This window comes from Dermacentor andersoni, chromosome 6 (genome assembly GCF_023375885.2).
Source record: "Dermacentor andersoni chromosome 6, qqDerAnde1_hic_scaffold, whole genome shotgun sequence".
In the NCBI taxonomy this organism is placed as follows: Eukaryota; Metazoa; Arthropoda; class Arachnida; order Ixodida; family Ixodidae; genus Dermacentor; species Dermacentor andersoni.
In genome coordinates this window covers 91,489,582-91,607,354 of record NC_092819.1, presented here as the reverse complement: position 1 = coordinate 91,607,354, position 117,773 = coordinate 91,489,582, and the positions used below count along the sequence as shown (strand labels likewise).

Below are 117,773 nucleotides of genomic sequence, written 5' to 3'. Positions count from 1 at the left end.
AATCTTCCACGTCGTCACCGCGGAGGCCGGAAAATACGGGAGGGTATCGCTGTTTGGTGTTCACGGTTCAGGTAGGCCTCGCTGGCTGAACACAGGTGGTAGTAGCACTGGTAGAAAAATATTCCTGCCCGTCGCGCACTCGGTTATTGACGATCACGGGCTACTGACGATCATTCAACAGAAAAAAGTTAACAAAAGAAAATTTTAATCAACGTTAAAACGTTGTGTAACACAAACAGGTGTAGGTACACAGATTCGTTATTCGCTTGCACAGTCATAGTATGCGCAGAGTATTCAGGGAGCAACAGGAGCAGAGCGAAACCACACTGGAGCGGAATAAGAGCAACCTCGACTCGATTAGGGGTGCCCGGCATTTCATGAAAAGCAACCTCTCAAAAGGCACGGTGATGTCTTGGTCAATTAGACAATCTTGAGCACTTTCGTTTGGTGCGCGAAACCTTTAATTTAATTCGGGCATAAGTTATTTACGATTACTATCCAAACAGCGCTTTCTTTCTTCTTGCTGGATAGTGTTTGCTGATTGCTTCGCGAAAGAGGCCAGATGATAAACACCGGCTTTACTCGGATAAAGATGTTTCACATTAATACGCACGGTTCAAGAATAACCTGGAGAGAAAGAGTATGAAAGTGCTCATAGTACTTGCAACGTTACTCGATCGCGCGGCGATATAACACTACAAGGATGTCGAGAAACTGTGCAGAGATATTACATTCTCTTAATCCGCTGCCGAAGGATGTGATTCAATCCTCGGTTCATGTAGGCCCCGAACATCAAGGTGTACAGGTTCTCCGTTCCGAGGTAGAACTCTCCCGTGGGACCGCCCTCGCAAAACTTGCCTGCCTGCGAGATCGAGCACAAGGTGTTCTTAAGGCATCGCGTGGCATCAATTTATGCCATCAAAAGCGGCAGCACATGGCACATTTTTTTTCGGCGCATTTACGGCTTGACCAATGCCAAAATGCGTCTCTACAATTAATTGTTAAAGCACCTACCTGATATTGCACACTTCGACCAATAACTACAGTATGATTTCCAGTGGTTTAATATAACAGCTTTTGCGCTACACTAAAATACGCAGAGAATAATAAGTAAATGAATTGCTCCGCATTATTACAGAATCGCGTATTTAAGTGACAACGTCTGAAACGAAGGTGTAGGTCTGGTGCTGACGTAAACCCCCGAGATGCGTTAATTTTCAATTAACAAAGTTACTTAAGCCAAATGTTTCACACTGTGACGGCGAAGCCGTTAACGCTGCCAGAAGAGCTCATAAACGTGATGAGCCTTTTTAATGTCTTCCTGAGAAGCGGTAGACGACTCAGCGAGCTTGTTTTGAGCAAATGTGGAAAGCAAGCATATGTGATTGCTCACGTGTCACACGAATAACGGACGTGAATGAAGCTGATTGCTCATTTCTTGAAGCCTTTCTCCAGCTTTTGCACTAACCATTTACCGTTTAAAACGTTCAAGCAGTGTAAAAAGATAAGGAAGTCGTGGGATACGCGTGCTCACCTGGCAATGATAAAAACTAATAAAAGACGAATAAACGTAATAATAAAAAAGGAATAAGTTGTATCATGTATTTCTGCACTCGTGGTGCGAGCTGAACGAACTTAAGGCACTGTGAAACAAAACGAACAGTGAGCTCAGCGGGACGCAAATCATCTATTATCATTCACTTTCCTCAGATATCAATAATAAATGCCGTGACGCTGCAATTAAAGAGATAAACACTATTTGGGGTCACGACAAGAAACATTTCACTCCGGAAGGTGTTGCGGTTAGCAGTCACCATGTTACTGGCACAAATATGACCAAAAGATTTCAATGTATACCTTGTGAACATTAGCGTTCTTGATTGTAAGACAAAACGTTGTGACGTTATACATGCAAAATTATTGAATCATAGCATTAGCGACAGTTTGTTTTTAGCACCAGTAGCTGAAGCAGAATAATTCAGAACTTTCCGAGCACTGACAATCGCTAGGCCTTCGATGTAAACAACGTGCAAATGATGACAGTTAAATAGGTCAATGCATATATCACTAAAAGCGAGGGTTTCTATATACATAAAGGGAGCTGACAAGCAAACCATGGAAATCTACAGGCCAGTTTCGGCGCTCCCTGTTTATCTTTTTCGGAAAGCTTAGAAGAATAAATTTGTATTCGTATAACGTGTTTCTTTCCTGGCAAACATATTATACGCGCAACTCGGCTTTCGAAAGGGAAGATCAACAAAAACAGGTTTACTAACATTGGAAGAAAACATAATACACACTATAGTAATAGTTTTTTTTTTTTTTCATAGTAAGCCTGCTATTGATATTTTTATAAGGCGTTCCACACTCTTAGTCACGATATTCATGCAAACAAAACGTTCGTGTTAGGTATTTAATGGAAGCCTTTCGATTGACTCTATAGTCCCTCTTACACAACCGCCAGTAGTATATACATTTGCAAGGTTCTTATATATAGTCGTCATTTCTTCCTGTTTCAAGCCGTGTACCCAAAGGTGGCATGTTCGATACCCTTCTGTTCATTGTATACGCCAATGATTACTTAATTGTTAACAAAAGCACTAAATTTATCATATATGCCGACGACAGCACCATATTCTTTTTGTGGGCCCGATGTCAACAATCTGGCAATCGCATGTAATGAAGCACTGTCAAAGCTGTCCACCTGGTCCAGCTTCAACAAAATAAGTAATAATCCTTAAAAACAAAAGTTATTATACTCCGTGCCAAAAGAAAAGCGGCTAAACTGCTATACCCTGTTGTATAAGAAACTCGCATCAATAGTACACTATATGTACACAAGATACTCGGAGTTACATTTTCCGCTTACCTGAGTTGGCATTCACACGGAAAAGAGAGGTATAAAGATATTTCATCTGCTTCTGGAGCGCTATCACAACGTCAGCGCTTACTCTCCTCCAAGGTCAATCTTCAAGGGTATTAAGCACTAATCGGATCGCATCTTTATTACTGCAGACCTAGTCTAGACTACTACAGCTCAGCAGAACCTAATTGAAATTTGGTTTTGCAAAAGAAGACGTTTCGGCATGTTGCGAACATTCCTCACCTCACTTCACTTCGACTAAAGCGGTCTTTCAGGACTACAATACAATAAGAGTTCAGGACTTTATGTACAAATTTCCCATTCTGCAATCCTTTTACTCTTCAGCCGGTCACAAAGAATTCCGAGCGACGACGACATGCCTGAAACAAGCACCATCGATGGCTTTCCGCGACTTACTGCCTCGCGCTTGGTGTCTAGTTTAAGGGCTAACTAAAAACTGCATGCGTTGTACATCAGGTTACCGTCCGTTTTAATTGAACTTTCTAAAGTTGCTACTGCTGCACACCAGCACTTGTGCCGACACGATCTAAGCTGTGAACAGTGGCTATCACGTTTTTATTACTGGAAGGAGCATTTATGCTCTATTTGCATACTGTTTTTGCCTTGTTTCTTCTTTCTTTGACTTTTCGTTTCTTGATCGATTTGTCTTCTTACTTATGTCCCCTTACTTGTGACATTGTGTTCAATGTAAAGTCAACCTATTTGCTTTCATGTACTCGATAGCCTCTGCTTTTACAGCGAATACATTACAATGATCAATTAAATCTGTGCTATGGTAAATACATGATGTGTTTTATATTTTACTTTTGTTGAGGGTACAATGAGCACGCACATCCATCGTAAGTACAGCCTATCATTTTCATTTTGTCCACTTTATAGTTGTGCAATGATCGTTGTGTGCTTTAAATGTGAAAAAAATAAAAATATATATATATTATATATTATATTATTATTATGTGTGTGTGTCTTCAAGGTCCCAGTCAAGCTGCCTGGAGCTGCTTCTGGACCAGAAGACCAGCCAGGTTTTTCAGCCAGGTGTGTGTGTGTGTGGAAAATTTACCTCCCTTTCCTGATTAGGAATATTGTTTGTAATTACGGAACTCTCCTTTTTTTCCTATTCTTTTATGCGTTATGCTAGGTTTGCAGTAATTTCTTGGTGTATTCTGTTACGTAAGGAAAGTACTTTGTTTATAGTTTATAACATGACAAGTGCGTTGACAATTTTCGAAGTGCGAAAACTAATTAAGGTTTTAGCTGCAAATTACCTGTGCAAGCGATCAGGAACATTACAAGTGTCTTTAACGCACAGCGCCTAATTTATCCAGCTGTTCTAGCAATATTCAGAACAGAACGGAGATGAAATTTCGCAAAAGAGGCTGAGGTACGTAATGGTTAATGTTCGGACGAAACGAACTGTGCGCGAATAAATTACTGCCTTTGTGAACATTTTTCAACAAATGCTTGAAAGCGTTACGTGCGGACAACGTTTGAGATATATTCATATGCAGGTAACGTTTTGAAGCATGCGATATAAATACAAACAACTTAAATTATTATTGCAAGTTCTCGAAACGAATTGCTTCGTTGAAATTTGGGTTGTGATTCTGCAAGGTCGCGCAAGCCTGCTATCTTAATTTGAAGTCGTTATTGCAGTTTCATTATCTGGCGAGAGGGCACTAATTATCGTAATTTTCCATTTATAATATCCTGATTAGATCGGTCGCTTGGTGAATACTAGGCAGAATGTCGCGAGATTTATCACCGCGTTCTTTGAATAATGCCAGCTTATTTCGCGCACCGAGTGCAGAGAAATCAAGATGTTGAAAACCGGCTTCTTTCTTTTTTTCCATGCAGACCACGCATGCGCAACGCCTAGAGGTGCCTGTTCGAATTGTCTTAGCGTTCGCTAAGAGAGGAAATTGTCATTGCTTCACGTCGCGGTAAGAGAAACTGTTATGCACGTGCCTCAGTTAGAGATATTGTGTCGGCGTGTATCATGACCGCTTTCTCCTGGACAATCTCGGTCATCATCTCGTCCGAGAAGCGCAGGAGGCCGTAGAGGTCGGTCCGGTGGCGGCGAATCATCCTCCACACCGTCTTCTCGGCTGTTCCTTGAGATGACTGCGTGGCCCAAGGTGCAATAGAACGAGACAGAGAGAGACAGAGACAGAGAGAAGCGTTAAAGGAAAGGCAGCTAGGAAGGTTAAGCTAACAGGGCCCAGTTGACTACTCTACACTGTTGAAGGGGGGAATGGGGGACCAAAAGTTGGGAACGAGGGGAGAAGTTGAAAGTGTGCTCGTATACACAAGCAACGAAGCGTGCATAGTTCAGCTCTTCACAAGTTTTCCCACAAGTGTTCCACGGGCTGTTGCATCTCAACATACGCAGCCGAGCTTTTGTGGCTTGGCACATCGCAAACGCCCGAAGCCCTAGTATTTTCTCGTGTGTGAGAGGCCTTCGCCTAATTACTCCTAAGCTGTCCAAGAGCAGACCTGTCTTCTTCGTAAGACGGGCAGGAGCGCAGGAAGTGCTTGAACGTTTCTTCTAGGCCACATATTTCTAATTGACACAGTTGTGAGTAGATGGGTGTTTGTCCTGCAGGCGATCCGGCAAGTTTCTTCACGTCAAGTAAAGTTGCAATTTCACAAAAGTGTGCCTATCGCAAACGTATAAGAACACTGGAGTAGTTGTAGTCGCTTTCATTTGATTTATTTAGATGAAATTGGAAATATCAACTTAGAAACGTGACGGATTGTGCTAGTTGGTGACTTTTTATGTGCTTAGGTGCAAGCACTATGGACAAGAACCACCGTTACTCCACGGGTACAAGGATCAATTACTAGTTCGAGCCTACCTCTGTCAAAGGAAAACGCAATGATAATCACACATGCGTAATTATTGCAGCTACACTGGTGATCTCGAGAAGATAGCGTAGTCGCAGGTAAACCATGAATTGCTATTTCTGACAAAAAGTTTGTTAAATTTATCGTTGTTGCAGCTGTGTCCTCTGTCTTGCGTTTGCGTTATACCCGGGAGTCACGTTAGCCCGCTGCACCTTAATAAAAGAAAATCAATGCTCAAAGTATGATAACGCCAGGGTATGTGAGAAAATAAATGTGGGACAGAACTTATTTATGATGACTACCCAAGCATGTGAATAGCTGAAACGCGTTATCTATGAGGCGTGTACGGCAGCCGGGCTTCTTTATCGTGCTTCGATGATGATGATCTATAATTGACACCCGCTTAAAAACAGAGTGGTGACAAATAATCACCTAGCCTGCTTGAGCTAATCAAGTAATCTATACATGTTTATCAATCGAGCCTTTTGCCGACATCATCTTAATCTTTCGCATCTTCCTTAAAAGCTGTAAATCTACCTTTTACAATTACCCTAGCCTGTACCTGATACGGTTCTATCAATCTCGTTACTGTCTTCTTCTACAAATACTCTAAACGATTCTTGCTTATCTCAACTGTTCACCGGAAAGTGCTTCACCGGAAAAAGTTCACCGGAAAAAGCAAAGCTATTGTTACGCTGCAGAAGTGACATATAAAGATGTATTTACAGTGTTTACAAGAGAGACTACGGTGCATAAACAACATGGCTGTTGAGACAGATTCCGCCTCTACACATCAAATCGTCTTCCTCTGACTGGCGCCACTCTTGGTTGCGCCGTAGCAATATCACAAAGATGTAACGTCTATCTGACGTCATCTGTTCTGGCTTGAGGCACAAGGTTGAAAACGACCGTCTATTACCTTCCTTAATCTTGCGCAAAAAGAACATAACGGCGCCAAAAAAAAGAAAAGAATAGCAGAGGGGGTTGGACGAAATATTACATCATTTAAACGTGTTTCAGCGCTTTCCTTTAACGGCCTTTCAATGGTTCGAGCACATACGAATATGCCTCACTATATCAGCGGCAAACAAATCAGTTGCAAAAAACGAATATAACGAGCACAAGGTACCCAACTGTGGCAACTATTCTGCGTTTCTGTCTTGCCGGTAAATATTATTTAGTGTTCCAAGAATTGCGAGTAGGTTTTTTACTTTAAGAAAAGTGGTTTGCTGGGCTTGTTGGTTTTCCATTATTGAGCCGAGCAGCGCGGAAATACGGCTTGATACAAAGGTAAGGAAGACGAACACAGCACTGAAAAGACCCCCGAAACTAGTAATGTGCTTGTGTTCAGCTTCCGTACCTTTCTATGAAGTTTTATATTCGCGTTGCTCGCCTTCAGGCTTTTTAAACGTAGGTAAGGGTTGGGAACACAGGTAAGTGTTCGAAACAAGGTAAGAAACCTTGTGGGCGCAAGCGGGCCACACAAAAATGTTAGAGGTGGCGAAAATATTCCGAAGTTTCGAATACGCATCGAATACTACAGATTAAGTTTTCGTGTTCGCATAGTAAAGGCAACTATTCGGTATTTTTCAAGATTCGAATGCTGCCAAATATTTCGCCACAACCCAATGTGACTCTCGTTCCTGCTCTCCGTCTGCTAAACAAAGTATCGCTACTCATGAGAAACGAGACGACAAAATTTTCTAAGCAATGAAAACACGAAATGGGTACTGCAAGCACTTTTTCTGGTTTGACGGCGGAAGATCCATGAGAATTTCTGATTATGCTTGACATTCACTATTTTTGTGAATCCAAGCCACTGCTGCCGCACACGCTCGGCAGCAGTGGCTTCACTCGGTCTTGCTGCTCTGATTCTGAGCAAGCATCATCTTTCTGCACAGGAACTGACGCGTCACATACCAGGCAAGAGCCCGGCGCATCCCGTGACCTAGAAGACTGCCATTGGCTCCAAGAAAGAACCAGCTGCTTACGTCAACGCAAGCTTCTACAAAAGGACGCTGACATCCTGCAGGCACCCGCACACGCTCGGCAGCAGTGGCTTCACTCGGTCTTGCTGCTCTGATTCTGAGCAAGCATCATCTTTCTGCACAGGTTGGTTGTTTTTCAACTTGTACTCGTACGGTTTAGTGCTACCACTGCTGCCGAGTGATCGTGTTTTTCGACGTGACAACTAAATCATGTCGGACTGTCTTGTTTGCCACAAACCGCTTCACGACGATGAGCCATACTTATCATGCTGTGAATGTGATTTTAGTTATCATGCGGGCACTTGCTCGGGAGTAACATTAAGCACGTACCGAAAAAAATCCGAAACCGCCTTGAAATCTTGGAAGTGCGTTACATGCAAAACAGGCAGGACCAGAAGCAGTCCGAACACAGCAAATGACGACGAAGGACCAGAATTGAACCTAAAAAACGAAATATTAGAAATAAACCGCAAGCTTGCTGTGCTGCTTGAAATGAAAATCAAAATAGACGCTCTGGAAGAAATAAAAGAAACGGTGACAAGCGTTGAACAGGCAATGCAGGAAATGGCTACAAAATATGATGAGGTCATCCTTGAGATGAAGCAGCAAAGTTCAGACATTGCAGGCCTTCGAAAGCGTGTGGAAAAACTTGAGATCACGGTAAAAGAACAAGAAATCGACAAACTTAGGAAAGACTTGAATGACATCGATCAGTACGGCAGACGCCTGAATTTGGAAGTGCATGGTCTGCCGCATCATGTCAATGAAAACTTGCTAGAAAAGTTGAACTGCTTAGCGGATGATCTCGAGCTTCCAAAACTTTCGAAACAGGACATTGAAGCCGTCCACCGCATTCCGTTGAAAGTCAGGGCTGACTCAATTGACGATGAAAATGAAACAATCGGTACAGAAAAATCAGAAAAAGTCCCACCTATCCTGGTTCGCTTCACATCTCGCGCGACCAGAGATGCTTGGCTCGGGAAAAAAACGCAACTGAGGAAATCAAAATCAAAAATTTACCTGAATGAAAATCTCACAGCACAGAACAAAAAGCTTTTCTGGCATATGAAGACGCGGGCGGCTGAAAAAAGAGTACAAGTTCGCCTGGCACAAGAATGGAAAATTCTTCGTGCGTCGTGGTCCTCGTGATCGAGTCATTAGGGTTACCACAATGGATGACCTTGACAGAATAAGATAATCTAGAAGTATGGCTTTTTATGTGCATTCTTCAAGATGGCAATCCCTTTTCAGGAAAGCAAGTACTACGACAAGCTTTCCTTCAGACAGAGCAGAGAGTTACGTAATAGAAATCAGATGTATTTGTTTCATCTGAACGCACAAAGTTTGAAAAGCAAACACGAATCTGTCTGCATGCTTCTACATGAAATACAGCATGAATTCGATATTTTAGCGTTCTCTGAGACTTGGTTCCGCGACGAATACGACGCTGTACACTTCTCAGGCTATAAGTGTTCTTCGCTGTCCCGAAAACATAAGAAAGGGGGTGGTGTCGCTATTTATGTAAAACACGATCTATGCTTTGATGTAATTTCTGAGTTTTCTGTAATACACGAGCACTATGAATCCCTCATGATCAAGTGTGCGAATACTATATTTGTGGTTATTTACAGGCCTCCATCCGGTGTTGTATCCATGTTATTAGATTTCATTGAACGTATGCTGGATTTTTGTACACAGCTTGGCATTCCCCTCATTGTAACGGGTGATTTTATACTTAACCTGCTTTCAATGGACCGATCCAAACAAGCGTTTCTGGATGTTTTTTTTTCGTTTGGCTACGAAAATGTTATTAATGTACCAACCAGGGTGACGAACAATTCCGAAAGCCTACTTGACTTGTGTTTTACAACGCGATTAATTGGATTAGTGTCGGGTGTCCTCATCTCTGATGTAAGCGATCACATGCCTATTTTCCTGTTTTTTACACGTGAGAGGAAAGTGTACCGACAGCGCACAAATGACACACGCTCACAGTACAGATTGATAACCAAGAACACGATTGCTGATTTTGAAGTGTCAGTCAGCAAAGTGGAATGGTCCGAAATATACGCATTGACGGATCCTGTCAAGGCATTCACTCGCTTTCTTGGCGTAATCAAAGACCATTATCACAAAGCTTTCCCTCTAAGAGAAGCTACAAGAAGCAAGAAATGCAGGAAACCGTGGGTTGACACCGCCCTTCTAAAACGCATAAAGGAACGTGATAGACTATTCGCTACTTTTATAAAGACAAGGCAACCAGAGTACTTAATGAACTACAAAAAAATCAGGAATAAATTGGGCCGTGATATAAAACTGGCAAGAGAGAGGTACTATGAGAATAAGTTCACTCATATTCTTAATGATTCAAAAAAAGTTTGGAAAACATTGAATGATCTGCTTCCGAACAGTGACCGTAATCCTGTTTTTGAAGTTATGGATAAAGGCGTATCTCTCACAGGGACTGCGCTGGCTGATAAGTTTAATCAGCATTTCTTACAATGTGGCGCGTCTGATGCGTTTGATGCTGATAGCCCAAGTTACAGGTCTTATATTCCATGTAGTATGAGCAGATCGCTATTTCTTGCACCAACAGATGAGGCTGAAATAAGATGCTTATTTCTAAAGTTAAAGAATTCCACAGCATGTGGTGTGGATGACATAAAGGCAGAACCAATAAAAGCTGTGGCGCTGCATATTTGTAAAGTGATGTCACACATATGCAATTTAATTTTGTGCACTGCCGCATTCCCCGATGAATTAAAGATTGCACGGGTATCGGTAGTTTTTAAAGGGGGAGACAGGAATGACGTGAACCACTACAGACCGATTTCAGTTCTCCCAATCTTTTCCAAAATAGTAGAGCAGGTCATTAACGAACGAATTTTAAATTTCTGTACTCAAAATAATATTATAACAGAAAAGCAATACGGTTTCCGAAAACACCAATGTACTGAAATGGCGCTGCTAAAGATCAAAGAAAAAAATAATAAGTAACTTTGAGGACAAGCTGTACACAATAGGATTATCTCTTGACTTTAAAAAGGCATTCGATTCCATTAAACACGATATCTTGTTACAAAAGTTAAGTGAGTACGGCATTAGGGGAACTGCTTTTAACCTAATTAAAAATTATTTAACCAACCGACTACAGTACACAAACATTTGTCATTCCAAATCGGCAATGGGTGAAATCAAATACGGTGTTCCGCAGGGGTCCATCCTAGGGCCACTTTTTTTTTTATTATACATTAATGACATCACAAACGTGCCTCTAACACCTGACATAATCATGTATGCTGATGACACTAATATCTTCTTTTCTGGTGGAAACTTGCTTACTCTCGAGGAAGAAGCAAATAATTGGCTCAATAATCTTTCAAACTGGCTTAGAGCAAATAAATTGGAATTAAACACTAAAAAGACAAAATACATTATTTTTCGGCCTCGTAACAAAATTATTGATGAGAGCTTAGTATTACAATTCCGTGATGAAGTCATTATACGTTCTACGTGCCAGAGGTTCCTTGGTGTTACGTTTGAAGAAAACTTAAGCTGGTCCAGTCATGTCGACAACATTAAAACCAGCATTGCAAGATCCATCGGTGTTATTAATAAATTAAAACATCTGTTACCTTCTAGATTAAAAAAACAATTATACTATAGCCTAGTGCATTCGCGCCTCCAATATTGTTTATCTGTGTGGTGTACCACGACGCAAACCAACATCCATAGTTTACTAACCTTACAGAAACGCATGATTCGGGTAATTGAGAATGCGCCCTATAGAAGCCACTCCGCTCCGCTTTTCAAGAAGAATTGTATTTTAACATTAGAAAACCTTATTAACAAAAAAACAGCCATTGCAATATTTAAAGAAATAAGACTCAATGAAAGCGCCTTTCTTAAAACATACCTCCCGAATGAACATAAATACAACACAAGGCAATTAACCTACGACAAGGGCAAGATCTGTACCAATTACGGCATGCAAAAGCAGGCATTCATAGTTGCAGATTTTTTGAATCATCACCCTGGATTACTCACTATAATAAATGAATCACCGTCCTTAAACACTTTCAAAAAAAAAGTGAACATGTATTTGCTGTCGCTTCAGGTATGACTGTTCATTCTTTGTACACAAATCAAATTCAGTATTGCTGTTACGTATTTCATGTACTTTTCATTTTTTGTGTATGTATCCACTTTGTGTACCATGCTTGCCCTGTGTGCTTGAGTGTTTTGTGCACTGGGAATGGGTCGGGGAAGGGGACTGACACTTAGTCAGGCATTCGTGCCTTTTTGTCAGCCTCTTTGACAGAGATTCTTTGTATTTTATTTCTGTCAAAATAAACATTCATTCATTCATTCATTCATTCATTCATTCATTCATTCATTCATTCATTCATTCATTCATTCATAATAGTTTTATTGTTTACGCTACAAACCTGTGATGGGCCCTCTCACATAACTCTAAGGCACACAAGTCGGCCAGCAGTTCGCGCCCCCAACTTCTGGCCTTTTTTGCCAACCATTTATTTAGCGTTTTTATTGCGGTAGCAACTATATGGGCACTCAAGGCACATTTCTGCCGTCGGCGCCGCCGTCGCTGTCACCATGAGGTTCCGTACAAATTTCAAGGGGATATTTAATAAAGTTGTCACACGCACACATAAAACCGTCGCCGCGAGCCGTATGCTGTATGCGCGGAGTGAAAGCGTCCGAGGGTGAGCCGGCGCACGCGATTCAATCTCGCGTGCTCGAGCGAGGAACGCGGGCCAGAAGCGTGCCCTCTCCTGCCGCGCGCGAGGCAGGGGGGGTCAGGCGAGGGAGGAGGGGCGTTCTACACCAACACCCTCTCAATATTCGAAGAGGGTGTTGTTCTTCACCGCCAGCTGCTAGGGTGCCTCGATGTTCTCCTCGCCCACCGCTTCGTAGAGTGGAGACAACCGCGGCGTCTACTACGGCGTTCACCACGCGAATGGCGGACACCGTAGTAGACGCCTTTGGCAGACGCCGTAGGGACGCGTTGCCGGCGCTCGTGTGTCTTGAAAGCGACCTACTACGTGGCCAAAGTACGCGCCCACGCGGACCTCATCTTCAAAGCGATCTGCGATGTTTGCAGAGTGCACGTAGTTCCGGTAGCTTCGTATGCGCTGTGCTTTCGAGATTTCGTTCGCGTTAAAGCGAGAGATGCGCGAAGGTCAATTCGCTTGCTGCTGCCGTGATTCTTCACTCCAGCATTTTGACAGCGAGCTCCCGCACTCATCGAGTGACATGTGTTCATGTTTACCTGTGCGCGCGTGACACCGTGCTTGTTAATTTAGTTAAGACACGTTGGCGGGTTAGTTGGTTTGAACCCATGATAGAATGTGCAAGCGCGACTGAAAAAGGACGTAGAAAGAAGCAGACACACAAAGACAGCGCTGTCTCTGTGTGTCTGTTTCTTCCTACGTCATCGTTCAGTCACGCTTACACATTCTGCCATAGTTAATTTAGTTAGTTAGCGAATGTTTACAAGTTTACACAGCCGCTAAAGCTACTATCCTTACTTCTTACAGCTATCCACTAAGTGCTATCACAATCGGTGCCTCGCCTTTCGGAAGAAACTGCTTTTCTTTTGGGGGGCGGGGGGGGGGGGGGGGGGGACCAAGCTCTAAAGTTGTTGAGACGCTACTCGTGCAGTGCTTTTATGTGACAATTAGAGACCTCGTGTTTAAGAGTGATCCTTTGCCCTTGATAGTTAGCTGCCTTTTCTGCTCGTCACTACGCTCGTGTAGCCATTTGAACTAAAATAAATATTCCTGCTGTATTCCTATTGTATTCCTGCGTATGACTATTTCATATTCGACCTTTACTGTTCTGATTCAATTCGTATTCGAAAAAGTTGATATTCGCCCACCTGTACCGAATGCCGATAATCCGTAGTCGCACTCTTTCTCGCCTATAGGTGCAACGACATACCTCTAGGTAGCGGGTGGCCACAGTGTTTTTCAGAAGGTAAACCTTGAGATGAGGCTTCGATGCAATGTCGATCAGCGTGTTGATTCTCGGCCGTTCGGATTTAACCATGAGGCAGGCGCGCATCTGGCCTGCGAAGGCGTTCATTAGCACCACGATGGCAATCCACCATACAGAGCTGACAATGCGCAGTACCGTGGCTTCAGGCATTCTTGCGGAGGCTGCAATATTGAACACATTTCATTAAAAAAATTTTGGGCCAGAGGCCCTGTTCAGCTAGTTGTAGTTGAGATTGTTTAAGTGGAATGACAGGCGGGACGGGGCCACGCAAATGAATGCACTCAGGCACGCACTTCAACGAAAGCTTTATTCGAGGCAGGTGGACATATCTATACGCATAAATATCACCCTCAAGATCTGAATAGTTCGAGTGAAAAGGCGCGGTAATGGCATTTGCTCGTGAGTCAATAGCCTAAACAGATCCGTGTTTCGATCAGCAGGTGAGGAGTTTCATACAGCAGACCAACGTTTTGTAGAAATCATCATCAATAGAAATCATTAGAGAGGTCCCCACTGCGCTAACCTAAAGAAATGAAGCTAAATTGCGCATTTGGTGAGATGTTTCGGCGGTACGACGTGAGGGACGTGAGTGAGATCCATACTTACACCATTGAGATGACTACTTTTGGGATTTTTACACCGCAGCCGGCCTGTCGTGTCTGACATCGGAATAATTAATTACTGGGCTCATTAGACCACACAAGGCCAGACATTTCACACGTGTTTAGGTCTGTCTCGGTGCGCCTCAATCACCACAATTTTTATTTCCAGAAAGCACACACTCTCGACTTATGTAACTACTAGAGAATATTCGAGATCTCTCCCAGATTGCTGACTACAACCTGGTTTGCTTGCCAGTAGGTAGACCTCAGGCTACCTTTTCAAGAACAATCGTGACTCAGCAGCATATCCTGTGTTGTACACAGAAGCCTCAACTACCGTTTCCATATGCGAGAAATTACAAGAAAGGCCCAGGTTCCAATAAGGGGTCTGAAACAGCTTAATTAGGCAGCGGGGCCCGAATACACGGGCAGTATGTGGATCATGTTCACATTGGCATGGACAATGCGGTCAGTTCTACCAATACCGCGACCACCGTCGTCGTTCCAACCCGTCTGGTCACAGCCAAATTCCAAAAGTCGTATATTACCTCGCCTTCAGAATCAGAGCTTGACGCTCTTCTTTCCGCTGTTCAGCATGTCGAGCAGAAATTACGATGTCAATGAGCAGTGTTCTGAGATCCTAAATCAGCTTTTCAAAGCCTGTAAGTGACATTGCGCCATTTGAATTACAACTCATTGTACAACTCGTTGACTTCAAGCATAACAGAAAATCGCCATCGCGTGGTCTGAAAGGAAGGCATAGGGTTTTCTTTCAGTGAGTGTCTGGTCACTGCATCGTTTTCAGCAACCATCTTGCTGATGAAGCTCTCCACGATAACTCCATAATAACGCAGAGTCCACGATCATGCTATCATCGAGAACAAACGCAGGTAGGGAAATTCGCCGAGTTGTTTGTGAGCTGACGCTTGCTCTTTCAAACACTTCGGATAATTTCAATCGTCATTTGTTCGCGCTTGATACGCTGCTGCTGCGGCGATTACCATCAGTCCTCCGCCACTGTGACACTCCACTGCCTGTGCCGCCTAAGACAGGATGTAGCCTTCACCAATGCGTACTTCTTCATTGAAGGGATTAACTCTTTTACGTGCCACCACTGTAACTATGAAAAGATCATCGAGCACCTAATCTTCCACGGCACCCACTTCGACATCCAACGTCAGTGTCTAAAAAGTGCGCTCAGCCAAATGGACGGCAAACCCTTTACAGGGGCAAAGATCCTGGGTGCTTGGCTTCACAAATCGCCAACGCAGAAAGATAGGCGAGCTCTAGGGACGTTTATTTTATTGATCAACCTGATTGTAGGCGTTTGTAGACGCGATTTGTCCACTACTTTGCTTGTCAACTCCTCATTTTGTCTTTGCCTTACATTTTTCTTTCATTCCCTTATAACATTTTCTCCAGTGCCGGCTACCAAACCGGACGACCGCCTGGGTAAAGCGCACCCCCCCCCCCCTCGCATTTCCTCTATCACTCTCATACCACAATTAGGCGAAAGCAAAGATGCCTTGCGCCTACTTGAGCACATTACAAAGTTTCTGCAGAACCCGTCTCACGACGAACGTCTACAACATCCCTTTCAGGCGCTTTCTGCCCAATTATGCACACCGAGATAGGGCATAAAAAGCAATAGCGCTGATGAAAATAATGGCGTTTGGAATGTGTCGCATACATAGTGAAATATTTCTCATTCGACTTGTGCTTGTGTGTTGCATTCCTTTGCGAATATTGAATTTGTGAATATTCCCTTGTCAATGGTGATTATTATGACATTTCTACATAGAGTTCTCGCATGGAGTCCACATTTGGTAAAGTTTACAAAACTCGCTGAAGAATCGAAAGTTTTCAATTAGTTCTCCAGTTGCTTACTTTTCGTGAGTCAAACGTGGTTAAACTGAACCTTAAATGAATGTTGTTGTTGTTGTTGTTGTAACAAACGGAATGTCTGCGTGTTTTTTTTGTTTTGTTTTACTTCATACCGAAGCAAGAGAGATGTACTGCCGCTTCGTCTGCTTGTTCCCACGGTCGTGCAGTCGCGTGCGCAGCTACCGAAACTATGCCAGTTTTTACAGTGTTCCAACGCGTGATCACGCTCTGCAATCCGCTTGTGTCTGCCTCACTATTCGTGTTGCACTGAATTATACCGGTAGTCAGGTGTCCTTGTGCACAGCGCGCAAAACCGTGTGCTGCGCTAAACGAGAGAATCCCAACAGCTCGCGCGCGAAGCCGTAAGCGGTAGTGTGCAGCACCGCAAAAAAAGAAAAAGAAAAAGAACATGAAAGCGAAGAGAAAAAAATGAAGGCGGTGTCCGTGACGTATGCGTCACGCGATCCTCGAGGTCCGGTATGGGAGAACACAGGGAAGGAATTTCGCGTGCGGAGGCTAGACGGGGCGTGTGGAGAGTGTGTCTCGCTTGACAGTGAAGCTCGCCTCCTGAAATCATGGGTTCGCGGTACTGAAATATTTCTATCTCAGCTATTAATAAGCCGATGTAAAATATTTTTACAGCAGGACGCTCCCTAGAGGACACGTAACAACTTCCAGCGTATAACCAAAATTTTCAAGTTGGCCTGGTGAGGGGTCTCTAATGACAATCTTTATTTCAGAATACGGTACTTATCGTACTTCGTACTCGAGGTTCTCTTTGTAACTTTCAATGCAAGCACGTTTCAAGTCATTTGACGATGGGAATATAGGGAATACTTATGGTCATATTCTGGCGAATTCAAATATTATGGTGAACATTATGCTGTACTGCAGAATCATTTTGGTTTTACCTAGTACAAATAACGCAAGTTCTTCGCTATTACAATTTAAGTCTTGCAAAGCTTGCTTTAACACACGTCAATCGTTCAATAATAAGATACAACAGCTTGCAACGCTCTAATATTATGCTCTCTTCTAGGCAACAAACTGCTTAGCAAACCTCGTTTTTTTTCTTTTTCAAGTACATGCTACAAGGCAGTACAAGCGTTTGCGTCCAAGAGTTCTCATGCACCCGTAATACTACCTTCGCAGAACATGTTCTCGAATAGCATCCAGAAGTGTTCGTTCCAGGATTCGAGTGCTGTGGCCCGCAGTCCTCTCATCTTGCGGAGTGCCACATCCAAGAAGGCAAGGACGATGCTAAGAAGGGCCAAAAAGAAGAGGAGCAGTGCCCATACCTGCGCACATATTGCGAACGCAAATATATAGGTGTGCGAATGGGGGAGGGTTCATACATTCGCAAGTACACGTAACAATTGGCAAATGTACTGCAGGGACCCTAAGGCAGTATATACTCGCGCATGTATTGCGAGCTTCAAGATAAAGGTGTGATACCATCTCGACCGGATGAGGTAGATATTCCCCGCGAGAATCGGGAAACGACGACGAAGTCAGGCATCGTGATGGGGAGGTATTCTGTAAGAGTCCACCTTGTGGATATGTCCATTTCGTCCGCTGCTGAAGTTCTGATTAGCTGCGCTAGGCTGCGCGTCCACAGCAGCCAGGCGCCACAGCCAATGAGAACTTCAAGAGCCGACGATATGGACATGTCCACAAGGTGAACTCTTACAGAATACCTCCCATGATGAAAACAAAAGTACAAAAGAGTGTATTCACTTAATTGGTACATGGATGTGACTCCCATTTCAGTCTCGAGCGGTTCTAATTAACACGGGGGCCAAGATGGCCTTAAATAACCCCTGGCGGTCTTGTGATCCTCGACGCCTTCTTCTGGAGCCTGTGGAAGTAGGTTCTACCGTCGAACCGGCCCTTCGCGTTTTCTGTCTTTCTTCCATCCCTTTGTGTCAGCTCGAGGTAAAGGGGTTGACGCCCTTTCGGTCTTGCGGTTGTCGACGTCTTCCCAGGGAGCCTGTGGAAGCATTATTACATTCGTCAGGCTCTGTCGTCGATGGCCTCCCGCCCTCCGGTTTGCCTTCTCTTCGTACATCCCTTTGTGTCAGCTCGGGGAATAAAATGGTTGACACCGTTTCGGAGAAGAGGGCAATTATGTTGACATGGGGAAGCCCGTTTGCACGCTTCTCACCTTTGAAAGGTTGATGTCCAGGCTGACCGTAGCAGCCTTTTCTAGGTCGAAGCAAATCATCTTGTCATGAGAACGTACGACTGAATGTCCCTCACTCCCGACAGGTCGCTCATAACAGGTGTGGGAATGGGGGAGGGTTCATACATTCGCAGGTACACGTAACAACTGATAAATGCACTGCAGTGGCCCTAAGGCTGTATTCACAGGAAAACCTTCCTTAGTCTTGCACGCGTTTAGCATACCTACTTTAGGTTTGCACGCACTCAACGTGGACCAGCGGTGTAGTTGACCATGATTTCTAGTTTCTGCTGAGCAAACGAGCATAGCATTCGTGTCGAGTGGTTTATCTCATAAAAGCTATGACGAACATAATTGTATTGCGAGATTTCTTTGTTAAGATACCAGCGGTGAGCATAGAAACTTTCGTAAAATGGTAAGGAACACAGCACACCGTTGTGTTTCATATGTTTTTTATTCCAAAAGTGTATTATAGGCAGACGCTCGCTGGCAAAACCCTGCATTACAACGAAGCAATGTCGAAAACAAACTATCTTTGGTGAGAGAGACAGAATTTCGTTTATGGAAAGGCAGAGAGCTCGGCCACTCACGCTACGCTCGGTTGGGGAATGGGAAAAGAAAACGAAAGAGGGACAGAGAATGAGGATGAAAATGATGATTATGATGGCAAGGTGATGCTATACTCGGTCTCGTACTTAGCGTGCAACGTTGTGGAAACTGCGCACGAAGTTAGATTATCAAAATGTGTCACAGCGCGCCTTTCATGATTAAGAGGTTTAGGCGTCCAGCTCGTGAGAGCTGCGTCAGTATGAGCTTGAGGCTGCCGCGACGGGCAACAAATTAAATACCCGAAAAGGAATACAAACAAAACCAAATTGATCTGAAACAGTGTTTAGCAGCCGTACATCAGGGTTTGTTGCTTTTTATTGTTTAACTTGTTTGAAAGCGAAAACATTAAATGGCTCATGAGGCGGAAAATCCGACGTTGTCGGCGTCACCAAACGATGGCCCAAAAAGGCTGCGAATTCTCGACCTTTGGTGTTAAGGCGAAGTTCATTAAGGCACAGTAAGTTAAACTGAAGTTAATTAAGGCACTTGAACCCACGACCTTTGTTGGGAGTCGAACTGATGACTCTGCATTGTGAAATAATGTCAAAGTATGGCGCGGTGGTCGCAATGCTTTAGCACTTAGTTATCCACGGATAAGTGCCCCTTGAATTCTTTTTATTTTAACGCTGAATCTAAAGACGCGCTCATATTACGCTCCTCACGTGGCGCCACCTCCTCCCCATTGGCTGCGCCGTCACGTGCCCTATGACGTACGCACTAGTAGAGCCCTTCAATGATAAAAAGCAGCGCCATCTACGCCGCCTCTTCGCACTCGTTTCTCCTCGCGCGCTCTCGCTCCTCGATGCAGCGCAACAAACGACACCACGCGTTATTGCGAGCGGGATGACAACTTTTCAGTTTGACGCTTTTGTTTTAGCTCCTGTTTATTTTCTGACGCGCTGAAATTACATCCGAGAGCCTTATTTCAACCCTGGGAAGAAGAAAAAGCGGTACGAACGAAATTTTAAAGGGAAACACGCACAAAATAAAGGACATGCGCTGTCGGTGTTTTTTTGTTTCATTACATTTGTTTGTGGTCTGCTGTCCTCAAGATTCCGAGGAATAACTTTGTAAAGGATGAAAGGCAAGGTATGAGCAACTTTGGTGGCAGGGAAGTGTTTGGGTATGCATGGTTCGGAACTTCGTTCTACGTTCTTTCTGCCGAAGCGACGTCCAACGCCTACGCCGGATCGCGTTAAAATAATGTATGCTTTGGAGTCACGACAGGGATAGCGTGGGCGCACACGTTCGCGTCTCTGTACGGGTTTCCGCTGAGTGCGGTTTGTGAATTGTCACAATTGAAGCACGGCAGCCTCAAAGTGTTCATTATAAATAGAAGCTACTAATGTGTTTTCAGTACCGCCGACTGTAACTGCTCATTTATACAGCTACGGCGTTTAGGCGAACTGAAGCAGTGACTGAAGCCACATCATTCTGGCTTCACCTGGAGCTTTAAAGAAACATTAAAATTTATTACGTTGGCATTGACTATGCGCTCTGGCTAATAAACACACAGCGTGATGGATGCACCATTCCACTCTAGGTTCTTTTTGCCGAAATCGTGCATAATCAAAGGCTCAAGTTGTTCATCCGAAAATTAATTTTAAACATTAAGCGAAAGATAAATACCATTCCACACGAATTAAACATCACACACTTATGAAACGATTCGTCGCGGACAAAAATTAATGGAAAAAAAAACTCAGTAAGGCTATTGTAAATTTTGATCGAATGAGCACGTTTCCCACAGAATTCTTAAAGCTGAAAAAATTTTTTGCTAAGGTATATTAACGCGTGCGAGTCTGATTTATTTCGTGAGTATTCTAATTGCTTAATTGGCGCTGTATGTTTTCCACGTCTATAAAAACATGCTTCAAAAAACGCAAATTTTAGTCTTTGAGGAGTCATTCCCGTTTTTCTTGTATCGAAAAACATGGAGAAACTCCACTGGAGTTATCAAGTGTGCTAAGCATAAGTTGGCCTATGCCCAAATTTCAGTTGGCAAACCCCGAAACTTAAGTTTCCCCACCCCCAAATTTAAGTAGGTGCATTCTTAAACTTCAAGTTGGTCCACCCTTACTATTGCTTTTCCATGCATTTATATGGAACTATATGTAAACTGTGGGTATTATCTCTGATCATTTTCTTTCTTTTTTTCCGATTGTTCCTTATCGCTTATAAAGCTACCAATCATATATAGTTACACTATTACGACGATTAAATGCCTTCCAATGATCCAAAATCACAAATAGCGAGTAGTGGGAGACCATCCTGGCCGACGCGGACAAGGAGACCCAGAGGGGTATCCTTGCAGTTCTGGCCAGTGTATTCTCGGAAAAGAGACCCACCCACCCACACCCCAACACCCATTACCTTTTCATTCAATAAAATGTTACTCTTTCTATCTCTCTCTTCGTTACAAAATAAGTAACTACTTACTTGAGGGTCGAAAGTCAGCAAGTAACCAGCCATGTTGTTTTCTCGAGTTTGGTTTCTGCCAGCGAAAACATTGACTGGCCTCACGTAGAAAGGCGAGGTAGAGTCCACTAATTCATCCCGTTTGGCTGTCCTGGCGACGGTGGGCATGGTGAGATTAACCACCTGGAACGGAATCCACCGCTCACAGTCAGCGTTGAGTTTTCTCCCACAAACAGATTTCGAGCTTCAGCAATCGTCCACTTTTTAGGGGACGACTCACGAACTACACGATTCGCTTAGAGTTTCGCCTTAGAGTGAGAGAAATATGGCTATGCTGAAACCGGAGAGCCTAACGAAGAAACGATGAGTCAGCAGTCTGTAATGAAAATGAGATGGTATCCAGAAGTTGAAATTTCTTCAATTATTACAGCGCTCACTCTGTCAATCAATTACAAGAAAGGGAGACGGAGACGCTTATTAAAGAAACATACCTGATAAATAATCTGCAAACCTACGGAACGAGAAAGCTAGAGGTAACTAATTATTTACCAAGCGTATAATTAAGCCACAAATGTCAAACTTGTGTGAAACATTACTCCTCATATGTCCTCCCATTCCGCAGATCGTGAACATGATGTGACGTAGAGTTCATCCAGGACACTGGGAAACATTTAAGATAAATACTACATGACACTCTGAAGCGCTTGCGACGCAATATTTTTTTTTTCAGAACTACGGTTTCACTGGCTCTGTTGAACCTTCCTTCCCCCCCCCCCCCATCATCCATACGATTCAGCCTATTTACATCGCGATAGGGATGATATGGACACTCCAGGCACAATTTTGCCACCGGTCATGGCGTCGCCGTCGCCGTAACGTTCGGTATAAAGTCCACAGGCAATAACACTTTCGCCGCGCGCCGTATGCTGTATGTGAGAGTGAAAAAGTGCCAGAGGAGCCGACGATCGCAGCTCAATCTGCCGCGCGCAAGGAAGGAAAGCTGCGACGAAACGCGCCGTCGCGCCAAAGGCCTTAGGGGTATACGAGGCAGGAAGGGGGGAGCGTTGTTCGCCGGCATCGACTGTGTATTTCGCTTTCACGCGCAAGGGGAACCGTAGATCGCGGCTCGCCATCGCGCGTGCAAGGTAGGAAAGTGGTACGGCAGCGTGAAAGGGAGTTTGCGCGGTCGCGCGTGCGTTGTGCCTTATTTTAAGAGCGTTCTGCACACGGCTCATACTTTTGCCCGCGCTGTGTTCTCCCCGCTCAGCTTGCGTTGAAGCGATAGAAAGCGCGAAGGTCTCTTCACTCGCTGCTGCTGCCGCGATTCCTCCCGTAAGCGTTTTCACGGCGAGTGTACTCGGTCATCGATAGCGATGTGTTCATGTTTGCCCGCTCTCGCTGACGCCATGCTTGTTCATTTAGTTACTAAGCGAATGTTTTTAATTCTATACGGCCGATAAAACTACTATCCTTACTTCGTGTAGCTGTCTACTAAATTTCTATAGCAATCGATGCTTCGCCTTTTGTGCGAAACTGCGATTTTTCTCGAGATGTCAACTCTGTAGCGCACTCAGCTTATTCCGCGCATTGGGCGAATTTCGGACGCAGTTCGTAGATGTTTTTATGAAGGGCGACCGGTCAGTAAGAAACGGTTCTGATTGAAGAACAGTCATCGACGATCGTTGATAACTCGTGCTGAAGGCGAAAGTACCACGCGTCTTCGCTCTCAGCATGCACACAGCGGCAATTTGAAAGCGCCAGGATTGGCTTTACTCCACGGTTAATAGACCAGGGATGGCGTGTTAGAGGTTCCATCCAGAATGCTTTACTCACGTTGTTTATGACGTCAGCCATCAGGCCAGGAGCCCAGGTGCCGTTCTGATAAGGAGTTCCATACGTAAGCTGAGAGGGCAGGTGGTAACTGTACCTACGAAAAGCAAGCGCATCCAGGCTATTGTAAGAGGCCGGATAAACAAAGGCAGTTAACGCGCATAGAAAAACGAGCTATGTACCAGCTCCTTTTAAGCTCACTTATGGGACAAACGCACACATTGCTGTCCGTCTAATAAATGTGAACTCGGCAATATACAATAAATCGAAGGGCAGAAGTCAAGTAATATTACGTAGTGTTTTCTCCCAGTCATTCCTAAGATATTTAATTTAGTAAGCCTCCCTGCGTGAGGACACAATTGTCGAATTGTCGAAATTGTCGGGCTGGTAAGTTTCCTATCTAAATCTCACTCTTATCTGTAGCGCTTCCAGTAGGTGTCATTGGAAAGTGTGAAGTACCGGGCGCGCAAATTATTGTTGTAGAGAGCCAAGCCATAGGGATGCCAACTAGAGACAGACAGTGGAACGCCGTCTTGCGGTAGTATGTAGAGATATTAGTATGCAAAGTGTGTAAAGAACTAAATAGAAGTTGGGCAAAGGTAGGAAGTCTACCTTTGTACTGTGCATTACCCACCTAGTGGTACTGTACATTACACCGAAATTTCTTGATCTAACGAATGAGAATTTAAAACGAGGAAATTTTGAAAGATAGAATCATGCGTTACTCAGCAGTAAGCAATTGTAAACAAGAAACGTAGAAGGACGAAAGTTCAGAAGCGGCTATGAAGAGCTTAGAATCTCTCTTTGCACTTCTTTTAACATAGCACATCCACAAATCACAGTTCTAGAATCCCGATGCTCTGAATATTAGGAGTATGTCGAAACTCTAGATTTATTTATACGGAGTACCAGGAGGTACCGAACGAGAACCAAGGGACCACTCTCCTCTTGGAGGTTCAAGAGGCGTCCATAATTAGCCACTATAAGTGAAGAGAAAAGAGAGAAGATGCACGGTGCGTGGCTTGCACGCGAGAATGACACGTGGCAGCAAACGAGGCTCATGTCACCACTGTAGGAACCGCACACCTGTACAAAACGTCTAGCTCGTTTGTTTTCCGGAATCTATCTGCCAGCCGTGTCGTGCTCGTGGACAGGCCGCTAAATACGCATCTCTATTCTGCTCGTCGCTTTACGCCACTGATCTGTAATAAAGTAGAGATCAGTGGCGAATTTTGGAAGTCTCCTTAACCTGCCAGAGGAAGCCGCTACAAGTTAAAATGATCTTGGAAGCTATCATGTCCGAATGTCCGAATAATGAAACGGGGCTCACGTAGTAAATAAGTGACATCAGTTACAGCTTCGAAGTTATCTATGAAAAGGTACCAACGACCTGCTGTAAGCTGAAGTATAAGACAGTTATTAGTACTTGAGAAGCCCACCGAGCGAGTGTTGGCTAGTCGCAAGAGATATTGGAAAAATTCACTCGCCATCCCGGCCTACCGGCTCTTCGAAAGTGCATGTCCAACGAGGCTGCCCAAACTCACGAATACGACTGCTGAGGGGAGTACGCAATGCTTCATTGCTCAATTTCTCCTGCGGCACATTATTCAGCCACAAGAGAATGTGGCCGTACGGACTTCATCTGTGCTGCCATTTCATTTCCGTTTGCTGCTCCTCATATATTCACACTATTCCTAGGGAGTTCTAGGTTTGCGTTGCATATCCGTAGCAGTGCTGCAGCAACAATGCAATTAGTTGCTAGTCTGGTTATTTTTTATATGAAAGGATAGTGACGTTACTCCCCACGTCGCAAGCTGCCGTCGCGGTGGCAGCTCGCGCATCCGTAATCTTTACTGTCAAACGTATGCGGGGAGTGCTACCTACTTCACATAGTTAGAAGGAGTACGTTTTAATCAATCATGCTGTTTGGATCTTTGTGCTTCCTCTTTATTGGAACGAATGCTTTGCACAAGCATGTATGTGCTCCTCTCTTCAATGGCTGGAGGGATTTTTTTTCTTTTTTGAGTACTACGCCGCGAAAAATCCCGACCAACTAGACGCTAATAGCTCCGCAGTAAACAGTCGCAATATCGCCAGAAGAGCGCAGCGTTTTACGCGATAGCAAAGTTTATCGCAACGGGGGATGATGCCGATGCTTCTAATAATGGTGGTGGTTCATGCTTTGGGCTTGCACTACTTTGAGCGAAACGGGTATAGTAAACGTCAAGTCTAACATTTTATTGGGCGCTCACTAACGCTGGCTGTTTTCCGTCGGTCTCTTCTGGAGCACCATTGAGGTGCGACGCCCGCAATGCCACCGGCGATGGTCCTCATCACTACGACATTCTGAGACGTCTGGTAGCAAGCAGGCTACGGTTCGTTCTAGACAGCATCAGTTGCCTCGCGTGCTGCGTCATGCCAACATGTCGAATCAGCGTATTGTTGCAACACAGTCCAAGGAAATTAGCTGCGACGCTGAACCTTGCTGTCGCTCTTTATGCTCCGCCTTTCGGACGGAGCTGCCGAGTTCTTTTCTAACCTACAGTCTGCGATTTAAAATTCTGAGAACCACTGTGGGCCTGTGCTGTACTACAAGGCACATTAGAAAATTTCGGTGTTCATTTTAGACAGTTTTAGCAGAGCGTTTGCTTGCGCTCCGCTCCGCACACGTTTCACGCGCACCGGTGGCTGCATAGAATGCATTGATTTCGCTTATCTAACAAGCGCGTCTCCCAGAGACGCCACTGACGTGCTCTCAGCTTGGCGGTAAAACGATTACGATAGCAACTACACGCCCCTTGACGCACCGCTAAATCAGGTTCCTAGCGGAACGTGGTCAGCGTCCCACGTTCCGCTGCCGCTATTTGTGCTGTGCACACGCGCGTCAGTGTTTCCGGTAGCGTTTTGCTGAGCGGCTGCGTGCCAATTGTTGTGATAAGCCGGTCTGAGCGGACCGGACCGTAAACGCTCTGCTAAAACTCTCTTTTATCTATGAAGAGATAGCGGATGGGAGCGTGGAAACTATTTTGCCGCATAAACGGAAAAGGCTTTGTATTGGTGCACTTCTACCTACGAGAGCTTCATGTCCTTTTGACGCGTTAATTCTCGTTTTCTTAGTTATCTGGTGCAATTTTGTAGGTATTTTACAAAACCGCCACGCAGCATCTAAAACCAGAACGAGTATATGCGGCGTAGCAGGAAGAGTGTTTTAAATGTTCGAAAATAACACTGAAGCGACAATTTCTAAGTTTCGTTTCTTTATTAACTCCTCCAACGAACTATACGGAGGCTCAGACAATTTCCCTTGTGAGCTGCGTAGCTTGACGAAACCGACAGGACAGATTCGAACTTGGCTCGGTGCCCACGCGCACGACAATGAGCGGCAAGTGGGAAGGCGTGATTACGATTGCGTGCTCGCGGAGACGCATGCTGAACTATCTGCCGGATAATACATTTAAACTAACCTAGATAACATTATATTCTGTGCTACAACACTAGTCTGACAAGAACGAAACCAAATGGCGCATTTTTCATCAGCCAATTTCGCATAGGTTTCCTGCAAGGTGCGTTCTCGAATTTTTTTTTTTTTCAGTGCCATTCCTCCCGATATTTCGAAGCGTCAAGAGGGCCGCTTGTGCGTCATATCTCCTGGCACAGTTTATTAGCTGCTGCAAAAGTCATGCACGTGTGTCACAGTGGAAGCTTATTTTCAATATGTTCTTTTGGTCAACACTCTCGTGTGGTATTTCTTGTAATTCCCTAGTGATTATTCAGATTTAGTAAGCCCAACCTTACGCTCAATTAAAAAAAAGTAAACCCGGCAAGCCCGAATCGCAAGTCACTCACGTGCAGTTGAGCACTTGTTGCAGTGCAGAGCAAAACGTGTCCGTAATTCCTGTCACATGGACAGTCTTGTTTATTACCTTGACCTCAGCGACCAGGGGTGTCTGGAATAAAACACGAAATTTCAGCCACTATAATAATTACACTGAACGAGCTCAATGTATTCAGTGGGTCGCTATATTGAGCCCGAAAGCCTTTTTTTTTTTTTACTACACGAGTAGAGCGCACGCAAGATGCCGCAGAATCATGCCACTCCAATGCACCATTGTGCTTTGTTCGAAAGTGACCCTCATTTCTTCAATGCCGAAATGTTTCGCTTGCTTCTATCCATGCCTACTCGCCACGTAATTTGAATCAACTAACTGACAAGACTTCACAATTTGTCAAACTGTCTCAAAGCCTACCTTCTGTGCTCAGTAGGATATTAGTTCCACAGGCCCCACGGATATGACCGTGTGTCCCATGTGAGAAAAGATCTCTAAGCGTATTCTCACAGTATCTCATCCAAATATACGGTGCTGGAATATTTCGCCGTGCGTTTCTTATTGCAAGAAATACCTTTACGGCAGATCTTTACTCGTAGCCGAGCCTGATTACTTCATTCTTCAGTATTTGTCGGTACCATTTCCTGAAAACCCTGTCATAAGCAAACATTTAGGTTATATTTTTAAGCATAGCCACCTCTTGATGTGCAGTAGCCGTATCTCCTGTATACACACGAAAAGTACGATGATGCTACCTTCAAAAAGCTACTAGTTCACCAGTTGCAGTGCTCTCGTTTAAAAAAAATAATTTTTTTCAGCTACGTAAGAGACACAGCAGCTTTCTTTTTTTTTTTTGTCTTTTGGGTTCCCTTTCCGAGTCTCTAATCTTTGAAAAGAGTTTGTAATCTTAGCATGCCAACAGTTATGGTTAACATTGCTATCCGTAATCACTCCATTTCTCAACCGTTTCTACAAAACGACTGTTATCCAGCTGGATAACGCTGGTTAAACATTCTTGCTTCATTCCCTCTGTACTCACTCGCAGTTACATTAACTTCTAAAGTAAAATTTTGGCCGCACCAAGTGAATCACGATTTATTTATGCACACGTACCGGCAAGAATCCCACGCGCAGATGACAATGCATTCTAGTAGCCGTTGCCAGCAGTTCTGGCACTGCAGGAGTGATTCCTTGTGCCTAAACCTTCACCTTCGCAACTGTAGTGACCTTGCGATTCCACGCTCACGCCACCGACACTCCGAATATTCATATTGTCCAAGTCGGGTGGTAAATAGCCCCCTTTCCAGATTGACCTCTATCGCATACGTTTCTACACACCTAAACATTCGATGTGATACGTTCCTGCAAAAGCAAATACTGCATACTCCGGGCACGAATGTAGTGTTTACCAATGCATACAAACGCGTCATGTCACATTGAGGCCCACTACATGTAATCTTGTCGCGAAACGTGAAAAATGTTTGGTCGTGTATTTGCCGTATTACAATAGCCATAGTCTAGGGCCATATTCTAACCGCCTTCGAGCCACACATGGAGGTTCTGGCAGCGAAGATAAATGACGTAAAATGCAGGGCATAATTCACAAAGCTTCTCGTTCGGAAGTTTCTTCGGCATCGGTGGGTCGGTTTCGCTAATAATATGTCCAGTATCAGGATTGGCTAGAGTTTTCTATTAAGAACATTTCTAGTGTAATGGCGTTTTGTGAACTTGGGCCTTACTTCTCGCTTCGCCTTGTCACTTCTGCTATTTGTGTTTTTGCAACCTTTCGAATTCGACTGTTGCACTACTGTGCAAAACTCTTTCTTAATTTATGTTTGCTGCAATCGAATTTCAACAACTTCGATGGTGTTTTACAGATCTTCAGAATACCAAAGTAAAAGGAACACCAGCAGTAGTGGTCACAGTAGGCTATGAGTGTTAGCCAGTTACTTCACCTTTCATCTATCGCACTCTGGAACACACTACCGTTACATATAAAAACACTTAAAATTCACGAATTTAAGAAACAACTAGAAGATTGCATTCTGTCAAATACTGATGCCTAGTTCATACTCACAACCATTCTTTCAGGGTGCCTTCATTTCATTTTTCATTGCCATACCATTAGGCTTCTGTTTCTGCCTTACATATACTTTCGAGTTAGCAAATTGTACTGTGTTCGTCACATCACCTACGCTGCTACTTTATTAGTTGTCAACGAGATTATGTTGCGGTGCTTTTTTTTTTCATGACATTTATGCACATGTATTTCTTCAATCATGCTATTCATACTAAAGCCTGTAATTCTTCCATGTTAACGATTTGTTGAAACTGCTGTAATTTTTGTTTTACTACGTTTACTTTGTAACGGAGGTCCCATTGCAGTATTTCACTTCGGCACCTCCTTCTGTATATTAACATATTGTAATCTTTCTAATCATCTCAATAAAAACCGGTTTTGATTTTGAATTCACGAAACTTTTCTTTCGTAAATGCTGCTTGCCATTGGCCAGAGACCTGCGCTAATATTATGCCCAGTGCAGTAATTGGCTACCTTTTTCTCTTACGCTATACGTATTTGGTCTTAAGAGAAATATCTAGCCTAGAAAGAGAGAGAGTTATTTATTTTAAAGCGGAGAGGTTTGTCGGTGCAGAAGTGTTCACCCACATGCTGTGGGGAAAAGCGTAGACATTTTTTGTCTTTTATATGGCTCTTTCGTCACGGCACGCTCTACAGTTTAGTAGAGTATGTTTGATCAATGCCACAAAGCCAGCTGTCGTGGCAGGGACTTCTAGTTTGGCCAAGGGCATATATAGAGAAGGCTGTTTGCACACGCCACGCTAAATAGTAGCCGAGTGTCGTAATAGTCACCTTGGGAGTCTTATTTGAACTAAAGGGTCAGTATGGTGCAGAAGTTCTTAGCGCCCGAGTAAGGAATACCAAAGTTTCATCCGCTCCTTAAGAACATGCCTCTTTGTCAATGCCGATCGGTGCATCAACTTTCGGGAAAAAGAGTTTCAGCAAATTCTTGTGGCTGTCGCCCTTATAAGCGGCCTCATCCACTTTTTCATGCCTGATATGTCACATTGCGATGCGTTTATGCGATGAAGGTTATCGGATGTGCAGCTTTACATCTTAATTGATGTAAGCATATAATGTCGTTAATGCACAGGTGGTGGTGACAAAGTGCACTTTGCAAACGCTTCGCAATGTTTGTGGAGTTGGAGGCGCTTCAGTATTGAGCGTCTCTAAATTGTTTTTGAGAGCACAGCTTTTACGAACCAGTCAAAAGCTCCTGCTGCGCTGGTCTAACATAATCCTGGTTTTAGTTGGCGCCTCATAATTTGTAAGCTCAGCGATGCAATGCAGACACAGAAAAAGAACAGACACGGTATTTATGTGTTCCAGTGCGATGCTGATTCGCCAAGTGTATTCATTTATAGATTCTTGCGAGCTCTGCTCCTATTCAGTGTTTGCTTTAGAACTCCTAGAACAATGTGGCAGTGGTGTGTGCCCATATGATAGTGATAGTGCAGGAAGCTGCAATAACGTGATTGCGCATATGGAACGCTTCTTCTAGATATGCTTTATTAGGGTTAACAACAACTCCTATGGTGCTTCAAATATCTCCAGAATACGAAAGTAAAAGGACCCGCCGTAGTTGCTTAGTTGCATGGTGTTGCATGGTGTTGGGCTGCTAAGCACGAGGTCGCGGGATCGTATCCCGGCCACGGCGACCGCATTCGGATGGGGGCGAAACGCGAAAACACCCGTGGTACTTAGATTTAGACGCACGTTAAAGAACACCAGGTGGTCGAAATTTCCGGAGTCCCCCACTACGGCGTGCCTCATAATCAGAAAGTGGTTTCGGCACGTGAAACGCCATAATTTAATTTAATTAAAGTAAAAGGAACACCAACTGTAGTGGGCACTCTAGTGATCAGGGGCGGAATTCACGAAGTTTTTGTTTCGTAAGTGCTGTTTGCCATTGGCCGGAGGCCTGCTCTAATATTACGCCCAGTGCCAGAATTGCTTTAGACGGCTCATGGGACGAAAAATCCTATGTCCAGCGTTACACCGTCCGGCGTTGTGGCACCAAAATTCATGGCACCGAAATTCATGGCACCAAAATTCGTAGGGAGTCGAACCTTCGATCTTTGGTGTTAGTCTAATTTACTACTTGTGGTGTTAATGAAGGCTAATTTATTTAAGATCCACGACCTTTGGTGTTAATTAGGGCGAATTAGGCCATCAGTATCTTTGTAAGAAAGCCTGAAACCGAGCCGAATAAGCGTCAGCACGACCTGTGATGTTAATTATGGCAAAGTTAATTAAGGCACAAATTATTAAGATAAAGCCATTTAAGGCACTCTAACCCACGACCTTTGATGGGAGTCGAACCCACTTGGAGATGTGGATGAACCGGCCATATCTCTAATTGGATTGGATATTGAAAAGTTGGATATTGAAAACGTGACGGGCACTATTGGTGTTTCAAGTTCCAGTGCGGTGCATATCAGCTAAGTGCTTTGATTTCCAGACTTTTGCGAGCTCTGGTTATACTTTGTTTGCTTTTAGGGCTCCTAGAACAGTGACACATCGGTATTTGCTCGTATGATACAGGTTTATTTCACATATATGGCATCAACCTTCAATAACGTGAGTGCATATAGGACGCTTCCTCTAGTTAGGCTTTTTTGTCTTGTTGATATTTCTGACTTTACACGTCTGTACGGCCATGTTATATCAAACTTTCAATATTGATTGCACCATTTACAATTCATGACCACTTCTTTTGGGCTCTTTTTCCGTACCTGGCCCTTGCACCAGAAAACACCGCATCCCCATCGCAATTGTTGATATTTAGGCTTTTATTTTTTCTATAGACTTAGTACCCAGCTGTAACTGCCGGGGAACGCGCGTGTGTGTTACACTGAGAAAGCGGTAGCTTAAATTTCAATTTTTTTTAAATCTGTAATAGCTGACTCTGATTTACCATACCTCCCTATTCCTCAGTATTATTAAATGAATAAAAACAATTTACTTTTTTTTTCGAATTGAGAGCAATGCAGAAAAACCTCTAATTGAAGTGCAATCTGTGGCAAAAGAAGTAAACTTCACGGCTCTAGTAACGGCGAGCACGTGTTCTCCTGTCAATGCCCTCCGAAAATTGAAACATTTCTAATATGGTAAATCACTCACGAAAGCTGATGTGATAAAGTCCACGCATGGTCCTTCTGCGATTATTTTATGCGCTTTTTTGTCTGTGCACTCATTGCACGGATGTTCTTTTCTGTTTTTACACCGTAAGCTCTACTCCATGGTTGAAGTAACATAAACACGCCAACGAGGCCCCGTTTCCAACACTGGCTTTCCAATGCACCATGGAGTTCCCCAGGAAGCTCCATCGTAATATAGAATCGTTTTTTTTTTGTTTTTTTTTTTACCGCGAAGGTGCATAGCTCTACCTCCCAATGGGTCTGTCGTATTCGTCGGCAAAAGATCCGAAGGCTCGCCCCACGCGGTTCCTTCCAGCACCAGCAGATGGCGCTCGCCTCCGCGCATCCACAGCATCCGCGGCAGGGAAGGGAAAAAAAAGAACCGGAAAGTTTGCCTTCGCTCATAGCGTTCGCCGCAAGCGTTTCCCGGTAAAGATTACGGTTGCATAAGCTGAAGTTGCCTGGAAGCGGCATCTGTAGCATTCGAAGCAGGGAGTGACGTAACTATACACATTTCCTTATGTAAAAGAACAACCTGCGTAGCAATATATTTCTGTTTTGACAGTGCTATGGGAAGGCCACGTACACTGAGGACTCTTGAGTATAGCAGTGTGCATACGAGGCACGGGGAAAGGGTGGTTAAGTGCATTTTTCTTGTAACTGATCCACTCTCTGTAGGTGCACGAAGTAGCGGCGCAAGCGAAGTCTCAGGCCGTTGAAAGGCCTTAGGCTAATAATAAGGTAAAGTGCATGTGAATGTTGTCTTGTCAATAATTTCAAGCTACGTTGAAATGGGTAATCGTTCTATTTGTCTGGAGCTTCGCTGTCCAACCACCTTCACAGCCTGGATGGGAGACTTCTTTTTTTTTTTTTTTTTTTTTTGCCCGTTCTCGCAACTTTATAAAGTAGATGCAACAGCCAATTCGAAATCGACATTATCCGCTCCCTGAACGCGTGTACTTCCGACAGTCGCACTGAAGTGCTTCTTATGCTAATGGAACTGTAGGTATGCCTCTGCACGCAGCAAATGTTTCATTCAGCAAAAGCCACATTTTGTGAGGAATCCTGTCACTAGACTGACGACTCTACTTATAGCCTTGTTATAGCATGTGATTATATATCTGCCTAATACACTACGCAGAACATTCATGCCACTAGCGCAATTTACTGACAAGAAGCTGCCATAAACCTCACTGATGGAATCACGATGAGTGATGGCACGTGCCATGTCCCGTGATAGTTTGCATGGCATCTGACGGGGCTGTACAAAGGAAGGTTCAATTTAAAAATTGTGTGTCTTGTGGTAAATGAATGCGGCATCTCCAGAACAAAATCCCGACGCTTTACCCCTTAGGCCCCGGACGCGTGCACGCTAGTCTTGTGTCAGCACCAAGTAGCACTTTCGGACTCGTTAAATTGACAGTAGAAGTGAAACTTACCCACTGTACTTCGCGTGCCCCATGTCCCAAAGCAGAAAGTTGCTTATAAAAGCGAGGGCACGCGCTTTTCCCCAATCCTTTTCTCACGACAACTAGCACATTGGCACTCTATGGGACAGTGTACCACCTTCAGGATCACACCAGGTTTTATATGAACAGGCTGTAACGTGTCTTCGCCGGACTAAAACAAATATGTCGTCATGTCACTGCCGTCACATTCATCTTGGTTCTGACGTTTACCGCACGCCCGTGTCACACACGTGCCATTTCTCACCCATGCAAAGATTTTTGTCTATCTCTTAACATTTCACAGAAATACAAACAATGCAGGATAGCGAGCTACCTGCTGACTGCTTTGCATAACAAAGATTCGCACAATGCACGAGATCGCCAACTCCTTTGGCTATGCTGTTGGGCTGCTAAGCACGAGGTCGCGGGATTGAATCCCGGCCACGGGCGGCATTTCGATGGGGGATAAATGCGAAAACACCCGTGTACTTAGATTTAGGTGAACGTTAAAGAACCTCAGGGGGTCCAAATTTCCGGATTTCTCCTCTACGGCGTGCCTCATAATCAGATCGTGGTTTTGGCACGTGAAACCCCATAATCTCCACAACTCCTTACAAGGCAGCGTTGTGAGACGCCTGGTAGCTGCCAAGCCTATCTCTAGGCTGTGCAGTCGCAGTTACCTTGCTTACTGCGTCACGTAAATATGACACCCACATGTATGTTTAAAACACCGTTCAAGGAGGAACAGCGCGACGCTAGACCTTGCTATGAGTACACCTAGCTGGGCGAGTTGGTTTAACACAACGATGATGTAAATGCGCTTAAAAGACGTAGCAAATAGGTATAGACGAGACACACATAGCGCAATGTGTGTCTTCCCTTGCCTTTACCTATCGTCCACGTCTTTTAAGCGCATTTACATAATCGCCTTGCTATCTATTCCAATGATTCGTCCTTCGTGCGAACTGCCCTATTTTCTTTTAAGTACAAAGACAACCAGACAGCCATATAGGATAAAGATGCTGCTCTTGTTCTTTCGCGTCATGCTTGCATTTGAAAGAAAACGAGGGGCCTCAAACAAAGTATTTTAAAACAACTGTTTGCGTTACAGCAAACTGAAACAGCATGGTTTAGCGCCTGTAGAGCGGTAGCAAAGCAAAATTTAAAGAACTGGTTTACTGCAGTTCGGCACCCTCACTTAAACGGTGAAAACAGAATATCACTTCCGTTCTGCCCACACTTTAATCAAGTAACATAATCCATCGTAAGGAGCTTGTTCGTGCCGTCCATATGTATATAATAATTTTGAAGCATGCCGTTCGTGTCCTTTGCGCGAGAATTAATCACGCCGTGTATCTCCAGAAGAAAAAGTCTAGCGTCACCTTTCCTGACTCACTGATGAGATCGGCTCTTCGTAGCAGCCCACATATCCCGATGAATGCTGAGACTGTTGGCCACCAGGCTTATTTGCATACCGGCCCAGGCGTACATCTGCGCCATCGTGCAGTAAGAAAGCCCACCATTTTCTACTGAACAAACGTAGCAGCGGGGATCCCCGCGCGTGAAGTATCATTACGATAAAATCAAGCGCTGGTCCGTAGCAAAGCGCACCAATGTTTTGCACGCGCACACACTGTCAAAGCCGGTGTAGCAGCACGTGCGAATCGCCCCATTCGCCGAGCGTACTTGACGGGTCCGTCCAATAGGTCCTCCTCGCAAAGGTCACAACTGGCAAATACTGTCATTGTGGAACAAGTGTTACCGTTGGCGGTACGCGAACAAGAGTCTGTTGCTTCTCATCGACCAAGCGTCCTTGAGAGGCATAACAGACACCTCGCTTAATCACACTGAATAGAAGAACGTAGCAGAGCGGCGACACCAAGCTTCGTTGAATGTACACAGCATCGTGTTGGCCGCCTTGCGCCTTTGTTTTCTGTCTTCAACAAATATGGATAATATAGATCGGAGGCAGAATTCCGCAAGCTTTTCGATCGTAAAGGTTGTTTGCCATTGGCCCGCTGCCTTTGTTAAAATGTCCGACATCCTGATTGGCTGACATCTGTTCTTATGAGCAGTTCTAGCTTAGGCCATTTGTATGTGCGTGCATGTGTGTGTGTGTGCTCTAAAGCCCATATATTCACAGTTGTATTGCGTTATAATTGACCATATCACAAGTTGCTAATACCTGCTATCACGAACAGGTCAATAAATATAAATAAATAGGTCAATATATAAGGCAGTAAATTTTTTTTTTCTTTTTTTGAACAAGAGCTCTGACTACCAGCTTTGAATGGGTACGGTATGTGCTGGCAACGTCGTGGCTGCATAAATTGAAAAGCAGACCAATGCTGTAATAAACGTACTTCGGCGACTCGCTGGCACAAAGTGTGTGTGTGTGGGGGGGGGGGGGGGGGGGCAACAGTCTCTTTACTATTACAAGTTTTATAGGGGTATTACTTAAGTTCGCGCGTGCGCACCTGACCCTTCTCTGGATCGCACAGCGCCAGCGGAGCGGCAGTCGCTCGCTAGCACTTTCGCAGCAGCCCTAGCAGTCAGAGCTGTGACCCCTAACCCGCGGTTCGCAATGAGTTGCGACCACGGCGGGTTCAGGCCAGGGGGGGACAGGGTGAGTCTCGACCTAAGGTGTTTATTCACCTTAGAGTACAAATATACCAACTGGCAACAACAGCAACAATACATACAAATACAACACAAAACCACAGCGGCGGAGCATTCCGCGCGTCTGGGGCAAAATAACCGCACAATGTGGGAACCACAAAAGAGGCTGATAAGAGTTCAGCTCACCCAGAGTGGATCCGCGCTCGGGCCCTGGGGCGGTCAGTCGCTCACAAAGGCCGAACGCAACAGGGGGACGGCGTGCGGCGGTCTCAGCGGCTGAATTGAGATGCGGCCTGCCGCACGCTCCTCAGCCGAAAGACAATGGTGCATCGGGGGAATAGCGCTTCTCCCCGAGCGGCGGAGAGGGAGTCCCCGCGGTTCCAAGAAAGGGAAAGGAAGGAACGGGGTGCCTTGGGCTGCGGCGTCGCTGCCAGGCGCGAAGAGCAGCGGGAGCGGCGAAGGTGCCCTCTCCCCGCTACCCTCCGCGAGCGAGCACGTGATTATCGCGTGATAACCGCGTGGCCGCTCCGGAGATATCGGGATGCGCGTGCGATACCCACAGTTTATAACGCACTCATAAAACAAAAAATTGCTTATTCGGCACCTATTCTCCATGGTTTATCGCAAACTTCTGAGGAACGTCTTCAACGTTTACTGGCAAGGGGGCTGCGAGTGTGTCTTGGGGTTCCGCAGGCTATATACCTCGAGTTTTCTAGTAATTGCTGAAGCTCGTCACCCACCATTTCCGGTCATACGAACGGTTGAAACATGCCGACATATTTATCGCATCTTAACCCAACACCAGAAGCATCCATTAAACCTCGCGCTTAGCGAACGAAACAAAAGCAAAATTCATGATGTTCTTCAAGAACATAAACCACTATTATTTATTAATTACGGGGTATTAAGGGCCAAAACCACTTTCTGAATATGAGGCACGCCGTAGTGGAGGACTCCTGAAATTTCGACCACCTGGGGTTCTTTAAAGTGCACCTAAATCTAAGCACACGGGTGTTATCGCATTTCGCCCCCATCGAAATGCGGCCGCCGTGGCCAGGATTCGATCCCGCGACCTCGTGCTCAGCAGCCCAAAACAATAACCACTGAGCAACCACGGCGGGTAAACCATTATTACCAAGATTTGTATTATGTAAAGTGGATGTTAGTTACGCTCCTTCGATGTTAACAAGTCCTAAAATAGAATTATCGGTAGACGGGATTATATCTAAGAGAGACATGTTCATGGTAGCCGCAGAGCAACTGGCACTCTTCCAAATTTTCTCATAGTACATCCACGTTTATATAGACGGTTCGTGTCATAAAAATTCCTTGACGTCCGCATTCGTCATTCCACATTTGGCGCTAGAGCAATCATTTATATTGTTCACAGAGACATCTTCCACCGTGGCACAACTATATGCAATCCTGTGTGCTTCGCGTTTCATAACATCAGAAAAGAATTCGCAAAAAAAAAATGGTCATTTTTAGCGATTCGCAACTCGCTCTCGCATTACTACAAAGCAATAAGAAAAAAATTTCGAACACTTTGCTATTGTATTAGATGCTCAGAGAACATACAAAAGCAAGCGCAATGAATCACGTAGTTTCCTTTCAGTGGATACCCGGGCACTGCAATATTCCTGGTAAAACTGCAGCAGACGCGGCTGCGAATCGGGCGCACAATAACGCAGAGACTATCACTCTTCTCATTTTGCCTAGTGAAGTCCGTCTGCTTCACTCCACGTGAATATGCACTACATCGAATAGTGCAGCACAATGACAAGAATTATGCTATCTGCCACAGGCGAAATTGTGAAAAATTCCCTAATTCTTAAACATGGTCATCCTGTGGACCCTATGCAGTAAACTCCAGTCTGTCCACAATTTCACGGTAATGTTCATTTACGCTGCTCATTTGTCGTGCGTGTTACCAAAAAAAGCGTGTTGAGATTCTCTTGCTTGATATGCGTCGTGAGATTACTTCACCTTGCATAAGTTCTACCATTCTACGGTCGAATATTTCACCATCAAGGGCCCGTCGCTTGTCATCACATATCAACCAAATAGCAGTCTACCGCCTTGTGAACGTATAGTCAGCGTCGAAAGCCTACGGACCACGGAATCTAACAAAACATTGATATTTCCGCTTCCTATAGACGCGCAGCGGTGTATTCGGATTTTCAGCATGTGCTGGTTTAGAATAAACAGCCGTTTTGCATAGCTTTACTAGCTGTGAGCCTACCTGTGTTTAAATTAAATCTATTCGAAGAACCTCGGCCACGCTAACTTTTGATGGAAACTATGTCATTGTATACTTGTACTTTTCTTTATATTCAATTTATTTAAGGAGAGGTTATATACTTGTACTTTTATTATATTCAATTTATTTAAGGAGAGGTTGGTGCATATGTGTGGCGCCGGCTACTCCTCTTACGCATTTTTGCACACACATATTTTTTTTTTTATGAATGATCCTCCACCCAACGTCACGCAGCACCTCATTCTGGCTAACTTACAGGACAGCCATCGTAGACAGGATGTACGAAATATAAAAACTTGACTCTCACATAATTATTATTAGGCCAACTGAAGTATAATAGATATGTAAACACAAAAGAATAGTGAAACTGCCTGTGACATTTTATCTAAATATCAGAACTACTTCGAAACTTTTCCTTCTTGCCTCGTATATTTCCCTAACCTTTCTAGGAAATTGAAATGCCAATGTTCACGGGCAAAATAGCGATGTCTTGGGGCACTATGTCAGAAGTGGGCATGTGTAGTTCATAGTGAATTCGAGATTCGGAGTGACCGACAAACTTTGCGCTGGAGCACTCTGCTACGGCGGAAGGCAACAGAAGGAAATGTGTGATTGAAAGACAGGCGCCCCGCCAGAGCAACTGGCAGGGGGCGCTAGTGCACATACGCTTCCGAAAGCGCCCAGCATTCCTCGCGTTGTTTTTTTTTTTTTTAAGCGAAGCTTTCTTTGCCTCTTCCTTCGACTTCCCCACTGCTGCTGCTGCTGGGGGCTGCTGTCGCGTACACTGCGTCGGGGGGTGGTTCAGAACGTGTATACAGATGACAGCGCGAGTAAGAGTGCAAAGGCGACGGGAGAAACTCGTTTTCACCCCACCATGGATGGATGGTTGGATGGATGGATGTTATGAGCGTCCCTTTTGGAACGGGGCGGTGAGTTGCGCGACCACGTTGAATGTGCACAGTGCCCTCTGGAGCTCCCTGGCCGTCGCCACATAGCCGCTTGACAGCTGTAGTTATCCGTGACTTCCCTCGGAAGCATTGCAGAAACTGCAGTGCTTCCCTTTCTACTAACGTGCGAGGCCAGAGGGGACGCAGATAGAACTGTAGAGATGAGGAGGAGAAGGAGAAGAGGCAGTCCCAATATAAGAGACGGGGAGGTGACGTGAGAAGGCAAGGAAACCCCACTACTATACGACAGCGGTTGCGGGGAAACAGGATAAGCTTAAGTTCAAGATACGATACAGTACGTTGCTGCTATTTCTGAAAAAAAAAACATGCAAATATGTCAAGCGGACAAACTACGCAGGGCGCGCAGAAGCAGTGCCGCATTAATTGAAGTGTACCGCAGGGCCCAGGCGACACTACGGAAGCGGTCGAACATCAAATCAACACTTCTAACACCCGCCGCGTTAGCTTTGAGTTTATGGCATTTCTATGTGCCGTGGATTTGAACCCTAGCGCGGCAGCCGCATTTCGACGGAGGCGAAATAGAAAACGCACGTGTACTTAGGTTTCGAGACACGTTAATGAACACCATGGTGTCAAAATTAATCAGGAGTCCGAAACTATATATATATATATATATATATATATATACGGCGTGCCTCATAATCCGATTGTGCTTTTGGCACTTACAGCCTCATAATCCAAGTTTAATACTTCTGCCACGATGCGATGTGCCATGTGAGGAAATGACAACGCCGAACCCTCTCAGAAGTCATAAAATATCGCGCACAACAACGTCTCAAGCAAACACCTCTCCCTTTGTGTTCTGTGTACTACGCAGACAAACAGCAGTGGTGCGCGCAGGGTAACGTTTAACGTCAACTCGCCACTCTCGTTTTAGCCTAAACGTTGTCGTTGATTAAGCTTTAGCCGTCAACATCACCGCTAATTATCGTCAATCAAAGCATCCAACACGGAAAGCTTCGCTTACATCGATTCCCACAGCGCGCGGGATACGAATAATTTCTTCTTTTTTTTTTCGTTTTCGGCCTTTTCGGCTTGAAGTCGCGCGCACGCTGTGTTTTAAGGTTTCGTGTTTCTTTGTAGCCTCCTGCGCTCTAATGGAAGTCACACCGCATGTAAGTCTGCTTCTCTTGTCCGCCGTGATCTTGCGTCGGGCACATCGGAGAGGCAGCGAAGCCCGCGATCAGTTCAGTGGCAACACATCGAGACAGCCTGAAGTGCCTTCGGAACTGCATTTCAACAACAAAAGTAAAGCTGCTAAAATGCGAACTTCCGAAAAGGTGCCGTTGTTACCTCTTCATCCTAGTACTGGTGAACGACGTCGTCGACAAAGCGCCCAATTTTCGGTCTATTTTGGCCGGCGGCTGAAACGTGATTCTAGGCTCAAACACGCGCGTACACATCGCATTGCGTGCTCCGTCCGCCTCAACGGCAGCAGAAAGTCTAGCCGTACCTACTCAAAGCTCTTCAGTACGTCTCACAGCAGCGTTTTCCACGTGGAAGACAACACGCCACACTAAACAGACCTCGCGAGCGCGAAAACAAACAACCAAAACCAGCGCCGAGTGTATTATTGGCGGCGAGGAGTTACGGAGTCGCCATCTATCGGAAGCGCCTCGCTGGCGTAGTATGAGGGATCACGTGGCGCGCTCCTCATAGGTTTTGCTGTCAGCGGTCACTGAAAACACCACGCGCGAGCTCTCCCGGACATTTTTGTAAGTACTTTCGAAACGAGAGAAGTTTCTTAGTGTCTAAATAATAATCTTGGGCAAACTGAAAGCACACAATCGTTTACAGACGCTATCTCTTTACCGAATACGTACAGTGAACGCCACTGCGCGCGGTTGCCGCGATGGAGTCTCCCGAACCGGCTTCTTGCGTGGAAGGTAGGTAAACGCCGAGAGCATGTGAAATATGTTCTTATAGTGTTAGTAAAGTTTCGTTCGTTCTCTGTTGTCCTCGCTTCTCCGTTGGAACTTGAAGCTTCTCGGACGATGATCGGCAGTTGTTGATCAAATGCAGACAGGCAGCGATGGAGATCAGATGTACAAGAAATCTTTATAGTTAAACTTTTCTATATACAAGGCAGGTAAAACAAATACATTACAAACTTGAACAATTGAGAAACAAAGTCTCACTCTTCGACTGTCTCAATGACTGTTAGAGCCCAGACTCGTTTTAACGTACATGGTACGGAGGCTCACTGATCTATCAGCAATCCTGATTTCAGCCAAGTCTGAGGGACAGCATGTCGTCCCGATTTTTATAGCCCAAATACACAAAGAAAAAAGGTGGTAGAGCCGTTGGCCCGTCCCACAGGTTCAGTTGCCAATCAGAGTCAACCGTTTGTTAAGCCACAACCCACAGGGATGGGCTTACTCTTAAAAATAAACATATTGGAAAACAAAGCTCTTTTCCTTCTTCCCTAAAACTCCGTTGCCCTCTCATTTCTACGTAGTTAGTGACGGGCTCAGCAAAACACGTCAGGCCCGAACAAGTTATCGCTAGACCGCCTCAAATCCCAACGGCGTCTAGGCCGCAAATGTCTCGGAAGCAGGGGCATCGACACCACGTAGTGCCGCTGTACTTAAAGTTTGGCCGTGTGGGAGACGGATGGCCCTCCTTGTCCTTCAAACTTACTGTCTACAAGACAAAGTTCTCCGAGCGCGTGTTTACAAGACGCCGCCGTCCGAATGCACTCTTCACGTGTGCACCGCATCCCTACAGCGTGCACTGTAAGCTGGCCTTCGACACCACACAGGCAGTCGCACCCAACAACAAGGCTGGCGATTGCGTTCTGGACGCGTAGAAGAATAGATCCCTGCTCCGTATATGCGGCACGGTGTCAGGGTTGCTAAGCCCTTCTTAACCTCGGCGGAGCCTCCAATTAGTCAGGTACTCGGGCGCCAGACCCACAATACCGTGTACAGCGGTCCCTTTCAAGGCTGGTCTGTGCGGACTCGTGTGACCGTCAGCGGACTGCCAACACCGTGCGCACAATACCGACTTCCCGGAATCGGCACTCGCCCTCCTGGCGCCTGCCGCGACGCGTCACCCAACACCGCGCGGTCCGTGACCCCACATAACACAGAAACGGTTGCCCCGCTGACATGGGGGTGGGGAAGTGCACCCTCTCTCTATACACACAGCTCGTGGCCGATTCGTGACACTTAAGAACACGAACAATCAGAGCGACCTTACAGTGTTTGTATAACTAAATGGAGCGTAAATGCAGCGATCGCGCAGATTCGCAGCGACCGACTGCGCGTCTGCATGCTCGTCCGTGCACTGTTTCGATTTCTCCGCGCGCGCGTTTTCTCACCGTGCCATGAGCTTTAGGCCGCAGAATATGAGCATTTGACAGTATACAAGCAACCATTGTTGCGTGGGCGCTATCAGAGCTGTTCAAAAATAATTTCATTGTAGAGACTTCGACGCCTACGGGGACTGTAATGTGCCGTCGCGACGATTCAATCTTTTTTTCTTCTAAATTCTTTGACCTTTCAATATTATTCCTCGAGTTGCGTCGCACTGTATGTTTATCGGTGTTCTCAGCGTGCAATTTCCCGCTGCTCCTTTTTTGTAATCCAGTGCATTAATTCATAACACAAACATGACCATATGCCATGCTTTTTTTTAAATGTGCTTCTAACCGCTGCCTTTCCACTCCACTGAACTTGCCAGTATCATAGACCAAACCGTCATGACATTAGTCAGGCAGCGGACTCGGGCGAGCGTCTCAGTGCGCGTTTTCAGAACATCGCGGACCGAGCGCCGTAGCAGAAATCTTCCTCGCGTCTGTGCTTGCTGCATACCCGAGTTGTAGCCGATGACTGTTTGCCGGTTTTATGTTTCGCGAGCCAAGCTTCACGCAGCTTCTTGTCCTGCGGCTACGTGTGAATAAGGCTGACACCGGCCTCCGTTACGTGCGTCCGGCCCTGCGGCACCGAGCAGTAGCCGACCATGTTGCGCGCCTTCAAAGGCAGCCACTACCTATTGTAGTGCTTTGAAGCGTTGTAAAGGAGACACTCGAAGCGGGAAAATTTCGCCACTAAATGAGGACCGCAGCGTACGAGGGAATTTAAACTCGTTTTCAGCTCGCTTCGGCGCGCCCGAAGCAGCCGACGCGGCCGCTATGTCCACGTGATTCCTCCTAGCACGTCACGCCGACGGTGGCGCCAGCCTGATATACAGGACGGATCGCTTGCCCAAGCGAGCATGCCGACTGCCCATAGATGGCGCCACTGCGTACGCGGAAGAAGAGCAGGGAAACGACAAAAAACGGAGACGTACAGAAGCACATTTCGCAATAGGGGATCAGAAAATTTGGGTGTGGTAGTTCACAGTGTTTTTTTTTCTTTTTTCTTGTTTAACCTAGGTAGCACATTAGACAGTATAATAGCAAGAGCTTGGTGACGCAAGCCCACCGCCCCGTTCCAGAGGGGACGCTCATAACATCTATCCATCCATCCAAAATGGTGTCCATGAAAAACTTCAGTAGACCACCCGGCGCTTTTCTGCTGAGGTGCCGCGTGTGGAAAAATTGTGCGAGCGAACTGGTTTGCGGCGGAAACGCGCTTCGCGGCACATTCAACGTAATTTCGCTGCGGCCGCTCATACAGATTGCGCAAGTACACTCTTATAATGGTGCTTTATTTCAACTGCAAATTTATATTGACACCTTTTTGCTACGTATACATATCCGAGGCATGGGTTTTACAGCAGGACGTCTTCAATTTTGCTGTCGTCAAATGCGTCGTCTGCTAGCGAACGCGCGTTCGTTCAGTTCGTTGCGCGGACGCTGGCGGACGCCAAGTTTTTCTCGCAGAAAGTCCGTGCAGTAAAATATTTTATGGTTTTACTTACTTTGGCACGCCCGCGACTCTTGCCGGCTGGCACCAATTGTAGTTTTAGCCAGGTGAACTACCATTTTTGACATTGTTTTCCAAAAGTAACACACAATTTTTGCCACAACAGTCGCATATCTGCAACACGAAGGTATGTAAGAAAATTTTATTGATAGCGTGTCAATTTACGTGCCCTTCTTGTTGGTGGAATATTGATCAGGGCCAATGATAAAAAAAAACAATATTATAGTGACATTGCCTATGTACCCAGACTTAATCGGAGAGACCGGGAAGTCTTTACCAATATATCAGTGGCTTGCCTGGCGATCTCCTTCACCGTGCCAGCAGGCGAAATGAAGTGGAAACATGTAGTCTGATCGAATGGCATTTGCTATTCAGATCGTATTCGACTTCAGAATTCACTATTAAAAATTGTAGAGTAGCCGTTCCCGTTCGAATGTAACGCATAACAGCACTTTTGAAGTCTCAAAGGTGAGGGACCGATCCAAGCGAGACTCTAATTCCGAATCATTTTGCTGCTGGAGAGTCGTGTCTGTTGCGGAGAGGCGCATCAGTTCCTGAGAGGATTTACGCACTCGTGCTAATCGGTTCTGCTGAACAAGTTCCTAGCTGTCATTCAATACAAACGCACCATTCTGGGGCAACCTTTATTAAATCTGCTAGCTTGGCTCAGGCAAGGAAAACATTTTTTTTTCCTTTCTTTGACGGTCTCACCATGCATATCTGCAATCCATTAAACTGGGCGCACAATGTGGTACCACACTTATCTTCTTCAACGAACACAGCAGATCTACAAATATCTCTACGTGCATGCCGTCCCTTCTTTTTTTGCTTCGTTATTACCCGTATGATAGTGCACCGGACAACTGAAAGCAGCCGTTTATGATACAGAAGTGGTTTAATTGAGCGGACGTAGATATGGAAACGGTATTGCATTTATGTATGAAATACAAGATAAGCGCAACATATTTTTTTCAGAAATCATACTTGAGAAGAATTTCGTTCGTTTACACATTTAGAGAAACGCTGAAGGACGCAGCTACCTTCTCTTTTTGTTTTCTTTTTTTTTAGCACATTCTGGCGTTTTACGTCTGCGGATATGATTTTGAGGCACCCTCTTAAGTTCTCACCACCTGGGGTTCTTTAACCTGCTCCTAAATAGATATGCACGAGTGTTTTTTCCATTTCGTTCCCATCGAATTCAGTGACCTTGTTTCAACCCGTTTTTTTTTTCTTTTTTTTTTTTGTTGTTGTTATTGTTAAGCATGGACTGGACAAAAAAATTCACACGGCTTACGGGCCAAATATTAGCACAAAAATAATGGCTACATAAAACTGTTTTCGGCACCCGAGGTCCTACCGCAATAAAAAACCCGTACCAATTACTCCATATTCTGTTACGCGAGCAAGACGGAAACATGGTTGGAATATTTCACTGCAGTTTTTTTTTTTTTTTTTTTTCTATACGAATACTTCTCGTAAATCTGAGTACAAGGCGCCGGATGGGGTAGATATGTTTTATGTTTGAGGCGGCAAGCAGGAAGTTTACACATGTTCTACCGTCTGCGTTTCGCAAGACCTACTCATGGACAACTAATATATGCGCAAAAATACACGAGAGATACACGTTGCTTGAAGAACAAGAAAAATTGTTGTTCTCCAAAGGAAACCGTACAATAACATAGCAGAATGAAAGCCGACGCTGCGGTCGCAACGCACACGCAATCGCCGAGCGGCATTAAAGAAAAATGAAATAAAGGAGGGAAGGAAAGGCATCTATTCCTGAGGCGTGAATACATCTCATATGCAATTATGAACACCGTTTGAGTTGTCTGAACGCATATAACAGCGCGCGAAGTAATATGAATGACCCTTCCGAGAAGTATCGCCAGCAGTTTCCAACGGCGCGACCTTGATGCGGCCCGATCCACTTCGATCGCAGCGCCGCCACAATATTTTTCGTCGTCGGCAAAATTTTTTTGTTGGAAACTCTATGGCCGCCGCCGCTCGTTCCACTGAACCGTATTCTAGTACGATCTAGTTACACCCAAGGAAAGAAGCGCCCCTTCCGCCCAACCGCGTGAAAAAAAAAAGAAATAATAAGCACCAGAAAAAGCAGAGAAGAGCCGCGACAGTAGGTGTACGCACTAGGTGCTCCGCCGTTCCAGTCAGTTCCTCCTCCACCGGCGCTCGACCTTCTCCATCCGTCAGCGCGCTCTCCTTGCCTTCTCACATCGGGCCGTTCGCAACTAGAGTATTCCAGAACAATCTGTCAACGCCTTCTCCTTACCTTCTCACATCGGGCCGCTCGCAACTAGAGTATTCGAGAACAATCTGTCAACGCCCTCTCCTTACCTTCTCACATCGGGCCGCTCGCAACTAGAGTATTCGAGAACAATCTACATTCGAGAACAATCTACTCGCAACATCGACGCATCCGAGGACGCACTGCCATGAATACAAACAACGCGGCGACGTCGGCGACGAAAAGCAGCGGCAGCGTTTGGAAGCTCCAAGTGGAGCATTTCAAACCAGGTGAGACGTCTAGCATATTACGTTGATGTTCACCTCGTTGGTTCTAGTCGCCTTCGCTTTTGTACGGCACTCGAGCTTGTTCTTGTATTCACGTGTTTATCTGATTATGCTTATGTAACACGTTTCTCGTGTGGCAGTGCCAACCGTGCGGAAAACTCAGTTTTTCTTTTTCCTTTCCTAATTTTGTTTAAGCTGACTGTGAAGTGTCTGCGAATAAAAAAAAAATGAAAGTGTGTCTGTGTGAGTTGATACACGGGAATTTCGATAAACGCTATAACGCGGTAATAGTGAGAGAGAGGAAGAAAAGCCGAATTTTACGGCCAACAAGAACATCACTTGAACAAATTGCTCAAGGACTTGCGCAACGTTTCAAACATAAATTGCCCTTAAACCTAAAGAAACCTCCCTTGGCAGACGACTTTGAGATAATAACAGCGACAGAGATAGAACACATTATTAGTTCGCTGCCAGCGTCATCCCCCGGTCCAGATGGAATTACAACAGGAATGCTAAAAGTCTTATTTGATAATGCACCTCAGGACCTCCTAAACATAATAAATTTCTCTCTCAAGAATGCATGGGTTCCAAGAGAGTGGAGAGTAGCTAAAGTTATTCCACTATTAAAGAAAAAATCAGCTGGACTTGACTTAGACAACATACGACCAATTTCTCTTACTTCCAATGTCGTCAAATTAATAGAAAGAGTTCTTCACGGCCGTATAACAAATTTTATGGAGAATGACACCCTTCTCAGTCCTTGCCAAATCGGATTTCGTCCCGGCCACTCCATATGGTGCGCCCATGTAGACTTAGAGAGCCGCGTTAAACTGGCTCGCCGCAAACGAAAGTACGCAGCTTTGGTGACGCTAGATGTAGCAAAAGCATACGACTCTGTAGAACATTGTATTCTATTCGATAAACTTCAGTCTACGAATATCCCAAAATATATAACCGCTTGGATCTGTGAATTTATAAGAGATAGAGAGTTTTATTGTTACCAACGCGGTATTTCGACGTCCAAACACAAGCAGACAAGAGGTGTACCACAGGGTTCCGTTCTTTCCCCTATATTATTTAATATTTTGCTAAGCACAATTCCTTTGTGTCCGGAAGTACATGTTTATGTTTACGCGGACGATATCGCATTTTTTACGTCCGCAAATAATATACATTCACTACAACAGTCGTTGCAGAATTACTTAGGAATGCTGGAGGGGTTATGCATGTCGTTAAATATTAGCAAAAGTGCAGTATTGGTATTCCCATTAACTGCACAGGTGCAAATTACTTTACAATACCGACAGGAAATCATTCCTCAAGTTGACGAAGTCAAGTACCTTGGTGTCATTTACGATGGCAAACTCACCTGGCGCAGTCACATTGAACATATTAAAACAAAGGCAGAACGAGCCGTAGCTATGCTCCGCCGGCTCAGCCACCGTCGCTCTGGACTACGCAGGGATACCTTACTGATGATCTATAAAATGTATGTTCGGCCCATATTAGAATTCGGCTGCGTGATACTTTCCGGTGGCCCCGCCTACAAAATTAAACCTCTCATACTTTTGGAAAGAGAAGCACTACGGTCATGCCTCGGGCTTCCTAGATTTGTTGCCAATGCTGTTTTATATCAGGAAGCTCATATACCCACCCTAGATTGCAGATTCCGCATGCTTACGGTTCAGACATTTTTAAAAATTTATGAGTTTTCAAAAAGACGTACGCAATATGCCTTTATCACTGAACCTGCTGAGTTTTTCCAAGTATCGTGGTCGAGATTGCACAGCCCTCAGATAGTATTCGTACAAGCACAGTTACAAAAACTGGATGTATCCATACGCCAAGTTTACCATTCAAATGATGCCTTTACAGACCTCAAAATTGAGTTCGAGGACATATTTCCTAATCATGCAAAACTATTACCAAGGCAATGTTTAATTAATATCTTACACGGCCACCTGCACCAGCTAACCACTGACAACGTAGTAGCTACACTCTAAAAACTAAGGGAGTGCCGGGCACTCTCTTTGAGGGAGTAGCTGCTTGTCCCATATTTCACTCTCTTTTCGAGAGTAGATCGACCCTCTTTGAGAGAGAGTAGGTCAACTCCTCCTGACAGAGTTTTGTTACTCCACCGCAAGGGATTGCTAGTACTCTTCCGCAGAGTGCTAATACTCTCCCCGCAGGGTTAATAGTACACCGCCAGACCGAGTACTTCTACTCCCCCAAACAGAGTGCTTGTACTCCTTCAGAACAGAGTGCTAGTACTCTTCCCAATACCCTCTTAGCCAAGTCCTGGTCACGCATGCAGGCAGGAAATCTGATCAAATTAGGGCCGCTGATATGCTGTTCCCTAGGCGGCTCCTCAGAGACACTGGCCCGATTCCAAGCGGCCTTCAGAATAGGCGTGAGCAAAGTTATGCAGGATTTTAAAGTCATTTTTTCGTGGCTATTTGCTGCCTACCGTGAGGCGTGACTGCTCTGAAGCGGCCTATGTGTATGCGTCACGAACGCCACTGAGGAGAAAAAAAAAGCGAATTACCACTTAATCTGCAAATATCCGCAAATTTCACAATCAGAAGTCACACAATCTAATTAGAATACAATTGTCAAGGGAATCACATACTTATCAAGAATTACAATGCTCTATACATCATGTGAATTCGAACCCGCGTACACTCGCATTTGTACAATTGAAAACACACATCATAACCATTACACCACAGCGCCGCCACGCCCAGTAGTGTTCTTTTAGAGGTTATATATATACCGAACGTATTTGATGAATCGGCTGTGGTGGGTGGGGTTTCTCTGCAGTGTGCTGTGCTGTTGTGTACTGGAATGCGTGTGCGTTTGCATCATTTCCATTCCTTGCTACGACTAACGAAGGAAGACAACGTAGACGACAACGTGAGAACTATTCACGGCTTGTCGTCACCGCAGGAAAATAACAAATGTGCCGTTCAGCTCATGATCGAGTGCTTCTCCAGTCCATGTTCTCCAAAATACGCGGATACAAAGTATTGCGCCAACCATCCACGTATGTGAATTTAATTCGCGCGTATACTGGTGAGCAACTGCGACGCCAGTACCAGGCATTTCGACGTGCCTCACGCTGCCGTGTAGGCGTTCTTTTCAAGTGCATTAGTTTAGAGTTTGGTTCAGTCCGCTGTGAGCTGTTGTCCTGCAATAGCAGCGGATCGTTAGCGTTTTGAAGCGCATGCATTCCAGCATTTGGAGACTGCTTATGCCGATAGCCGCGTCAAATGCATTGGCACGCATGTTTAAATGACTAATGTGTCCACTTGTTACGCGTGCACTGCTCGTATCCTGTGGCAGTGCTCGTTCTAAAAGCTTCGAAGACCATCTACACTCATGCGTGTGTTCAATTTATATATGCACAGGATGGACTTGCCGGCTAGTTGGTTGAGCATTTTAGAAGAAACAGCGCAACACAAGGACAACGCAAAAACATGCCACACCACGAAGCGCTGGTGTGGTTGATGCTTTTTTTCGTCCTTGTGTTTGCGCTGTTTCTTCTTCCACGATACACGCACACCACAGGTACGCGAAAGTTTAGGAGCATAAGTGGTTAACTCTGTTTTCCCCGTTTTCTCTCAGTGTCAATGGCACAGTGCGTTGCCCGGAATTGTGCACGCTTACCCCCATATGCAGAAATGCATCATAACTTGAAGCCCATGCTTGACTTGATCTAAACGACGCAAGTCGTGAATGCACCAAATGAAAGGCAGTGAGCGTCTTGGGGGACGTTCGCACCAGGCGTCGTTTATATCAAGTCAAGCATGAGCTTTGTATTAAGATACATTTCTGAATACGGGGCTAGACATCTGCTTCTTCCAGAAAATGTCGAAGAAACGCCCGCCAAAACCAGGCACATTCGTAAACTTAACTAGGCAATACGAAGCTCCATAGAAAAAAAGAAGAGTGGTATTAAAAGCTTTCAGTATTTTTCTTTACTCCAAAATAGTTGCGCTCTCGTGGCTTCACTGTACAGAGATAGTGCAGCGTTAGCTACAAAGCATGAATTTCCTAACTCCATGCCAAAATAAGCTTGTAAAATTATTTAGGCGCTAGAATCCAGGGTTTGTAGCGATCCTTGAAAATCCTTTATTTCTAAAATGCCATTTTCAAGGCATTGAAAACCCTCGAATTTTTAGAAGTACTGGAAAGTCCTTAAACTTGTACACTTGGCTAGACTTAGCAGACATTGCCAAGCGCTTTTTTTCCCTTCTGTGACACTCTTTCGCATGTCACAGAAAATTGTCTTTGGAGGTAATAGAAGGAAAGCGACATCCTTAAAGTTGAAATTACAAAGGAGCTGCAGATACCAGTTTTATGCACATGGAACCGGCGACAAATGTGCTTGGAGGAGCAGAAGCAGGAAGCTCAACAGTTGAGGCATTCGAAGAGAAGCCGTGAAGAGAAAATTGAGAGCGACAGACACAATAAAAAGAAATTAGAAATGACTATTGCTTATTTGATGGTGAAAAAAGCTGAGGCAACAGATGACATCACATACACTGTCAAACCAAACAGTATTCAAAAACTGCAAACGTTGCAGGTCCAAGTAGTTAATTGTGCTATTGCAGAAAAACTTTGAGCGCTTTCTTGAAATGCTTCCTTGTGTGCGTTTAGTGGTGGGCGGTGAAAGGCAAATTAGCAGTCTTTCAAATGTTTGAAATCATTGAAATGCGATTTGTTTTGTTTTCTTTTGTTTGCATTAAAGTTAACGGTGTTCTTGAACAAGTTATTGCCTGTCCAAACTACTACACACATTGCACGAGGTCCTTGAAGTTACTGTGTCGGGGCCTCGAAAGTCCTTGAAAACCATTGAATTTTTTTCTTCAATATTGCTACGAACCCAGTAGAACAATTGTCATGGAGTAAAAACCTTGGCTGAACAGGGAACGCAGAGCACAGGAAGACTAGAAATGCAGTAGTAGGCATGGAGGGCCCTGAAAAAAATGTGCCACATCCGCTCGTCTGCCTTATGTTTCTGCACCGACTGTCGCATTTTTAATAGAAGTGCACTTTCTGTTCTACTCCAATAAACGCAACATTACGAACTCCAGTGTGGGGCAGTCCTTCAGCCAGTGCAGAACTTTTTCTGTACATCCGAGTCAGCTCTGTCATTTTTTCCAGCATTGTAGTACAAGATTTGTTAAACTGGTTTAGCAGAATATGAGCAGTATACTCTTAAATTAGCTGTTTATTTGTATACACAAGTACAGGTCCTCAGTTTGGTTGCATGACAAATTGCCATACCTCAATAGATACAAGAAACAATTTTATTACAGTTCAATAAAATCCAAACAGTAATAATCACAACAATATAATGACATACATTTCTTTTGGTACGTATACAGCCCATGTCTTGGCAGTGTATAAATTCAACTATACACCGCAAGTACTGTGTCCTGACCACTATTATTCACATGTGTAAAACCATCACAGCAATTCAACAAATATCACAGTAATTAGTGACATACACTTTGTAACTGCTTTACATGAGCATAATGTATACAAATGGTCCCTGTGTACCTACACATGACTAGTGCCACCCGAGTACTATTACTCACAGGTGTAAAACCAACAAAGCAGTTCTTTAAAAAATATCACAGCGCTTAGTGACGTACATGCTGTAACTCCCATGTAGAAACTTGATACAAACACGTGAGGACACAGAAAGCTAGCAGTGGGCATACATGGGAATACCACCGCCTCAATACTAATTCACAAGTGTAAAACCAACCAAGCAGTTCTTTAAAGAATATCACAATGCTTAGTGACATACATTTTCTAACTAGCTTATATAAGCTTTATACAAACATGAGAACATACACAAAGCTAGCGATGCACCCGCATAGAAGTGCGGCCATCTGAACACGATTATTTGCAAGTGTAAGCTCAACAGAACAGTTCGTTATAGTGACGCACATTTTGTAACTGCCTTATACAAGCTTAGTGCAAGCACAAGAATACAGAAAAATATAAATTAAAAACTTGCTCTATGCATACACAAACAGATCAACACAAATGGTAAACACCGCTTTGAAGACAAATGTGACTGTGGCAAAGCGCAGTGCTGTGCCGGTTGAAATTGCCACCCACAAAAGTATTGAGCAATGCTTAAACCACAGGCAACAAAGTGCTGAAAGACTGCGTCTCTAACGTAACTATTTTAATTCAAATTTCTTGAATATAGGGCTCGCTTGCAGATAAGGCATCTGATCCAACTGACCTGATTTTACACCTGCTACATGCATACAATGCACTCAGATATAACTGGTAATAATAATTATAAAAGGCATTTAAAAACTTGATAGTATGATGAAGATGCATGACTAGAAAAGTTCTGTCCCCCTCGTACTTGTTAAAAAGGTGTAAGTACGACACATGTTCTTTTTTTCCTCAATTTTTGCATTAATGGACAGCCGGGAACCTCGAACCGACACAAAAAAAAAGATACTGCTATGTTAATAGTGTTATGAATAATTTTTTGTGAAAGCTTTTTTACAGACAAGTTGCAGTCTCGTTTCTGGAGGTTGAGCTGTACCTTGCAAAATAACTTGAAAAGTGGTCACATGGGAGCATGACACTATATCATAATGTTAGTTTCAGTTGACTCTCTTGCCCTACAAGTCGCTGCTCACTGTGGCCAGTGATGCAACAGCAGTGTCTGTGTGATTTTCATCACACTTCTGTCCTATGCCATTCTTACCAGAGTTGGCAGCACATAGATACCCAAATTTCGATAGTGTTGCTTTCTCAGGTGGTTTCTTTTGATTTGCTCAATATCAGTTGGCACTTCACCTGCATCAAACTTCTTTTTTACCTCTTCAACAACAACATCAACAACAATCTTATGACACCTGTGTTGTCCTTCTAGTTGCCTACAAAGACCAGTCAATCTAGCAACAACACTGACAGTCTCTACTATCTTGTAATGGGGGAGAGGTGTGTCCCACCATGTGTTCCACATTGTTGTCACTATGTGGGCTGGCTGGGAGGACAACAACTGTAGTATGTTTGCATTTGCATATATTAAAGTGATGCTTGTACTGTGTTATAACACCTAACTTAGTCTTGCACTTGCTGCACAATAACACTGGCTCACAGTCGTGGTGAAAAGCTTTTGTATGTTGAGCAAATGAGTTGTATCCACTACAAAAAAAGTCAGTGATAGCACACATGTTGCTCTACCAGGCCTGGTGGGGTTCCTTCTGACACTGCTGCTGATGCTGACGCGCTGCTGCTTGCCTCGTACACTGTTGCAGCTGCAGTAGACATGGCAGTCTCTGTATCTATTGCTGCCGTGTCATCTGTCATGGTAACTTCCAAGTGGTATCGGGCTCACTTCTGCAACAGAGATGTTGTTTGCCCCTTGAGGGCTCTCATGATCAGGGCCAATAATTTCGTAGGCATTGTCTCCTGCATCGAAGAACCAATAAGAACAGCACGAATTAATAAACATAGCTCTAAAAAGTACGGACATCAAGACTTAACCACAAGCTTTGCACATAAGTGACCGGGCTTAATGAATAATACTTGCAGGAGGAGTTACACAATTGTTTGTGTATATTACAGTAAAGCCTCATCAGAAGATATTTAAGAGGCACGGGAAACATGTCTCTCGAAACCAAAAATTTTGAGACACTGAGTAGCCAGACTAGATCACTTTATTATGCATCATCACTAAAGTATGTTTTAATACATCTGAAGGAATAAATGCTCAGGGTGGCTTAAAGGGCCCCTAGACCACTTCTCGACATTTTTTGAACATTTCAAGTAAACATGCGTATCGAAATCAGAATGCCGTCACGATCGACGAAGCCAAATGCCAGAGTGCGTAGCACTGCCGGAGCACCACAACATGAAGAATATGACCCCGTGCGCCTCTCTGGATCTATCCTGCACCCCCCAGTTTGTCCTGACGTCACCAGGCTGTCTCTGATGATGTCACCAGTTCCCGGTGCTGTCGATTGGTCGAACGAAAGTGTACGACTGCCGGCAAGGCCTGCAAGCAAATACACACACTCCTTCCTCGTCGCGTTGCGCGCGATGCCATTGTGGGCAGCCAATGGGGGCAAAGAACAAACGCCAACAGAAGGGTCTCCCTATGAGGCTCTTCAACACGAGTCACCATACAGTTCCGTTGTATTAGCGCCACCCCTCGCAGGACGACGGGCCAGCGCGGCAGCAACAGAGCTCATTGGTGTTGGCCTGTCCCGTAACATTTGGAGGTGTACTAGGCAAGGAAAAGACGATACTGTCCTTATGGCGTGTACCAGATGAAAGAGTGAAATGAGTGGGGACTACTTTTCGATAATCAAACACACGTAGCTCCACTATTACTGCACCGTTTCGAAAAATTCTCGTGGCTACCTGTTCATTGCCTTATTGTGTAGAACTGCAACACCGCAACTAAATTTCAACCTCGGTGGTTTAGGGGCCCTTTAAAGAAGACATTCACAGCTTTTTAGTGACTGTAGATTGTGTTAGCTTCCTTCCCAACTTCTGGAATTTAAACACTTCACTTCACTTCACTCGCAGTACCTTTGAGGTGCTCTTAGGCGCTCGTCAGCTTCAACTGCCGACACTTTCTGCCCTGCACTGTCCTCGTTGCCCTCCTTTTCTGGTTCATGCTAAAAGAGACATGCGCGATTGACTTGTGTAAGGATTGCGTGATCTTTACGCCCTTCGGAGCACACAAGGTGCAAAAAGTGAATGTGTCTGGGTTGTGTCCCTTTGAAGTAGTGAATACTTAAAAAGTCATCCTTAGTAACAAAGGTGTCTCTTGTATACAGTATTGTTAACGTGGCAAACATCGGAAAACCAACCAAACCATTTTCAGATGTCTCTTACAACCAAGTGCATCTTGTAATGAGATTCTGCTGTACTGAATATTTTTCAACTATGGATCATATGCATGTACATATAGTCACAAAGACATGTTGTGTGGAATGGCAAATCGGGAAACAGTTCGTACTCTTACTTTTTGTCCCTAACATAAGCCGCTGATAACAATATGATAAAAAAGCAGGCAATGAGGCTAGAATGGAACATAATCCTTCAGCTCTAAACAGTTTTTTGGGCCCACATCATTCCCTCATATGACATAAGGAAACAACTTGATAGCAGTAATGGCTGCATGTGATCTGAGTTGATTGAAACAAACTATACGTAAGGTTGTCTGGATGTAATTTTATCAGAGTGCTTTTTAGATGTCCTGCTGGTGATCCTGGCTGCGCGATGCTTCTCATGCTTTTTGGCACGATTCCTTTTTTTCCACTCCACTTTTTTTTTCAGATTTTCTCCCCTTTCCCTTCCCCCTTGTGTAAAATAGCACACTTGAAGTATCAAATCTGTTGAACTAACGTGTGTATCAAACCTGTTAACATGTGTGCTTCTCTGTGGTCTGTGTTGTATTTTTGCGCTGCACAATTCAATTCAAGATGAAAGATGGAACGTCCCTGCCTTTAGTTTGTGTGTGTGTGTGTCTCTCTCATGTTTTGAAATATATGTACATTCAGGAGTGCCTGCATGCCCTTCTCTCCTGCTCCAGTGACGAAAAGGAGAGCCTGTTTATGTACCATAGTAAAAAATTCAAAGGTTTTCGCTGTGCCCATTACATCCCTTATCATATGGATCTGTCACAATACAGAGTAGCAGTGGTCCATAATACTAGCCCATCCCAACATAATTATAAATTAACACATACCGACACGCTGCGAAACAGCTGTTGCAAAGCCGCTGGTGAAGGCAATTTCCGCAGCACTGCAGTGGTACAGCCGAGCTCCACCTGTATAGTGACAAATCCATATGAGTGTTAGCAACTCAGTAGTTGCTGATGGTTTCATAAGCTTTACACTACACAATAAAGTAATCTAGACAACTTTGTTGGAACAAATGCAAATAATTAGGACACCACTTAAACACTAACACGATTAATTGCCCCCAATCTCTCACTCACTAAGGGATAATACTACTGAAACATCGGTGGAGAGCTCAGATTAACACAGCCCATAAAGGACAAGCGTTCTTTGAGGAAAACAGCTATAACAGCGGTTAGTTTTCTTGATCATTTTATGTGGTAGCTTTGATTTAAATGTCATGCAGTACTATAAAATACGAAGTGCCGCATTTCTAGCAGCAGAGGGCGTCGTCAGGCTCATGGTACAACAGATTTTTGCACGTTTTGTCAGTGAGCCGACACATACAAAGAAAACCGAATTCACACATACATATACAGTGTCAAGTGCACTTCTCCTTCTGAAAACGCAGCCACCAGTTCCAATGTTGCTGAAAGGAAAGGTTATATAAAGTGCGAGACTGCATGGAACTGCCACTTATGACTGTATATGTATGGTCTGCTGATTGCAGAGGTAGTCACATGCTATTTCTAGTCTCTTTTAGAAGCATTACTAAAGAATAAATTAAAATCTATTCATAAGTCACGAATTTCATGCATCCACAGTTTGGCTAAATAACCTGCGAGAAAAAGACATGTTTACCTGGAATAGCAACCTTTTTTCCTGCTGCAAAACTTTCCTTCGAATTAATGAAATAACTTTACAGCGTCATAATGCGTTTCTCGCAACTACTTGCCGGCAGTGGTGAGTTAGTGTTTCTATCAGACTCATTGGGCGACAATACTGCCAAACACAAATGCTTCACGAACACGAGAACACGTCCCTCGCAGAGAATAGCAACCATATATGCCTCTGTGAGACATGATCGCACCTTTGTGGTCAAAATGTACATTAGAACGACATCACCATCTCAGTAAAAAAAAAAAGCCTCCGTACAAGGCAGCCGCCAACTGCATAATGTGAAATTGCAACTGATGTCCACTTACTGGTGGCCTGTGTTTGAGTCACTTTTGGCAGTTGACTGGGTGCTGAGAAATGCACGTGCTGGGTTGTCCCTGCAAGGCATACAGGGTTATGTCAAATGTTGAAAATATATATATGCCGGCATTTCATCAGTCGCAAAACAAACGAGTGAACTAATAAACAACTGTAATGTAAACAGAGTACACATCATAAGATAGGCTGTCAACTGTTAATGCATTACGCAAAAAACCTAATGCATAGGAAAGACTATATGTATACACACGAAGCTGACACACAATTTAATTCGCTCTAGGTTTTTCCGTGCAGTATATTCAAATTATTATGTCTCGTGGTTAGAGCAAAATTAGTGTAAATTACGAACTAAATTATCTACCCTGGAAACTTTTCTTCAATATGCACCTGTGCGCGCTTCGAACGAGTAGCGTTGTAAAATTTACGTACATGGCATTTAACATAGTTGCTGAACACTGATTTCCTTTGCCCTGTGTCGTGTACAGTGAGCTACATATATCTGCCCCACCCCCCCTTTTTTGTACTAGCCATACTGCGCGCCACTGCACCTATACGCACGTCAATAAACCTCACGACACAGAAATAAAAAAAGCGCCAATCACCCATGCCTGCATGTTGTAGTGGGCCTAACCTAACCAAGCATGGGCTGTTGCTTTTTATAGTAAACAAAGGCACCGTGCTCATTGCAAGTATGTATCATGTCGCTAAGCAAATATGCAATTTCATTGTACCACTATTTTTTTATCACATGGATATATCTGTTGAGAGGCAAGACAAAAAGCAGTCACTTCTCAGAACTAATCAGCTTTCTTAAAACACATTTTTAACTTTTCAATGACACTTGCTGCTATGTGTTTGTCTCCAGAGAGCATACTTGATTTGACTTTCCAATCAGAGACATTACATAAATATACCATGTTAAGATGACTGCCTGGAGCACGTGAGAATTTTCATCTTCGTGTAACATACTGTATCTTGATTTTGTTGACATTTGGTCAAATGGTACACCCAATATACCCACATACTAGTTTTCTTGTCCAAATAACATGCCAATGTAGTTTGATTTTTTGGCATTGGCTCCTCTGCACTACGTGAAGTCGCGCTGCACTGGCTCTTTCACATCCTCGTGTCCTTGCAGCTGCCTTCTTGCGTTATATAAAGCGGGTGCCTGAAAAATATCGTATGCAAAAGTCAACACAAGGGCATGGTGCAAAACAACATCAAGACAGTCAAGGCCATGGCAATAAAAAAGTCTTAGCTCTTAGTCTTCCTAGTGAAATGCATGCAAAACATCCAAATGACTGCAACAGTCAACTGCTAAACTAACTTCAATTTTTAGATTTAAGCAAAAAAACAAATAAACCACAGTTCATCCTTGTTTTTCATGAATGTTAGAATACTCCTGCTAATGAATAGAATATTGGTCATTTTCAGACGTCATAGGTCTGTCATGAGTCTGGTGTATCGCAAACACCACTTGTGACACATCCTAAGCACCTGCCCAGTGTGCCCCCCCCCCCCCCCCCCCCGCACCATCCCTGGTTGTGCCACTGCTGAAGCCATAATTTGAGGATTATAGCTGCAAACACGATGCTCAGTAGGGATGAAAATATTGTCCTTCAGCTCAATGGATATATGGATGTGCCTATAAAAAAAGGGCAACAAGGCTTGTTATGGCAAGCTTACCCACATTTCAATACTAACAAGTTCACTGCGGCCTGCATCTAAGCTTACTAAAAGGCATGAACTTATTTTCATGCATGAGGTGCGCAGTGGAGTTCATTTTTGACAGACCCGACTACTGCTGCAGTTTGAAATCTAGCATTTTACATTCTTGTAGGCATGTAAAAGTTGCAGTTAAACCGCAGTTATTAGTTTATTACGCCAACCTATTGTTCTGTGTACGACAGACTGGTAACACGGAATCAAAGCAACATTTTATTTTGATATTTTATTTCTCTACTAAAAATATTCAAGCGATAAACACATCTTGATCTGCCATGCTATAGCAAAATGCACACATTACGCTTGTAACCCCCAGAGGAAGGCTGATTTAGCTGTTCATATGACATAACTCTGACACGCCAACTCATATTAGCAAATGCACAGGCATGTCCAAAACAATAAGCGTATGCAAAGCGCCCCTGCAATTGTAATTCCACACAGCAGCCGTTATATTCGATGCCGATGCGTAACTAGGTGCTCGACAATTCACCGAGTTCGTAGACATAAGCATCCTTTCAGTTTCGCACCGTGCACGAAAACCGCAACAGGAGACAAAACCAGACCTATAATCACACCATTTCAACATGAGCAAAAACAGTTCGGTCTTAGGGATAAACACTGTGAGAGCGATTTAGTGCGCGACGGCGACGAGCGACGGCTTCGAGCGACAAAACGGGCCGTCGCTTGAACAGATGGCTCGGTTCTGGAAATCTAGAAATCGTCGCTCGTCGCCCAGAAGTGCTATGAGCGACTAGCCAATAGCGCGAAGCCGGAACTGGATGTACATACATCGCTCAAATACTACCGATTGTCGCGCGGAACGAGCAAATGATTCAATTTTTATACGTGCAAGGATGAGAACGTACTGCAAGACCACCGGAAATATTTTATGCTACTTTTTATAGTAAAATACATCAACGTAAATTGCTAAAGCACGCGTCACGCGTGACTGCAGCCCTCATGCCGGCAGCACCGGGGAGGCGTCGCTCAAAATCGTCGCTCGCACGGAGTACGACTTGTAGGCGACGAGCGAACGCGACAGCCATCTCCGTCGCGTCGCTTGTAGCTGCCGCGCGCAAGATCGCTTATATGGGGTTTATACTTTTTTTCAGCATAAAACATGGATTCCTCATGCGTTTTCAGTAAGTTCAAGATAACGCGCACAACTGACCTCTTGCAGCATGCAGCTGAATGCCTGCGGCAAAGTTTCTAACTAGTACTGGTGCTGCACGTAACTTCAGTGGTCGCAGATTCCCCCTGCGCGAGACACCGTCAAGCGCGCGGTTTATTTATTAAAAAAAGCATGCTGCCAGCAAAATGACGCCTTCTGTTATGTGATTCCTTAGTTCAACAGCGTTCCGTACACAGTAGACTGCCAAACTGAATAAATTCAAACACACAAAACGCACGCTAATCACGCTCCGCATAGGCTCGGAATCACGGGCTGGTGAACTAACCATTTTAAGCGTCCTCTCGCCTGGCGTCTTATTGAACATACCATAGTTCTGGCAGCGTTTGCGATATTTAAAGCTCTTACGGACAACGGCAAAGTGATAAAATCACATGCAGTTATCGCAACGACTGGCTTTTTCGATTGACATCGAGAGACAGCGCGTACGCCTAGTCCTTTGTCAATCGCGTCGGCTAAGCGCAGCGACGACTTCCTGGCGATAGCATGACATATACGGAGAATGTGCACCTAAGTTAGAATTCACTTACCGTGGAGGATTTGTTGTTATATCCAAGGCATGACGAACGACTGTCGTGTTTTCGTGGCGGCGCGAGATGGCTGACACACGATCTCCCTCGGCTGGCCTTTGCTCGCTGGACAGATCTTCTTTCTCCAGTGCTGTGTTGTTCCGCGATCGTGAGCGCGCGCGCGCGCGGTGGAGCCACTCCGAGTGAAAAAGTAGAGCGCTCGCTACGCGTTCCTTTGAACTGCGGCGGCCTGTTCTCTTAGAAGCAAAACGATGTGTTCTTTGCTCCGCGTGCATGAATGATACATTGCCATGTTCGGGGCCAGCCACCTACAGTTGAAGCAGAAGATTACGCTACGTTTTGTTTTCTATTGCCGCAAGAGTCTCTTTTCTATTGTCGCAAGAGTCTTTTTACTCTCTCTCTCTGAAGGGGAGAGTGAAAAGCACATTTCACTCTCTCCTTGGTGACAGAGTGAACAATGCATTTCACTCTCCTCGACATTTTGCGAGAGTAAAACGACGCTTTGAAGAGTGAACCGGCAGCTTCACTCCTGCGATACCCTCCCTAGTTTTTAGAGTGTACTGACGCTTCTGTTTGCAATGAGAAGGCAGGAGTGGGGATCTTCTCTGAATCTCTTCAATGGTCCTACTCCCTTCGCCTTCCCGACTTCACACCTATATTTCAGGCAGAACTATTAGCGATTATATTAGCATTACGAAAACTCCCCCAAAAAGACCCATTAGCTGTTATCATGACCGACTCGCTATCTGTATGCACCGCACTAACTGCATCATTAAATTCAGCAATTCAAAGAACATTTCGTTCCATGATACCTCCGTACTTACGAAAAGTATGTTTGCTTTGGGTACCGGGACATCGTGGGTTGCACTTGAATGAAATGGCAGATTCACTCGCACGAGCATCCCTTAACGGCCCTATCATACCTGTTTTGCCGACATCAGCTTATGTCACCGCGGCAAGGTACAGAAATTTCGCTATATCTCAAAATTCTGCAATATCCATGCTAACACCGTGTTCTGAATTCCACCATCTTGGCTTCCCATGGAATATTAATTGGTGTCCTTCAAGGCAATTGGAAGTATCTTTTACAAAATTGAGATGCCGTATACCTCCTCTAAATTTTTACTTACACAGGTCTGGTCTCGCGACGTCCCCTCTATGTTCTTATTGCAGTGCACCTGAAACTATCGAACATTATTTTCTCTCATGCCGCCGCTTTCTAAGACAAAGAAGAATATTAGAATACTCATTTACCAAACTTGGCCTATCACTAACCTCGACAAACATTCTTTCTTTTGGGGCAACTTCACTGGGAACCAGCCACAGGGATGCTTTTCTTGCTGTTTACAATTTTATTAGAGAGACAAAAAGAGTACCTTGCTGATTTTCTACAATTATCCATAGTTTCTATTACTTAATTCCTTTACGTTAAATTATTTTAGCAAAATTCTTACCAATACTTTCATTGCACGTCTAAATTACAGTTCTATCGTCCCACGCTCCACTATTCAAATCTAGTTTCTCTATACTTCTAACCTTACGGAAAACCGCCTGCTTCTTGGCCAATCCCCCATAGTGGGTACGTGCCACTGTCTGGGACACAAGACAAGACAAGAACATTTAAAGAAACAGTAAAGCGAGATATTGACATAGCCTGAATTATATGACAGCTCTTTTGGGATAACATATACAGCTCACGCCGATACCACATCTTCAGCGGCTTTCTTGATGACCAACGCTCGAATTCTACGGCAGACATCTGTTATCCTTGTCTTTATCTAATCTGACTTGCGTATCGAACATGTAAGCACGATTCACATAACCCAGAAGAAAGAAACCGAAGGGAGAGAGGTCAGGTGACCTAGCCGGCCAATTTACATGCTCATGCCTTCCAATCTATTGCGCATGAAAAGCCAGTTTCGTGCCCGCGGCCGCTCCTGTGTGCTGGTGCTCCATCTTGCTGATACCACAGAAGTGAAAGACGTGACAGCGGGACTTCGTTGAGAAACTCCTCCATCACTCCTTCAAGGGTTTCGTCCACGTAACGCTGTCCACTCAATGTTTGATCGAAGAAGGTGAGACTGATTATAGCACCGGCGTAAATTCCGCACCCCACATTGAACGACCACTGGTACTGGTGCCGATCGCGCTTTATCGAGTCTGCATGTAGTCACTCCAATAGTGTGCATTATGCAAATTTACTTGCGCGTTTCTGTGAAAATTGGCTTCATCTCTGCACATGGTGTTGCTAACAAAGTCCGGTGACTCATTGGATTTTGTGAGGACCCAGTTCGAGAAACCTAGACGATTATACAGGTCCCTATCTTTCAAGCATTAGTGCTGGTTAAGGTGGTACGGGTGAAAGGCCGTCGTTTAGAATCCTCCAAACTGATGACTTGGAAATTGGCACTTGGGCGGCCATGTCCCGCATGTTAGCATGAGGGCTTGAGGCCGTAAATGCTAGAGCATCTGTGCTTAGGCTAGGACCCAAAGATGGAGTCCCACGCCGTTGTTTCTTGAAGCCGCCGGTTTCTCTCAGGTCCGCATCATTTCTGAAGATAGTCGACGCGTTTGGTCTACCTCCACACTTCCATGACTGATACATATTTGCGGCCTTCCTCTTGTTGTCATTTGCAGCTCCCAAGGCATTTTTGCCTTCTGCTCATTAGAGAAAGACATGGCAACTGGGACGGAACAAAACACACCTTTAAACATTTGCACTGACGTTGTCAATTCCCTTTTGGGGTGGTAGGTTTTGTGGCACAAAAAAAAAAGAACCATCCGTGCACTTTAACTACGCTAAGACAACAGCTATCACAGCTTCTTTCCAACTAACACCAAACGCGACGTGCTGTTTCGGACGAGGCGCGGCAGATAAGGCACTAGCTCGATCACGATGTTTTTTCTTCATTTCTTTTATTTCGTTCTGGCTAACTCAGAGGGAGCTTGTTCGAGGGTGCTGCTTTCTGATGCAGGTGGGAGCGCAGTCACGTGGTGTTTTTCATATTTGGCGGGGTTTATTTATTGTCGGAAAAAATTTGTACGTAATTAGTACACCGCTGAAAATATCACACTTAGATGTCCCTTGGCTGTGCCTACAAATGCCTCACTGGCACTTTGATAATTAGGATATGACGTCTTCAGTTAGAAGATTAATTACAATTACCTAAATAAATCTCAGTGATGAAAAAATTACTGGCAGCTACTCTACTGTACCGCAAACAATATGCGCTTGGTTTTCTTCGTGTAACGCAATTGCTCTTTTTCTTTAATTAAGTGCATGATAATTAGCTGGGACACCCTGTATATATATATTACCTCTGCGTGCAAGTGACGATGTTGCCCTTCCTAATGAATATTGTAAATTATGAGAGGAGTTTTTTTTTTCGTGAGTCGTTAGCATTGCTTAATGGAAAGAGAAGCAATACTGAGCCACAGATCATTCACGCGCATTTTAAACGCCGTTGATAAAAGACTCTGCCGAAGAGGTCACTGAAGTAAGTCTGCAGGTCTTTTTTCAGGGTCAAGAAAGCACGCAAAGCGATTTGAAGCGAGGTGAACATACAGCAACATATTCATTCTCTAAGCATAGGCTATCCATACCTTTAGAAACAATATTTAATTGGCTAGTTCCCTTCTCTTTCAAAAAATATAATAAATTTTGTCCTGTGTGTATATTATGCACTGTGTATGTGCATGCTGTTTACAGTGGAAATTTAAAACAATGCTTGTTGAAGAAGTGAGAAAATAGGGATGAGGCAGCCGCTGTGAGTGTTTCTAATGCGCGTTTCCCCCTATTATCAGGATTTGCAGAAATCAAGCGAAAGTAAGAATTAATCAAGCGAAAGTAAGAATTAATCAAGCGAATAAGAATTAAGAATAAGAATGCAGAAATCAAGCGAATAAGAATTAATTAAGTAAGGCTGTGCAACACGTTCGCGCCAACAATGATGAAACAGTAATTATCCACAATAAAATTTGAAGTGAAAAGAAACCTTAAATGACATGGGTGACAAAATTGTGGTAATGACATTTTAGGAGTTTGGGGAGGAGGGGGGAGGAAGGCTCTGCTCCCTCCAGAAAACTCCGGAGGGGGCTCGGGGTTCGGAGCCCCCCGTAGTCGGCGCCTATAGGACACCCTGTATATATTTATGACCTCTGCATGCAAGTGACAATGTTTCCTTCCCTAATAAATGTTGTAAATTATTAGAAGTGTTTTTCTCGATGAGTCTTTAGCTTTGCTTACTAGAAAGAGAGGCGATACTGAGACACATATCATTCACTTGTATTTCACACGCCGTTGATAAAAGACTCTGCCGAAGGGGTCACTAAAGTCAAGTTCTTCTTTTTTTTTCGGGGTCGAAAAAGCACGCAAAGCTTTTTGAAGCAAGGTGAACATACAGCAACATATATTCATTCTCTTGACATAAGCTATACATACCTTTAGAAATAATTGTTAATGTGTTGCCTCCTTCTCTTCAAAAATATAATAAACTTTCTCCTGTGTATATATTTTGATATACTGTGTATGTGCATGGTGTTTCCAGTAGAAATTTAAAACAATGTTGATCTGAGAAACTACGGATGAATTTCGGAAAGAAAGCAAAGTATGAATTAAAATCCGTGCACGTCCGCGCCAACAATGATGCAGTAAGCTATTAAGCACAGTAAAATTTTAAGTTAAACGGTCGAGGCAAGTCAAAAGAAACCTCAAATGATCTCGGTGACGAAACTCTGGCAATGGCACGATAGCGGGAGGGGGGTAGGGGGAGGCTTCGGCATCGCTGGCGGGGGCGGGGAGCGGCGCTCAGAGGGGGCTCGGGCCCCGGAGCCCCCCCGTAGTCGGGGCCTATGGCGCCAACTACGTTTTGTGGTGCTTCTGCAGCATTGCAGAACGATCTCGGCAGTTAAATAGAGCAATGAGTGCGAAAACTACGGGTAATAATATAGGGCCATCTTGAATAACAGCTGTTCGAGTTTCTTCGCCACTGGTCTACGCGGTACTTAACCGTCTCCTGCAGCCAGAATGATGTCCAAATTCTGTTTGCCTGAGTAGAGACATTATACTTGTGTGGACCCCGGGTGTCATTCATGAATTCGAGGCTGACGGATATATGTAGATTTCTTTTATCGCCTGCAGCAGATACCATGTTACCACTACTTAAGTCGCATTACGCTCAAAGAGGCAGGAACTACTTTCACTACAAGTTGCAACGCCCAAAGAGCTACCTGTTCCGATTCCTCTAAAACGAATAAAAACATCAATGCACAAGTTTCGACGCTAAATTTAAGAAGTCAATGCCCAAGCCGTTCCCCCTGAGTAAAATTCCTAAGTATAACACCATCCTAGAGAGGTTCCTTCCACATAAGCATTCATTGTCAACGTCATTGTATTATCTTCCTGTAAATTAAGGTGTTTGATGCGTACTGCGTGAAAATAATGTACGCATCAACCGACCTGGTGAACACACTATTGGGGTGAATAAGGTTGCGAAAACTCTTCCTCTCGGTATTCGCCCTAGATAAACTTGCCACGAGCACAGACTGGCTTCAACTCCACGATAACCTATGCTCTAATAATGTTGTAGTATTGCCTTTGTCGTGGTTTAATTGCGCACTGCGTATTGCAGTGCTATAGCAGTGGTCTTGACTGTCGAGCACGTGACTCAGCGGGAATGGCGGAAGTACGCGATATGCGCGACAGGCACTTTTATTAGGGCCCCTGTCACGTAGTTCTGTTATACGCAAGGGCAGCTTGGAAAAAAGAAAACAATCGACTTTACGAGCCAAAACCACGATCCATTTAGGAAGGATGGCGTAGTTGGGGACTCCGAATGAATTTCGAGCACCTGGGGTTCTTTACCGTGGACCTAAATTTAAGCTCGCGGGCCAGTACTTAACAAGTGCTGCTCAGCTCGTGCTCAGCAGCGCTACACCATAGTAACTAGGCTACCGCGGCGGCTGCCAAGAAAGCTTTGCTTTAGAAGGAAGCAAATTCACTCAATTATAAGGCTCGGTCCAAACGGGCTTTCTTCTTTTCCCGTAGTGGTGGTGACTGGGGGCTAAGGTCGCAAGATATAAAAAATAAAGTTAGGCTAGGTTAGCCTGGCGGACTTCGCCGGCAAGAAAGTTGTTTTCCTTCCTTTGGCAAACGCTATCAAGCCACGCGCGGTCACGCGCAGCTGACGCAACGCGTCGAAATGCGACACTACAGAGATAAGCGACACTACACATAGATAAACGAAGCAGGCCGGAACGCTGCGCGCAACATTTCTCGTGCGGAGACTCGCGCGCAAACCCTTGAGGTGTAGCCCGCCGCCATTTTGCAAAGCCTTACACTTCAGAAGATCCTGTCATTAGGTACAATATATCCTCGACTACAGAACTGAGTGCATACGCACAACTGAACACGAGCACACGAAGGCGCCAGGTGTTTTTTTATTGTCACCGCATGCGTGCGTGTGTGTGTGCGGCTGAGTGAGTGTGTGTCGCTGCATCTCCTTTTTTTTTTTTTTGCTAAGCTAAGCGCATAATTACAAATCTCTTACGAATCAGCAATATATATATATATATATAAATTTATATATATATATATATATATATATATATATATATATATATATATATATATATATATATATATATATATCAGAGGTATCAGACGATAAAGCGGTCCTGACCTAAAATCGGCGCTTCTACTGACGCCCCACGGTCTCTCTCTTTTTCTTCAATTTATTCATTCATCGCTTGCAGCAACGGCACTGGCACGAACTCCACCGGTAATAGCAGAAAAAGGCTCCGAAATTTATTTGCACATTTACATAACCGATTACACGGACGTTTTCGTGCACTATGTTGTATGTCTTGAGCATTTGGTTTCGTGTTTTATGAAACTTCCGCCGCCCCGATAGCGAGAAATAAACTATTTTTACACGCCGACTGAAAAACAATCACCACCGCTGTTCACGCGCCCACGTACCACGTTCTTAACCATTCGTAAGCGGCCGCCTAAGCAACGCTTTGACCTCACTTCGTAATTTAATTTTGCAGCGCTTACACTGCATTTGCACACCTGTTGCCACCACGTAGGGGCACTGTGAGCCGACGGGCTGACGCAACTTGCACGCATTGTTGGTGCTATCGGCATTCGCTGCAAATAGACACGATGTGACTCATCTCAGCCGCGCCGACGGCTTTCTGCACTTTCTCCCTCCCTTTCTCTCTCTCTCTCTGTCGCGGTTTCGTTCCGACGCGATCAAACCTACGTACACAAGCAGCCCGAGCTGCGCTTCCAGCCACGCCCGCCACATGTTTTTCCCGCCAAAAACGCTCCTAGCCACATCGCACGCAGTGATTGGTTCTTCGTTACAGACGCGGCGCCGTCACGTGCAGCCGTTTAATCCCTGCGATTTGTCCCCGCCGCACGTCCTAGTTGCGTCAGCTTCGGTGTGCGGTGTGCAGCAGGCGCGTCTACGGTGCGCGGCATACAGCTAGTAGATCATTTGCGCGCGCGTTCGTCATGTCGCGACTGGAGCCCGTGAACATGAAGCAAAGTGGATCTCCTCGTGCCGACAGCGAATGGGGTATGTGAGGTTGTGCAAGTCGAAGTTTTATAACGATACTGTGCCGCACTGCCACGTGAATTTTTTGCTCGCCCTTAGAGCTTGTTTTTTTCGAGGGGCTGAAGAAACATTTGCAATTACCTGCACTGAGAAATAACTTCAAATGTGAGGTTAAAAATTCTATAATTATTTGTGCCATGTGTGTGAAAATTGAATAAATTTAATTGCACTTGAAGATATTTCTTATAAAAAGTTAGAACATGCTTAATTCTTTTCACATCGTTTGCCATACCTGTAGGCTAAGTTTGTCGGCTCTTTACAAAAACTGATATGGGCGTCCGGCGCAAAAGGAAGGCCTCTGTATCGGCACATTTTCACACTGTGCAAGCTCAGCTGGCTAACTTCACATGTTGTGGCAGCCATTAAAACAGCCAGTGTTGGAGGTGACTGAAATTTTCATGCATAAAATGAATGTACCCGTGGGATATGTTTCTTGGAGTGTGCAACCTCATCCAAAGCTCCGTGTGCAGAGTGCTGCTTTGTGAGTCGGAGATTGTCACGAATTAACGTGGTTGTGACGTCATGTCGGGTCGTCAGAACAACCCCCACGATCAACATTCTCATCATCGGTGGGGCTCTCAGAACAAATTATATGCATAATGGTCAATGCCACCATCACCATCAGTTTCGTCACATTTTGTAGACTGTGCTATCTCCAGGATGGGCCCTGGATAGAGGCTAGAAGCAGAGGTTAGAAATAGACCTACCCGATAGGGAAAAGAGGTGTCAACTCGCCAAGGAATGGTGTCTTCTAAACATCAGTCCACTTTAGCGTGTCATCCAGCTTTGAACTCATTGACTGCCGACCGCAGCAGGTTGTGAAGCAGGCAGCACTGTCATTTCGTGAACTACTTCTTTGCGATGCACACAGGATCGTCCTCATTCGCTACACTATTGCCTGTTGCGCACATGGCATACAAAATATGCGCATAGACTCCACCGCCTTGAGAGCAGATGTAGGACGGAAGGTTAATAAAAATTACAATCAGTTAGTCTAATGCGCCACGACTGCTGTGAACTTGATGTCGAGTATGGCACAAAGTATTGCAACCATTCTTCATCTGTTCCAGATTTTACTGTGGGTCATGGCTGACGTAAGTTCAATGACACGATTAGACGGAAGTGGGCTGGAGTCCTAGTAACAAAGCACTTTTGTTAAAAAAAATGCTAGTCAAATATCTGTGTCATCAGTCACAGTACAACCGGTCAGAAATAATGTGCGGCATTTCTTTGCCTAAGCAATAACATGCGTTATTGTGTTCCTGCTGTCATGCAGTTGAGTTCCCGCTCGAGGACACTGGATCCAGACCATCACAAGATTGGTCTCCCTCCCAAGTACAAAACAAAGTACGTAGAACCTTCTTATCCTCCACGTCGATATTGAGCATAAAGAACAAACTCTAAACGTCCCATTTTTAAGTATAGTAATATGAATTGATGAAATCAGTTTACTTATCGGTTGACTGTTTAATTAAAACGTCATAATTAAACGTTATCGAAATAAAAATTACCGCCCATTATAAAAAGCCATTTTCAAATCTTGCGGGGCAAGAACAGATGCTACTAAAGACTGCCTCAATTCGATTGCTAGCTGGCTATATGTTGGCAAGAAAGACTTTCACACACACACACACAAAAAAAAAACATGCAAATACCGTTGAAAAGAAGCGGAGACTAAGATAGTTACAAGTTTCCAGCTGGTGGTTTATTCAGCGCACACATAGAACGAGGAGTATCAATTAAAAAAAGCTCACCTGTGAATTAAAGGGACTTGCATAAATTTCTAAAATGTCCTCTATGCTGCATTCTTTGTTTTGTCGTCATATAGGTTGCACTTAAACATTTTCCTTCTATTTAAAGCTTTTTAGAAACCTGTCTTTTGTACAGTGGCAGCATATACGAATATAAAATGAGCTAATCAACTGGGGCAGAAACTAGAGACCGACTTCAGTGGCTATTGGCTAACGCGTCAACATTAAATTGTTGGGGGTCACGTTACTGGACTAGTCTTCATCATAATCGTGTTCATTATCATATATATCTCCCCTACAGGACAAAAACCTCTCCCAGTGGTCTTAAATTATTCATGTGCTGAGTTCGCTGACCCCCATCTTGCACGTGCAAGTTTCCTAATTTCATCAAACGACTTAGTTCACTGCTGTCCGCGACTACGCTTCCTCTCTCGTAGGCACCCATTCTCTAATTTTAAAAGACGACAGCGTTTTGACCAACGGACCTACACATCATGCCCAACTCTATTGCTTGTTCCCAATGTCAACAAGAATATCGGCTACCGCCATTTGCTCGCTAATCCACAACACTGTCTTCCTGTCTCCTAACGTTACGCCTTTCATTTCTCGTTCCATCGATTTATGGTGCTCGCTAAAGTACAAACTATAACGTATCGTCACAGTCGCAAGGAAATGAAGAAAGGAAGTGCACGTGACTTTATGCCTACTTTTTTTTTTCTCTCTGACTGTGTTGTTGCACTATATTATGTCCCTTACTTCATGGCTCTTGGTAAACGTGACCGATAAAAAGTATGGCCTCCTTACAAGTCGGCTCGCCACGGTGGATGCAAACACCAGAGCACATCTCCCTGCGCTTTGCGATTCTCATGTATTCATCATCTACCGGTGGTGTCAGTCAGATATTCCTGCAAACGTCTCGAGCTTTTAAATTATCTTTGGAAACGTTGCCTAATATTATTACATTTATTACTATTTTAGCACATATAGTAAATAGACTATTTATAGATGGCATCTTTCCTAATCGCCTCAAGACAGGTAAAATAATCCCAGCATTTAAAAAAAGGTGACCATACGTGCACGAGTAATTATTGTCCTATCTGCATTTTGTCTTTCTTTAGTAAGGTCATCGAAAAACTTATACATAATCTCTTAACTAAATACTTATCCAAATTTAATCTTTTAACTCCTGATCAATTTGGTTTTCGTGACAATTTTTCAACTGAATTAGCGCTTATTACTTTTACTGAGAGGGTTAAATTAGCCATCGATCAAGGCCTCTTAGTTGGTGCTCTCTTTATTGATTTCACCAAGGCATTTGATACAATTAACCATCGTATTCTTTTAAGTAAACTTGAGTCATATGGCATTTCTGGGCCGCCTTTACAAATAATTCGCAACTACCTAATTGACCGACAATATATAGTCAAATTTAATGGTGTCTTGTCCTCATCAAAAACTGTAAATACAGGTGTCCCTCAGGGATCAATACTTGGGCCACTTTTATTTCTCATATTCATTAATGACTTGCCAGAAATATTAACACATGCGCACTGCCTTCTTTACGCTGATGACACCACTATTTTCGCATCTGATAAAAATTTATTTGCATTGCAGGATAAACTTAACGCTGACCTAACGAATGTTCATTCATGGTGTGTAAAAAACAAGCTAACCATTAACCTATCTAAGACAACATTTATGGTATTCCATTCTTCAAAAACTTTGCACATTGACTCTATTGTAGTGTCTCTAAATAATAATGTATTTGCAAGGTCCACATTTACTAAATTTCTTGGTGTAGTACTAGATGAGAACCTAAAGTTCCAGTGCCATATTCAATCACTTGTTCAAAAAATCTCATTTGGTATTCACATCATAATAAAAACTCGCTCTTTTTTTCAGCAAACCATTCTCATGTCTTTATATTACGCGTATATACACAGTCATCTCTCATACTGCCTGTCATCTTGGGGTAATACATATACCACACATCTTCATCAGTTAGAAGTTTTGCAAAAGCAGGCATTACGATTAATTGCATTCCAATCGCATACATCTCCCTCTGCTCCAATATTCCGTTCCCTAAATGTTTCACCTTTACGCATGTTATTCAATCATAAGCTGTCGCTACTTATGTTTAGTCTTATAAATACAGAGTTTAATATTCCAGGTTTTAGTCGCTCTAGCCTCATCAATTATAACAACACAAGATTTTCAGCACAACTCAATCTTCTTCTTCCAAAAGCAAGAACTAACTATGGGAAATTTACCGTCGCGTTTTCAGGCATTTCTGTTTGGAATTCTATACCATCTGACATGAAGACATCTACATTATTATCATTCAAGCGTAGAACGAAGGAGCATTTCATGCACACTTTATCTGACGCGTAGCATAATTTAACAAACCTAGAATTAATTAGATGTTGTTCACTTTACCATTACGCAATGTACTTTTCAAATACCGAGTTACTAAATTTTGCCTTAATTGATACTTTTCGTTGTTAGCGTTACGTGCCATTTATCCTCGTTTGAATTGTTGCATGTTATTTTTAAGATTTCTTCAATTATTTTCCTTATTTTTAACTCTGTGAATATACTTGTGATATTGTTAACAGATTTTTTTCTCTCTTATCGTTTATTTCCGATGTAGAAATTGTATAATATATGACATGACTCACTGTTTGCCATGATCCTACTATCCCCTTTTCATGTTTTGTTAGGAGGTCCCCCCGATAGTTGTTACTTCGGGACCTCCGAATGTGTACTTATACCCATCTTGTATTTGATTTTGTCAAAAATAAATATTGATTGATTGATTATTATTGCACCTGCTGTTCTTTTATTTTATCGAATGGCAATATGCACCGCTTTGTTTGGACCATAAATACACGTCTTCAGAGGTCGAAAACAAATTTTGTGTCAACATTCCTTATGTCAAAAAGCAAAAAAATGAAAATAAAAATTTTAGCGAGAGTCCTGTGCGACTGTCAAAGAATACTCTTCCATGCCTAATTTTCCGGGACGTGTTGGCATCATCCCCGACTTTGCTTAGTATTTATCGTCAGTTTGAAAGCAACCGAATGCGGAATTTTATGCCGTCAAATAAAAAATACGGTAGCTTAATATAGCGATTATTGAATGACCAGATTTCGCCCGGCAACATTTGAGGCCCGCAGAGGCGTCACCATCTAATGAAAGGTTCCACAAATACAATACATCATTACTTCTAATAAAAGCTACAAATTTCGCTGCTATTGCAATGTCAAATATATATGCTAGCACTGATAATAAGCACCTAGACCTTTTTGCGTGTGTCTGTAGGTGTTATTCTGCTTCTTCTCACAGCAGGTGGATGAACCTGTTCAATCCCTGGTGCCGTCAATAAGCGTATACAATGAGAACGTCCACTACCATATCTTCACAAACTGTACCATAGAAGAGCGTCACAGTCGGTCTCCCTACCGCACTGCACGTGATCGCAGCCCCATCAACGAGCGTCGAGCAGGAAATTCCAGGCGTCGGACTGAGGTGCGTCGTCGAGCCGGATCGTGTTGTAGTTACTGCAGCACGTCGTCTGCGCACCGTCTGCACACACCCTTTCTTGCAGTCAGCGTGCCTTGCTGCTTTTATTGAGCCAGCAAAACGTTAATTACTCGGCACGTCGCAATGAAATGCGTTGAGGAATGTAACTAAAGTAGCTGGACCTGTTGTGCGGAAGAATAGTTTGCTTAATCAATTGGCAAAAAAAAAACCTACGGTATTTTCTGGTCTACTTGTGTAGGCTTAGATTATAAACTACTTTTATGGGTAGTGATCCACGTGCACTGCGTTACCCTGCAAGGTAGAATTTTGCTTGAAATTTATTGGCATCACCAAGACCCCTGGTCGATTATTACACTGGGTATCATTAAAGTTTATTATGTGATTTCACTATGTATTTTAGCACAGTAAGAACCTGGAAGTGCACTTCGACCTCTTTCTTATATTTTCAGACGTGCCTACTTTATTACGAAATTAAACCTCGTAAACATACTCTGCAGCTTCATATTTATTTACTTATACCTCACAGACTCCAAAGGGCGTTGTGTGAGGGAGGCATGACAGTAGAAATACAGTACAGAAATAATAAACCATGGTTAGGGAATCGCTATATTCAGTATGGCAGAAGTCTAAATTTCTAGGCCCTGTTATATTCTGAGGAGTCGGCGTTATGTAAAAATCGAAGGCGAGCTAGAGGATTCATACGAGTATATGAAACGTTGCACTACGCAAAACATATTATTTGAAAGCATCTGTTCGTAGGAGAGAACAATGGAAACTTTTGCTATATTTGTAGACTATACGTTGGAAATTGCGAATTCAGGTAAGTTTTGCTTTAAATGAGTGCAGTGTGTGCTAACCATTCTGGCGCAAATATTTTTCAACTGGAGCTTGTCCTGCATTTGCTCGTTAAATATAAATTTTTCTGTCCAGAGAAATTTCCATCAAGCTCCAGAAGCATTATATATCAGCCAAAACAGACGCCTAAACTGACTACCAATCTAACTTGAAATTTCTCTCGTTAGTGTCGGTACAGAAGAATAGCTGAACGCAGGAACCGGAACAAACACAGCCACGAAAAGACACACACAGCATTTAGAATGCAGTAACTTCCCGTGTGTAATGTGTCCTTTATTTTTTATAGTTTGTCTTTTTGTCTGCGTTTCCCCGTGTTCCTGCGTTCGCTATTCCTTTAGGCCATCTATCGTGAACGAAGAAACCCACTTCGACACAACTGTATTTTTCATTTAATTCATTTGCATGTTAAGTGTCAAGGCATTGCATGGAGAGGTGGCGAGTGGGGTGGGGGGGTGTTGTTTAAGGGTTGCAATAAACTATTTCAATAACACACACACGCACGCACACACACATACACAGAAACAAGCAGACAAAATCTCGAAAACATCACAAAATATTTACTAAGGAACAAAGCCTTACAGTAGATATACTAAATCGTAAGTTGACTGCAGAGTAATTATACGTTAAGTACACATAATGAGGACAAAGAGCAAACAGGTAGAGTGCGTAGTATGTGATTTATGCTCATTGCGCGATGAACCAATGTTTAGTGCGTGTCACGACAGAGGATCATTTAGGATTACACGAAATATGTTGATATTTTGTAGACATTGCTTTGTATATTCATTGTATCTTCAGTGTAGTTATAAGTCCTAAATTAAGAATGTTTTGTGAACTTTATGCGGCTATTACTCGTGCATTAGTTATGGCAATGAGGGACCTTATAAAATTTAGGCATCCTTAATGATATCATTGGCTCAGAGTTATGATTACTGCATGAAATGGTATCGAGTATAGCCACAGACCTTTAGCTCGCCTTCGATTTTTAAGTAACGCCGACTCAAAATATAACAGGGCCCAGAAACTCAGACTTCCGCCATACTGAATGTAGCGATTCCCTAACCATGATGTTGGTCAAGTTTGTTTGTTTTGCTAAAGATGATACGAATGCAAATGAAGCATAGACAAAATCATTTCATTCTGTCGGCAGTGTTTCAACTGCTCTTTTCCTATCTTAAGCACATTTTTTCAGCTTATTGACATGCTAGCAGTGTAAAAAACAAGTGTGATGAGCGCAAATGTTTGCACCCGCCGTGATTGCTTAGTGGCTATGGCGTTGGGCTACTAAGCACGAGGTTGCGGGATTATATCCCGGCCACGGCGGCCGCATTTCGATGGGGGCGAAATGCGAAAACACCTGTATTAGATTTAGGTGCACGTTAAAAAAACCCAGGTGGTCCAAATTTCTGGAGTCCCCCACACTACGGCGTGCCTCATAATCAGATCATGGTTTCGGCACGCAAAACCCCATAATTTAATTTTAAATTTTCAAGTGTTTGCACCGTGGTCAAACCAGGGTACTATATGGGGTGACGGTTTTCTCCTTTTGTCTCTCGGAAGTTAAAAGAGAGACCAATGCCTGCGTTTTTCAGACTCGCATTTTACTCTGCATTTCTTTCCTCCAGTTTCAGATTATAGAAGATTCAAGACGCTCAACAACCAGACGAGGAAATATGGAACAGCGTACGAGCGAACGTGAACACATTGCTCGTCGCTGGGAGCATGATCGCTATGACCCCGGTTATGGACACGGTAGTCACCGGGGCACCCCCCGTCATCGCCAGGAAGTGTTTCGCGAACGAATTACCGGCTCATGGAATTCTCCTAGAAGGCAGTATTAAACCGCCTACGGTGATATGCTGTTTAGAATCGAGCAACGCGTTAGGTGGTGGTGGTGAAAAGACTTATTCAGGAAAATACAAGAGTTGACACCCGAAAGGGGGTGGGCACACCTAGGCGTGCTTCCTAGTTATAAGTCTTCGTCCTAATGACACGTTACCTCCGCTACTGAAGCGATCAGTTTAGACAGTGACGAATTGAGTGATGTTGCAGATGTCATAGTTTAAGCGACGTTACGGCTCTCGAAGCTAGATAATTCCTTCGATCTGCGTTGTGTCTTAGTGGAATTGCTCCTCCACAAGGCGCCAATGGTAAAACGAATCGCTGCCTGGCGCACAGCTTTGCTTTCTTCGTTCGGAAGATCTTTGCTGTCGCTACTATAGGGATTACTGATAAAGAAATGCTTAAGACATAATTGGGAAAACATCACTGCTGTACGTCAGCAGCACGTGCTAATGCAATAATATAGTAATGAGGTTCAACGTCCCGAAGCAACTTACGGTGCATGATAGACACCGTAGCGCTTGAGTGGACAGCTCTGGGTTATTTCGACCTCCTGGGATTCTTTAACGAGCATGTAAAGTCGAGTACACTAGGCTTTAGCGTCTGGCCACAGTCAGAATGAGGCCACGGTGGCCGTGAATTATACCTGAAATTTTGTGCTCAGCATCTCAATGTCGTCACTGCTGAACGAGCTCGGTGGATTGGGTAATATGAGGTTGGAATGAATCGTTGTGTAGGAACGATGCAGAACACGCGAAAATCATTCACCAGGCCCGGTGAATGAGTTTCTTATTGTGATACGGCTCGCCAGTTTTGGTTTTGTGTATATTGGTATTCACAATTCACAGTGAATTGTCATTGGTGCTTCGGGAATGCGGCTCAGATGTGACTAGTTTCAATAAATGTTTTTTTTCCTCAACAAATGTGTCAGTGTACTACTCGTGAGCTAATGTATACAGACCACTGGGGCACATGCCAAACTATAGTTACTGTTTTATCGGTGAGTAGGAACGTATATCCTCGAACCTGCCACTGCTTCACAGCGCGAGCAGCCAGCAGACTCCGCACTCCACAATGCCGGCACGCCTAGGGACAAACGCCTACAACACGCGCTAAGAAACCCTCTCCGTAGTGGCTAGGCAGTCATATATTCAAGGAGCTAAAGACCCCAGATTTTTGTCTCTTGCGCCTGCTCTTACTCGCGCCTGCACACAAACCGCTGGCGATCCCTCAAAGGAACGTCTCGTTCCGTTTCAAAGTGGGTGCGGCAGAGCAGGCTGATTCGCCCGTCCGCCGTACATTGCAAGTTCTTCAGCTACTGCTCGTCTTGCTGCCTACTCTCGCGCCTTTTGATGACTCGGCCAGAACGCCTTGCTTCTGAATGCAACGTTATACTATCGGGAGCTCTACCCGCTGTGGTTGCTCAATGGCTATGGTGTTGGGTTGCTGAGCACGAGGTCACAGGATCGAAATGCGAAAACTCCCGTGTACTTAGATTTAGGTGCACGTGGTCGAAATTTCAGGAGTCCTCCACTACAGCGTTCCTCATAATCAGAAAGTGGTTTTGGTACGTAAAACCCCATAATTTAATTTAACTTTTTTTTTATCGGAAGCTGCAATACATGCTGCCGACATGATGCTGCTACTTTCATAGAATAAAGTGTCGATAAACTGTTGCAATCTTTCTTGCGCAAGAAAGGACACTGATATGAAAACCGTGCTTGAATGAATGAATGAATGAATTCGATTGGGTTCACACATCCCCAAATCGGGAATACGAGAAGCAAGCCTCTCGATTGAACAGTGGCTTACGAACCATCTTTCGAGGGCAGAGGAGGAGAGTCAAGCGACACACGCACGCACACACGCGCACACACACACACACACACACATATATATATATATATATAGCACGATGTGAAATGCAAGTGTGTATATTTACGTAAATCCACGTAAATTTACCTGAAGGCTACCGTGAAATATATATATATATATATATATATGTGTGTGTGTGTGTGTGTGTGTATGATGGTGGGACCCTGGCCAAAACGACAGAAGAAAATAGACGTTTCGGACGTTCATTTATTCCTTTTGTATGCTTTTAAAACAGCTAGTTCGTCCGAAAAGACATTCACTTGATATATGTATTGTAACGAAGATACCACACCGATTTAAGCGCTATACACTTTAATATCAGCACGAATCGCCATCTTCCCACTTCCAGCACTTCATATTCCTCATTCTCTCCTATCCACAGAGCTTGCAGAATAGTTGCTCACGATGATCGTGAATGTATTTTGGCCCTCTGGGCTTTACCCGTAACAATATGTAAGAAATTCGCGGATTCTAAATTTTTTAAACGGGGCTGAACAGTACGTCACTGGGAGTAACTGCCAAGCCCAACGCAACATGTCGAGCGATTTGGTGCCCAACAAACGTAAACTTAAGGAGTGCTCTGCGGACTGAAGAACGAACGGCTGGCTAAGGCGCAGGGATGCTGCAACGAGATTGACGGCTCAGCCTGGGCAACAGCCGGACGACTTGCCATGCTCCGTACTTGCGCATTCCTTCTGCTTGATGCATCATCGCCCCTTGGAAAGGCGTTCGCCGTCCGACCGCTTGCACGGCATACTTCTGCAGGGGGTAATCACCTCCAAAATGACGGCGTTTACTTTTAACACGATGCAGAAGAAGCGTATTCACAGAAATGCGCGCCCCGCTGGTGTTCGACTGTGTATACCAAGTGTGAATTTGCAGACGCTGTGCGCGGCCACTTGTTATGAGAACAAACAACAACACCGGCATAGCAATTGTTGTTCTCACGCTGATCTAAAATCTGTGGGGGCGGAAGAAGGTAGTAGCAATCTGTGACTTACAAGAACCAATGATTGTGGCGGTCTTGGTGTGGGAGAGATTGCTGCTGAGTCTGAGGCCAATGAACAACCTCTGGAAAAAGGCTGCCACTGAATTCCGGACCAATAGACCATTTATGGGAAAGGAGAACTGTCATTTGATTGGACATTACTGCGCACTGTAGTGTGAAATGATAGTTAATGAGAGGATCTAAATTGGGGGGGGGGGGGGACAGAATAAAGAAGTGACCAATTTTCATTGCCTGTCTGTAAAAGTCTTCTCAGCCAAGAGTAGCCGAACAGAAGCACTGTTCTGAAACGGTGCCTCGGGACGTAAAATGAATTTCGCATAAGACCACCTATAAGAACCGTCTCATCAAGCTTCCTCAATATAGCTGTAACCTTTGTCATTCACAGATGGGGTTACCAATCACAGATAATGAACTACTACTTTCCCGTGTTGCCAAACCTTTCCGAGGCGTGTCACTGACTTGAGAAACAAAAAGCTGCTGAATTCTCGCCAAACATTTCAAGCTGATTTGAAATAACGTAGGCGTTTTGGAGCACTATGACTATATAAGTAAATCATTTACTTACACGCTTTGTGTTTGTCTAATGCCCATATAGGTGATGGATAAACAGTGACCTTACTGGCCGTGTAGGCGGCTTTCACTTTCCTGATAGTATTCTTATGCAAATAATAATGAGAACTTAAGTTTTGCTTTCACCTTCAAATTGTAAGGTTACAAATGCAGCTCAATCCAAAAGAACATAAATGACCTAGGTTTCCTGGCACGAAAAGGCTACATTATCCCTCAATCTTTCTTCCCCTCAACGCTCTCAGTTCTGCGGAACGCATTAACCACATGTTTTTAACACGGCGATGACAATTACCGGAGCTTTATACAGGTTAAATACTACGCTTGTACCTTCAATTTACCTGAAGGCTACCGTGAAGTACTGCTTGGTCCAAAAGCCGTGAGAAACAGCAATGATTTATTCAGATCCACGTGAATAAGCTCAGGTGCTCCAATATCTGCGCCTTCCTATTCAATCAGTCCGTCTTATTCACCATCCGTGTGCTAAATATCAACGCAAAATTTATTCCAATTGTTTATTCACCATCCGTGTGCTAAATATCAACGCAATATTTATTCCAATTGTTTTTGGTAAATTAGCTTACTGCTACAATTGCAAAGGTCCACCAGTGATTGAATGCATTAAGTGACACTGCTGGGCCGGTATCGTTTAAACCCATTCAAATCGGTCTTGTAAAGAATAAAATAACATCAATTTTGCACGCACAAGGTGAAATATATAAAGTGAACAGTGCCGTGAAGCACATTCACAATGTGAAGGTTACCAGTGTGAAGGCAACCGCTCTTCCATCTTGGTTACGGAGCCCATGCACCATACAGCGAGTTTCGTCCGCTTAATGTAGCTTTTAAATGAAAAAGAAAAATCGCACCTGTCGCACTCCTTGTGCTGCAAGTGGGTGCGGGGACTAAGCTGCCGCGACTGCACACTGTAAAAGACGTAAGCTCTCTATGTAACCTACATTCCGAGGCCACCATCGCCACAAGAACAATAAAATCTGCATCAGTAAGTGACGCGGGAACACACTCGGTCCAAATAAACTAGAAGCAACCAACACTAGTGTCGCTGCACAGCATCGTTCCCGAAGAGGCGAGACATAGCCAATGCCACACAGAATAAAGTTGACGTTGGAGAGGATGGTATTGTTTAGCCACTTGTAACTGTTTTATTATAACATTCTAACATACGGTTGTTTTGAAAAGGCAATCGAGGAGAGATATTCTGTTTGTGTAGGTAGTAAAGGTAGGTACAACTAAAATCATTTCAGAGACCCTAAGTTACTTGGTTGAGGTTCTGTCTTTTTTATGCGCTCACAAGGCTCTGTTGCACATGTAGTTTTTTTTTAGCGTGTTTATCAATTTGTGGTGTGCACGTTTTTTCAACAATAAGCTTGCAGTTGTGAATCGGTGCTCGTGTGTGTGCCTTGTGTGAGCTTGTGCTGTTTTGTTTAGCTGATGCTATTTTTCAGCGACAATGCTGATGCCACTTTTAATTATTTTCAATGCTCTAAACTGAAAAGCAGAAGACAATACAGAAAAATTGAAATAAAGAAACGGACACGATATGCATATGGGGAAGAGTGGTTCCTTACACTGCGGGGAGGGAGACGTCTGAGGAAATGATGCCTGGAATGCAATTATTATTTTGTTCTTTTCACACTTTACCAGTGGTCCCATCACTGTAGCTACATTATCACTAGGATCAGATAAATGATTAACACATCCTGACGTTATACCAGCCAATACCTGCCTTGCTCAAGGTGAACAACTGAAATATTTCATTATGGGAGTGATCAGAAGCTTGCATCAATATTGGCTGAACCAAATGCTATTTTGCTCATGTGGCCTTGAAAGAACTAGCATTAGTATGCTTTGTCTCTTGGAGAAAAGACTAGTCTTCTAATAAATCAGCGGAGGTGGATTTGCCCATTCAGAAAGAAAACAGTGGAAATTAACAGGGCATTGAAATTTGAAAAAAACATTTCAACATCCCAGTGGTTGTTGCAATTATGAAGGGCATGGCAGCTCCTTTAGCATTCCTGCTCTGTTTACCGTTTCAAGGTTAGCGTGCTGCCGTGGGTTGGACATTGCAGTTATGCCCCCACATTTGACATCACATTATGTGTTCTTGTTGCCCCTGCCTTGAACCGCATCCTTTTTGTTGGTATGTTTTGCCGCGCACAAAATAGATATTAAGTCACAAGTCAGTGCCGTATCTGTGTACCACTTATTTCTGATACACTTTGTATTATAATTAATAATATTGTGAAATCTGGTGGTCTTCACACTTTGCTTAAAAGGGTAAGATTATTCCTGTACATAAGAAATGTGATAAAACGGGGCTGTTTAACTATCATCCTATCTCTATTCTCTCGTCGATTAGTAAACTTCTTGAGGAGTTATTTTGTAAGCGCCTAAATATTTACTTTAAAAATATTAATTTGTTGCAATCCTCTCAATTTGTTTTTCGCGCTAACAGTTGGATTAACTTAGCTTTAATATCCCTAACAGACTACATTCGTCACTCAATTGATACGGATAACTTCGTTAGTTCGGTATTTTTGGACTTCACTAAAGCTTTTGATACGGTTACTCATAACATACTTTTTACTAAGATAGGAGTCCTGGAAATCAGTGGTCTAGTACTAAAACTCCCAAAAAGTTACATGCATGATAGACAATCGTTATTTTTTTCTGGAAGTGCTTATTCTGATACTAAAGTTATTAACCAAGGTGTACCGCAAGGCTCCATACTAGGTATCCATTCTTATATTAATGATTTATCCATGTGTCTTAAACCTGCACATTGTGTGCCATGCGTACACGATACTACTATCTCGCTTGACAAATCTTTAACAACCTTAATCCTTAAACTAAACAATGAGCTTGAACATATGGTTGCATGGTGTTCTTCCAATCATTTATTTATCAATCATACCAAAACTCAACTCATGGTTTTCCGATCTAGCCAAAGAATACTACCCGATTTGCCTGAGGTAACTCTAGATGGTCACTACGTTCCAGTCTCCCACTGTGTATCACTTTTGGGCATCAAATTAGATTCTAACCTAAAGTTTTCTGAACACATTGCCTTCATTAAGCAAAAGTGTACCTTCTGTATTAGAGCATTAATCAAATCAAGAGCATATTTCTCCAAAGATCCATTATTAGCATCATACTTTGCTTTCATTCACAGTCACATTAATTACGGCATTGTTTCCTGAGGAAACACATATCACTGTCATATCTCGTCTATTCAACGCTTACAACACCCAAGCAATACGCATTATCACCAACAGCCGGCTTTTCACGAGTGCTACTCTATTACTTCGTGAAAATAACATCTTTGTCGCAACGAACTTGTAAAACTATCATCTAATAATTATGTTTTATAGATTACTTACTAAACAGCTTTCATACAAATTCATTGACACCAGGTACCTCATCAATAATAATAATACCAGGTTTGCACGTAACTCCAATTTTCTACTGCCTATGGTTCATTCTAACTATGGGAAAATGACATCATCCGCTGCTATAAAACTGTGGAAAAGTTTACCTAACACCATTAAATCTTCATCCTTTCATGCATTTTGTCATGCCCTTAAGCTTTTTTACATGTATAACGAGTTTTACATCATTCATTCACTACATTGTCCATTTGTATGTATTGAGTTTTTTTTTTTTTTGCACTATAGACTTGCATGCTGACAATTGTTTACATTTATTTAATTTTTCTATGTTGTATATTTCGCGATTGACTTTCATTCTTTGCAATGTTATTCCTCAGAATTTTGAGAATGGCAGCCCACAAAGAAATGTAATGAAGAAAAAAACACACAGTGCACATGGTTGTACAGATCTTGTGATAGTTACCATGCTGACAAAATTTGTCTTGACGTACTTCGTGATAATTTTGTCTCATTGCAACATTATTATGTGCAAATCCAAGCCGGAGAAACCAAAAATTCATGTGATCCACAAGGCGCTAACAGTACTAACCCTGTGCATGTGTGGTTTGGAGATTATAGGTGCGGGTTTTTTAGTGCATCATTGTGATTAAGAAATTTGTTGGTCAGAATTTCACAGAAATGTTAGGGTCATTAACAGGCATAGACAGCTTAACATTTGCGAAATGCTTTTGTCATTATGTACCATTCATCTGGCACACTGCATGAGGGACTGTAAGCGAAATTGTATATCTCTGCAGAACTGAGGATTGCTTTTCGGTATGCACCGAGCACTACACAATTTTTGCCCCACTGTACTTGCACAATTTTTCACAAGCATGTTGTGTATTACATATATGGAAACCAAACTGATTGGCCCATTACTAAGCCTGGGTGTTATGGCGACTTATACAAGAATGCATTAAAAAATTTGAATGCATTGGTATTGAAATGTATTTTGTGAAATGCAAATGGTTACGACTACAAGAAGCAGACAGACAATGACACCAGAGAAAGCACAAGGGAATTAAGTTTTTTTTAGAAAAGAAAAAGGAATGACAGTGTATGAAAAAAGCGGCCGTGGCTTAGCTTGGTTAAGCCTGGTGATTGCGAAGCAATAGCGTGTTAGGCCGCCGTTGGTGGCTACCGCCTCGCCTCGCGACGGCGTGAGATGGGGCCCCGTTTTTACACAGCTGGTGTGACGTCACACCAACCGTAGCGCCCCTGGTGAGAGGAGCGGGAGTTAGGCCGCCGTTGGTGGCTACCGCCTCGCCTCGGCGTGAGATTGGCCCCGTTTTTACACAGCTGGTGTGACGTCACTCTAGGTCACGTGGTGTGACATCACGCAGCGAGGTCACGCTAAAGGTCAATGGTGCCTACCACCGGCTCGCCACGAAACGGGCTGAAGTGCGACCTAAAGTAGTATTGCTTCGCAATAAAAGCAACTTTCTGCAAGTGGGAGCCAGACCCACGTCTTCCAGCTCCGGCAGTGTAGTCTTGCCACCAACTTTATTTGTGTTCAAGACGAACCCCAAATACAGTTTGCCAGCACAATCTGCAGCCATGGCAGCATCCCTTCAACCACAGGTACAGCATAGTGTGAACTTAAGACCAGGCAACTGACCAATAACGCCTTCTATCGGGAATGGAAGAGGGCAAGGGAGTTTCGAAGCAGGTTTGGAGCAGACAAGCATTTTGGAACATGCTAGGTAAGGCTCAACATGACTGAAATAGACAGATCAAGAAAAGATTTATTAGACTTTGCAGTACACCATTAGGTTAGGCTGAATGAGTTCTGTGGAAGCCCGCAAGGTGGAGGAAAGTTCAGTAAAGGAAAAATGTCATGCACCGGACAAAGGAAACCCATACGTGCTCCTCGGAGAGAACTATTAGGTTACATCCTGGATGTGCAAACTAAATGTGGCCAAGAAGAAAGCTGTAACCAAGAGATTTACGCGCGCAGCACCCATTGCATGTTGACAGGCTTCCGTCTAGTCAAGAGTTATTTTTTTCGTTGTGCACAAGCAACACATTTTAAGGTTTAATTCGATAATGGAAATCCTAGGTTGCTTTCAATCCAGTTATCACTCATGTTTCAACATCCTAACATTTTCATTGACATTTCGTCGATCAAGTAAGTTTATAGAGTTAGCTAATTAGGCATATTTGTGCACAATGAAAAAAAAATAAAATACAGCGACAATCATGAACAATACCCATCAACATACAGTGAGCACCGTTCGTGTCATGCCCCATGTCAGCTGTATAAGGCTAAAATCTGGTGGATCATGCACGCGCATAGACAAACAATCTTTCATACAGAGGGTCAATGCCGTAGATAGTGCAATATTGGGCCAACCACGGTAAAGGTGAAGCAGGCGTTACACACTCCCCATACGTGGGCCAACCCCGAAGAAAGTGCAATATTAGGCCAACCGCGGTAGAGGTGAAGCAGGCGATAAGCACTCCCCATACGTGGGCCTATACCGAAGGTTGTGCAATACCGGGCCGACCTGCAGCATAAGTGCAGTTTGCCATTGATGCCATTTGCTACACACACAGCTTCGCTGGTCATCCGTCAGAGTACAAGGGCACTCATTTTCTTTTTAAATTCTTGCAGACATTCAGCGGGCATAGCAGATCACCACAGAATAAATGCGAAGTTACTTTATTGGTCATTGCATTTTTGCCAGTATTTCTCGTAACTTGGCGAGAAGAAAAAAAATCAAACGTTAATTAAAGAATAAAGAGAACTGTTCAGTGGCTTTCCAATCAACGTGGCTGACCGAGAGGTTGCACAAGCTTTATTATTAGGGCTGCCCCATAAAGTCAATGTAAAATGGCAACTGATATTTTGAAAGCCAAACAACGGTTTTTTAGTTTTCAGAGTCAATCTGTGCAAGTTGGGGCGTGCACACATCATTACTGCAAACCCAATTTCTGTCCTCGTGTTCCCCGACCCTTTGCAACCACTATGGCAGAATTGAACTTTAAATCCTCCGTTTGCATTTTGTGGCCGCAAAAGTCCGATTTTGTAAGACGGGGGTGTGCAGAATATAGAGCAATCGGAGTGCAAATTTGCATGATTACAGCTGCTACTGGATATTTCTGGTCGAGAAGTTTCAGAGGCAAGCAGCATGCCACACTACCGCTCCGATAACTGGACGTGGCGCACATGCAAAATATATTATAATGTTACAAGCATACTGTTCGCCATTAATCAATGCAGACTTACCAATAGCGCGTACAAGCACACCCCAAGACGCACGACAAACCATACAACTTATTCATTTAGCCTTCTTTCCCAACTGTCCCATAAAAAGCGCCAGTTCACATTATTTGTAGCTGGTCAGCATATTACGCAAATGCGCATGTATAAAAAATGCACCGTACAGCACAAATGCTTTTCATTTTCCTGTGGCAAAGTTACAATGCAGTGCCATCTTAGCATCGCCATTTACACGAGATCAGAGCTGCAGTGTCACATTTCGCAAACGGGTATAGACGATATTCTAATTGATATTAAGAGAAATAAATGGTGCTGGGCAGATCATGCAATGCGCAGATTAGATAATCGGTGGACCATTAGGGTGACAGAATGGGTACCAAGAGAAGGGAAGCGCAGTAGAAGACTAGGTGGCGCGACGAAATTAGGAAATTTGCGGGTGCTAGTTGGAATTGGTTGGCGCAGGACAGGGGTAATTGGAGATCGCAGGGAGAGGCCTTTGTCCTGCGTGGACATAAAATGGGCTGATTTCACACAGAGAAAACGCATGGAAAGGGAAATCATCGCATTTTGTTACTGTAATTGCATGGCGCACTCCTATTGGGTGGCACACTTGTTTTGCACATTTTGGTAGCAGCAAACTGCCCACTTTGCATGTTCCAAGGCTGACATTACAAGATCTGCCCGGTTATTAAGAGCGTGCCCAGAGTCCTTCAATGCTCTTCAAAAGCATTGAAGGACTGGCATGTCCTAGCTGCTGCCCAATGGTGACAAGGACAATCTGTTTACTTTTTTTGTGGCGGCAAAGTTACTTCATACTGTGCAATCTGACGGTTGCAAAGGTAGAAGTTTCAAATTGTCATCAGGCACCAAAGATGGAAGGCGTGGAACAGAGAAGGCTACCCACAGAAGCTAATGCCACCGACCTTGCCGACACAGGAACACTGGGGCGCGAGCAATTACAGCTTCTGATAAATTTGCAAGGCGCCCACAAGCTTCATGATACTGCAAAAGAAAGCCAAGGATTGCACAGAAATGTAAACAAAACAAAGGCAACCAAAGCGAAAGCTTTTTCTTGGGGGTGTGTGTGTGATACTCACAGGGCGAAGTCATTGCAGAGCGAGGTGGGTCACCTTGGCAACAGGGACGAGACGGGTGCATCGGCACGGCCACTCGGCCAGCCTGTGCCTGGTGCTACTCAGGTTTTAACCAAATGGACTTGGACCAGGACTTGTGAAAAGTTTGCATAATTCCAAAATTTGTGTCGGGGTGCCGGTATCGCCAAGATTCTACTGTATTCAGTGGCAGCACAGAAGAGAGGAACGGGATCCCCTCAGGAAACGCATCATTGCGCAAAGAACACACAAACTGCTCCACTGTACAAAGAATGGCAGGGAAGCGTCAAGTCTATTTATTGGCTCAGTGCTGGGCCTTGAGCTGAAGACGCCGGTCACGCTCTTCAGCGACGGTAAGCTTGATACCCTTGCCTCGAGGCAGCGAGATGTAGGGCTTCGTGCTCTTGCCAATCACAAAGATGTAGTTCAACCTGCACAAAATACAATGCACCAGATGTAACCGCACTCACACATAGGCAGCATCTGGTGCGCACAGCAATTGCTGTATGAAACCATGCTCAGTAAGACCAATCATGCGATCAGGGTATCACAAAAAGCAATTATATTCTCCTCATAGCATGGTATTCACACAGCAAACTCGCATTACTAAATTCAATTGGTCAGAGGATGGCACAACTTCGTATACACACTCAATGCTGTAAGAGACTTGCGCCACATCAAGATCTGTACAGATTGTGTAAAATGAGTTGTCACAGCATTGTAGGAGTGGAATTTCACAATTTGTTACAATTTCAAGTAACTGAGGAAGAAAATAAAAGCACCTACATTGCATTTTAATACAAATTTCATGAAACTTGCTTTAGCTTTTATTTGGCTAGAATATACCATTTCCTGGCATCGCAAATATGAAAAATGGCTTGGGGTGAAGTGTCTTTTCATGTAGGAAGTCACAAAATGTTTTGCATGTCGAACATGAAAACTAGACCATGCTGCATAACATATGCGTGTCCTATCCTTTTTAAGTTGCCAAGCATTATACACGCTGTGAAAGACCCGCTACCACAGCAAACAAGTCAACTTCACTAAAACTAAGGAACGTGGAATAACGATGCTCCCAAGACACACCTGGTGGCAAACGAGTGACCCTGAGAATCCTTGACATGGACAATGTCGAATGAACCAGGGTGCCGCTCCCGAGAGGTGATGATGCCCACACGACCCAAGTTGTGGCCACCGGTCACCATGCACATGTTTCCTGTAACACACAAAACCAAGAGACGTACTTTAGCTTAAAATCACAACAGCTGTTCCTGTATTCACCCAATAGCCTTGAATCAGCAACTCATTTTAAAGCTTGTCAAATGGAGCTAAGCACCATCCCTCTGCGTACGTGTGCTCAACATTTGAATACCACATTTACCTAATTACAAGGTGCACCCGATTTTCGCAGACATAAAAATAAAATAGAAATCCACTGAATGTAACATGCCACCAATTCAAAAAGAAAAATATAGCATGTCCTCACATTTGTAAAGAAGAGAACAAGCCAGGCAGAATTTACCTTCACAGACTGGATTTGAGCTTTCATTAACGAAAGCAGTGCATCATCCCCATTTGCACTACTTTGACCACAGATATCAAGCACACAGGGGCAGTATTCTCAAGCGATCACTTTCCAGAAACTGCACAGGACTTGTCGAAGCACCATATTTCCCTTACAACCAGTACCCCAGATTATGACAACCCGGAAAGACAAATAAAAAAGCAAGCAAAAAACAAGAAAAGAGAAATACGCGGAAAGAACTGCATAAAAAAATGCTAAAATCCTTGCAAAAATCTCCAGTCCACGTATCTTCTGCCAGCACCCCCCACCTTTGGCAATGCTGGTATAGGTGGATTGACACAATGGCCAAATCAGCAGAGTGATGTGACCTAATGTCATATGTGAGCGACGTAAATTACCTGCACAAGAAAGTCTGCTTCAACTAGAGTGGTGAAGTGCTAAAAAACGACGATAGCCAAGCCCCACGGTCACTTGGCTATCGGAGCATGGGGGATAGATTCTGGGCACGTGCAGACTGTTGTCTACTTGTGGCGACAGCACAACAAGTCAAAATACTGACTGAACCAGCCCAGACACGTAATGCATGCACATAGTAATGCACAGGCAGGCTTTCTTGACTACTTGCGAAACAAGGACATCTTCTGGGGGATTCAAAATTTTGAACTCCCAATTATGATTGTCCAGGATTTTAGGCAGGTTTCTGTGAGCATAATTTGCAGTGCCAACTTTAACCAGACAGGCAGGCCGATCAATAAGCAAAATGTTGGGTTCTCATGGTAATGCCCTACACCGAGTATGAGCGATGTAGTGCGACCGTCGGAAGCCACTGCTTTTGGTCTGCGCTTGACCACAGCTTCCATTTAGAAGGGAAACCATGGCTTCGATGGCGACCGCCAATGCACGAAATGCAAACAATTCTAGCGCAAGCATGAAAGAAAGAAAAAAAAAAAAAGGAGAAAGTGTCACTCAGCAGTGCTAATCCCATTCAAAAATAAATGGGAAAAGCACTCAAGCATGTGATGGCAAGCGGTCGTTTCTAGTTGCCCTGTGCTGGGCTCGTCTGCTTGTCAGCAGTGCAACTCTGGAGTTGTGATGTGCTGCTAATTGTGCATACGCTCTAGAGGAAAGGTCACCGCAACTGACAATTTTCATTGCACCACTCTGAACCGGTTCACGATGGTGCATGAGAAGTTAATTGTGCAGCTCGATTACTGCGGTGCAGACACGCGACACTGAAAATGAATGCAGAGGTGCAGGAGTTATGTTATTTTCTAATGTGCACCACGTGCATAAATTTTAGAGGTACCAAATCGCAGGTACGATCGGCTTCCGAGGCATAAGCATGCCCTGCACTTGCACAGACAGACACAGAGGCACAAATAAGCAGAGTATCAACGCTGCTAGCGCCATGTGCAGTGTCATTTGCACTGCTGCTTCACACCTGTACATATGCACCAAGTAGGCACATACAGTAGAGAGTGCAGCAAAATCGTAAACCAGCACTGCAAATTGAAATTAATGGCATCGTTCAGTGTGCGCAATTGCTGAACTGCTGAAATGAATCGCAGGGTGCAACACCTTGTGAACTGGTTTGGTGGTGCAGGCGAATCGAACAGACCAAATGTTTTCATGTATTCAGGCTGAGATGGGTGTGAGATACACAAGCAGAAAGCGACGGCACACCCTGTGGCCAGCTACACTCAGACCCGCCACAGACCAAAGTACGTACAGTGTGCTGTTCCCCAGGTTAAATTGCTCGAGTGGGAGAGACTGGCAACTCAGGAGGTCGCCTTGCAAAGGCCTGATGATTTGCTCTATCTTTTTTTTTTTCTTTCCTCCATGATTACAAGCTGTGTCCATAGCAGGCATTGAAGCCCAAAAATGATGCATGTGAACTCCAAGCAAGCGAAAATAGTTTAGAAAGAATATGCTTTACTAGTCCGAGGCGATATAGACTTGCTCTTTCGTGTCCCTCATCATCAACTACAGTATCGCTGTGCACCTTGGCATACTTTATATACAGTAGAACCCCGCTGTTACGTTCCTCACTGCTGCGTTTTCCCGGCTGCTACGTCGTTTTCATCCGGTCCCGACATAGCTTCCATAGGATCCAATGTATAAGGAACCCCGCTGTTACGTTGTAGCTGTGAAAACGTTCCCGCATGATACGTCGCAACTTAGCACCCCGAACCCGCCAGGGCTAAAGTAGATAACGCGCTCCAACCGCCATTTTGGCTTTTGACGAGTTTTGGCTGGGCTTGGCCGGGCTTGGCTATGGAACTGGCTGCAAGAAGCCGCACGCCAGTTCGAGAGGCCGCATGAGGCCGCCACTAAGTGGCCATTCGTGAAAAATGATCTTACTATCATCACTGTGATTACGGTCACCGCTTGGTTGTTGGACGGGTCGACTCACGGAGGAAGGAAACTCGGGAGAGGCCCTGACGTCACTCTGTTTATCGGGCCTGCTCTCCTCTCTTGTTCACGTTTCTCCCACGCCGCGCTGCGCGCAACCGGGCTGCTCGGACGCGCGCGCTCCGCAGCAATACTAAACAATCGTTAGCACGTTAGCATGATTACGCCGAAGAGGGCAAAATTTCCCGCGTATATTCGTTCGTCCGTTGCCATTGCCGTGGCGCGGTGACGACAAGGAGCACGAGCCGCATGATGCCGGGGAGTTGCCAAATCCTAGCTTTGGAGAAGCCGTCGCGGCTCTGGACCTCCTCCGCAGGTACGTCGCACCTCACAGCGACGCTGACAGCAATGCGGCCTTCCAGGGTATTGAGAAACGTGTGGCTATTTATAGCGAGCGAAAGAAACGGCAAGCCACCATTCTGGACTTTTTTAAGTCCTAAGCGCACTCTGTGGAAATAAATTGTCTATAGTTGAAGCTGCACTTTTTTCATTCATTTTCGGAGCTTTCCTCACTGTTGCGTTTTCCCGGCTGTTACGTTTTTTCCCCCCGGTCCGGTGAAAAACGTATGAACGGGGTTCCACTGTATATATATATATAAACACATTAGGTTCATGCTACTGAAAACTCCTTACATTGTGCTATGTGCTCATTTCAAATATGTGGCCGATTTTCGTCCAGTTCATGCATTTGCTGCATTTACTAGAAAAGTTTGCTAAACACTAGTTCCTCAGCTTTTGCTATATACTGGGTATCAGTGGCTTTTGCACAATTCAAGATATCCAATGATACCAACTCTATAGCTGTGCCCTAGACGAGCTAGGAGTTAACACTCGGGAAAGCTTTTCCTGGAAGCCTTCCAGAAGCACTGACAACAAATCAATTTCTCACTTTCATCCCCAACACAAACCCATCTTTTAGAGACGCTTATGCATCTCATACCAAAACAGTCGTAACAAACAAGACTACCACAAGGATATTTATATGGGTGCAGTGCAATGCCTTTTTCTGTGCACCTCAGCCATGCGGGAGTTTCCTGCGCCCAGCATGCACTCTGCATACCCGACAAGCATACTGACCGGAATCGAACTTGATGTAGTCGTCGATCTTGCCAGTGGCCAGGTCCACCTTGACGGTGTCGTTGACCTTGATGAGGGGGTCGGGATACCGGATGGTGCGTGCATCGTGGGTGGTGAGGAAAGGCACTCCCTTGGGGCCCACCTGGACACGCTTGACGCGGCACAACTTGTACTTGGCCTCCTCGGGGGTGATGCGGTGCAGGATGAAGCGGCCCTTCACATCGTACAGCAGCCGGAAGAACTCACCGGTCTTCTCAATGGTCACCACGTCTGCACAAAGGCCCGCCGTTGAGCTTCCAGGCTGCCGTTTCATCAGGCCAGCATCACAAGCCCGCTCACACATCAAAGCTTATCAAGCCACTGCATGCCTAAAAAGCAACTCTGCTCTCTTGCTTGTTTTTTGAAGATGTACAGATGTAAGTGAAATTTTTATACCTTTTGCTTAGCCACTATAGCATGACACTTGTTCAGTCTTAATACAACCTAGTTGTAGAGGTTACCACCATCAGCCTACATTTATGACCGCTGCACGACAAAGGCTTCTCCCTTCTGCGGCCCCAAAGGGAGCCTTTTAATTGCAGCTCACCACGTACACATACTTCTCACTGGCTTGCACGAGAAAAGGCAATGTCCGTCAGCCGGCACGCTTCACAAGAAGCTTGCCGACATCCTTCTCCAAGGCATGCAGGCACTCCACGTAGTGCAGTGGAAGGTTCCTCGCGAAAACTAAGCCCGGGACGGACTGAATCATCTGCCGGGCCTCCTGGAGGACAATGTTGAGGCAGCCTGCTCTACCGCATCATAGCTGCAGTCGTCGGTATCTGATGCAAGCACGTTCGCGACGATCGCCTCATCGGTTAGAAGTACTGTATTTACTTGCATAATGATCTCACTTTCTCGCCAGAAAAATTGACGCAAAATCAGGGGTGCGATGATTATGCGGGGTAAATTTCCTGCGAAAAGAAAAAAATTTTTTTCGCCCCGCATTTGCTGCGGGACACCAAAACAAAAATGGCGGCCGGCGGAGCAAGCTGAACACGTTTTTTTTTCTTCTTGTGAGTACATCACGTGCATTGAAACACTTTCTTCCGTATCAGTAATGAATAACATTAATATAGGCAAGTTTGCAGCAATTACGTAGCCATGTCCACTTTGAGGGGACAGAAACAGATGGGTGCGCTTAGCTGCCAGTGACATAGAAACACATGGCCGGCATGCTGCGGAAACTGCGGCATCTGTCTTCGCTACTATCCTAATACGGCACGTTTCCGCTAAGGGTGGGTGAATATCTTAAGGGGGGACGTGGCAATTGAAGTGGTCGAAATGGTAAAAATTGTCAAAATTTTCGATTTTCCTATTTATTTTTTTTCGCGATCCTCGGACCTTCTTTTACCTTGTGGTGAAATATTATAACAAAATACGCGGTAGAAATTGAGAAAACAGCACTTTCGTAGAGCGCCGTTATCAAAAATTGCAAAAAAATCGGGCCTCGGAAGGCGCCGTCGCACCGCGGATAGCTCGGCTATCTGATGACGCAGCGCCGCCATCTTGGTATCATCGTAAAGAGGAGAGATCGTAGCTCAAGATAGCCGCAGCGCCGTATTTCTCCACCGGAAAATAATACCAGCAAACGCGAACGAAAGAGAGGTAAAGGCGGCATCGTGATTGGGCGCAGTAGTCACGTGGGGAACACGGAGCGCTCCTATTGGCTGTTGTACATTTGAATTGCCCGTGAAACACACTCGCGCGCATTGGCGCTGCAGCGCCTTGCGCGTTCCGTTCATTGCGCTTGAACATTGTAGCAGCCAAACTACCCTAACGCGCGTGTTCCGTGATGAGCCCCAAAGGAGGCAAGTTCCGAACGGCCCACGCGTACAGAAAACGACGAAAGGCGCGGAACAGAAGGCGAAAACTACCCGCAGAAGCATCAGTTTGCTTCACTCCTGAGTGTTGAAAGTGCTGTGGCAGATGCAGTTTGCCGTTTCAATGCTGGCTGTGAAAGAGCACTGCAAACAATTACGTCGCAACTGGGATACAGTCCAGGATCGTGTTCACTGCGACGGGCTGCTGAAAAGGATGCACGACGTATCAAAAAGGCAACGAAGGTACATGAAACTAATATAATAATAGTATAATATTTGGGGTTTTACGTGCCAAAACCACTTTCTGATTATGAGGCACGCCGTAGTGGAGGACTCCGGAAATTTCGACCACCTGGGGTTCTTTAACGTGCACCTAAATCTAAGCACACGGGTGTTTTCGCATTTCGCCCCCATCGAAATGCGGCCGCCGTGGCCGGGATTCGATCCCGCGACCTCGTGCTCAGCAGCCCAACACCATAGCCACTGAGCAACCACGGCGGGTAAGGCACATGAAACTACTGTAAAGAAGCGAAAAATTACCTCAAAATGTAAAGCAAATGTGTCCTCACTGCCAAAGGACTACATTCCAGGCGGGTTTTAGCTGCTCAAAGTAAATATTTTGATGTTTCCAGCAAATAAAACTTTGAGCCCTGTTTTCTCAGCTTTCGCTTTTTGTGCAGTTGCTTTCAATGATCCCAGTGCAATTTCACAATGAATGAAGACAGAATCATTCTGTCTTTTGCACTTTGATCGTGAAACATTGATGAGTGCAATAAAGCTGTCCATTTTCATCTGCACCTCATAAAAAAATTTATGAGTTTTTTGCAAAGGTCGTTAGTAAGACAACATGCACAGAAAAGTTCAAAAAAAGTTTTTGTGCTTATTTCAGCATTTAAAAAATAAACCAATAGCTTTATTGCACATAATGGGCTTTCTTAAACATGCTGGTATGAAAATCTTGACAAACTTAGGTGTAATTAATTAATTAATTTGGGGGATGATCATTAGAGGATGTCAAGGGTTCTAACTCAAGAACTATAATAGATAGCTCAAAACTGATTTCAGTTATGATGTCAGCATAACAAAGCACACCTGCATGCTAAATTTCGTCAATTTATTCCCATGAATAAAAAAAAATTTTTTCATTGCCACGTCCCCCCTTAACTGTGTTACAAGCGTCGGCGTATGAATAGCGTACACTTTTAACGTATCAGTGTATACGTGGCTACTATCGTTGCCGCTCGCGATTTCTTGCGTGCCCACGAGTGCAGATGAGAAGAATCGAAAGGAGTCTTTTTTGTAGTTGTTGACCACAACCATTATAAACCCTACACATAATAAAGGCAAGTTTGGTTGCAGCGTTACTTTAGTCATGGAAGTGCGGAAAGTGATGGAAGTAATGAAATGAGGCATCTGCTTAAGTATGTTTGGTGCGTGCAGACCGCTTGGTTTGTCTTGGAAGAGTCGTTCGCGTAGCATTGAACAGATAGTAAGCGCAATCAATATTAGCTAGACTTGGCACACGACATATTGCTGCGGCAAGTTCGGGGTGCGATCATTACACGCGAAATTTTTTAAAAAATCAAATTTTGACGACAAAATTCAGGGGTGCGATTATTATGCAAGTGCGATCATTATGCGAGTAAATACGGTACTTAATTTACAATCCTATAGCTGTGCACTTTCTTTTCACCGGCAACATCGTGCACTGCGGATGATCTGCAGACGGATCAGCCACCTTCCATTTTGGCAGTGAGTTAAGCCAGGCTGAAAAATCGCCTGGCCAGGAACAATTTCAACGCAACCAACAAAGACGAATGCGCACGATTAAGCTGTTTGCAGAACTGCACTGAATGAGGAGCCAGCGAGTAATATGCGGTCAACATGTGAGTAATCTGCCAGCGGCGAAGCCCACTCATGTTCGGAGCGGTGGAAGGGCAACGGGAGTCGCACGGTGATGGCCGGAAAATGAGCGCATGGCGGCTGTTGGAGTAGCGGCCCGTCATGCAGCGCGGCTCAAATTTGTTTTCTTTTCAAGGATTTCTTATTTCACTAACCTTCGGATGGGACACCCAGCAGCCAGTCTTCTTTTAAACCAATAACGCAGCATAGGGGCATTGTAAGCGGGTTATTCCACCATGGAAAACATACAAAAGTTGACGGTGCACCAGCTTCTAATTTATAACCGATATATTGTTAAAACAGGTATCATAAGTGGGTTCGACTATCTCACAATGCGTGGCTTTTTGAGACAGGATTTCATGCGACTCATAGGCTACGGTGCCTATTGTGCAACTCAATGCAGCGGCATAAAAAAATGCTTGCTCAAGAAGGTTCATTTCCCTCCCATGTTAGTTGTGTATTGTGCAAATGATGCTGTGTTAAACAGCGTAAGTAGATGATGCAGCAGTGGTTATAGTGACGCCTCCTTGAAACCAACATAGCAGTCTTGTTAATCCAGTAGTCCCCAACCGTGAGAAAACCAAGCAGCTTTTGCATCAACATTTTGTTGTGTGCTCGGTATCACTACAGACACGAGAGCACTCTGGCCAAATCCAATGTTCCCACAGAGGCACCATATGAAGCAGCCATCCGAGGCTCTGCCTCCTACTGTAAACTCTATGGGTGTACGTGCAGTTTAGGCACATTGTTGGACCCCAGACAGGCAGTGCAGGCACATGCCAGGGCTTTGGGTGGTGCCAGCCCAACATACAGGTCACACCAGTAAAAAGAAAAAATCTGGCTCAGAATTCAAAGCCACATTTTACAGGCACCTGCTTCTTCAGTCCTGCAGTGGACATAAGATAGGCTGGTGATAATCATTCCTTCATTCTCTGTGCGTAGCGTTACCAATACCATCTACCTCAACTGCAGGTGTATGGCCATCAGAGGGATGATCTGTGTAGAACTGAATAAAATGAATAGAAAAAAGAACACCTCCAAACACGCACAACCACTACTAATTGCAACAACTGACCTTGTTGGTGTGGCCAAATCGAAATGCGCCAAGTATCTCAAGGCACTGGCATGCCTGCGTCCGTGGCGTAATGGTTTTCAATATCAGGTTTCTGTGCTAGCAGTCCTGTGTTTTAATCCCACAGTTGGACAATTTTAATAACATCTATTTATTACGCAGTACGTTGTTGAAAATGATGAGTTTACAAAGTCACCAAGCCATTTGAAGCCAGAAGGGCGAAGTTTAGGCAAATCCATGTACTTCCCATAATCCCCATGCTGGCTCAAGCGCTCCCATAGACACTAACACCAGAGCTCCCTCTAGCAATTATTGTATGAAACTCAATGGCCGCAGTGTCCTCCATGTGCTATAGTATGTGTGCTTAGGTTAGTGCACCGTTCCATCTTCCCATTTTCTGTGTTTGCTCTACCAGCATGGAAGTGCTGACTGCGAAGACACGCAGAGTTCATCACGATGCCACAATTACAAGGAAAATGACTATGTGTGCGGAGACTGACGGACATCGGGCTACATCACGGGCATTCGGAGCTCGAAATTTCCGTGCGGGACTGCTGCAAACAGGAGAGGCGTTTTACTCCAGCAGTTGCTGCATACGGCGCAGCCATGTGGCCCCTGCGATGAAGACTGTCTACGCATCTAGGTGCACTGCGCTGTACCTTCGTCGCTTACCGTATTTACTTGCAAATGATCGCACCTTTTTGTCAAAAAAATTGACGCAAATTCAGGGGTGCGATCAATATGCGGGTTCACTTTCCCACGAAAAGAAAAAAAATATATATTTTTTTCATCCTGAGTTTGCTGCGAGATGACAACAGGTCAACAAGCACGCGGCTGCCACTGAACAGTGCGGGACACCAAAACAAAAATGGAGGCCGGCGGAGCAAGCCAAACGCAATTTTTCTTCTCGCGAGTACATTACGCGCATTGAAACAGTTTCTTCCGTATCATTAATGAATGATATCTTAAATATCAGCAAGTGTGCGAAAATAGCGTAGCCATGTCCACTCTGAGGTTACAAAAAGAGGTGGGCGCGCTTAACTGCCAGTGACATAGAAACACATGGCGGGCATGCTGCGGAAACTGCGGCATTTGTCTTTGCTACTATCCTAATGCGGCACATTTGCACTAAGGGTGGGCGAATATCTTAGCAGTGTTACGAGCGTCGGCTTATGAATAAGGTACACTGCTAACATATCATCGTAAACGTGGCCACTATCGTCACTCGCTATTTGTTGCGTGCCCACGAGTGCAGACGAGAAGAATCGAAAGGTGCCTTTTTTTTTTGTTCTTGACCAAAACCATTATGAAGCCTACAAATAATAAAGCCAAGGTAAGTTTGGTTGTAGTTTTTTTTTTCCCATGGAAGTGCGGAAAGTGATTAACGAAATGAAATGGATTAAGAATGTTTAGTGCGCGCAGACTGCTTGGTATGTCTTCAAGAGTCGTTCGTGTGGCATTCGACAGATGGTAAGCACGATCATCATTAGCTAAACTTGGCACACAACATATCGCTGCGACAAGTTCGGGGTGCAATCATTACGCGAGTAAATGCGGTAGTTCGTGTTGAAGCGAGAGGTGGCACAAAAGTCGATTCGCTTGTTCCTGCTACCGCACCTCCTCACTCCAGCGCTTTGATAGAGTTTCCATGGTCATTGAGTGAAAGGTGTTAATGTTTGCTTGTGCATATGGGACACTATGCTTGTTAATTTAGTTCATGAGCGAATGTTTCAAAGTTCGTACAGCCGACAAAACTACTACCCGTACTTTTCGTGTGGCTGTCTACTAATTTGCCATCACTATCGGTGCTTCACCTTTCGGGCGAAACTGCGACTTTCATTTGTCACAACTTTGATATTTGGGAGTAAATCTGTTTTTTCAAATGAGAGAAATTTGCATTTCTGTGTGAAAGAAAGGTGTGCAATACTGTAAAGGACCTTTCTTTTTAGGTCACAGCAAACGAAAGTGCGTCACAATAGAGGGCGCATTAGAATTGAGTACCGTATTTACACGATTGTAAGTCGACCCCTTTTTTTAAATTTGAAAGTCTGAAGTTGGGGGGTCGACTTACAATCGAAACCGAAACATGGCCCCGCCAAAAAAAAAAGCGATACCAACGGGAGCTACAACGTAGTTACAATTTTATGTTTGCTCTATGGCCCTACCCGTATCTTTTTGCTATCCCGCGTGTTTGTTCGCTTTTCGGAAGGGTTTTTCAACATTTTTGAGTCTTGCAGTGCATGCAACACTCATGGGGGGGGGGGGGGTGTCGATAGTTGATGGAAGCGCCACTGTTCCGATTTGCGGCGGCACCCTCAGAACGGTGGCGCTTGCGGGGAGTATCGGTAGTTCATGGAAGAGCAGACACCGCTCGCGGGTTTCTCTTTCTCTGTTTAAAGCACGACCGGCTTTATTACTAGTCGGTCGTGGTTTATAGGCATTCGTATTGGTTTGACGCGTTCCACTTGACTGCCGGCTACGTGCTACTTCTATGCTTCCCCAGTCCTCATGAGTGCTCCAGGCCCACTAATCGTTCGGCACTCGTTCACAGCAGCGTTCAAGAGGGCTGCCATCCTTTACGCCGAAGAAACAAATCACTGCGCAGCGGGCCGCAATTTCGACGTTTCTAAACGGGTGGTGCCAGAGTGGCGACTGCAGCGAAGTGAAATGTGTGACGGCAAGTGAGAAATTTCCCACGTGCCGAAGTCTGGACGCTTTCCGGAGCTGTAGGCTAAGCTTGCGGCGTACGTCGCTGAAATGCGTGATCGGTCCCTGCCAGTGAAGTGCGACGTGGTCATGAAACAAGCCCGGACCTTCGCCTTAATTTTAAGGTTCTGCTCCACCGTGAGTACGAGTGGCTGGCGGCAGAAGACTGCGAATTTACGCCAACCGGACCTGTCAAAAGAGCCTCCCTGACGGCTGCGTGTGGCTGGGTGCATTTGGCGTGGGCTGCTGTTCTGCAAGATGTCCTGGTGCGGTCGTTTGCCAAATTTGAAATTTCGCTGGACCACGACGCGCTGTGGGACCGCAGCAACGATGACGATGGCAGCACTAGTGAAGACGAGTAGTCCAGTGACCATGTCAGCTACTAATAAATTTTCGTTATCGAATGCGCCCTCGGGTATGCTCTCTGATTTTTTTTTGTTTTTCGGTCAGGCGATATGGGGGGGGGGGGGTCGACTTACATTCGAGTCGACTTACAATCGTGTAAATACGGTAAGTACGGTAAGCGCGAGACAAGGTGCAATTTTGTGTGCGAGCTGTCAAACAACGCATCAGAGTCAGAGTTGCCGCATATGTTGATTCAGCAGACATGGTAGGAATGAGCGAGCGGCACGTAGCTCCGCCCAAAACTGGCGCCACTGCATGGACGCTCAGTATGACTTCGCAAATAAAGTGAGAACAAATATTCGTGCACAGCTCTCTCGTAAACAAGATGCCAATCTAGGCATGACTATGCAAGCAGTGTAGACTTGTTTCCGCAAGGCCACATCCACAGTGCCGGTTCAGTTTACAGCCGCCGATGACTAGGAGCCGGCATGCCTAGCTCACTGGGCCGTCGAATCGGGAGACCAGTGGCACTTGGGACACGACCACATGCAGCTCATAACGAAGCACCCATGTTGGTCAGCATGTTTACACAATTATTTCGGGCCTAATTGCAATACATTTGATTTTACGGATGCCAACAGAAGCGAATAAGCAAGCCAGGCGAGCCTGCGATCGCTGGGAGACGGTATAGGCCTAGCTTGTTGGCCGCCGGATTCGAGGCCGACAGCCCCTGAATTTCGGTCTGCGGCCGCCGAAAACTGTTGGCTATCTTTCACCATAGGAGGGGCACTTCCTTGGAATTTTACAGTACTTAATATATTACCGAAACCTATGCATGCAAGTCTGCGTCAAATCTTCTGTTTCTTGTGCACATTTGTTTCCAGTCATACTATATTTTGGTAAAAGCGCAGGTGATGCGCTGCAGCTGCCAGTCGCAAAACATGCCACTCCACTCCGACATCTTTCATGCAATAGGTCATAGTTTGCAACCTCACAGTATCAGACAATTTTACATAGAACAACGTGGGGCATAACTACACGTTTCCCTTTCGTATGAGGTGCACAATTCTTTAGTTGCAGATGTGAGCTGGGAAAGAAGTCTCTTTAGCCTTTGTAATGTTGCCTGTTATATATTAAACATAGCATAAGGGGAGTAGCCCATGTAGGCAGCAATACTGACCCATGAATCCAGCGGGGTAGTTTGTGTCGGTGCGGACCTTGCCGTCCACCTTGATGAGACGCTGCTTGACAATCTTCTTCACCTCAGCGCCCGTCAGGGCGTACTTGAGCCGATTCCTCAGCATGATGATGAGCGGCAAGGACTCCCGCAGCTTGTGGGGTCCAGTGCTGGGCCGGGGAGCCTAGGGTCAAGCACATGAACGGGCTACTTCAGCATGTGGCCATATTCAGCCGTTAGAATAGGTTGTTGCAACTTGGTGCCAGTCCTGTACAGAGCTGGCTTGGCCCTCCCGCAACAGCCTTGCATTACCTTTCAAGCAGGTGCAGGGGATGTCATTAAGTGCAGGTAAATCAAATCGGCCTACTCCAAGGTCCCATGCGTGCCAATACTATGCAGTGTCCCACTAATACACATTCAGCTCACAAGAACTCGCGAATTTTTTCACTTGTGCGAATTCGGACAAGTGAAAAGGGGTGACCGTCAGCGGCCAGTAATCCACGGCTGTCGCCACCTGTCAATGCCATGCCATACCTGTGGCGACAAATCAGTCTACCGAACATACAAGCAAAGGTGCACAAGAAAACATTTGTTCTATCAGTAACATTTCCAAAACAGGAAGTGCTCTGGAACATGTGCTCGAGATCTATGGCTGATCGTAGGTAAAACGAACTGCTATTTAGCGTGCTCCCCGAGTACCATACCGATGCTTCATTAAGGCCTGTACTACGCATTATGGCAGTGTGCTGTGAAAGGCAAATGGCCTGTCACATCAGATTCGCGTGGAATGTTCTATTGACTGCGTTATGCGCTGTTTGAAATTGCTTTTGCCTGAATGCTACATTGATTACACATGTCAGTATACTCTAGCCTGCCCAAATGTGCAAAACTCGCGTGCATGTCCCAATGTGAACCGCCACAACCGTCAGGCGTTCCATGCCTCAAAGGCACAAAAGTGTAACGTTAACTTGAAGATCATGTTTTCTTTTATTAGTGTCAGCCAACGAAAAAGGCGTTTGAGGCAACATTCGCTAAACTGCCGCCCGCAAAGGAACTGCTACTTACAAAAACTCCACCGAGCTTGTCCAGCATCCATGATTTCGGCGCGTTTAAGCGCTTGAGGTGCTTCTTAGGTCCCCGCGCCTGCAAAAGGACACATTCGTTAGTAACAAGCGCACACAACACGCGATCGAAGGGCAACCTAAAAAATAAAAACCGGCAACAAAAGTGGACAACGTGAACATGGTCCCAGTCAGCATCTTGTATGGTCTGCCTGACAGCGGCTCCAGATTTCAAGGAAAATTAAGTAAGAAGCGACTACAATGACACACTGATATGAAAGAGCCATGCCTCTTTTTACTACTAAACACAAAAATTGAGCATAAAAATTTGATCATGGTCGGATTTACGGAGATTGAAAATATGCACAACCTACCATCCTAGAAGGCAGCCATGAAAAGGAGCTATCCCAACATGCACTAAAATGGCAAGCTCGCGCCTGCGAGAGCAAGGATCTCCGATTGGCTGAACCATACGTAAATTACATACAAGCAATGTTAAAAATTAATTTTAATACATTATTATTAAAGTTAATATATAAGCAATAATTATTTTCTAATAAAAATTATTATCGATGCAAGATATTTAATTTTTTTTGTATATAGGACGTTATTTTCTGCGGTACCTTTCTGTTTTGCGCCACCTGCTGGCTCTCTTTGCTAGGCTTATCCTTTCTGTATTAGACACGTGTGAAGCAGAGTCCTTTGCTACGCGTGTCCGTTCTTAAACATGCCACCGAAGGGTAAGAAACCGCCAGCAGCCGCTGCTGCAAAGGCTGAAAAGCCCGAGGAAAAGAAGAAGCCCGCCGCCGCAGCCGCCCCAGCCAAAAAACCCGCCGGTGCTGCAGCGTCAGCATCGAAAGCCCCTTCCAAGCCGGCGGCGTCCAAGCCTGGCGACAAAAAGTCGGGTGCTGACAAGAAGCAGCAGGCAGCGAAGAAGAAGGATGCCGCAGGTCAGGCCAAGGCCCGCGCCAAGGCGATGGCGGTGCGCAAGAAAGTCGTCAAGGGAACGCACGGCACGCGCCAAAAGAAGATCCGCACATCAGTCAAGTTCCGCCGGCCCAAGACCCTGTCGCTGCGCCGCGATCCCAAGTACCCCCGCCGTAGTGTCCCGACCAGGACCCGACTTGATCAGTTCTCCATCATCAAGCACCCACTGACGACCGAGTCTGCGATGAAGAAGATTGAGGACAACAACACGCTCGTGTTCATCGTCCACCTGCGGGCCAACAAGCACCAGATCAAGACAGCCGTCAAGAAGCTGTACGACATCGATGTCGCCAACGTGAACACGCTTATCCGGCCCGACGGACAGAAGAAGGCGTACGTGAGGTTGGCGCCTGACTACGACGCGCTGGATGTGGCCAACAAGATCGGCATCATATAAACTGTGTGCGGTTCACAGTGGAATAAAGCGGCTGTTGACGGTAACCTTTGTACCTTGCTCGTACTGGTGCTGCGATGGCTTCTGGCGAGCCATTCGCATCAGCTTCTCAGTTTGAGTGTGCGATCTGCATAAGTCATTGAGGCGGGCTGTTGGATCATAAATGGCGTCATTTCTATAACGCATAAGCTTAGCACGTGGTCTTCACGTGCGTCTGTAGAACGCTACGATGCTCAGGACCACATGCCGAACCAGCTTCGCGCAAACTTGCGTTGTCAGTTGTCACCTTTGCTCAGATGCACCACGATTTTCATATGCATAATGCGCACTACACGTATTTCCGCTATTGTATAGTTAGTGCTTTGTAGTGCCAGCTTGGACAACTCGTGCTGGTTTGACCGCCTCCTTGGCCAAGTTGACAGGTCTTTCAAATATTCGGCACGATTGACGAGTGTACCTTACTGAGATACATTCTACAAGCTACCTGTATTTAATGATTCATATTCTCAAGCTTGGCAACAATAGTGTTGCCACTTATAAACAGCGCGTTACACTTGGAGGAATTCAAATTGCTATATCATAGTTTACTTCATTGTGCTGAATTCTGAGAGGCACTTGCACACATTTGTGCAGCAAGCCAAGGGCTAGCCGATTTTAAAACCTTGACATGTTCTCAAATTTTAACGGTAACGCCGTCAAGATACCTAAATGTTTATGTATGAAGTGCAGTAAGCGGCAGCATAGCAGCACAGGTGAAACTTATATGGCTTCACAATTTAAGATAAAATACAACTTGCACCTTGCTTTTATATGAATCAATATGCCACTTGCCCGTTCTCGCCTAGGCTTTATTGGGCCTCATGGAAAACATGTTTCATGCACACAGGATGGCCATAACTTGGGCTCACACAGACTTATTTGCATATATGCTTATTAACATTTTTGTCAAAATTGGGCGCTGCATGCAAGTCAGGCCCACTTCTACTCAAATAAGCTTAGAGATAGATTTTAGATTATGGAGTTTTACGTGCCAAAACCACTTTCTGATTATGAGGCACGCCGTAGTGGAGGACTCCGGAAATTTCGACCACCTGAGGTTCTTTAACGTGCACCTAAATCTAAGTACACGGGTGTTTTCGCATTTCGCCCCCACCGAAATGCGGCCACTGTGGCCGGGATTCGATCCCGTGACCTCGTGCTCAGCAGCCCAACACCATAGCCACTGAGCAACCACAGCGGGTCAAATAAGCTTAGGTTCAAACGTAGTCACAAATTAGCAGTTACTGCCGAGTCAAACTTGCACAAACTTCAGATTTGCAAGGAGGTAGCCTCACTAGTGTATCATGCAAGACCAGAGTCTGTTCATATGCTAGCACATATTTTTAAGAGGCTTTGCTAAACTTTTTGAACATGGTAAACAAACCTGTCGGGAACATCTGAGCATAATTTATTCCTGTACTCGTGTCAAGGGAGCCTTTTGTGTAATTTAAAGACGGCCTGCTTTTACCTTCAACATTATGAAAAATCCCCGGCACCTTTTATGTAATCCACACACGATGGCCATTGGCCAGATTTTCCTGTGCATCCCAAATTAACTGCCTCCAGCAGTATGGTTTTGTGACTGACAGCGCAGTGGTGACACCTGGTGGTGTAGAACAGTACCTCTGCACCAACACTAGCCTATGTGATTGGAGGGTCCTGCCACATAATCTCGGAAGTCCAGCCAATGTGGAAGCTCAGCGCAATGATGGGCATGGCTTGACACATTCTGAAAAAACTAGGGGAAGTCTACAATGTCGTGACAGTTTTAGTGTTAGTTCGATTGCTGATAACTATTCATACAAAGCGCATTTAAAAAGTTGAAACTTCAGCAATTCCTTTGGTGTTGAACTCGTTTACTGCAACAGCAGCTTGCTCTCACAGTGGACACCATTCTCAATAACTTTACAATGCATGCATCCTCCTATTCATCAACATAACCGAAGGACTGACACAGCAAACCCATTTCAATCTAACTGCTCTTGCAGTCAAGATATTGGAAAATATTTTGTGGGGAAATGTCTTTTAAAACCAACAGATGCAGTTTTCCTGAAAGATGTTGCAGGACCCCTTCATAGAAAGAGGCACAAGATATTGTATGCTTTGATTGTTGTCAAGCAACTGTATGGAAACGGAAAACACTTTTCGGAATCTTAAAGACTCCCACGCACGAGCATGCACCACTTTGTTTCCTGAAAAAGATATGTAGTTTAAACGGAAGGATCACACCTACTCCTTTTTTCTTTCTGTCAGCAGCAGTTTCGAGCTGGGATTTACGCTAGTTGTGTTTAAATGATATTGCGCGACATAAGAACGACAAGGACGTGAGAGAAGACGACACACCAAGCGCGAGCTTGGTGTGTCGTCTTCTCTCACGTTTGTGTCGTTTTTATGTCGCGCAATATCATTTAAACAATGGATTACCAACTTGCCTGGAATGCTGCTCTCATTAGTTGTGTTCATTCATGCATTTGTTCATCACAATCTCAGTGCAAATACATTTAAAAAAAAGAGACCTAACCTCTTGTCGAACAAGCCTGTTAAAAAAATTATTTAAATTATGGGGTTTTACTTGCCAAAGCCACAATCTCATTATGAGGCACGCCATAAGGGGGGACTCCGGAAATATGGACCGGGTTCTTTTATGTGCACCTAAATGTAAGTACACAGGCGTTTTCACATTTCGCCTCCATCAAAATGCAGCCGCTGTGGTCAGGATCTCGCAACCTTGTGCGTAGCAGCTCAACACCATGGCCACGAAGCAAGCACGGTGGGTCGAACCAGCCTGTTCAAGCTCAGCATCCCAACTGTTCCACCTTGGCTGTATTGTGCAAACTAACTTGCATTGGGTGCTGACAAACAGCGCCGGCTTTTTATTGCTCATACCTTGTGCACAGTACCATAGTGCCCGACTGTGCCAAACGTTGATCAAGTCATTGTGCTTATGACACTGGAGCATGTGCACTGAACACTATATTTAGTGCTCCCAAGGTAAATAAATGCTTAAAAAGGCGCACTAGTTATAGTGCTGAACTGAGTAAAAGCAATCTTGCAACTGGGCACATCCTGTGTGCCCTGCTTGCTAGTGCATGGTACTGCGGGCAGTGCGGCTTCTGCTACGGGGGAGCCTCTCAGCATAGTCCAGAAGTTTCCAAGAGTTCTTCTGGTACAACGATTCCGCCGCGACTTGTGGTTGCAGCGGAATGCTACGACCATGAAAGCCAAACCTGGGCCATCCAGCAGGTCTCGGCGGCTCTTGAAAGACAAAGGCCGAGCGAAACCGACAGAATGTTGCCCCTCAGGGTGACCGACCGCGGGAGTAACGCGCTGGAGCTGAGTAGGGACCACCCACTGAGAAGACGTGAGGGCCCGCGTCACGGCGCCATTTAGTCATGGTGTCGTTCTGCAGGCGACTAAATGAAGTTGTTTCTCTCTTTTCAGTGTTTTCAGTTCTTTCAGTGCTTGCCCTGAATAACAAGGGGTTCTTTCCAAGATCATGTGAGATTTTCTAAATGTATCCAAAATTGAGGGGCCACGACTTTTGCTGTATAAAGATACGACTTGAGCATTTCAGGTGACAATTCGAGCCTAGACTGCAGCCATTGGGAGTGTAGGATTGCCAGGCCAAACTTGCCTGCAGCTACTATGCTGCCACCGTCATCACATTTCAGATTCTCTGGAGCTTGCCGAGATGGAAACACTCGACCTCACCAAGGGTCAACAGACCTCTTCAATTTGTCATCCCGGAGTGTCCAGTACTGCCTGAGACGCTTCATATGCAATGCTCATGGGCTGAAAGTACCACCTCGGGCAGTCTGGGGCTGTCGGGGACAAATGATCGAAGAGGTCTTATGTCACAGCAATTCAAGCTTGCAAGCCATGTCTCAGCTATTCAACTCACTAATAAGTTTGCTGACCAACAGGCAGTTGTGTATGCAAAGCCTTCTCTTCGAAATCCTAGAATCGCTGTTTCATACATGCCAAGCAATGCCACAAAGGAAGGCTAGAGAGACTCCTCTCATAGCTCGCATTCATGATAAAAAATAGTGCGTCACATATGAAGGACATAAGTGTTTGTTATGTAATCTGATAAATACTTTTATATCGCAAAATATGACTTAATTATTACACAGACGGCTCCACAGATGTGAAACTATTTACCACTAAACGAGCAGAGTGACAAGTTTCTGCAGCAAGTCACCACACCGTACCACTTGTGCTCATGACCGACACATAGTATGTAGAACAATGGGAGCGCAAACATTCTAAAATAATATGCGATTTCATGCAACCTTAAGGCCATAAGTTATAACAGATGTAGTAGTTACTCTGCAGAAAAGTGTTGCAGATCAAAAATAACTGCAACAACGCACCGAGTGAGACTTCTATGACCACACTAGCATCAATTCCGCAGCCTTGCCTGCCAAGTATGAATAAGGAGTGCAATACCAGAGCACAGACTATGCACATTGACTTGGCAGCTGCTCTCACCAGCTTATGTTTTGCAGAATGTCCTGCTTTGAAGCATTTTGTTTGCTTTTATTCTAACTCTTAAATATTTTTGACACTGTTGGCCACAGCAAGAACTGTGCATAACCTTGTGGCATTGCTATATGCCTGTAGAGGTGGTCCTCCTAATGCATAAATCAGGACCTTTATGTCGCAGTACAGTCAAACCCAAATATAGCGAACTCGGATAGAGCGAAATATGCCTTCTATCGAACACTCAAAGCTCTCCTATCATTATGCACGTAAAATATATTTTTTTATAACGAACCAGACATTGGATATATTGAACTTTGAGTGCGTGTGATCTGTCACCAAACAGCTGCAAACGCGCTTCTCCGCCGGCCCCGAGTAGTCTCCATGCAGCCGCACTGCCCAGGCCTTCAGCCAGCCTTGCTTTGCAGCAACTCTATTCGGCAGCTGCCTACCACATGAACAACTATGTGCTAACAGCTACGGACCTATCACGACTTAGGAAAGCTTCGGGCATCGGGTGATGGGAGAAGGCAGCCTACGAACTTTTCCGCATCCTCCATGCTTCCTTTGTTTGCATTTGCAAATGTAACTGATCTCACAACTTTGGCAGTGCATACGTTTGTGTGCTTGCACACCACCACTCTATCCTGCAATATGACGACAAAGTGGCCTTGCCACTTTCCGACAAAGTTTCCAACAACATCACGTATAACGAATTTGGTGCTGAAGTTTGTTATAAGCAGGTTCGGTTATATCAGACGACTCCATATATCGAACAAACAGCATTCAATCACGCTGTTTGTTATAACTGGGTTTGACTTATGCCATATTTACTTGTGCAAGGCTTGTCGCTCCAACATTGTAGCTCAAAATTTGTGAAGAAAGCCTCACTTGCTTGAACATGTGCACGTGAGCCGGTTAAGTTCAGCAGTGCCAGAACACTCAGTAATGTGTATATAATCTGTGTAGCAATTGCAGTGTTCCAGAATGTAGCCAACATCGTGCATTGTTTTGCACATGTTATACATCAAAACAGCTACGAGTGCTGCACCTAGTAGGCAAATCATCACACAAGCTTTCTAACAACATGCATACCTATCAACAACAGCCATTCTAAGTACTTTCAGAGGGCCCCTAAACCACTCCAAGCTCCCCATTAGTGTTCTTTGCTCCTCACCACACATTTCTCTAAGAGACACGTGGACACTCCATCAGCATGGAACATCATGTAGGCGCTTTTTTTTTTTTTTTTTGAAGGCAGTATTCTCTTCCTATTAGTATGACTCCACACTTTTGCAACTACCTACACCTTTTATGAAGCTTGCACGACCTGTACGACTTCTGCGGAAGGCATGTAGCAATAGCTCTTTACAGACTTCAAGCTGGCTTACCCTAACGCCTGCCATCACTTGGGCATGAAGTCTACCATCTAAAGACAGTGTCTAATGGCTGAAGTGTTCAGCTCCTGTCTCTTCAGCAGATGCACATAATCTACTTGAGACATGCTTTGGGAACAAGCACTGTCCATGTAAAGGCACTCTGGCAGTCAGGTTACAAAATGACAGCTATGGCTAAGGGGCAAGATATTGTTATGAAGAGAAAGCCCAATGCACAAACATACTATATGCAACTATTTACATGGGGAAAAGTTAGTGGTAAACGCGCAGGCTGGTACAAAGGTCACAGCTCCAGCAGACAGTTCTACCACTTCTGAGAGTAGGTAGACACCCCTCCCAAGCAACACTGGAAGTAACGCTTGACGGTGAAAACATCCCGGAAAAGAACATGATCAGAATCCTGGACATGTGGCTACAGGGCAGCAGAAAATGCAGCCACACCATCAGCCTGCTGAGCAAAGCGACGGAGCAGGTGGGCCGGATGATTAACAGGGTCCCCTAAAAAAGATACGGCATGAAAGAGGAAGACACACTCAAACTTGTCGGCAGCCTGGTCGTCCGCTGAGTCATCTACTCGCTACCGTACCACGCGATGACCAACGGAGAGAGGGAACAGGCAGATACGATGCTCAGGAAAGCATACAAGATGGCTCTCCATCTGCCAAAAAACATGTCAAACGAAAAACTGCTCCAACTGGGCATCAGCAACACTTTCAGCGAACTGGCAGAAGCCCTGCTCGAAACGCAAAAAGCCAGACTCAAAAGCACCCCTGCAGGGAGGGCGCTCCCGACTAGGCTGGGACGGGACACGTAGACAGATACGCAGACGTGCCCGACTGCTTAAGAAAAACAATAAGCGTTAGGCCAGTACCTAAGAACATAGACCCCAACCTCCACGAGAGCAGAAGGCAGGCGCGAGCCGAGTACGTGGAAAAGACACTAGCGCTACTAGACAACACGGTATACACAGATGCTGCCACGTACCCGCGAGAAGGGAAGCGCACGGTCACGGCGGTGGTGGTGGACGGCGACGGGAATCTGATCACATGTGCGACAGCAAAGGCAGCCGGCACAGCGGAGGCCGAAGAAATTGGCGTGGCGCTGGCGGCAGTAGAAGGATATAGGACAGGCAGGCCTCTAAACATCTTAACAGACTCGAAGGAAGCGTGCAGCAATTACACGAGGGGCAGGATTAGCAAAGCCGCCCTCAAAATTCTTGGCGGAGCCAACTTCGCCGAGAGGAACGTTACGCACAAGTTAATCTGGATTCCGGCCCACGCAGGCATAGAGGGTAGTGAAAGGGCAGACAGCCTAGCTTGAGAGACCACGTTCCGAGCAGAGCAGTCGCACGCCCCGGAGTATCACCCACACGCTTGTGAAGGAGGATACACAGAAATCTTAAACTTATACAGAGGGACGAGAGCCAAATATCCCCCACCGCACAAAGCTCTAACGAAGGAGGAAGCAACAAGTTGGCGCAGATTGCAGACAAACTCCTTCCTAAATTTATACATCCTAAACAAAATGTACCCAACACAATACAGAGACACCTGCCCATGGTGCGGGGCCACACCCACACTATATCATGTCACATGGGAATGTAAACACAATCAATCATTCCACCAACACAATAACCCGAGTGCGGAGCAATGGGAGAGTCGGCTTACCAGCTGCGAGCTCACGGCCCAAAGGGCCTTAGTGCAGCACGCTAGTGAGGTAGCTAGGCTCAGTGGAGCCCTGGAATAGGGGCCCACCCTTGCCGGAAGAGGCTCCAAGAAGACGACGGAGACCTCGAGACGCTAAATCCTTGAAGGAACCAAATAAAGTTTTTCTCTCTCTCTCTACCACTTCCTCTTCGTTTCTCTCTTGCGCACACGGTCCTGTCCAAATGCACTATAATGAAACCCCCAGGGACTGGAACGCCATCCTAGTGCATGTTAGAATGATAGCGAACTAGATGAAAAGTATGGTTTTAAACGGCACACGTGGATGACATAGTTTGTAGCTGGGATGTGGGCGGCGTGTCTTGAACAAGGGCAATCTAGTAATTTAAGTCACTCAATCGTCACAATACCCGATAGGGCCCACTACATTGTGATATCAGTTTTTCGGACAGGCCAACATAGCGACTTGGAGTCGACAGAAGAATGAGATTTCTGGGAGAGAATTGAAGATTCCGGTAGCAACTGTCGTAGCGAGTCTTTTGTGATGCCTGAGCCACTGAAAGTCGATCACAGGCAATCTGATGAGCTATACGAGCCCGACCAACGGCATCATGGGCATATTCCATGGTGTGTTGCAACACTGACGGTAGCAGGGTGTCAAAAGGCAGAGTGGGATGGCGACCAAACAAGAAGTAGGCGACAAACCGGTGGTATCATGACCCGATGAATTGTATGCACATGTCACATAGGGCAAAGTGCTGTCCCAATCGTGATGTTCTGCTGAAACGTACATAGACAACATCTCTGTAAGGACGTGATTTAGTTGTTCAGTGGGGCAGAAACTAAGTATATCTTCGACAACTTGGGACAGGAAGTAGCATACATGATCTGTCAGCAGCTGCCTCAAAGCGCCATGGCGAAGACTCGCATCATAAAGTCTGCTACATCTGTAGCACAGCTGGTGGGTAGGGCACATATAATAGCATAGTGCATCGTGTAACCTGCTGAAACGGCTATTCATTTGTTCCCTTCTATGGATTAGTGGAAGGGGCCAAGACGGACCACACAGACATGGAAGAAAAGCTCAGTGGAAACATAAGTCATAAGTGCGGGTGGTGGCAAGGTGTCTGGCAGTGGGTGCGTCGTGGAGCTCAGCAAGAACAGTAGAACGGAACTGGCGACGGACAACCAGCAGTAAATCTTGCCCGTCAGAGCTGCTGTTGCATCGATAAAGAATGTCATCATGGAGCACAAACATTCTGATTGAGCGATCTGATTGGCCAGAAGTCAAGCGCTCGATGATCAGAGTCGTCCTTTCACTGCTCAGTAAAGTTGTCGCGGAAGTTAGAAATGGCCAAAGGAAAGTGTCTGCATCTCGTTCATCAATGCCAGGAGGACTGACGGGGTGATGAGATAAGCAGTCTGCGTCCAGATGTAAGCGGCTAGACTTGTACATCGCTACAAAAGAATACTCTTAGAATCTGCCTAGTGACCAAGGCGGCCAGTCGGGTCTTTCAGTGACGATAGACAGCACAGGGCATGGTGGTCCATGATGACAGAAAATGGTCGACCAAACAAGTAAGTGGACATTTAACCACTTCCCACACCAGAGTGAGGCACTGGCACTCGGTGACAGAAAAATTGTGCTCTGAAGAGGACGAGAGGCGTCTGTCATAGGCAATGATGTGCTTGTCTCCATTTCACTGTTGCGCAAGTAGAGCACCTATGCCATGGCCACTGGCATCTGTGTGAACTTGAGTTGGCGCAGATGAATCAAAGTGGCCTGATATTGGAGGTGTCAACAAGCAGATGAGGTGTAAGGCAACTGCTTGTTCACAGTCCCAAAAGAATGCAGTGACCTTCTTGAGAAGGCTGGTCAGTGGGCGAGTGATATCCGCAATATTTTTAACAAAGTGACGAAAATAGGAGCATAAGCCCATGAAACTGCATACATCTTTTACTGAGCAGCATACAGGAAAGTTCTTGACTGTGTGGAGCTAATCAGGATGTATACCGGCAGCACTGACAAGGTGACCAAGAACTTTGACTTTGCGGTGTCCAAAATGGAGTTAAGTTGAAGGCCAGCCTCTCTAAAGACTTCAAGAATAGCGGCCAAGCGACTGAGGTGGCTGTCAAACATAGGGGAAAATACGATAACGTCGTCCAGATAGCATATGTAGGTGGACCACTTGTAGCCTCAAAGGAGAAAGTCCGTCATTCTTACAAGAGTTCCTGGGACATTACAAAGTTCAAAAGGCATAACCTTAAAATGGTAAAGGCCGTCTGGTGTAATGAAAGCAGTCTCCTCACGGTCGAGTTCAACAACTGAAATCTGCCAATAATTGGATCGAAGGTCAATTGAACAGAAGTATGTGGATCTACAAAGGCAGTTGAGAGTATCGTGAATCCGCAGGAGAGGGTACATATCCTTTTTCGTGATGTTGTTCAGTTGACAGTAGTCGGACACAAAATTGCTAGCTGCCATCCTTCTTTTTGACCAAGACAACCAGCGATGCCCTAGGACTCGAAGAGGACTCAATTACACTTTTGGCTAGGATCTTGTCTACTTGAGCTTGGATAATGTGTTGTTTTGCATGACACACACGATACGGACATCGGCGGATAGGACCAGCATCACCGGTGTCAATCTTATGGGTCACAACAAAAGTCTGTCCCAGTGGGCGATCCTCAAAGTCAGTGACGTCGCAGTAAGACAGCAGGATGTGACAGAGATCCACAGCCTGCTCAGGAAGCAGGTCATGAGCGATCATCTTCGTAAAAATGCCAGGATTGTACGTTGCGGAACTGATAGGACAGTAGGTGGCTGCCGAGCAACATGCCTTTCAGGATAACTTGCTTACACAAACCAGCTTAAAACAGGAAAAAATAGGCAGCTGTCGGCGATAGTCACAATGGTATGAGGAACAGCAACTGTGTGTCACAGGAGAACGTTGACATTAGGAGTCAGCACACAGTCAGGAATGGATAGGAAGCACGTCAAAGTTATGTACATGGCGGCTTGAGGCAGCAATCGTACGAAGCCTGATCTGTCAGCAGTCTACCAATAATCAGCTGAGCCATCATGAGGCTCAGCTGATTTTGAAGGATAGCAGTGATTAGGCAGCTCGAGTTGCAGGAGGCCAACAGCGCAGTCAATCAGTGCTGAATGGTCCGATAAAAAGTTGAGGCCGAAGATCAAGTCTGTTCAGCAATGGCAAATAAAATTGAAGTGTTGAAAGCTGCAACAGTTATTCTGGCAGTACACATGCGAAGGATAATGGGCATTGCTCCATCAGAGATTCGGATAACACGAGATACGGCAAGTTTAAGCACTTTCTTCAGGCGACAACAAAGATGGTTGCTCATTACCGAGATATGGACTCCAGTATCAACAAGCATTGGGACATACACGCCATCAACTTCTACATCAACTATATTACATCTGGTCAGCAGGTGTAATGTGGCATCACCTCCGGGAGCTGCATCCTCTAGTTTTCCGGAGGTATGCACCCAGGTCGGAAAGATGGCGAAAACTGCAGTCTGGATGAGGGCAATTTGGGAATGGCATCAAGGACCAGTAGTTGCGACAGTATCGGCGACGTGACCATCATGGCAACAATTGAAGCAAATAGGTGGGTCATCCGGTGTTCGCTACTCTGCCATGTTGCGAGAACCTCGATCGATGGATCCATTGATTTTCGGTATGCATGCGTGAAGGATGTTCGGTTAGCCGGGAACTGGCAACAGTGCAAACTGACTGAAAGCCAACATTGACGAGTTCTTGGCACACAATAGCCTGAACAAGGGGAGCCATGGGAATGCATGTATCATTGACAGGTGGGTACAGCGCAGCAGGAGGCATGGCTTCCAGCCCATGATGCAGTATTTTCGCCAGCTGCTCTGAAGGCTGCTGCTGCCACGAAGAAGAGTCCTGTCGATCTTGACAAGACAATGTTGCAGCCGTATTGGGAAGCTGTGCAAATGACTGGTAGATACGACGGCTTTTCACCTGCTTGACATGCTTGCACTCCGTAATAATGTCATTAATCAAAGTACAGTTCTTACAAATCAGGAGATTTGCATTTCAGCATCAGCCTTGCTATAGGGTGCCAGCACGTCTTGTATATAGGCGATGTAATTTTCAGTGGACGTTTGAACTCGTGATGCCAACCCTTTCTTGGTGATGACCTTCTGACCCAATGGTTTTCCAGAGATCTTGCAGCTTCTGCTTGCAGGTGTCCCAGTCAGGGAGTTCTTCGTAGTTTTGAAACCACACTCATGCTGTTCCTACCAAGTAAAAAGTTATGTTCACCAGTATCACTGTGGGATCACATTTGTTGTGGCTGCTCACCCACTCATTCACCTCCAGCCAGTCATGATCATGAACGTTGGCACAAAAGGTTCCTGGATCACGCGGATGCGCGAGTACAACAATCAACGCAGGCGGTGCTGAACCAGGCACCGTCTGCAACATCGGTCAAGAATTGAAGCGGCGGCCAGTGCGAGGCCGTTTCGAGTCGTTACCCCCGCACCTCCACCAAATGTTACAAAGAGGAAGCCCGATGCACAAACTTATATACAACTATTTAACTGGGAAGAGTTAGTGGTAAATGCACAGGCTGGTGCAGAGGTCGCATGGCTCCAGCAGAGTCTACCATTTCCTCTTCATCACTCTCTTGTGCACACGGTCCTGCCCAAATGCACCATAACAATATTTGTTTTATTCTTTCAGTATCTGCATGAAACAGACCTGTAAGCTTTGAATTTATTTCCCCAATTTCTTTTTATTCTTGGTACTCATTGCAAAGAGTGGGTCTTGACTTCAGCAGCCTTGATGCCATGAGATTACAGACAAGTGTTTATTGGCCAATGGCCTGCTCCCAAGTTCACAAACTATGTGACGCTTGAAGTAGAGAGGATGTTTCACATCCACTGCCATGGCCAAGAGTGGCGATGGCTAACTCTCCCAAGAAGCAAGAATTGTTGGGATAGTTTGTCCGCAAATGCACAGAAGGAATTTATTTATTTATTTTTTAATTAGTACAAAAGAAAAATGGCTGACTGTTTAGCTCTGGCTAAGCACAAACTACAGTAATGTGCGCTAGGACCGTTAACCGTAGTTTTGCATTGTCTTAGCTTATGGTTTGGCATGGTTTGCTTGGTTCACCTGACTTAACTTTGTTAATCATTGCTTGTATTTTTTTTCAAATTAAAGACTTGTTATGCATTATTTGACATGTCTTTATTAAATTGTCAGACAAGCCTTAATTGTGCATATCAACAACACAGGACATATCACTTTTCCTTGGCAACTTCTCCGTGCGTTCCATCGAGCACGGTGCTCCACGTTGACCAACCTAGATACACTTGCTGTTTCATCCATGGCCCATCTCCGAAGAACTGCGACACCACTTATGACGCGCCGCTAGGCTATCTGTGAGATGAGGAGAACTATGTGTGGCATTATCCCACCGGCCGAG

The 117,773-nt window shown here is 44.8% G+C and overlaps 5 protein-coding genes across 12 annotated transcripts; 2 read left to right on the top strand and 3 right to left on the bottom strand.

Annotated features, from left to right (window-relative positions):
* Positions 1-390: 390 nt before the first annotated feature.
* LOC129382470 (glutamate receptor ionotropic, kainate 5-like) lies at positions 391-46,692 on the bottom strand. Of its 3 annotated transcripts, none has more exons than XM_072288820.1 (8): positions 46,621-46,692; positions 27,109-27,209; positions 23,266-23,359; positions 21,454-21,615; positions 17,368-17,521; positions 13,681-13,898; positions 4,846-5,005; positions 391-858 (listed from the first exon to the last, which is right to left on the bottom strand). In XM_072288820.1, exons 3-8 carry the CDS (start codon positions 23,284-23,286, stop codon positions 728-730), a joined length of 846 nt encoding a protein of 281 aa, XP_072144921.1. In that variant the 5' UTR covers positions 23,287-23,359; positions 27,109-27,209; positions 46,621-46,692; the 3' UTR covers positions 391-727. The 3 variants fall into 3 exon arrangements, with proteins under 3 accessions (XP_072144921.1, XP_072144920.1, XP_072144919.1); XM_072288819.1 differs by lacking the exon at positions 46,621-46,692 and adding an exon at positions 44,471-44,567; XM_072288818.1 differs by lacking the exon at positions 46,621-46,692 and adding an exon at positions 36,563-36,663.
* A 104-nt stretch (positions 46,693-46,796) lies between these two features.
* On the top strand, positions 46,797-78,629 carry LOC126522579 (uncharacterized). Of its 5 annotated transcripts, none has more exons than XM_050171349.3 (4): positions 46,797-47,007; positions 70,239-70,309; positions 74,059-74,241; positions 76,737-78,629. In XM_050171349.3, exons 1-4 carry the CDS (start codon positions 46,926-46,928, stop codon positions 76,950-76,952), a joined length of 552 nt encoding a protein of 183 aa, XP_050027306.2. In that variant the 5' UTR covers positions 46,797-46,925; the 3' UTR covers positions 76,953-78,629. The 5 variants fall into 5 exon arrangements, 4 of the variants coding, with proteins under 4 accessions (XP_050027306.2, XP_072144922.1, XP_072144923.1 ...); XM_072288821.1 differs by having other exon boundaries at positions 74,035-74,241; XM_072288822.1 differs by lacking the exon at positions 46,797-47,007 and adding an exon at positions 68,590-68,923 and having other exon boundaries at positions 74,035-74,241.
* On the bottom strand, positions 52,220-61,537 carry LOC140218992 (uncharacterized). Of its 2 annotated transcripts, none has more exons than XR_011895237.1 (5): positions 61,341-61,537; positions 58,918-59,064; positions 57,887-57,955; positions 56,750-56,830; positions 52,220-54,459 (listed from the first exon to the last, which is right to left on the bottom strand). XR_011895237.1 is itself a non-coding variant. In XM_072288817.1 (5 exons), exons 2-5 carry the CDS (start codon positions 58,968-58,970, stop codon positions 54,347-54,349), a joined length of 312 nt encoding a protein of 103 aa, XP_072144918.1. In that variant the 5' UTR covers positions 58,971-59,064; positions 61,341-61,534; the 3' UTR covers positions 52,220-54,346. The 2 variants fall into 2 exon arrangements, 1 of the variants encoding a protein (XP_072144918.1); XM_072288817.1 differs by having other exon boundaries at positions 58,922-59,064; positions 61,341-61,534.
* A 9,824-nt stretch (positions 78,630-88,453) lies between the features above and the next one.
* Positions 88,454-103,744, bottom strand: RpS4 (ribosomal protein S4). The gene is made up of 6 exons (XM_050171347.3): positions 103,705-103,744; positions 103,335-103,412; positions 102,273-102,453; positions 93,206-93,475; positions 89,278-89,407; positions 88,454-88,622 (listed from the first exon to the last, which is right to left on the bottom strand). Exons 1-6 carry the CDS (start codon positions 103,705-103,707, stop codon positions 88,496-88,498), a joined length of 789 nt encoding a protein of 262 aa, XP_050027304.1. The 5' UTR covers positions 103,708-103,744; the 3' UTR covers positions 88,454-88,495.
* Positions 103,745-103,981: 237 nt separating this feature from the next.
* RpL23A (ribosomal protein L23A) lies at positions 103,982-104,758 on the top strand. The gene has a single exon (XM_050171348.2). The coding sequence runs from the start codon at positions 104,058-104,060 to the stop codon at positions 104,712-104,714; it is 657 nt and encodes a 218-aa protein (XP_050027305.1). The 5' UTR covers positions 103,982-104,057; the 3' UTR covers positions 104,715-104,758.
* The last annotated feature ends 13,015 nt before the right edge of the window (positions 104,759-117,773 follow it).

Excerpts from the sequence above, each read along its gene's own strand:
- LOC129382470 (XM_072288820.1), bottom strand. The coding sequence starts at position 23,286 with ATGGCTGACGTCATAAACAAC. Across the intron at positions 17,522-21,453 it reads TGCTGACTTTCGACCCTCAA|GTATGGGCACTGCTCCTCTT; the intron begins GTAAGTAGTTAC and ends ATATGTGCGCAG. Across the intron at positions 13,899-17,367 it reads CGAGAACATGTTCTGCGAAG|CCTCCGCAAGAATGCCTGAA; the intron begins GTAGTATTACGG and ends TCAATATTGCAG.
- LOC126522579 (XM_072288821.1), top strand. The coding sequence starts at position 46,926 with ATGAATACAAACAACGCGGCGACGTCGGCGACGAAAAGCAGCGGCAGC. Across the intron at positions 70,310-74,034 it reads CCTCCCAAGTACAAAACAAA|GTGTTATTCTGCTTCTTCTC; the intron begins GTACGTAGAACC and ends GTGTGTCTGTAG. Across the intron at positions 74,242-76,736 it reads ATTCCAGGCGTCGGACTGAG|TTTCAGATTATAGAAGATTC; the intron begins GTGCGTCGTCGA and ends TCTTTCCTCCAG.
- LOC140218992 (XM_072288817.1), bottom strand. The coding sequence starts at position 58,970 with ATGCCAAAAAATCAAACTACATTGGCATGTTATTTGGACAAGAAAACT. Across the intron at positions 57,956-58,921 it reads TTATTTGGACAAGAAAACTA|GGACAACCCAGCACGTGCAT; the intron begins GTATGTGGGTAT and ends TATGCCTTGCAG. Across the intron at positions 54,460-56,749 it reads AGCTGTTTCGCAGCGTGTCG|GAGACAATGCCTACGAAATT; the intron begins GTATGTGTTAAT and ends TCTTCGATGCAG.
- RpS4 (XM_050171347.3), bottom strand. Across the intron at positions 93,476-102,272 it reads CTACCCCGCTGGATTCATGG|ACGTGGTGACCATTGAGAAG; the intron begins GTCAGTATTGCT and ends GCCTTTGTGCAG. Across the intron at positions 89,408-93,205 it reads CTACATCAAGTTCGATTCCG|GAAACATGTGCATGGTGACC; the intron begins GTCAGTATGCTT and ends TGTGTGTTACAG.
- RpL23A (XM_050171348.2), top strand. The coding sequence starts at position 104,058 with ATGCCACCGAAGGGTAAGAAACCGCCAGCAGCCGCTGCTGCAAAGGCT.